The 103,008-nt window shown below is 35.5% G+C and overlaps 8 protein-coding genes, 7 long non-coding RNA genes, 1 other non-coding gene and 4 pseudogenes across 17 annotated transcripts; 11 read left to right on the top strand and 9 right to left on the bottom strand.

Moving 5' to 3' along the window:
* The first annotated feature begins 6,303 nt into the window (after window positions 1-6,303).
* Window positions 6,304-7,399, top strand: LOC125468635. The gene is made up of 2 exons (XR_007251024.1): window positions 6,304-6,528; window positions 6,733-7,399. It is a non-coding gene; the product is annotated as an uncharacterized LOC125468635 (long non-coding RNA).
* A 37-nt stretch (window positions 7,400-7,436) lies between these two features.
* LOC103941685 (copper transporter 1-like) lies at window positions 7,437-8,038 on the bottom strand. Its single transcript, XM_009351884.3, has one exon. It carries the CDS (start codon window positions 7,941-7,943, stop codon window positions 7,485-7,487), a length of 459 nt encoding a protein of 152 aa, XP_009350159.2. The 5' UTR covers window positions 7,944-8,038; the 3' UTR covers window positions 7,437-7,484.
* Window positions 8,039-13,432: 5,394 nt separating this feature from the next.
* LOC125468539 (copper transporter 2-like) lies at window positions 13,433-14,144 on the bottom strand. Its single transcript, XM_048564440.1, has one exon. The coding sequence runs from the start codon at window positions 13,981-13,983 to the stop codon at window positions 13,519-13,521; it is 465 nt and encodes a 154-aa protein (XP_048420397.1). The 5' UTR covers window positions 13,984-14,144; the 3' UTR covers window positions 13,433-13,518.
* Window positions 14,145-18,819: 4,675 nt separating this feature from the next.
* Window positions 18,820-25,125, top strand: LOC125468488 (UDP-glycosyltransferase 76E2-like). 2 transcript variants are annotated; one of them, XM_048564295.1, is made up of 2 exons: window positions 18,820-20,293; window positions 24,088-25,125. In XM_048564295.1, exons 1-2 carry the CDS (start codon window positions 19,807-19,809, stop codon window positions 24,996-24,998), a joined length of 1,398 nt encoding a protein of 465 aa, XP_048420252.1. In that variant the 5' UTR covers window positions 18,820-19,806; the 3' UTR covers window positions 24,999-25,125. The 2 variants fall into 2 exon arrangements, with proteins under 2 accessions (XP_048420252.1, XP_048420253.1); XM_048564296.1 differs by having other exon boundaries at window positions 19,535-20,293; window positions 24,127-25,125.
* A 5,838-nt stretch (window positions 25,126-30,963) lies between these two features.
* LOC125468520 lies at window positions 30,964-32,445 on the top strand (annotated as a pseudogene).
* Window positions 32,446-36,304: 3,859 nt separating this feature from the next.
* On the bottom strand, window positions 36,305-36,408 carry LOC125468656. Its single transcript, XR_007251040.1, has one exon. It is a non-coding gene; the product is annotated as a U6 spliceosomal RNA (small nuclear RNA).
* Window positions 36,409-37,082: 674 nt separating this feature from the next.
* On the top strand, window positions 37,083-38,284 carry LOC125468590. The gene is made up of 2 exons (XR_007250992.1): window positions 37,083-37,693; window positions 38,059-38,284. It is a non-coding gene; the product is annotated as an uncharacterized LOC125468590 (long non-coding RNA).
* Window positions 38,285-38,474: 190 nt separating this feature from the next.
* Window positions 38,475-40,492, bottom strand: LOC125468565. Its single transcript, XM_048564540.1, has 3 exons — window positions 39,811-40,492; window positions 39,110-39,225; window positions 38,475-38,730 (listed from the first exon to the last, which is right to left on the bottom strand). Exons 1-2 carry the CDS (start codon window positions 40,341-40,343, stop codon window positions 39,126-39,128), a joined length of 633 nt encoding a protein of 210 aa, XP_048420497.1. The 5' UTR covers window positions 40,344-40,492; the 3' UTR covers window positions 38,475-38,730; window positions 39,110-39,125.
* Window positions 40,487-43,840, bottom strand: LOC125468519 (probable disease resistance protein At4g27220). Its single transcript, XM_048564346.1, has 2 exons — window positions 41,357-43,840; window positions 40,487-41,263 (listed from the first exon to the last, which is right to left on the bottom strand). Exons 1-2 carry the CDS (start codon window positions 43,838-43,840, stop codon window positions 40,487-40,489), a joined length of 3,261 nt encoding a protein of 1,086 aa, XP_048420303.1.
* A 44-nt stretch (window positions 43,841-43,884) lies between these two features.
* Window positions 43,885-47,906, bottom strand: LOC125468592. The gene is made up of 4 exons (XR_007250994.1): window positions 47,361-47,906; window positions 47,134-47,244; window positions 46,508-46,627; window positions 43,885-44,163 (listed from the first exon to the last, which is right to left on the bottom strand). It is a non-coding gene; the product is annotated as an uncharacterized LOC125468592 (long non-coding RNA).
* A 1,308-nt stretch (window positions 47,907-49,214) lies between these two features.
* Window positions 49,215-54,446, top strand: LOC103942820. Its single transcript, XR_007250972.1, has 2 exons — window positions 49,215-50,127; window positions 50,724-54,446. It is a non-coding gene; the product is annotated as an uncharacterized LOC103942820 (long non-coding RNA).
* LOC125468577 (probable disease resistance protein At4g27220) lies at window positions 51,064-67,968 on the bottom strand. The gene is given in 11 exon segments (XM_048564546.1): window positions 51,064-51,189; window positions 51,944-51,978; window positions 51,980-52,057; window positions 56,261-56,773; window positions 56,864-57,628; window positions 57,722-60,310; window positions 60,312-60,514; window positions 63,342-63,492; window positions 66,914-67,057; window positions 67,520-67,632; window positions 67,765-67,968. Coding segments are annotated over 7 exon segments (4,167 nt in total). The 5' UTR covers window positions 60,432-60,514; window positions 63,342-63,492; window positions 66,914-67,057; window positions 67,520-67,632; window positions 67,765-67,968; the 3' UTR covers window positions 51,064-51,122.
* LOC125468575 (probable disease resistance protein At4g27220) lies at window positions 52,359-101,054 on the bottom strand. Its single transcript, XM_048564544.1, is given in 11 exon segments — window positions 52,359-52,468; window positions 53,833-53,902; window positions 93,957-94,000; window positions 94,495-95,099; window positions 95,190-95,718; window positions 95,812-95,951; window positions 96,045-98,017; window positions 98,020-98,816; window positions 99,605-99,754; window positions 100,460-100,555; window positions 100,650-101,054. Coding segments are annotated over 6 exon segments (3,984 nt in total). The 5' UTR covers window positions 98,738-98,816; window positions 99,605-99,754; window positions 100,460-100,555; window positions 100,650-101,054; the 3' UTR covers window positions 52,359-52,468; window positions 53,833-53,902; window positions 93,957-93,981.
* Window positions 54,575-56,176, top strand: LOC125468588. The gene is made up of 2 exons (XR_007250989.1): window positions 54,575-54,990; window positions 56,121-56,176. It is a non-coding gene; the product is annotated as an uncharacterized LOC125468588 (long non-coding RNA).
* Window positions 70,774-73,334, bottom strand: LOC125468568 (annotated as a pseudogene).
* Window positions 75,469-76,358, top strand: LOC125468570 (annotated as a pseudogene).
* LOC125468573 lies at window positions 80,084-80,908 on the top strand. The gene has a single exon (XM_048564542.1). The coding sequence runs from the start codon at window positions 80,379-80,381 to the stop codon at window positions 80,697-80,699; it is 321 nt and encodes a 106-aa protein (XP_048420499.1). The 5' UTR covers window positions 80,084-80,378; the 3' UTR covers window positions 80,700-80,908.
* Window positions 83,759-84,241, top strand: LOC125468518 (annotated as a pseudogene).
* Window positions 88,029-90,133, top strand: LOC125468578. The gene is made up of 3 exons (XR_007250973.1): window positions 88,029-88,388; window positions 88,484-88,542; window positions 88,916-90,133. It is a non-coding gene; the product is annotated as an uncharacterized LOC125468578 (long non-coding RNA).
* Window positions 91,496-93,911, top strand: LOC125468587. The gene is made up of 2 exons (XR_007250988.1): window positions 91,496-92,562; window positions 93,253-93,911. It is a non-coding gene; the product is annotated as an uncharacterized LOC125468587 (long non-coding RNA).
* Window positions 101,055-103,008: the final 1,954 nt, after the last annotated feature.

Raw genomic sequence — 103,008 nt, 5'->3', positions numbered from 1 at the left:
AACTAAAAACTTTAACTACCAAGACAATTCACAATTTGTAAGATTGATCTGGGATACAACAGGAGCAAACATATGAAAAATATTTCTCTTTAGTTATTTAGTTTAGAGTATATTTCGATCTCTACTAATTATAATACAATTAGTTGCTAATAGTAGTTATACGTAAATGGCCACTCCACCAGTTTTAATTTGGAAGTGTCCCAAAACTGAAAAAAATAAAAAAAATCAAGTGGATGGAGAGAAAGGAGTAGGATTCTTTTCCGTCTTTTTTTCCCTCCCCTTCCCTCCCCTCCTATTTGAACGGTCACGGTTAAGCAACGTCAACATCTTATATTAATTTTTTTATAGAAAAAGAAAAACAAAATAAAGAATGTGAGAGGAGGGGATGGAAGCGGATGGAAAGAGGAGGGGAGAGAATCCTAATCTGAAGAGAAGAGAAAAGCTTATTAACTGACAAGTGATAATGTATTCATGTGGTTGTGGTTGTGGTTGGCTGTCAGCTGTGTGCGAACCTCATTAGTTAAATTGGAGATGGGCGGTTAAAGAGGCTTTAATCTTGTACATTTTGATAAAATGACAATCATATCCCTATTTTTCTTATTTTACCCTTATTTTTTGAGAAAATGACAATCATATACCTATTTTTCCTATTTTACCCTCATCTTTTATACACAATATTTACATCAGGAAGACAAAATAGTAATTATAAAAAAAAATATGCACTTATTAAGAAAAATTATCTCATCATCATTATTTCAGACTCTTTTTAAAATTTCAAAAACTAATAACACTCTTTAATTAATAACCAAAACTAAAATGAACTCTGTGTGCTCATCTGCTAGTTCTCTTTTAAAATTTGGATATCGTTGTCGATTTGCAAATAGCATGAAGTTTCAGGATCAAAAGATAAATAAAATAAAATGGGATGCTGAATTTTCAAGGTAAAGTTGGCGAAAGGACGGTGTAGGGGAACAGGGAACTGTAGCCACGTGTTCACTTTTGTAGGCCACTTTCGGTTAATTTGCTAACGTGACGGCAAGTCGGCCATGTCGTCCTTCGAGAATCGTCTTTTGATTGTGACGTGATGCGTCAATGTAACGGACAACATCTACATTTTTTCGGAAGATGATTCTCTACCCTCATATTCTCATCTCATTTCATCTTTTCCTCTTACATATTATTTTTTGTATTATTATTTTTATAAAAAAAATTAATATAAGATATTAACATAGTTTAATCGTGATCATTTAAATAATAAAATATAGAAAAGTAAAGAGATTAAAAGGGTATAGAATCATACTCCATTGTGTTTAAGTCATTTCGAGGTATTTGATTACTTTTTTATTGAAAAGATGTTTTATTTTTATTTTTTGTTGAAAGAAATATTTTTTCTTAAATATTATAAGATAGTACAAAACCTAAATATAAATTTCAAGAATTAAAAGTTGTATTTAAAAAACATATGTTGCCTAACAATAGTATCATAGGGTATAGGAAACAAAATATACATTACAATTTTCAGCCTTATCACTAAAATACAAAACCCTCCAGAATTCTTTACTTCACTCAAAGATTTGCACATTATTGATGTGGGTCTTGTTAAGAACTTTTTTGAAGAAAATTACGTCGGATAAAATTTCGAGCTAAGGAAAAAGAATAGCGAACGTTAGTCAATTTGAATTAACAGATATCACAATTCAAAATTACAATTCATCGCTAATTCTGCAAATATAGTTTTGATTTGGATTAGAAAACACAATGATCCAAGCTCGAATCAAAACTGACATCACAACTCAAATTCACAAATTAACTACTTTTCAATTGGTTCGAGCTACGAATCTGGCAAAAACACAAGTGATTCTCTTATTAAAAGTTTTGGAAGAACGTATGTCATTTGAGTGTGGCTAGAGATGGGCTGAAATATCTTTAGCCTTATGAGCCTTGCTTGGAGATTAGTCTTATCATCAGGGTGTGAGATACCTCAGACTTGAACAAAAAAACATTCCTATTGACTAATCACTTATCCTTTTTTGTTGTTGTTGTTGTTGTGTGTGTGTGTTTTTTTTTTTTTTTGGAAATAAAAAAATGACAATACTTGCATTATTTAACGGGATAAATTTTAACACACATGGATTCGAACAAGCCACTTGCAATTTCTCACACACTCCTCCTAATTTATTATTTGATAAGGTCTCTTAAGTCACCATATGTAGAAATATTACTCATTGTATTGTTGTTTTGTACAAAGTTTATAATAGGCTTTTTAGCCAAGATGGTCATTGAGATTTGCATAATACATTACTTTAGTCCCTGAGATTGTCCATCATCCATTATTTTGGTCCGTCCATTAAAAACTCCGTTAAGTGATCCCGGAGCTTATACCAGAAACTGAGATTTTTTGGCCGAAAGTTTGGACAATTTTCAAAGCTTCGTAACTCAATCGTTTCTTAACCAAATTCGACCCATAATAGATCAAAATGAAGATAAGGAAAATGTTGAACAAGATTATACCATTTGGAAGCCCAACGGTTGCCGAAGATGGTCGAAAAATAGCCTGAAAGGTGACTAGTCCGCGGGAAAACTAGAAAACTCGCCAAAAATTGGGTAAACTTTAAACGTTCATAACTTCTTCAATACTCAACGAAATCGAATGATTGAAAATCGAAAAACATACACCTCGACAAGAAAAAAAGAATGGTAGCTTTCTCGAAGGTTAACTCGTCGTGTTTTAGCTGGAAAATGGTTTGAAATTGGTTGTCTTGGTCTCATCGAGTTAGCCACTTTCGAGCTGTTTTTCAGCCAAACCACTATGATTAGCCATCGAAAGAGATACCATTCTCTTCGTCTGGTTGAGAAGTATGATTTTTGTTTTTGAATCACTTGATTTCGTTGAGTATCGAAGAAGTTATGAATATTTAAATTTTACCCAGTTTTCGACGAGTTTTCCAGTTTTCCTGCGGACCAATCACCTTTCAGGCTATTTTTGGGTCATTGCCAACAACCATTGGGCTTCCAAGTAGGTATAATCTTGTTCAACACTTTCCTATCTTCATTTTGATATATTATAGGTCGAATTTGGTTAAGAAACGATTGAGTTATGAAATTTTGAAAATTGCCCAAACTTCTAGCCAAAAATCTTAATTTCCAGTATGAGCTCCTGGACCACTTAACGGAGTTTTTAACAGAATGACCAAAATAATGGATAGTGGACAATCTCAAGGACCATTTCTATTGATTTTCAATCTCTGAGATTAAAGTGATGTGTTATGCAAATCTTAGGGACCATTTTGGCTAAAAAGTCGTTTATAATATATATATATATATGGGGTTATGTCAATCCCTATTTAGAAAGGAATCTTACACTAATTACAGTTGAGAAGTACACTACTAATACAAAGAATAATTATGGAGATGATTCCATATTAATTCTCTTATTTAACAACACCATTACCACCACCACATTCTGCAAACATGACGAGCCTAATCGAACAAGTTTGGAGCATATAACACCATCTCGGGTTGATGATGAAGAGCCTTGGAAAGAAGGTCAACAAGCTGATCAATGGAAGTAATATAACAAGCTCAATGACTACCAAGTGCCACCTTTTCACGAACAAAGTGATAGTCAAGTTTAACATGGTGTGTGCAAGCATGATTAAACAGATTAAATGCGAGGTAAGTAACACTAAGATTATCACAGTGCAAGAGAACATGGAAAGATAACCGAACACCAAGCTCATGTAGAAGGAAAATACCTAAGTGGTTTCGGCACATGCATGAGCAAGGGCATGGTATTCCGCCTCTGCACTAAAAGAGACAGTCGGCTACTTCTTGGAGTACCAAGAGATGAGATTAGAACCAAGATAAATAAGATAGCCAATGGTGGAATGGTGAGTGTTAGGACAACCAACCCAATTAACATCGGAGTAAGCAGATACGTAGCAAAAGTAAGTGAGGGATCAATATGATGCCGAAATCCATTAATCCATTATACATTCGACATAACGGAGAATCCGTTTGGCGACAATTATATGAGTAGTGCAAGGTGAGCTCGTATACTGTGCAACAATATTGACAGCAAAAGAAATATCAAGGCGAGTGAGCCAACCAACTTGCGTTACAGTGTAAGAGAAGCCAGGACAGACCCACCAAAATTGGTGAGGGAAATTTTAACGTCAAGTGGCGTAGAAGCAAGTTTGCACGTGAGCATGTCGAATTCTTGAAGAGGATCATGACCATACTTAAGTTGAAATGTGAAATGTGAAGTCTAATAGAATCATGTGTAATCTGTAAGCCCAGGAAATAACTAAGGGGACCCAAATTAATCTTTGATGTCAAATTGCTGGCCAAAAAGAGTAGTAAACTAAGAGAGAATATCATCAGAAGTGCCACTGGTACCAATATCACCAAGATGGAGTAAAAAATAAATGGACAATGAGGCTTTCGAAAAATAAACAGGGAAGAATTAGGTTGACTTTGGTTTTCTATGAAGTCGAAACAAAAATGAAATTATTCGGTGGAACCACACATGAGGTGTTTGTTTGAGGCCATATAAGGATTCCTAAAGATGAGCTACATAATGTGGATGAGCAGGATCAATAACCCCGTATGTTGAGATATATAAACATCTTACTGAAGAAACCCATGTACGAATGCATTTTCACATCTAATTGGCGAAGTGGCTATGCACGGGAAATAGCAAGACTCAACACAGTGTGAATAGTGGTCGGTTTTACAACTGAGCTAAATATTTCCGGATAGCCAATATCTAAACGTTCATGAAAACCTTTAGACACAAGACGAGCCTTTTAGTGTTTGAAAAAGCCCTACGGATTGTGCTTGATACGGAAAAGCCACTTGCACCCAACAATATTCTGACCAAGACTAGGAAGAACAAGGGACCATGTCTAATTTGGGAGCAAGGCATTAATTTCCTCATGCGTGGCAAGGCATGGCGCCATCCCGGATGCTTGACGTCCTAAGAGAAACAAGTAGATTCACCAGAATCAATAGATGGTAAAAGAGCATGAGAAAGAGGATACCGAATAGTGCCACAAGTGCGAATTTTGAGTTGAAAATGCCGTCACGAAGGCGAGTCACCATAGGATGAGTTCATTGCGTGAGGGAAGGAGCAACATGAGAAGTGGGCTGCTGTTGTTGGAGTGAAGGCGCGGCAGTGACAAGTGGCAGAGGCTGCCGGTGTTGCTGGAGTACAGATGCAGAGACAGGAGACGTTGGAATGGACTGCAGGCCAAGAGCCGCTGGACCAGACTGGGTGCACACGTGGTCAACAGAGGTAGAAGGGCCTACGGGGCTCACTGAAGCAGAAAGGAGAGCGGATGCACTCTGGGACTCAGAGAGCTGGGGATTTGGGTTTGGCAGCTGGGCCCTGAGTGGCGATTCATAAACACGAGGGAGGACCAAGTCAGGAGCGGGCTGGATTGGAGGTGTATTGGCTAAGATGTTGCCAAAACGGACATTACAATAATTCGGTGAAGAAAGTGATTGATTGGGAAGCTCCGTGCAAATCATTGAGTGACAGAAACGCTACCAGTATGGATAATATCCATTGCATCGTCATTACACAAGTAAATCGGTCGGGTCATTGTAAGATTGAATAGTGGAAAAGAGGAAATGAAATATGATTGTCCAGGAAGACCCGCCTCACTATATTATTTGTTCAATTTATATGCTTGCGAAATTTAAATTTGTGTTTAAATTTGTTATTCAATTAACTGTGTAAATAATCACAACATCCATGTTCGGTAAGTTCATGGAAATGTCGGGAGAAAAAAATAAATGCAAATAAAAGAAAGAAGAAAATGATTTTCTATGAATCCATTTTCGGATACTAACACAAACTTAAATTATAATTAATCTTAGATTCCAAAATTATTTTTATAACATGAAGAATTAGCATATATCTATTTGATGTTCGAATCTCAAATTCGAATGCAGTTTTGAATTCCTACAACATAATTTAAATGAATTTAAAGTATCTCTAAAGAAGATGTCAAAATCAGCAATAACAGTAAAAAAAGAAAGCTACAATGTTTTCCAATCGATAAGCCAAATCTGATGTGACATGACATGGAATAACAATTTTCCTCCTTACTGTCAAATTTGACAATAATGTCAAATATTTTTTTATTAATTTTTTGGGAAAATTTGAAATAGGTCCAATTTTATAGACTACCTTTTAAAATAGGTCCAATTTTTAATGATTTTTAACTTTTGAAATAAATTTAATTTTTAGTTACTTTCCACCCATTTCAAAAAATCCCTAATTTTTTTAATCAGATCTACAACTCTCTTCGTCAACACCCCCTACCCTGTTCGGCCGAGCGTGTCATCGTCGACGCCGGCTCCAACTTCACCTTCTTCTTCCCACGCCTCGGTTGTCCGGAAGAGGCTGGTGGGTCTGCAATGAGTTCCCGCCACACTACCGCTGCTGATTTTATGCTGCTTTCTTTGCTGGTGGATGCTGCCCTTCTTGCTCACCAATCTCTTCTTTTACTGATTTTTCAGGTACTCATCACTGAATCCCTAATTACTATTTTTTTTTAATTATTTTCTCTAATTTTGATTTACAGTTTGCTGATAATCGCCTGCAATTAGCTTATAATTTGATGCAATTTAGTAATGATGAATTTCATTTCTTGCCTGGGCTCATTATTCAACCCCAAATGATTTTTTCTGTGATTCTGAATTTGAATCCGCAACACCCAAAAGGAAAAGACCGCGACCCAAGTATGAAGACGACAACCCATCAGTTTTTGCAGTTCAAAACAGTCCCATTTCGTCTACGGCCAAAGTGGTGACTGATCAGCCTTCAATGGTTGAGACCCAAAAAATAATAGTTTAATAAAATGAAAAGAAAAGAAAATAGTGTAATAAAATAATATTTAATTTGATATAGCGGGTGAAGAGCAAAATTTTGAAAAATGTTATAATGTAACAGGCTGTCAAATTCAAGTTTTATGTTTAAAATTTGATATCTCCTTTAGAGATGTTCTTAGTGTTAAATATCTGTTATGACCTAATTATTACGCTTTTTTTAATCAGACCCAATTATTATCCTTAAAACTTGCACTTTTCACCCTTGGTCAAATTCAAAATATAGAGGAATGAAATGTTATTATTCTTATTTCTCAGAAAAAATAAAATTAAATAAAAACCCAGCTAATGAAATTGGGTCGTTAATTGATGAAGAACTTGACTTGCAGTTGCATACAAAGGCCTTCACAACAACACATATAAAACCTAACTTAACGAAATAATTGTACCCTTTTCAGAGTCTTTGACAAGAAAGATAGAGATAATTCTGCTAAAAATCTGAACCTAACAATAACTTGTTTTCAAGTTCACCAAACAATATTCATATCATGATCTAAATAAATAAATAAAAAATAAAAAAAGCACATACAAGTCAAGAATCAAAACCCAAAATGCCCCAGTTAATTCCAGATAAGTATTATACATAATCAACAACACATTGGAGGAAGATCAGAACCCTTATCATCAACATCCGATTTCTTCTTAAAAACCCTACTCCCAAAAAGCAAGAACCCAACAGCATGCCCAGCCACCGCCACAAGAAACACCCCAGCATTAAACGACATGACGGCCAACATGACCAAATAAGCTAACCCAACCCTAATTGCATGCAAAAGAGTCTGAGTCACTCCACAAACGACGTCGCTTGCGCCGGCCCTGATCAGACGGCAGTAGGAGAGCCACTCGACGAGGACAGCTAGGGCAAATACAAAGAGTAGGGATACGTAATACATGCCCGTGTTTGTGCCTGGCCATTTGGAGAAGAGTAATTCCTCCGTTGTGCCCCAAAAGAAGGTCAAGTGCATCATCGTGCCGTCCATCATGGATGATGATGGTGATGATGCCATGCCAGTGCCCATGCCATGGCCGTGATCCATACCATCCATTTCTCTCTCAAAAAATTTCTCGTGTTTCTCTCTCTAAAATTTCTTCTATGGGGGTGTTGAAATGAGTGAGGGCTCTCTCGTCTGCATTTACTTTTGGTATTTGTAGGTTGTTTGGGTATTTCCATTTCTAATGAGTCTCTGATAGTACATTGGGGCTGGTACTATGTAGTACGAAGGTAAATCTGAACATTGCCGTCTGGAGTCGTGTGCGAAAATTTCAAATAGAGCCTTGTAAAGTAATCTTTTAAGAAAATGCTTTCTTGAAAAAAAAAAAAGTTCTAATTTTTGTTTTAGACATTGCACAAGGGAAATGATAAACAGACTCTTTTTAGGGTCTCATGACACTTATGTTAAATCTTGCTTGTTATAACTATTTGATTTATTTAATTTGATGACAAAAAAGAGATGGTTGAGAAGATAAAAATAGTGTGTGAAAATCACATGTCAATAAACTAATATATTGTTAAAACTAATACAAATTTAAAAATTAAAACTCATGATCAATTAAGAAACAGTGAAGGAAAATTCCTAATAGCAGTAAAAACATAAAACTCCTAAATTTACTATGTCAATAAAATTAAAAAACAATCGTATTATAATATATGTGAAATGTCTTATATGAATCTAATTGTTAGCACTTCAATCCAAGTAATTGAATGATCTCATGACAATATCAATATGGGAAGTAGCCTAACTTACTTATAACTCCATACAAGGTCCCTCCACCTATTAATGTGAGATTCATCCTTTCATCCTCAACAAGCAGTATTATGAGTTATGGAATTATGAGAGAAAAATAATTCAATATGTTTTTCTCTATTACACTCTTTTCTATTTATTTATTGTTGAAGATTTATTTTGAGATGCATCTCTTCATCCTCAACAAGCAGTATTATGAGTTATGTAATTATGAGAAAAAAAAATAATTCAATATGTTTTTTCTCTGTTACACTATTTTCTATTTATTTATTGTTGAAGATTTTTTTTTTTCAAATACAAATTATTATCTGCACTAAGTGGATGAGGGAGTGAGTTAATCTCACAATGGGCTAGCAATAATGTGAGTCAAATTCACCTTTGACGAGACCTCTCACTTATAAGTGAAAAGGAATACCACTAGACTGTAATACTAAATGGTATTGTTGAAAAATTATATATCAAGTAATACATTTATGGGGAGCAAAAACATTGAGGGGCCTGGGCAATGGCTCGTACTGCTCCCTCTCAAAGCCGGTACTGTCTCAACTAGGAAAATCAGGATTTTGGTAAATTACACTGCAACTATAGCAAATTAAACAAGGGAGTTTTAACGAAAAACCCATGATACTGTTCACTTTAATGAAAAATCATATTTTTATACTAAAAAGTCAAACCTGGTACTATTCACTTTATCCTTTATTTTGTCCTTATCGTTAAAATTCAAAGTTTTCAAGTCATTTTCATTAGTTTTCCTATTAAACAAGTGAATGAAAAAAAAAATATGAAAATTCATTATTCAAAAAAATTATACACGAATTCAATTTTAGCAATTTTCGCACTCCTAATTTTCTTATATGTACTACTTTTCTTGGTATTATATTATTTGATTGACATTTTATTTACTCAAATAAAAAGTACAAAAAGAAGAGGAGAAAGAATGTAAATTTGAGAAAAATTAGAGAGATAAAATTTTCACCCTATCATAATAATCAAATTTCACTAAACAATTTCTTATTTATTCAAAGTTCAAACATAATCACCTACTTATCAATTTTAGCAATTTTATACTCGACATAAGAAATTTGTTTAACTATGTTTGACTTTGGGTATTTATAGGTTGTTTGAGTATCGTATTTCTACGAGTCTCTGATAGTACATTGGGGCTCGTACTATGTAGTACGAAGGTCAATCTGAACTAGGAATATTAGGATTTTGGTAAACTACAGTGCATCCACAGCAAATCAAACAAGTGAATGAAAGAAAAAAAATTATTTAAAAAAATTATACACGAATTCAATTTTAGCAATTTTTGCACTCCAATTTTTCTTGTCTGTGCTACTTTTCTTGGTATTAGATGTTTTGATTGTCATTTTATTTACTCAATTAAAAAGTACAAAACAAGAAGAAGAATGCAAATGAAGAAAAATTAGAGTGATAAACACTAAAAAAAAGACATACTTTCTAGATGAAATCCTTTCGTCGGGCAAAATAAAGTTTTCGTCACCTAATGTTTTAGCTAACTGAAATTCTTCGAACAAAAATAGACTGGCAAAAATCGTAGCTGAAATTTTTATATAATAACACATGATGTACTACTCATGTTTCAAACACAATAAAAAAAATCTCTTGCTTAAGCGGAATGAGGATCATCTCCAGATCCTCTTTGTGAGGTTCTTGAGATCCTCTGATCACATATGTTCATTGTACATTATGCGGTTAGTTTTCGTCAGGTAATGTTAATTTTAAAGAAAAAGATTTACAATGATTCTGATCGCATGATATACGATGAACGAAAATAAATAAAAGATCTTCGAAATCCTCACAAAAAGATTCTGAAGAAGTGAGGGTGCGGTAGTGACAAGTGGCAGAGGCTGCTGGTGTTGCTGGAGTGAAGGAGCGCTGGGGCGCGTGTCAAAGGTGAAAGGCGGGGTGGAACTAGCTGCGGGGCTGGGCTGGGCTGATTGCGGACGTGGTCAGCTGAGATAGATGGGCCTGCGGGGCTCACTGAAGCAGAAAAGGGAGCAGAAGCAGTCTGGGATTAGGTGAGTTGGGAAGTTGGGTCTGCCAGCAGCTGGGCCCTGGGTGGCGACTCATAAACACCAGGCCGGACCACGTTAGGAGCGGGCTGGATGTTTGGCGTATTGGTTATGTGCCGAGGTTGCCGAAATAAACACAGACCGCATAAAAAAAGTTGTTGATGTTGACATCCCCCAAACCTAAATTAGAACATAAACGAGACATGGTTGTCGACGAAGGATGACTGAGTCTTTGGTGCCAAGTGGACGATGAAATAGCAGCAAAGGCGTGAGGGATATCAGAGACAGTAGACGACAGGGATAATGGATAAAGTCCATCCTTACAGGAGCCTTGAAAGAGCAAGAAACTAGTATATAAGTCATAGATTTGATAGAAGTTAGGAACGAAAACAAAAGAAACAAGATTTTCGTAATAGCGAACAATAGAGAGAAGAGTTTTTCGAAGTTCGAGAATAAATTTTTTCGAAGTTCAAGAATAAATTATGAAGATGAAATTTAGTAGGACCAAGAGTGACAAGAACGGTACTAGTATGCTTAATATTCATTGCATCACTTGAACTAAATAAAGAAGCGGAAAAAAGGGAAGATTTTCCAGTCATATGATGAGTGGCAATGGTATCAAAATAATAGTTTGGATCAAGCGGGTGAGAAAATTGGGCGTCAACTAAGAGATAAGGCGAGTTGGGCCCATGAAACCGATGCGGGCAGAAGGCTTGTGTGGTCTTAGGACTGTAACACCATAGATATCTGGAATGCCAGAGATTATGAAAGAAACTCTTGTTTTCTAAATTTTCATTGAATGATAGATGCTCAATACAAGCCCTAAAAGTAGTTTATATAATTTTGCAAAACCCTAACGACAAAGGAAAACAGAACGGGAAATAATGAAAATTATAAAACAACTGTAAATATAAGACAATCGCAGTTTTGACCATCCAAGTTTTCAAACGCCTGAAATCCATCTCAGGTCACAGTGAAGCTTGTGTGTTTGATTCGTCTCATCGTTTTCCTTCAATCAATCTTATAGTCATGGACCAAAATAAGGAGTTATGACAATTTCAATGACTATTTTGACTAATTTTTTTTTTTTTCTGCATTTAGTATAGCTGACTGGGTCTATATCAAAAGACCCCAAAAAAAATCAGGGACAAAAGACAAGCTACGCGGTTGTAGAAAGAAATAGGGCAATGCTAGTTGCATACAAGAATCAAGCATTTTTGTTATGATTATGGGGGAATTTGGATAAGATTGTATATTGAATTGACCAAAATCTTTATGTAAGCTAACTTCAAGAATAAAGTCTTGATTTTCCTAAGAGGTGCATTAATTTGAGAAGCGGATGACTGAGAGTGAATTTCAAAACCTTAAGCTCACTACTTATAGAGTACAACAACCATAATTCATCACGATCCTTCATCCAGTGTCGTGTTCTTCCTTTGTATTTATTTATTACTGTTTGGTTTTGTTTAGTTTCTATTGTTTGCTTCATTTTATAAAATAGATTCATCTATAGCATGCATTCTTAAGCTTGGTTGTTACTTTTACTTTAATTAATTATGTCTTTTGTAGAATCGATCCTTGCTCATCACTAAATAATCACAACATTCATGTTCGGTGAGTTCATGGAAATGTTGGAAGAAAAAAAAAAGATTTTCCATGAATCTATTGCCGGATACCAAACACAACTTAAATTTAAATGAAAAAATAGCATATCTTGTCGATGTTAGAACTCAAATTCGAGTGCCTCGAGTTTCAATTCCCCTACATGTATTCAAACTCCTACATGTAATATTAGAAGAGTAATGCTAGGAATCAATTAAACTTACACTTTTCACTTTTGTCAAATTCAAAGAATAATAATAGATAGATTAATTTTTTAAACCATATTTGTGTCATTAATAAAATATAAATACGTTAATTTAATACTTAAATAATAATTCAATCATAACAATCACGTTGTATGATTTATAAAAATATAATTGCCTCCCTACCATTATTCAATTTCAAAATATTTGAAGTCATTATTGATGACACATGGGTAGATCCGTAGATGACTTGCCTTGCTGTTAGGACATCTTTAAAAGAGACGTCAAATTCAAAGCATCAAATTTCTTTGATGGCTTACTTGTCAATTTGACATACGTTAGTATTTTCATTGCACCATATATGCCAAAATTTATTACTTCATGTATGTTTATTTTAAATAAAAATAATAAAAGTTAGGTTGTTATTTGTTTAAAAATAATAAAATAATATTTAAATGTGCTAGCATTTAAGATGAGGTAAGTGGAATGCCTTTGAAAATAGCAAAATCATATTTGAAAGCAGCTTCAAATTTGACATTTTTTTATCCATGTTAGCTTAGTCTTCTTTTACATGTTAGATTTGATATCTCAGTTGAAGAAAACGATATGTTATTTGTTACTGTTATATATCCATGTAGTGTTTTTGACATCTTCTTTAAAGATGGGTCTTATATGGTCCTGCCTCATAAAAAATAAAAATAAAAACCCAGCTAATGAAATTGTGGGTCATTAATTGATGAAGGACTTGACTAGTTGACTTGCTGCTACATGGGCAAATGACTGTAAAAGCTCAACGTACCCCTTCACAATCACAACCACACATATGAAACCTAACTTAAGGAAATAATTAATAACCTTTTCAGAGTCTTTGACCAAAAAAATAAGGATATTTCTGCCAAAATTTTGAACCTAACAATGAATTATTTTCAGGGTCACCACACAAAATTCATATCATAATCTGGAAAACAATTTAATTCAAGTAAAAAAATTCAAAACCCAATATGCCCTAATTAATTCCATAAATAAAATACATAATCAACAACTCATTGGAGGAAGATCAGAACCCTTATCATCAACATCCGATTTCTTCTTAAAAACCCTACTCCCAAAAAGCAAAAACCCGACAGTATGCCCGGCCACCGCCACAAGAAACACCCCAGCATTAAACGACATGACCGCCAACATCACCAAATAAGCCAACCCAACCCTAACTGCATGCAAAAGAGTCTGAGCCAGTCCACAAACGACGTCGCTTCCGCCGGCCCTGATCAGACGGCAGTGGGAGAGCCACTCGACGAGGACCGCTAGGGCAAAGACAAAGAGTAGGGATACGTAATACATACCAGTGTTTGTGCCTGGCCATTTGGAGAAGAGGACTTCCGCCTTTGTGCCCCAAAAGAAGGTCATGTGCATCATCATCGTGCCGTTCGTCATGGATGACGATAGTGGCGGCGGTGATTCCATGCCACCCATGCCATGGCCGTGATCCATACCATTCATCTCTCTCTCTCTCTCTCTCTCTCTCTCTCTCTCTCTCTCTCTCTCTCTCTCTCTCTCTCTGAAAATTCTCTCTCTAAAATTTGCTTCTGTTGGGGTGTTGAAATGAGTGAGGGCTCTCTCGTCGGCATTCACTTTGGGTATTTCTATTTCTGATGAGTCTCTGATAGTACATTGGACCTTGTACTATGTAGTACAAAGGTAAAACTGAACCGGGAAAATTAGGATTTTGGTAAATTACAGTGCAACCATAGCAAATTAACAAGTGAATGAAAATAATATTAAAAATTATTATTTAAAAAATATACACGAATTCAATTTTAGCAATTTTTGCACCCATATTTTTCATGTCTGTAATACTTTCCATGGTATTATATGTTTTAATTCTGATTTTATTTACTCAATTAAAAGGTACAAAAAGAAGAAGAAAGAATGCAAATGGAGAAAAATTAGAGTGATAAAATTGTCACCGTTTCATAATATCACTAAGCAGTTTATTATTTATTCAACGTTCAAACGTATTTATCTTATCATTTATGTATTATCTGGACATTATATTATACATGGCCCCAGGTTCAAGTGAACATCATCAGTGATTGTTGCCGTTTGAATAGCCAATTTTTCTTTCTTTCTTTCTTTGTGTTTTTATTCTTCCTTATCTTGGTTTGGGAATTGTCAATTACTTGTATTAGTAATCTGGGCAATATAAATCTACATGGTCCCAGAGTCACCTGAAAAGCCATCGGTGGAAGGTGATTCATTGCTACATTTTTTTAATTTTTTTTACAGATGATAAAATTATTATTATACCAAATTCATATAAATCGAAAAAGAATTCGAACTACGGTATAAAAAATGTACCACATTGACGCATTGTTTTGGCTAAAAGTATTTTTGTTGAAATTGATTCTGAAAATGCTTTTAAAATAACTAAACAAGCTATCGTTTGAAATTACTTTTAAAATAACTGAAAGCGTTTTGGTGAAATTGATTTTGAGTTTTAAAAGCATTTTAAATATTTTTTAAAAGAAGCACCAGATATGTGAAGCACTTCAATTCTTTCTTTATGATCTAATTAGATTTTTACTAATTAAGGATTGATTTTAAAAGTATTTTCACTGAAATTTTTTTTAACCATTTTTAATAGCACTTCTAAATAAGTTCTAAATTTCATCAACAACTGCTACTGTTTAATTTTTAAAAGAAAAAAAAAATCAACATTTGAATTGCCATTTTCCTTTATCTGTTTTTTTTTTTTTTTTTTTTTAATTATTTAATTTCTTTCCTATGAGATTGGAACGACATGTGGCTCACGGCGCTGCATGCATTGGGCAAATAAGATAATGCTGTCTAAGTATCTTTGGCGCATCCAGCGGTGTTAGATGATACAAAGTACACGGCCAACATATGAAGGTGAAGAGTGCAGTAGTAGTGAGATGTGTTTGACATGGTTAAATTAATAAGTGTTTAACTAATTAATTTTGACCAAAATAAACAATTAACACAATTGGGTAACATTTTTTTAGGAAAAATTAAGTAATTGTGTGTTATTTAATCTATTTAATTAGTTAAGTTGGTCCTTGAAATTGGCATAACTCATCACTTCCGCCTTTAAGATTTGAAATCAATATAAGTGGTTCCTGAATTTGTCTACCATCAATCATTTTAGTCATTTCGTAAAAAATATTCTTTAAATAAGGAAGAAAATTATAAAAATATCTTCAATTTTTGTCAAATCATTTTGGTCAATTTGTTAATTAAATTGAGGGTATTTTGTCATTTTACCTTTATTTAACAGAACTTTTCACGAAATTACCAAAATGATTACTATGGTGGCCAAACTTAGGGACCACTTCTAACGATTTCAAATTTCAGGAACCAAAGTGAGGAGTTATTTTAATCTCAGGGACTAATTTTGCTAAAAAGCCTTTATTTTTCATAAACATTGGATAATTACAAGAAAGATATGTAAGGTTTGCTCGACAAAAAGAGAGTAACACCGTTATCTATTTATGCTATTAGGTGTGGACATAAAAATCACGAAACTGGAGAATTGAATCGAATAGTAAAAGATATATGTGGAGCTAAAAAATAACTCCAAAAATCCTGGAGACGACACATGAACTTTTTTCTCAATAAAAACAAGATCGCACCCAATGGGAAGGGCACAAATATTCTCATCCACAGCTCAGCATCCCTAGAAGTTCAAGCAGTAGACGACGATTGCTCAAAGCTCTCATACTCATGGCATGGAAAAGTCAAATGTATTAAAGATAGGGTTAATTGCTAAATCCTATTTTTAATACGTTCTCAATTGAAAATCAACTCAATAAGTAAGAAATCCTTATTTACAATCAATTTGGGATACTTTCACTATTATCCCAAAATATGTTCTCCTAATTCATATCTTGGAAATATTCTTTCATCATTCTTCCAACAGATGACACACATTGGCTAATAGGATGCCTCCAAGTGTAGGGCAAAACCCAAACCCCATGGCCGGGCATCGAAGATCCATTGACCAAACCCTATTCCCCACCTTGTAGCGCGTGTGGCTTTGGCATTTGATCAAGGATATTGGTTATTTTGTAGGTACAAATTCGTCAAGATTTAAGATGGCATATTTTTGCTATTACAAACAGATTGGTGCTTTTGTTGAGATCTTCATTCAAACGCTCGAAGAAGGTTCTCGCATTCACGTTTCGAATTTTACTCTTTTTTACATAAATTTTCCCATACATTCCAATTCCTAGACTTTTTTTTTTATAACCCTAGAGGAATAGCCCTCGCGAAGAAATACGATGGCAGAAATGAAACCATGACGAACGGAATTCAAGGACTTAGACCAGAGAATGGAGGGAAAGACATAGCCCCACGTCGACAATTCTCGAGGCCCAATGCGACGGCAGGAAGAGCCACACCGTCGCAGAGCACGACCATCACCAGTGCCATTGCTCACCAGCCACCACGTGGCCATAAAGTAGCAATCCACACTGTCGTTGCAGTTGCAACCCATGAGCAGGAGGCCTAGGGTAGAGGCCCAAATAACAACCAAGAGGCCCAAGCCATAGTCAAGAGACATAGACTAGGAATTGGTTTAAAAAATTAGAAAAATAAAAAACCGAACTTCGGTTCGGTTTCAATTTTAGCAAAAAACCTAACTGTTTGAAACCAAACCCACCCCTAGCGCAAACCCAAGATGCCCAGCAAGTTGCCCATGTCGAGATAATAAATAATAAATAGAAGAATTGATGTGAGATATAATACAATTCAATCATTTTTTGCAATATTTTCCGTGAGATTTTCTGTGGAAACAAACAGATAATAAATAGAAGAATTGATGTGGGATGTAATACAATTCAATCATTTTATGCGATATTTTCCACGAGATTTTCTGACGAAACAAACAGATAATAAATAGAAGAATTGATGTGAAAACTGACCTGACTAATGAAAGAAGATGCCGGAGAAGGGAAAATGAAGGGGAAAAAAAAAAGGAAATCTCAGGGACATAAAAATGGAGAGAACATTGTGCTTATGAACACTATCTCAGTTCATTCTGAGTTTTAGCATATGTTAAAAATTTTCAGTACTTTTATTTACTTCTTTCTCTCATTTTGCCAATTCATTTCTTCTTTGTGTTATACTAAAATGAAAGACAAAATTATTATTAAAGGGATACCTAATAAGAACATGAAAAGTGAATTATTATAAGAGAAATGGTGACTCTCTTAAAAATGAATTCTCTATGAACGCTCTGTCACCTCATAATTTAACCTTTTTTTTTTTTTTTAACGTGGCAATATTAAAAATATTATACCAAATATAAAGTAACAAAGAATTCATAAAGTTCTACTGTTGAGAAAGTCTTAGCATTTCTCTTATTATAAAACAAACACAGTATCCCGTAGGCTGGAATAGATTTTCAAGTTTCAACCACTTCTTTATGCATGAGAATGAGAAATCATACCCTATCTTAATCCAAGAAGACGTGGACTGATAAACACATCTGGCCGCTATATAGAAGGTCATGCATGACAAATACATGCACAATACGAACATTTTGAATAGACACGCGATATAACATTTGATTAAGAATATAAACAACCTATGCTGAGAACCACATGCTTATGTACTAAAGAATTTAAGAAAATAGACAACATTATTAATTAATTGGCCTACCTAATGAGAAGGACTAGAGCAAAATTAAAAAACTAGCCTTTTTAACACATTACGGCCTCATTTTGTTAGATGGGATTGACTTGTACATCACTAGTCACTTTGAAGCAAGAAATGAATGACAATTATTACTTTTTGTTTAAATTGAAGTTTACACACTAATAAAAGATATCCTTACTAATTATCATAAAAATCGTAGGATTAAAAGGATTTTTTGTTTATAATCATGACATTCAACTTGGATAGAAAACAAAAAATTATCGTCCATTTCTTCCAAATTTCTTCAATATAATGAATAATCTTATCTAAACCAATTTTCTCTAACAAACCAGGCCTAAGGATTTTAGCATGTCTTCATTTTCTTAAGATTTTAGAAAGATTATAAGTCTCTACATTTGGACTTCGTGTATTTACCCGTATTTTGCTACATCTCAGCCATTCTCATAATCTAACGACAAAATATGACACATCTAATTTAATAGTTAACTTCAATTTAATTCTGTTAAGCCTACATAAAAGATAAAAAATAAATAAAACCCTGTAATTCGCAAAATTCGCCTTTTTCAAAGTCTGCATAAAAATCTGGCATCTCTGTAGTATATTATGAACAAGATAAAATTCTACCTCAAAAATTCAGTCAGCAACATCTTATCGAAGTGTGTAAAGCATGTGTGCCAAATAGAAAAAACTAAAACTACTTTTTAACAAATTAATTGCAAGAATAGGTTTTTGACTGCCGCCGGTGGGGTGGGGTGGACTGGGTAATGGGTCATGTCGACCCCCCGCCGGGGGGGGGGGTGTGGAGGAAGAGGATCTTCTCCGGACACAATCCCACCGGATCCTCCTTTTTCTTCATTTTTCTCTTCAGTTTTTCTTCTGCTTCCTCACCTCCTTCAATTCTTCTTCTTCAACAATCTTCTTCAATTTTGAGTCTTCTTCTTCACTCTTTTGTTTGTTTATGGGAAACTTTAGAACGACGAGTCGACTCACCACTTTTACGACGTTGTCGACAACTAGCTCCGGGGAGGCCACGAAGCCGACTTCGGCCGATGCCGACTCAGGGAAAGCACGACGCCGACTCCGACTCGGCCCTTAAAGAAGAAGGATCCGGAGGATCCGGTGGGATTGGGTCCGGAGAGGATCATCTCTCATGTCGGGGTGTGGCTTTTGATAGGTTTTTTACTGTTTTTGTTTTTTTACTTTTATTTTATTTAGACTTAACAGTGTTAAATTGAAAGTAGCTATTAAATTTGCTGTGCCATGTCTTGCGCTGTTAGATTACGAGAATAGTTAAGATGTAACAAAATACGGTTAATGCACGAAACCTAAATACAGAGTCTCATGATTTGTTTTGAAAATATATATAGCTAGTCGGGGCTTCCTCAGGGATCTTCCGCTAGCACCCCACTCGAGAATGATAGAGACCCCTCCGGTGGTTAAAATAAAGTCTAAACAATTCGGCCAAAGGTCTGAAATTTCTAGAAGTTGGCTACTTTTCGAAATTTCTCTGAAATAGAGCAGTAATCTTTATTGCATACTTATATAAGAAAGTCGAGCAATAAGCGGTTGCCCCAGCTGCAAGATGTTTGAGTGTGCCTAGCTATGTGTAAGTGAGAGAGAGCTAGAGGGAAAGATTAAGGGAGGGAAATGGAAAAGAAAACGCAGAGGAGTCAAAGGACGCTGGTGTTAGTCCCAGCTCCTTACCAAGGTCACATAAATCCAATGCTTCAGCTGGGTGCCTTCCTCCACTCAAAGGGCTTTTCCATTACAGTTGTTCACACCCACTTCAACTCTCCAAACCCTTCAAACCACCATAACTTCACCTTTCTTTCAATACCAGATGGCTTAACTGCAGGCCATATTTCGTCTGGGAATCCAATAGGCATTCTATTAGCTATTAATGCCAATTGCAAAGAAAGCTTCCAACAATGCCTGACTCAATTGATGAAGCAAGAAGCGCGGAACGACATCACCTGCATCATCCATGACGAACTCGTGTACTTTCCGGAACCTGTGGCCAATAATCTAAGCATCCCAAGCCTTATCTTACGGCCTAATAGCGCTACCAATTTCATTGCTCGCAGTGCTCTCCTACGACTCCATTCAAAGGGTTATATTCCTTTCCCACTTCCAGGTTCGTACCTTCCTTTTCCCTCCATTTTTAAGAAATGTTATGACAAAATTGACGGAAGAAATTTAATTCCCATGCTCAAAAATAGTAGTAGACCTAAATATTGTTGGAATATAAAAAGGGTAAATTACACTTTCAAACTTCAGGTTTGGGGTCTATTTCAATTCCTTACAACATCTTTAAAACATTTCACTTTCATATCTTAAGTATTATTTTATTTCAAAATAATATCTCCGTTACATTTTCCATTCATTGATCTGTTAAGTGCTGACGTGGCTACCAAATGCCTGCCAAGTGACAAAAAAAATGATTTTTATTTTTAAAAAATCTGAATTTTCTCAAAAAAAAAAAAAAAAAAAATTTGAAACCCATCCCTAAAGGGAGGAAAAAATAAAAAAATTGATTGAAACCCATCCCATCCTATCTCCCCGCAACCACCCCCATCCCTAAACCTGCAACAACAACACAAGACGAAGAAGAAGAAGAAGAAGAAGAAGCCATCCTATCTCCCCGCAACCACCCCCATCCCTAAACCTGCAACAACAACAACAAGACGAAGAAGAAGAAGAAGAAGAAGAAGAAGAAGAAGAAGAAGAAGAAGAAGAAGAAGAAGAAGAAGACCAAACCCAGTTCATCCCCCCATGCCCACCGCCAAAAAGAAGAAGAGGAGGAGGAGGAGGTAAAAAAAAAAAAAAAACCCCACCCACCCCCTTTCTCCCATCCATCATCACTCACCCCAAAATCCCACCTGAGCCACCCCTTTCTTCCATCCCCCATCACCCCTCCCAAAAATCCCCCATCACCCACCCCCAAAAATCCCACATGAGATTAGATGGATCTACCACAAAATTAATCCAACAATCATCTCAAACTCAAACTCCCAATCTCAATGTATTTTCGAAACTTACCCGCAGTGAAAATCTCAAAAATATAGAGGTCATTGGGGTTGGGGTGGGGGGGGGGGGGAGAAGGCAGGTGCGTCCCGCAGGGGGGTGGTGTTCCCACACCTGCTCCTTCTTCTTCTTCTTCTTCTTCTTCTTCTCCTTCTTCTTGCAGGTTTTAGGGGACAGGGGGTGCCAGGTTTAGGGATGGGTTTCAATTTTTTTTTTAATTCAGATTTTTTAAAAAGAAACTAAAAAATCATTTTTTTGCCACGTGGCAGACATTTGTCAGCCACGTCGCATATATGTGGCAGCCACGTCAGCATTTAACGGATCAATAGACGGAAAATGTAATGGAGGTCTTATTTTGAAATAAAATAGTACTTAAGGTATGAAAGTGAAATGTTTTGAAGATGTTGTAAAGAATTGAAATAGACCTCAAACCTGAGGTATGAAAGTGTAATTTACCCATATAAAAAAGAAAGTATTTTAGGATTTGATTTAATTAGTGATTTGGTTTAATTAGCATTTTGACATGATTTGATTTGATTTAGGTTTCCTTGTCTTTTAGACAAAAGATTATTTTGATTTATTTCCTAGTATTGCTCATTTGTAATCTTATAAATATTTCGGAGAAGAATAAAGAATTGAAGTTGTATTTGAGAATTGTGTGATTGTAGAGAATTCTAAATTTATTCTAAACCTTTTATTTTCAACTTAGTATCAAAGTAAAGTTCGATTCTTAGTTGAACTTTGATGTGAGCGTTCACCTGTAGGTGCACAAAGCTAATTTTCTTTGTGCACCCACAAACCATGAACCTGAAGATGAAGATTATGTACGATTGTCTGAAAAAGATAAATTTCCACCCATGAAAAAGAAAAAAGGGAAGAAAAAGTATGTGGTTTTTGATGCCTTGAAGGAAAGAGAATAGGAAAATAAAAACCTTCATGGTAGGATATGTGTCCTGTCATGTTGTTTTTTGTGTTTATTTTATTTTTTCTTATGAGTTTAGTTTGATTTTGTAGTTTGAGGGAAAAAAACAAAAACAAGAAGAACGAAAATAAAAAATTAAAGGAAAAATGAGATTTGGTGATTGGGGCTTCTAAAAAAAAGTGTTAGGATTAGTTGAGCTTTAAAAAAGATTAGCGTTTGTTTCAATGTGATTTTCAAAAAGAGACGTTAGCTCTAACATATCAAGAGATGTTAGTATTAGTTGGGTTTTTAAAAAAATTAGCATTTGTTTCAATGTGACTTTCAAAAAGAAGCGTTAGTTCCAACATATCAAGAGATTTATTTATCAAAATTTTGAAAAAAAACACGTTAGTTCTAATTGAAATTTCAAAAAGATTAGCGTTTAGTTCTAATTAAGCTTTGAAAAAGAGGTATTAGTTTTGAAGATTATGATTTGTTAGTCGTCTTCAAAAAAACATGTTTGTTTTAGTTAGGCTTTCGAAAAATTGAGGTAGTTCTAGCTGGAAGTTCAAAAAAATGCTAGTTCTGACAGATTATGATTTGTTTAGTTTTTGAAAAGATTTGCGTTGGTTTCAGCGTATCAATTAAGATTTCTTACACGTTTGGCTCACTTCATGCGTGGTCCCATGAAGGGCTATTGAATTAAATCTTAATTCCTTCTTGGCAAACTCAAGATTTCACATCATCAGTTTGAAGCAGTGTTCTGAAAATCGCTCTAGGCGGTGCTTAATCGCTGGACGGTGGAGGCTTGAGGTGATTTGGGGCAAATCGTTTACAGAAATCGGGAGGGAGCTAGGCGCTCTAAGCGGTGCGGCATGTCTAGGCGGATTGAATCTTGTTTTCCTCCGCCGCTGGTTCTGCAACTTTCGTTTCAAACTCTCTTTTTCGGCTCTATGCACAGCTCTTGTCATCGTCTTCTGCACTGCTCTAAATCATGCTATCTGGTTTAAGCAGACTTGCATCTGCAACTCATGCTCTCGCGAAGCTAGACTCGAAGAAGAACGAAATTTACAGAGGAAAGAGAAGGAAGACGAAACAGAAAAATAACCAAATAGGAGAGAAGATGTGAGAGAGGAGGAGGAAGAGGAAACAGAATGAAAAACCCAAAATAAAGGGCCTTCCGTTTTCCCAAGTGTCAAAATGGTCTTGTAATGCGCACCACTTTCTGCATTTACTGCCATTGCCCACCACTAACCTTATCATTAAAAATTATAATTGATTTTTTTAATATTTTTGGCACTATAAAATCTTTGACATGGGATTGAGACATTGGGTAATGTGAGAGAGGTAGAACGAATCTTTTGATATGGGTTCCACCGATTGGAATGATGTGGGAGAGGTGGAGGGCTCGTGGGGTTTTTTTTCTTTCTTTTATTTTTTATTTTTTATGGTTGTATTATTTTTTTAAACACCAAACCATATTATATACTAAAAATCTTAAGTTACAAAATTACATACATATATATATATTATTCTTTTTAAAAATTAACATATCTCAATATTTAGCTATATATTTATGTTAAATTTACTAAATCTGCCTAAGTCCCGCCTAGGCGATAAGTCTCAGTCTACCGCCCGATTAACGTCTAGTATTTTTTAGAACCATGGTTTGAAGGGGATGGTTTGGAAAATAAATAGAAAGTATTTTAGGATTTGATTTAATTTTATATGATTTCATTAGGGTTTTGATATGATTTGATTTGGTCTAGATTTCCTTGTCTTGTTGACAAATGATTGTTTTGATTTATTTCCTAATATTGCTCATTTGTAATCTTATAAATACCTTTTTATAGAGAAGAATAAAAAATTAAAGTTATATTTGAAAATTGTGAGATTGTAGAGAATTCTATATTTATCCTAAACCTTTTATTTTCAACTAATGTTTTTGTGACAATGAGGGAAGAACCTAATCCATATGTCTTATTACTTATGTGTTAGGTTAGTTTTTATTACTTGTAACTATGACAAACTCTGGATCACAGACTCATTGTCACTGAAACCGGTGCCTGAGCTTCATCCCCTCAGATTCAAGGATCTGCCCATCTCCACTTTTGACACGCTTGAAAATTATTCGAAACTAATGGTGAATGCACAAAATGTGAGGACATCCTCAGCCATCATTTGGAACACCCCGGACTGCCTTGAACAATCATCACTAGAACAGATCCAGCAGCAATGCCAAGTTCCAATCTTCTCTATAGGTCCTCTTCACAAGATTGCAACAGCAGCCTCTAGTAGTTTACTAGAAGAAGACACCAGCTGCATTGAGTGGCTTGACAAGCAATCTCATAACTCAGTAATCTATGTAAGCCTGGGGAGTCTAGCCTCCATCGCTAAGAAAGATCTAGATGAAATGGCTTGGGGATTAGCTAACAGCGAGCAACCATTCTTGTGGGTGATAAGACCTGGCTCAGTTTGTGGTTCCGATTGGATCGATCTATTGCCTCAAGGTTTCAAAAAAGCTATAGGAGAAAGAGGCTGCATTGTGCAATGGGCACCGCAGAAGGAAATTCTGGCTCATGACGCAGTTGGCGGGTTTTGGAGCCATTGTGGTTGGAACTCAACCCTGGAAAGTATATCTGAGGGAGTTCCAATGATATGCAAGCCGTTTTCCTACGATCAGAAGGTACATGCAAGGTATCTCAGCCAAGTATGGAAAATAGGCTTACAATTGGAGAATGAGATAGAGAGAGGAGAGACAGAGAGAGCAGTTAGAAAACTTATGGTAGATATTGAGGGGAAGGAAATGAGGGTGAGAGCCTTGGAATTGAAGGAGAAAATAGAAGCGAGTTTTAAGAGCGGCTCTCTTTATGGTTCCTTGAATGATCTTGTAGATCTTATTAGGTCATTCTAAGAATCTAATTGCAGCCAACTGGTTTTTGTATGCATATAAGATTTCGTAATAAGGCTTCCTGCATCTAATGGAATAAAACTTTGTATCCTAATGCATTAATCTATAAAATTTTGGTCAATCACTGTAATGTAGTTGATACAAACATGGACTATGCTGACTGACAAACATATATAGTAAATCATTTGAACAAAACATTGGCTTTCTGTTCTTTCATTTTGGGGGTTTCACTTGTTTAACCCTACAAGTTCCTTAATGGAGTGATGAAATCAACGTTTCTCAAAGGAAAAAAAGGGCAGAAAAACAATGTGTTACATGAAAAATAAAACAAAAATGGTTTCATAAAAGCCAAAAAGATAAGATGGAGCCGTGAAAATAAACACACACCCACCAAAGCCTTACTATTTGGTTGTGGATGTTGAATGGTCATGACTAATGTCGAGTAGGCCTTTTCGTGATCTTGATTTGTGAACGAACAGTGAGGCATGTCAAATCATGTAAGAGTTGACATCGTTCGTTTGGTGACCCTTTCTTTTCTATTACTAGTTGAAGACTGAATTGTTTGAGAGGAGGAACAAGCGTTGAGGTAGGGAGAAGGAGAAACAAAAGCATGAAAATAAAAATTACTTGAAGTTGGTATTAATTTTGAGTCCTCAGATTAATAGGGCACACGCCCGCACACTCACTTTGGACAGATGCGTAGTAAATCACAATTTCTCAAATTATAGAAAAGAACAATTAGGTTTCAATCCCTTATGATGACATTTCTTGATTAAAACCTTTTGTCTTTTAAACTTTTGATTGATGTCCTATGAATTATTTCCATATTAACATTTTATATTATTTTATTACAAATAGGAATTTAATTGAGTACTAACTATCATTTTAACTAAATTACTTTTTTAATACAGCGAAATTTTTTTTTTCCTTTTGACATATGCGTAGCAAATTACAATTTCTCAAATTATAAAAAAGAAGCTTCGTTTGTCTTTGATAAAAATCGAACCTAAGACCTCTCACTTATAAGTGAAAAGGAATATCAGTACATCGTAGTACTAAGTGGTAATACAATGAAATTCTTCACTCTTTTGTTTATTGGATCTACCAGAAAAAAATTAAAATAAGTGAGAAAAATATATTTTATATTATATATGTATCCATATATTAAGAACAATATTTTTTTTGTTCATATTATGTACCCATGTCTATAAGGGGACAATATTCTATGTTTATATTATTGACATACCCCGACCTAAATCAAGGACATGACGGCTAGCATGCCCTGATTTAGGTCATGGTATATCAATTATGCACTCATATTACTTACTCGTAGATTTTCTTCTTTCATAGAATGTACCCACACCACATGACAATAAATTAGTTTGTACCTGCATAGAATATGTATGTATGTATGTATGTATGTATGATTAAAACACTGGATCAGTTTGTGGTTCAGATTGGATTGAGCTATTGCCTCAAGTCAAGGTTTCACAAAAGTTATAGGAGAAAGTGGTTGCATTGTGAAATGGGCACTGCAGAAGGAAATTCTGGCTCACGACGCAGTTGGAGGTTTTTGGAGCCATTGTGATCGGAACTCAACCCTTGAATGTATATCTGAGGGGGTTCCAATGATATGCAAGCCGTTTTCTGTCGATCAGAAGGTACATGCAATGTATCTCAGCCAAGTAAGGAAAATAGGCATACAATTGGAGAATGAGATAGAGAGAGGGGAGATAGAGAGGGCTGTCAGAAAACTAATGGTAGGTTTTGAGGAGAAGGAAATGAGGGTGAAGACCATGGAACTGAAGGAGAACATAGAAGTGGGTGTTAAGAGTGGTTCTCTTTATGATTCCTTGAACGATCTTGCAGATCTTATTGGTTGCAACCAGCAGGTTTTTGTTTGCTAATAAATTTAATTTGTATTAAGACTTCATGTGTCTGATGCAATAAACTTTTGTACGCTAATGCATTAGTCCAAACCGCTTATCCTGACAACAAACATAGACAACTCGGTCTCTTGTGATATCATATATGGTAAGATATATTTTTGTGCACATGCTGTGATATCATCATATAGGTATTGTTCTACATAAACCCTTAATTTAGAAGTTTGAAGCGACGCGACTTGGAAATTTATGCAAAGTATTAGAAAACGTGTGTTTTTGGTGACACTTTCGTTTTCTTTTTGTAGTTAAAGATGAAGATCGAAATGTGTGGAAGGGAGAATTGAGGGAGGGAGAAAAGGAAGAAATAAAGGGGAAATGAAGAAGTAGAATGTTTGAATAAAAAACTTGACAATGAAAAACTATAATCTTATCACGATATGTGGTCGTCTACTACAAATTAAATATCCTTGTAGTGCCAATAAAACTATTTGATATTGCTTTTAGTTTTTATGGTACTGTTTCATACACGTTTTGTTCCTGGCCCATTTGCCACCATTTACTACAAAAAACATTTTGCGACAAAAGATAGTTCATGGGGCAAAATTTCAGCCTTCGTCACATAAAGGTGCTTTAGCTGTCTCAAAAAATTGGTCTTTGCAACAACTCGATGTGCGCAATGCCTTCTTAAAATACGATTTTGGAAGAGGAAGTTTACATGAAACAACCACCTAGCTTTGTTGATCCGTAACGATCACAGCATGTTTGTCGGCTTCGTAAAGCCTGATGGTTGGAACTAAGCCCCTCAAACTTGGTTCTAACTCAATACATTCTTGTGTGGCCAATGCTTTTCCCACAACAAATCTGATGGTTCTTTGTTTAGCAATCACTCATCTACATATTTATTATGTTTCAGTTGTCATTCACAAGTCTATCGATCTATTGTGTGCTACTTTTGCTAGTCGTAAGCTAGAGGTTCTTAAAAATTTTATTTGGAATGGAGGTCACAAGAACAACTAGCCATCTTTTACTCTCTCAGACTCGCTATGCTTCTATCGTGTTAAAGAAATTCAAAATGAAACTGTGCAAGCCAAGTTCCACTCCATACCCTTCCTCCACGCACTTGTCGGCGAGTGAAGGTGCTGTCATTTCTGATCGGAAGACTGATCGCAGTATGGTTTGTGGGCTCAAATATTTAACTTTGTCCCCAACATTGCCTGTGCAGTTAATCAAGTATTTCAATTCATGCATAATATGAAGACCATTCATCTCCAAGCAGTCAAGTGTATCTATCGTTCTATCAAGGCACCATCGAGCATGGCGTACTCTTCCACTCCTCTTAGGACTACTCTCTTCGAGGATTTTTTTACGCTGATTGGGCGGGTTGCAGCAGTAATGATCCCAGGTCTACTAGTGGTGCATGTATTTTTATGGGTACAAATCTCCTTACTTGGATAGCTAAGAAGCAAACTACTGTATCTCATTCTAGTTCTGAAGTTGAATACCGTGCTCTTGCCACCACAACCGCTGAACTACGATGGTTTTGTTATATTTTTCATGAACTTGGATTTCCTATTCGTACCTCACCTTGCATTGCAAAACCGGTCTTCCATGCTCGAACTTGTCACATTGATAGCGCGTTTACTAATCCGTAATCAAATTGAAATGAATTAAATTGAGGAGGAATTCGATTGAGAATGAATTGAAATGAGGTGGAATTAGAATCATATTCTTGTTGAAGTTGTTTACTAAAACTATCCGGAATCGGAATACAATTCCATAAAACTGTTTACTAATTTAGCAGAATCGGAATATAAACCAATATGATTACTAAAATGTCTTTGTCTCAAATCAAATATTTTATATACTTTTTTTAATAAAATTTGATATAGTATATAATAGTAAGAAAAAATTAAATTGCTTTTTTATTTCATAGACATACTACAATGCTTTTGTTTATTTTATTTATAAATTTAAGTATTGACTTTAATATCTAAATTTTCTCGCTCAAGTTGTAGTTTTTCTCTTCGGCGTATGTATGAAGTTGTGCATAATGTGAATGAGCATAGAATTATGCTTAATGAGCTAGAAGGACATGGAAAGAAATTGTTAGGAGCATTTTCAGAAAAATAAGTCTAGGGTTAAAAGGATAATCTTGGAAATAATGAAAGTAAGTGAGGGCATAAGGGAAAAAAAATTATTATTCCGATTGCTTGGGCAATCCGGAATCCAAATTCCTTGTATATGTTGGGAATCCAAATCCTCCAATTTCAGGAATAGGATTTCATTTTTTGTGTGGGCCCCACGCACTTTTGATTCCTCCCAATTTTAGTAAACACATGTATAATCCGTAATCGGAATTGGATTCCTTATTCTCATTCCGATTACGGGTTAGTAAACGAGCTATGAAATTGACTATCATTTTAATCATTTATCAAGGAATTGGTTGCCAAGGAGTTCTTGCTACTCAATATATCTCATCTCACCACCAAAGTGCCAATGTCTTCACCAAAGGCCTTTCACGTGAATGATTCTCTTTCTTCACTTCCAAGCTTAACCTCTACTTTGTCTCGTTTCGCTTTATTGGATGTAAAAAGTATCATGAATCTTGATCACATACTATGAATCTAGACCGTTCAGAAGATTCATAAATCACTTATATTTATTGTTTTATTACTTTTTTTAATTAGTTGTACAAAGTCAACTTGTAATATGTAAAAATTCAGAGCCATGTGAATACACAAACCATTATGTTATTCTCCCAAAATGCAGGCCTCCTTCTTGTCTCCACTAATGCTCTCTATGTACTGGTTCTCTACGCTCTACCAATTTCTATTTTTTTTTTTAAAATTTAGCATGCTAATGCATTCCTTAATGTAATCCAAAGCGTATTATCACATTGCACCAACTCATTGATGAAAACTGGTTTTCTGCACTCCGTTCATAATTAGGCCATGCTTTGATTCCTAATGCTCTTTAGGAAGATTTTGTAATGTGGGTGTCGTAGTTTTTTTTTTTTTTTTTTCCTTCGTTTAGGGGTTTTTTCACTAGGTTTTTTCCGGACAAGGTTTTACAAAGACTATTATGACCCAAACTTGCGTAACCTCCATTTCAATAACGGAGTTACATAATCAATTGACACATGAGAATCTCTCCCCTACAAATCATAGATGATAGAGAAGAACATCGCTCGTACAAATCAAAGATGCTTGTTTGCTATTTTTCATTGATTCATTCGACCAAACTTTAGGGCGTACGTGGTTGGTCCAGTAAGATACTTAAAGGGTCCAACTAGATTTGTGCTTTAATTTAGTTAGGTATGCTATATGCACAGCCCAAACAATTGTACCCAAACATCACATATGGCCGTGAGGAGAACAACGTGAGTTGCCTCAGTTCAGAACCCTCACAACAGATTGCGTAACTGAATAAACAAAAAAAAATTAATGAAAAAAGTTTAAAAACTTTGAGTTTTAACTATAAGGATAAAATAAAGGGTAAAGTGAATAGTATCATGATTAACTTTTTAATGTAAAAATGTGATTTTTCGTTAAAATAAACAGTACCAAAAGTTTTTTGTTAAAGTTTTCCTAAACAAAGCACTCTCTTCGCACTTGTCTTACCCACCAATTATAGCGTGGCAGCTCTACTATCTGCCCGCACACACAAAGCACACTCTGCATTTTGATCCCACCCATCCACCAATCAAAATGTGGCAGCTCGACGAAAGTTTCTATTTTTTTTTGCAGTGAGTCAAAGGTGGCCCTAACACTTGTCTTTCTTGCATTGAACTGGCTGTATTCTACCTTTGACTTATATGTTTATTGAGTTACATTTTAAGGCACAATAAGTGACCAAGCAAACCCTTAATCCTTCAAAATTAAGACACAATAAATTAAGCCAATTGTCTACCTACGAAATTTCCTTCCCAGTAGGATTTTCCCAAATCATACCCCCGAAGTCTTCTATGTTATTTTAATATAAGGACTAACTAAACGTTATGCAATTTCCAGGACATGTAGTTAATATCCTAATATCCAACTTATCTAAAGTACTCCCTTGTGGTTACACAAATCTTAAGAACAATGGAAAAACAACTTACGAGCCGCAGATTAGTGCTGGTTCCATGCCCGTTCCAAGGGCACATAACTCTGATGCTTCAACTGGGCGTTATCCTTCACTCCAAGGGCTTCGACATCACAGTCGCTCACACTGACTTCAACTTTCCTGACCCATCAAACTACCTTGATTTTGAATTCTTAGAGATGTCAAATGGCTTATGCGAGCAAAACATCTCGTCCCACAACTTCATAGCTGTGATATCAGGCTTTAACGTCAACGACAAATCCCCACTCCAGGAGTCATTGGCTTGGAAGATGAAGAAAGAGGACCAAAATAGTAAGATTTCATGCATCATTTATGATGAGTACATGTATTTCTCAGAAGAGGTGGCTAATCATCTAGGTTTGCGTAGTATCATATTGACTACTAGCAGTGCAACAAACATGCTGACTCACCAAGCAATTCCCACGCTCGTAAAACATGATCACATTCCAATTCAATGTAACAATCAGACATCTCAAATTTTTGGAATTCGGTCCTTCGCATGTTAACTATGAGATGTATATACATCAAGTTGATCAATTAGTTGATTACAATTTTAACCATTACATGGGAAATAAAACTCGATGAGACTATGGTTTTCGTAACTGTTGCCAATGTCTGAGCTAACCTTAAGATTTCTGATGTTTGACCCATCTGAGTACAGATTCTATGATGCTGGAACTGGTACCAGGACTTCAGCCACTAAGATTTAAAGATCTACCCATTAGCAACTTTAGAGGTTTGGATGACTTACTGCAACTAATAGCAAAAGCACACGATTCAAGGTCATCTTCAGAATGAGTACCAAATTCCATTGTTTCCTATTGGTCCTCTGCACAAAACTGTTCCATCCCAGCCTATAAGCTTGTTGAAAGAGGACCAGAGTTGTATGTCATGTCTCGATAAAAAAGCACACAACTCTGTCATCTATATAAGCTTAGGAAGGATAGCATTTATGGACAGTAAAGAACTAGAGGAAATGGCGTGGGGTCTGGCCAACAGTGAGCAGCCTTTCTTGTGGGTGGTTCGAATGGACTCCGTATCATTGCCAGAAGGTTTCCAAGAAATTGTGGGAGAAAGGGGTCACATAGTGAAGTGGACACCACAAAAGAATGTCCTTACACACAGCGCAGTGGGAGGGTTTTAGAGTCATTGTGGTTGGAATTTAACCGTAGAGGGTATCTCCGAAGGAGTCCCGTTGATATGTCAACCATATTTTAGGGACCAGAGAGTGAACTCGAGGTATTTGAGTCAAAGTATGGGGAGTAGGTCTGGAATGGGAGAATGATATGAACAGAGGACCAATAGGGAAAGCGATAAGAACACTGATGGTAGGCAAAGAAGGGGAACCAACAAGGCAAAGAGCAAAAGATTTGAAGGTGAAAATTGAGTTTTCCATGAAGCAAGGCAGCTCTTCCTACAATTCCTTGAATGAATTAGTTGACCTTATCTTATCATTCTAATAATATACATATTTTGTTTTGACATGCGATATTATACACTACTTTCATTTACGGAAATAAGAATTTGAACTTGGTTGCAAAGGAACGGATACACTACTATAACCACTGGAGAGAAAAGCCTCAACTTAACAGTGGTGAGAAAAGAGTTCAACACAGTATCATGACAACTCCTAGAGTTCTTGAAGATCCGATTGTTCTTTTCATCCCATAGACCATAAACAGTAGCAGCCAAATACAACTTCTTCACCGTAGGAGCTAACAAATTTCCTTTCCAATGAAAAGTTGCCCAATCTAAGTACAGAGGTCATGGAGTATTTAACCAAGGCAAGTCACAAGCAACTAAAACGACACGCCAAATCAGCATATTAAAAGGGTCGCTAAAAAAAAAGATGAGCATGGGATTCAAACCCACTCCCACAGAAGGAGCAAGAAGGATTTACCCTGATCAAGTGTAGAAAATTTGCCCATAATAGCTAGCCATAAAACGAAGCTAGCTCTAGGAATACATTGACCGTGCCAAACCAAACTAGACCAAGTTACCCTAGGACCCGAAGGTCAACCTTATCAATCACAAATCGACCAACTCCACATATTATCAATCACAAATCGAACTAAGCAAAGCATCATTTGGGAGTCCAGAATTGATAATAAAATAATTGTCCCACATCAAACTAAGAGGGTCATGGGGTGTCAGTTGTCATGCAAAAAAAAATATAGAGTTTCCATCACCAATTATATGCCTAAAGAGTTTCCATCACACAATAACAAATTCATTTAAGCATAGAAATTGGAAATTTGAAAGTGTCTAAAAGAAATTCCCAATCCAGAGTATCATAAGCCTTCATAATGTCCACCATGTGAAGTACTCCCTTATCGCTACACAAATCTTAAGGGGCAATGGAAACACAACGTACGAGCCGTAGGTTAGTGTTGGTTCCATGCCCATTCCAAGGGCATATAACTCTCATACTTCAACTGGGCACTATCCTTCAATCCGAGAGCTTCTACATCATAGTCACTCACACCAACTTCAACTTTCTTTCGAACTACCCTGATTTCGATTTTTTAGAGATGTTTGATGGCTTATATGAGCAAAATATCTCATCCCACAATTTTATTGCTGCGATATTAGGTTTTAATGTCTAACTGCAAATCCCCACTCCAAGATTTCGTGCATCATCTATGATGAGTACAGAAGAGGTGGCTAATCATCTACGATTGCCTAGCATTATACTGACTACTAGCAGTGCAGCAAATATGATCTTACCAAGCAATCCTTAGAAGATGGTTACTTTCCAATTCAAGGTAACAATAAGACACATCAAATTTTTCGAATTGTATCTTGACTTATTAACTATGAGATGTAAATGCAACAAATTGATCAATTATTTGATTGATTTTAACCTTTTTACAGGAAATAAGACTCGATGGCTCTATGGTTTTTATAACTTTTGCAAATGTCTGCACTGACCTTAAGATCTCTGATGCTTGACCATTCTGAGTACAGATTCTATAATGCTGGAACTGGCATTAGGACTCTAACCACTAAGATGTCAGAGGCTTAGTCTGCTTACTGCAACTACTAGTGAAAGCACATGATTCAAGGTCATCTTCGGCCGTCATTTCATTTAGAACACCGGGATGGCCTTGAACAATCATCGCTGGCACGACTTCAGAAAGAGTACAAAACTGTTTCATCCCCGTCTACAAGCTTGGTGAAAGAGGACCAGAGTTGTATGTCATGGCTTCATGAACAAGCACACAACTCTGTCATCTATGTAAGCTTAGGAAGTACAGCATTCATGGACAGTAAAAACTAGCTAAAATGGCATGGGGTCTGGCCAACAGCAAGCAGCCTTTCTTGTGGGTGATTTGGATGATGAACAGTTATTTGGAGCACTCGCTCGTCCTCAAGCGAGATGAGTACATCCTCGTTGGAGAACGCTAACAACATCTTCGTGAGGACGTGGGCATTTCGGGTCTCTCGCTGCGTGAGCAAAGTAACGAATGTAAAATGCACGCTCATTCTCAATCATTATAAGTGTCTTAATAACTCACCAAGCATATTACTTGTTGCACCATAACCTTGCTCCCTAGCCTTGACATGCTTAATCCATGGATAGAAAAGAAATCATCAATAGCCACCTTAAGTGAGTCAGCAGTATTATCAGTGGCTTGTACAACGCATAAAAAAGGCTCGATCACATGACCTTTATCCACAAAACATATTACAATAGCCAATTGCTTAATTGAAGACATGTCATGAAGCTCATCGATAGGAACGGAAAAGTGTGAACCACCAATATCTTTAACGATTGCATTGATGATTTCCATTGAAAAAACAGTTATGACGTCCTGAGTATCAGGTGAAGTCAACTTTAGACCTAAGGAAGGATTTCTCAATGTGATGGCTTTTAACTCCTCGTGATGATCACATTGGAAGTTCCAGAGTCCAAGAAAAACTCCTTCGTTGTTTGAACCTTAATATTCATCATCTTTGCAATATATAAGGCCTTGATGCCCTTGATGCAAAAGAAACCTCATACAAAACATCCAAAAGAGTGTTACATTCCTTTAGTGCTTGGTGTTGCTTTAATAAAGCATCATAGGTTCTCCAAGCTTGGTTGAGGGCGCTATTCCGTCCTCCAACATGACCCTGCAACCTTTCCTTCTTTCAATTAGAAAACCCTTTACTAACAAAGCAATCACCGCAGGCTTGCTCTCCCGTATTTAGCTTAAACAGATAACAACATAGACAATACAAAGCATCTTTTACTATAGTATATTCCAACCAAGTTGGAAGCTCATTAAACCAAGCAGAAATAAACCTTCTCGGACCCCCACTAATACTCTTGTTGGGAAAGTCATGGTCTCGAGTCAGAAAATGACCCTTTTGTATATATGCTCTTCGAACTTAGGATGGTAATCCCAAATTCGAGTGCGCAGCAAGGGACTCTTCCAAGTTGATTTCGACGCAAGCTTGTTTTGAGCTTTTGTTGTTCTCTTTTGGAGACGATGACAACTCCATTGACTGATCAGATGATTTTCTTTTCAAGCACCTTCCATGGCCGCTCTACTTCAAAATTTTGGGTCTTTTAGCACATATATCATACGAACCAGAAATTCTTCAAAATCCTAATAATTATTCCAGTATCATCCAACAATCAGAAATACTACAAAAGTCTTCTTGTATTACTGCAAGGGTACAAAAAAAATCCATTGGATTAAATTTACTGAGGAAGCAAAGAGTGAGAGAGAGAGGGAGTTTTTGAGTCCTCAAACGTCTGAGAGAGAGAGAGAGAGGGAAACAAGGGCGAGGAAGGAACTTTGTAGGCAGCGACAGGGTAGGGGGCACTTTGGGCTTAAAGGCATTTTCGTGTTTTTGTTCAACCGAAAAAAAAAAAAAAAACATTTTTTTGTTTTTCTTTAATACAATTATATATTTACATAAACTCGTTACTCCTAAAGATTCGTACCTAAGAATGAATACTATTAAATCGCAATACTAAATGTCAATTGTTAAACAATGATATATTTACACAAACTCAAAATGGACCGGACTAAAGAGTATAAGAGAGGGTCGAGTTGGCCACTTCATAGACAACAAAATTTATTTCAAGATAGAGATGTTGGATACTACAATTCCAGTCACATTATAAATATATAATATCAATAGTATTTGTAGTTTGATATAAATATTTAGACAATCAAAATTTGTCATTTGGTCAAATAGTGCTAAATAGATAAATTAAGGTCAAATGTGAAATTTTCAGAAAGACGCTGACAAATGCTCATTTCTTACTTAGGATGAAAAGGTAGAGGAAAATATTGTTAGCCAATGAAAGAGAGAATCAAAGAGTGGAGGAGGAACTATTTTGCGATTCATACGTGTAATCCTAGCGTAGAAATCACACTAATCTTCTCTGTATCGTTCTAATTTTATGAGATGTCCATGAAGGAGATTTCATGGCGTTTTGCTCATAGCGAATTTAAGAGAACATTGATGCTCGAACGATGAAGATTTTGGTTGTCAAATTGGGCTCTTATTTTCTAGGGAGTTTAGGTTTCAATTTGAGCTTTTGAAGGGCGACACAGAAGGGGTGATTGATTAATTACGATCTCTAACGAAATCCAACACAAAGCAGCATGATGGCGTAATCAATGCTCCAAAACTTGATAATTCTAAGATACAATCCAATTGTAGTATGAAAAAAATTCACATTGTGGTATTTTGGATGTTGGAATCGGAACAATCGATTCACTAAAACAATATTTATAAAAGAAAAAGACAAGGATTGAGCTTTCTAGGTTCTTTTTCTTTGCGATGGTGGCTCCACAAGTCAAGCCGATACCGAGCTCTGCAATGGTGGGCTCTGCAAATCATGGTTGCCATATTGCAAAATCCATCAAAAACATTCTCAGGGAAAACGTTCATATGACCTAGCATCTTAATATTTTCTTGTAGTGCTCATCAATATGATCGCGTGAGCATAAGCAGAACGAATTTTAGAACTAAAATAAAGATTCCATGGCACTACAAAGTTTAAGGATAGTATAATAATTTTGTATTACCATGATTGATTACCTTATGCTGTCAGTTTACCTTTATTTTTCATTTCTATTTCAAATTATTTTATTTCTTTTCCTTTTCATTTTGTTTCTTTTTATTTAGATGTGTATTAAAAGTGAAAAAAAATTAATGATATTCTTCTTTATTCGTAACTTGTACGCGGAAAATCTTATATTCGATTATCATTACATGCGAATTTGAATTATATTACATCTAGCCATTATTATTATTATCAAAACATGTTCTGTCTCATCTCACATACCAAACGTACTTTTGATGATAGATAATATCGTTTATTCTAAAAAAGGGGAAAAGAATTAAGATGTAAATAGTGGGAGAAACCCATTTTCTTTCCTCCTCCGGTATCCTCCCTCCTTCTCTTTTGCGCTGCAACAGGAGCCCCATTAAACAGCAAGCCGACGACTGCCGAGTGCCGACGCAACAGCTCTGTCGTCCACGGGTCACCAAAGGCTCTCAAACTACACATCCAGAATGCTCTTGCCGTCCTTTATCCAATCCCCAAGTTAGTTTCTATAAGTTCGTAGGCGATTTTCCTCAACTTCAAATTTAAGAAACGGTGACCCAGGGTTTTCCGGCCAACTTCCGGCCAATATCACCTGAATTTGACCTCGACCCAAGAGGTAGAAATGATCCTCTTCTCGTGGGCTGTTCTCCAATGTAAGTTCTTCTTCCAAATTTTCAACTTTCAGTTTTGGGATTGATTCTTGATTTCGAATTTTATTCGATTTGTGTGTGAATGTCGGAGATGAGACTTGTGGTAATTGTTGTATCTGTGAAGTTGTTGAAATCCCTAACGATTACGTTCCCGGTTGATAGTTGAAGCATGTCTATAGCATGATGTGGGATTGAACTCTTTTGCGTAGGAATTATAAAATTCATGGAAAGAATGTGAAAATGTGGCACGAAATTAGAAAATGGGGGCCAAAATCATGTTATGATGAAGGCAATAGCTTAGCCTGATTCCTTGTTTATTGTAGTTGTATTCAACAGCTTGCTTTGGTTTTGAATTGCCCGCTGTCCAGTAGATGTTTAAGACTTAATGTGGAGGAAATTCTCTCTTGAAGTTGCTTGAACTTACCTATTTGGTAGACAAGGCTACTCAAGGGAGAGCTAGCCTGAGGTGTGAGTGGACATTTATTTAAGAAATGTTTTTTCTTTATCAAATATTAAGCATGCCTAGATAAATATGATTTCCGTTACGTTTAGGAGAAAACCAGATTTTATGAATTAATAGCGGACCTTGTAGTGTATGTTCATATTATTCAGCTTTCATTAGTTACGGCTAGCTAGTGTATCATAATATTGTTCAACTTATATGTAATGTAAGTGATCAACATTACAGTATATTCAGCTTTCCATTCTACAGACATGTCATTCAACTTACACATGTATGGTATCACGGAATTTTTAGCATTATGAATTGAAATGCAAATATTGGTAGCTAGAGACAACATTTCCAAATTATCATTATAAATGGCAATACAAGAACTCGAGCACAAATAAGCAAAACACAAATGATGCGAATTTAGAAACAAACAGTAATAATCGCAATCGAAATTTATGGTACATAAAATAAGCAACATAAATAGTATTTTTGGAATGAAATTCTGGTGCAACAAATGTCCTTTTATTGGTTTGTACATATGATATAGTAAACGAATTGCTGTAGCCACAACGTTCTTTAAACTCTTTTCCTGCATGCATTGGAGAATATTAGAAATCACTGAAATTGGAATAAGTTGAAACGCTTATGCTTATTGTATATGTGTTTCCAAAAATAGCGGGTTAAGGACTCAATTAATTTTTAAGCCACTTAGCACTACGGTTATGTTTATTGTATATGTGTTTCTGATAAAGGTTTCTCTTGAGGCAGTTGGTAATCTGAAATGCTTCTTCCTCACACCTTAACTGCTATTAGCTACCTCGGAAAAATGAATCAGGTAGCAGATTGTGGTTTTAGATCCAAACTGTTCAATTTTTCAAGTGCTATACATGTATGTATATATTATATAAAACATCGTAGAATATTTTTTGAGTGCTATATAGATAAGTTGGAGATGGAAACATGCTAACCTTTGTGCTTGATCAATCAATTGTGTTCGTCATTCCTGTTGGTTTCGTCATTTTCATCCTTGCCTTCGATTTCGTCATCGTCATCCTCATTGTCGATTTCGTCATCTTCATACTTACTGTATTAGAAATAAAAGACGATGTTTTCTTGAGATATAATTGACTTTTCTAAAATATATACATATATATATATACACACACACGCATATACATTAATATATGTATGCTATTATATAGTCTTCTGTAAAAACTTTAGAAATTCCACGTATACATCAAGATTTAAAAGAGAGATGTTAAAAAAAAAATCATCTTTAAATACGAACACATAAGTAATTGAAAATTAGAAACTTTAAAGTAAAGCATATCAGTGGTTGTATATTGATGATGCGGTCTTCCAGGTGGACACAAAAGTGATTACAAATTAGAAACATTAATCTAAAGCATACACACACACACACATATACATTAATATATGTATGCTATTATATAGTCTTCTGTAAAAACTTTAGAAATTCCACGTATACATCAAGATTTAAAAGTGAGATGTTAAAAAAAAAAAAAAATCATCTTTAAATACGCACACATAAGTGATTGAAAATTAGAAACTTTAAAGTAAAGCATATCAGTGGTTGTATATTGATGATGCGGTCTTCCAGGTGGACACAAAAGTGATTGCAAATTAGAAACATTAATCTAAAGCATACCTTGTCCATTCCTGTCGAAATGCGGGTTTTACTTGCAATCGGGGATTATGCGTGTCAACAAGCTTAGAATCAAATGGCCTTAAGTCTTGCACATTAATAACCTCCAATAACTCCAAAGACGGCAACTTCAAAGTGTAAGCTTCGCAACAAAAATACTTGAGTTTTGGCAGACTTTTAAGCCAGATGGACTTCACTTTAGGTAATGTAATTATTTCCCCTGTTTCTTCTTCTTCTGCGGCAACGATTTCTTCCATCTGCTCGCACCTATCAACTTTTATGTCCTCTACACTCACAAGAAGTTTGACTATGGACGAAGAAAACAAGTATTTCAACCGGTCGCAACATTGGACATCCAGCGATTTCAAGTTTCCAAAACTGCTTCCTGCGAACATCGGTTGTGAACTACCTGTCTCCCAAACACGCGTTAAACTTGGCAGCTTCTGTAACTCGAAGGACCTCAATTTATTGAATGCTTCAACGGAGTGACTACTTTCTTCAAGCTTCGGTCCCTTTAGTTGGAAAATCACTTCCATTGATTTACAGTCACTTACAGTGAGATTTTCGAGATTATCATCATCATTTGAGTCCTCAAGATTAGTTGGTGCAACCTAGAAAATTAAACACGATCAACAAGATGATATAAAAGTTGTACTTATAGGGGTTAATTGAACCTAATTTAAAAGCTTACCTCCGAATTAATTGGACGTGGCAATATTTCAATAGAGCGGTGGGCGTTAGGTCTTGAATATGGTGTGCATCCACATCCAGCTGGGCACCAATTTGATGAACGTGTTGGAGAAGTGCTGAAATCATGACTTGTTGAATCCTTCTCAGACTTATTCGCTAACTTCTTTCTTTGTGGAATTACAGCACCCAATGTCTTCAATTTGTCACATGTTTCCACGTGCATATTTTTTGTGGATGACCGTAGAAATGTAGATCCCGCTGGACAAAGACTTGTGAGACGAGGCAGGTATTTTAGTTCAAATGTGTTCAGTTTCCTCGGATACAAAATCATGTCTTTTGTCGCCTCTTCTTCATTTTCCTCTGTGATTCTGACTATAGTTTCCATGTCTGTACATCGAGCTATCTTTACCTCTTCAAGATTCAAAAGTTCTCGGGCAATTAAATGCGAGAACACATAATTTATTCCAGAACAATATGTCAATTTCAAATATCTCAAATTTTGGAAGCCCTGGAATCCAGACGGAATGTTTTTCCACAAGTATGTAAACGAACAATCGTATATCTTCAACTTACGTAACTGGGGACATGTTGGAGCTGTCTGCCCATCCATAACCATATGGATTTTCAGATCAAATAGCACGCCTTCAAACTCCATATATTTCAATACTACCTCTTCTAAACTTGGAAACCATGAAATGCACTTTGATGGAAATATTGCTTTTTCAAATATTCCTGCAGATTGATGCTCAACCCTTGGCGTTGTTTCCTGAAAAAGAAAAATCATTATCGGTTAAACAATTTCAAATTTCCACATATCGGCTACCTCCTCATATCATAGAGATTGGAGAGTGGGACATACCTCTTGGTTGGAGTATAGCTTGTTAGCTTGGAAGAAACCAGCCAAACTCTGTAGATACCCGAGATTCAAATTGGTTAATTTATGGAAAGATATCATATCGGCTTCCTCATCGTGTTCCCTCCCCTGCTTCGACACAATTTCTTCCATTTGATCACATCCACGAATATCTAATTCCTCGAGTTGTACCAAGTTTCTCACTACTGATAGTGAAAAGGCATACTTTAAGACACCACAATCTGACAATCGAAGGAATCTTAGGTTGGTCAAAAAGCTATTCGGAAGCTGACTAGCTGATTGTATGCGAGGAAAGAGTGCACTTGTTCCATTTACAAGATACTCGATATTTGGACAATCATCAAGATACAAAACTTTCAGATCTTGAAATCCCTCTTCGTCTAAATCAGTGAGGGCAGAGAAATTCTTAACATTGCGCAAAGCTAATTTTTTAGATTTTTTCAACATAAGTCCAACTGCTTGACTCTCCATCAACTCCCTTGCATCACTTTCAACAATCACCAAACAATTTTCGAACGCATAAGTTGTCATCATCATCAACTTCCTTGCATCACTTTCAGCATATCTATCGATCATCTGACAAAATCCCTTCGCCCCAGTTCCCAAGCATATACGGAATTTTATTGTTGGGTTTTTCAAGACTATGTCTTTTGGCAACAAGTGGATGACATTTATGGATAGAACCTTCAAATGATGAGACAGAGACATCACCTCAGAAATGCTTGCCATCCTCTTATCTTCTCTTCCTGTTCCAAGGTCCCATTTATCAAAGCTACCCATCATATACAACTCTTCAAGTCTACATAAGCTGGAGAAGATACCATGTGGAATCACCTTAAGATTCTTGCAGTTTGTCGTATCTAACAACCTCAACTGTTTAAGTCGTCCAATTTCGCTCGGCAACTCACGCATGTAATAACAATCCCGAAAGCTGAGGATTTCTAAATTCTCCAAAGGCCCAATAACATCAGTAGACATGCCATCAAAGTCAGACCCATCTAGGATCAAGGTCCGCAGGTTCTTCAGTACTCCTGGTGATCTTGATGAGCCTAGGTCTTCCATTGCCATTCCCACCAAAGCTAAAACCTTCAGTTCTTTCATCGCATCACAAATGATGTCCATGCTACCTTTTGAAAAACGTCCATTCATTGTCTGTAGAAGCTCAAGTTTTGGGCAACCAACTGGAATCTCCAGATCGCCAACTAGTGAGATTGTGTCATATGTAGCTAAATTTGGCCACTCTTTATTTTCAGCATGACTTCTTACCAGAAATCGATGTGGATCTCTTGAAGCAATCGATATGGCAACATCGCGAACTATGTCATGCACTTTTGTAGTCTCACTCCTGCCACCATCTAGTAACAAAAACCTTCTTTTTAGTTGGTCAACCAAAGAATGCACTCTATTTCTTGCATCTTCCAAAGTAACGATGCTGCTAAAATATCCTCGACCCCACCCATATCGAACCAAATACTCAATTCGAATATTATAATCTTCTGGAAATAAACAACAAAGTAAAAGGCATGACCTTGCTTCATCACTCTCCAAGCCATCAAAACTCAATTTTATGCTAGAATAAACTTTGCTGTCCACTCCAGGGATGTTCACTGGGTTAGAATTTCGCAGCTGATTAAGGGCATCTTCCCATGCATGCTTCTTTTTGTTTTCTAGGGCTTTTCCAACAGTAACAATAGCAATAGGTAAACCTCCACATTCCTTCACAACATCTTTTGGAGTGGAATGTAAATCAGGATCATCGAAGGATTCACCTACCATTTCTCTAAAGAGCTCCTGTGATTCTTCTGTTGTTAAAGTCCGGACTTCAATAATTTGTTGACTTCTCATCTCGTTGCAGACTTCCAAATTCCGTGATGTCAACAAAATTTTGCACCCTTTATTAGTATGTTCGTAAGGAAGTCCTATAGCCTTAAAATCAAGCTCTGTCCATACATCATCTAATACAATCAGGATCCTTTTTATTTCCGTGAGTCTCCCATATAGCTTTAGTGCTCTTACAGACTCGGGATCCTCATCAAGTTTCAAACCTATTTGGCCTGCAATTTCCGACTGGATCGTCTTAACACTTGGACTTTGAGACATAGTTGCCATTACGATTTCGTCAAACAGGTTCAGTTCTGCCAATCTTGTGATGATTTCTTTCACCATTGTGGTTTTACCCACACCTCCCATTCCACAGATCCCGATCAGTCTTACTTCTTCCCTCTTCAAACCCTCTATCACCTCATTGATCTTTGCCATTCTGGACTTAAAATCTTTAAAACCTTCTTTGAATGTTGACCATATCTTTCGTGGAGGTGCAGGATGGGCCACATTTTCAAACGTTCCTTTGTTTTGGAGCTGAAGAACATGCTGTGTAATCTTATAGGCTTTCCGACTCAAGCTCCATCGATACACACATCGCCTTTTCTTGTTAATTTCATCCTCAAACTGCAACACTTTTTTGACCATGTCGTCGTTCACATTCTTTAGCCAACTCTGAACATCAGGTTTGATGATTTTACCGTTCCTTTTGGCAGCATCTACCAATTTCTGCACTCCATCTTTCTTGTCAAAAAGCTTTTTTATCTCACCCCTAAGACTTTCAAGGTTGGAATGGTAATTAAACAAATAGCCAAACTCTGTTCCTATTGGTGTGACCAAGCACTCTCCAATTTTTGAGCCAATTGCAATTATAATGTCCGTAGCCATTTCCTTCTGAAATCAAAGACTGCGGCTGGAATGCTCCTCTTTGTTGATAGCTTTTGTAAGTCTCGCGCTCAGTGCTCTAATGCCTAAACCAAAGAGGCAACCCAACAGAACATTAATAATCATATATTTTTGTCCTGTTTAAATCTAGATTGTATTATCACTTAATACTACAATCTAGTGGTATTTCTATTCATTTGTAAGTTAGAGATCTTAGGTTCGATTATCGTTAAAAACGAATTTGAACCACATTATTGCAAGCCTATTGTGAGGCTTACATGATATGGTAAGCAACGTGATATATCAGGGTTTTTTCAGTTCTTTTATATCTTTATTTTTTTGTTTTATTGTTTTTTCATTCATTCTCATCCCATTACCATAGACCCCACACCTCCTCTAGTTTTTTATTATTTTTTTATTTTTTAGCAGCCCTCATGGTTTGTTTCAAATTTCAAGCCTCCTTCCTCCACCACATGGACGGAGCTAATGAAGGCTCATTGGGGGCAGATGCCCCCACTTAGGTAATTCGTTTGTTTAGTCGTAAACTACAATTAGATAATATACATGCGTTATTTTTAAAGAAAATATATGTATCTAATATCATACGTTCATACTACTTAAACTTCATATCAAATATTATATGAGCAAAAGTGTTTTGTTCTGTTATTCAAACCGAAAAACCCCTCTCCTGCCTATCATATGTATTGATATTTTCTCATCACTTTGCCACTTTCCGCTACTATATTGAAATTTTTGTAACATTGAAATTGTGATACATCATCATTGAAATCTATCCCTATTATCATATTGGGTATAAACCATAGTATAATAAGATTTTTTTAGTTTTCTTTCGGGTTGTCCCCGCTAGAAAAAATTTCTAACTCCGTTCTGCTCCATCACCCACCATTTATGACAATTTTGAGCCCAGCCGGAAAACTTATCAATTTTTTTTTTCCTATCTTTATCTTTTGTTTGAGTTTTGTGTTGATGTTTGTTAGTTTTCCTCTATGACTCATACCTTAAGGCTTAAGCATCACTTAGCTCAAACCCGTAACGATATGAAGCCTTGCTACAAAGTCCCACCTGATGCTTATCAAATTATCTCTTTGTTATCATTTCTTCGTAAAAAAATATTTTTTTCTCCTAAAATTAAAATATAATTTTACGTTCAAGATAATGAAAATGATGGATGTTTATATTTTTTAAATTATTATGTCTACATTTTATTGAGAGAATTATTTTGTATACATTATTGATACGTTTATTACAGGTTTTCATACTTGATTTTGTTCAAATTATCGATTGGTATGTTTAGTTTTAATTTTTGGTACGTTAAGTTTTGTATATATCGTTGATTGATAAGTTTAGTTTTAGTGTTGGTACGTTTAATTCTAGTTTATGGTACGTTTGATTTTAGTTTTGGTTTGTTTAATTTTAATTTTTGGTACATATCATTGGTTGATAACTTAATAATATGTCTCTTTGTTTTGGATTAATAAAAATAATAAATTTGGTTTGAAAAAGGCTAGATTTCGGAGCAACTTTTTGAATAAATTGGTGGATCAATGACACTTCATGTAATTTTGAATTTTGAAAAAAGGACATTTTAGAAAACGTGGCACCAAAATTGTAGAAAATAGTTTAATAAAAAGTCTAAATGCTAGGGATGTTGCACCTAGATCAAAATTCCCCTTACTTATATCTATATATTTGAAATAATTGTAAATTAAATCTTGAACCAAATCACATTCTTTATCTTTAAGTAGGTAATATAATTTCCCCATACCTATATGTGAAATATAGGTAAAATAAGTCTTGAACCAATTCACATCCATTTTGTTGTAGGTAAATTATTTTGCATGTATTATTACATACATTAACCACATTTTATTGTTATTATATATGTGTGGTAAAATAATTTACCTATATTTATATAGAATATAATTAAATAATTTAAAAAAAAAACAACAACGTTCTTATATTTTGTTGGTAACTAATGCTCACATATTTTGAAAACGGAAAAACTAAACCAAAAAAAAAAAAAAAAAATCCTAATTTACGCAAATTTGAAAAGCAACTAAGGAATTTAAAAAGGAAAAAAATAAAACAAATGAAAACCCTAGCGTCATATCCTTTTGTTATTAATATGCAATGAAATCATGATTTTAAATTTTGTTTTTAATCTGACATAAGTTACTAGGGGTATTTTGGGCATCTAAAAATAGAAAATTGTGTGAAGTCAAAACCTAATCAATAAAATTGTTGAGCTGGAGCCTAGTCATAGTGTTGGAGCTTAGCTGAAATACAATATTCGACGGGCACTAGAATATAAAACTAACACTTTTGTTTCTTGGTCAAGTAGGGTAAAAACAAACGCATGAAACAACAAATATTGGAAAGAAATAGAGTTTTTGAGAAGTACATACGTACCTGTATCGTAAACCAATGCAATGCAATTATCCAGCAGAGTAAAATTGAAATTCTGAAATTTATGCCTTGTTCAACAACAAATCATATGTTTGGTACTGGTAGTGGTGCTTCACGAATTTGCTAGAAAATTTGAATGTTGAATGTTAGCATACACAAGGAGGGCAGACCATGCACAGCAATGCAAATATATGAGCAGATAACTTCTATGGGGAAGAGTTAATAGGAGCTTTCTAACAATATAAACAGGAGAAGCAAAAAAAATATATACATAAAGTCATTGAGTTTTTGCAAGGAAAATATACTATGATGAGTTTTAGTTAAAGGAAATTGAATTTCAAGGGGTAAAGTCATATTTTTAGTTGATGGTTTCAATGCATGTGTATATTTATTTACTCATTATTAATTTACAATATGCAAATTTCGAACAGTTTACAATTCACCACCATATAGTAACGCGATTTTGAACTTTTTGTATTGCAATGAGAAAAATAAAAATTCATTATAAGGGGGGATTAGCTCAATTTCAGTTGACATGGATGAACATCAAAACACAATAACATATAGTACAAACACCTAAAACAACAAATATTGAAAAGAAATGGAGTTTCTAAGAAGCACATACGTACCTGTATCGTAAATCAACCCTACTATCCGGTAGAGAAAAAATGAAATTCTGAAATCTATGCCTTGTTCAACAACAATATGTTTGGTACTGGACCTGGTGCTTCACGAATTTTCTAGAAAATATAATGTAAAATCAACACTTTCGTTTCTTAACACACATGGGTAAAACTAAACACCTAAGAGAACAAATATTGAAAAGAAATAGAGTTTCCAAGATGTACATGATTACCTGTATTGTAAATCAACCCAATGCAACAGTTTGGCAAAGTAAAAGTGAAATTCTGAAATCTATGCCTTATTCAACAACAACTCATGTGCCTGGTACTGGTGTTGGTGTTTCACGAATTTGCTAGAAAATATGAATGTTGAATGGTATCATGCACAAGAAGGACAGATTATGCTACCTCAGCAATGCAAATATATGAGCAGATAATTTCAATGGGGAAGGGTTGATAAGAGTTTTCTACCAATATAACTAGAGAAGCAAACAAATACATTTAACGAGCATTACCTCAAGAGGAGGTGATTCTAAAGTAAGGTATTTTTATACTCTTACAACAAGAAAAAGACAAAGTGAAAGGAATGGGGGTACATTGCTTTCGAACCCATTTTGTATTCTCTTTAACAAGAAAAAAAAAGTGAAAAAGATTTGGATGTTTTGCTTACGAACCATTGGGTATTCTCTTTCACAAGAAAAGGATAAAGTGAAAGAAAATTGGATGTATTGCTTCCCAACCCCAACTTCTCAAAGGACAATACATGGCTTGAGCCATCCTCTTCGTGGCATCACTTTATTTCACAGTACAAACGTTACAATTAGAATTGGTATTCTATTTTGAACAATAGTAGGCTTACTATTAGTCGTAATGTATGAATTTTGTACAGATTTGTTTAAAAATGTTTTTAAATTACCGAAAACGTTTTTAGTAAAAATGTTTTTTTTCTTCCAATTACAATTAAATGAAATATGGACCAGCTTAATCCTATTAACCCATTTCCCAACAAGGTATCATAAGCTGTCAGAATGTCCACCTGCAAGGCACATCTAGGAAGACCATTACTTCTACGGTAATTTTTAAGAAACTCCTTCAAAAGCATAATATTGTCTCCAATTCGCCTGCCTGCGAAGAAAGCAAATTAAGAGTTGCTCACAATAGAGGGAAGGACATCCTTGATCCGATTGGCAAGAAACTTTGCAATAATTTTGTAAATAGCATAAAGAGGAATTTGTAACAATAGTTTCTCAACTTTAACTGAATTGAAACAATGGTTCCTTAACTAAAAATAGTTTCTCAAATTGGAGCCGGTACAGAGAGTTTTTGCTTTGCTTCACTGGTTGGTGAAGGGAGTGGGTTAGTGGCGCATTTATAAGGAGTCAAAGACGTTTCTGGAAAATTCCAAGTACCGAAAAACTAGAATGGGCATGAAACCCTACAGCACAAGGAAGACAAAACTGAAGTTGCTAGAAACTTCCTGAATGAAAAAGAATTGGGCTTCGACCAAAAAGATAAAAAAGGAACTGGGATAGAAGATGGGAAAGAATTCCACCAACCTATCTTTACTGCACGTGAGGCCGTGTGGAAGTTTTTTTCTATTTTCAATTAGGCCTATTAGAGTTCAATTTATTTTTCACACTTGTACTTAATATTTATAAGCTAGAACTTTGATCAACCATTGGTAATTGGTTAGGTATAAGCTAGAACTGAATTTTTTTTTTTTTTTTAACAAAAGTGGCAAAAGAATTAATATCTAAAAAAGAAAGAAACGTAGATAATATCGTTTGTTAAAAAAAAAAAGAGGGTGAAATCCGCCACTTAGTACTATAGTCTAGTAGTAGTACTTCCTTCACTGGTAAGTAAGAAGTTTTAGGTTCAATTTTCGTCAAAGACGAATTTGAACCGCATACTTGCTGACCACCAAGAGAAAGCAGGCATGCCATTCTCAAGTCGGTACAACTCCCATTTTTCATTTTCATCCATTTAGATCATTTTCATTTTCAATTATATAAAATTGAAATATATGAGTTATTTGATGTGTTGGAGGTTTTTAATTGTGTAGATTCAAGGGGACAAAGAGAGTGGTTATGGAGTAGGCGCTCCAAACTATCCTCAAAATGGTCCCTATGGTGGCTCTGCAGCAGGTCGAGGCTCAAACATGATGAGTGGAAATTGCAATCAACAGTATGGTTGGCAGCAGTAAACGTTTGATCTGATCATTATAATTCATCACGATATGCACCTCCTTGGTCCAAGGGACATGAGCTCGATGGTTTAGCGAGTGTGATCCCAAGGGTTCGAATAGAAGCATCATTGAATCGCTGCTAAATAATTTTTACAGGATGTGAATGTGATTGATTCATATGCAAAATATTCTCAAACTAGTGTTACGTTCTAACTTCTACCCATTAATCTGTTACTTAGAAAAAAGATGCAGAAAAGCGGGAAGTTGTCATATGAGTTGTGTTTGGTTTACTTCTGCAAATTTTTTTTAAAAAAAATATATTATAAAAATAAAAAGGAAAAATTGTTAACGGGTGACCAGCCTATTAGCTTTACAGGTTGGTTTGGATGATCCGCTAACTTAATAAGTCAAGTTAAAATCGATCCAAATCCAATAAAACTTATTGATTTACATATTTAATTTATTCATTTGATGTAGATAATATTATGTATTCAAAAAAAAAAAAAAACAAAACAAAATTCTCTAGTACCTCCCTTATCCTCTTTCCCTATTCCCTTTTAAAGCTGCAACAACGGGAGCCCAATAAAGAACAAGCCGAAAACAGCCGACGCAACAGCGCCGTCGTCCACCGGTCACCAACGGCCGTCAAATTACATATCCAGACTCCTCTTTCCGTCCTCTTTCCAACCCCCAAGTTAGTTTCTACAAATTCGTGGCCAAATTTCCTCAATTGAAACGGCGACCGCGGGTTTTCCAGCCAATAATCTCGACCCAAGAGGTATAAATGATCCTCTCCTGGTGGGCTGTCCTCCGATGTAAGTTCTTTTCCAGAATTTCAACTTTCAGTTTTGGGATCGATTCTTGATTTCAAATTTTTATTCGATTTGTGGTAATTGTTCTATCTGTGATATTGTGGAATCCCCTAGATTGAACTCTTTTGCATAGGTATTATAAAATTCATGGAAAGAATGTAAAAATGTGGTAGGAAATTAGAAAATGGGGGCCAAAATCATGTTGCGATGAAGGCAGTTGCGTAGCCTGGTTCCTTGTTTATTCTAGTTGTATACAGCAGCTAACTTTGGTTTGAATTGCCTTCTGTTCAGTACATGTTTAAGACTGGATGTGGATGAAATTTTGTTGCCGCTTTATGCATACGTGTGTGGGTAATTGAGATTCGACTTTCCTAGTTAGTCTTGTGCTTTTTGCTGTTGATAAGGTCCTGAGGTGTATGGGTGTATGGGTGTGTTGGAGATTCCTTGTTTGTTTATAATGCTTGTAGTTGGAGTGATTGCAAGTTTGAGTAGTGTAAAGTTTTTCTTGTTTAATCATATTCATTTATTTTTACATAAGCATTTCTCATTTCTTGGCTCGAATCGGGTTGATTTCAGTAGTTTGCTTTGGTTTTGTCCAGAACCTGTGTTTTGTTTGGGGTAAACGTGCTACAGAATACATATCTTCAGTGAACGTTGCTTGAGGTGTGAGTGGACAAATTTTCTCTTGAAGGTGCTTCAACTTACCTTTTTGGTAGACAAGGCTCCTCAAGGTAGAGCTAGCCAGAGGTGTGAGTTGACATTTATTTCAGAAATTTTTTCTTTGTCAAATATTAAGCATGCATAGATAAATATGATTTCCGTTATGGTTTTTATTCTCACACCTTCAGTTAATCTCTTAATTAACTTTCAATCTAAAACTTGTCAAAGTACAGAATAAAAATAAGTTTGTACCCGTTCATATAATTTATTATACATGCATAAAATAAGCAACATAAGTAGTATTTTTGGAAAGAAAGTCCGGTGCAACAAATGACATTTTATTGGTTTGTACATATGAGATAGTAAAAGAATTGTTGAAGCCACAACCTTCTTTGAATTGTTGTCCTGCATGCATCGGAGAATATTAGAAATCACTGAAATTCAAATAAGTTGAAATGGTTATGCTTATTGTATATGTGTTTCCGAAAATAGCATCTTAAGGACTAAATTCATTTTTTAAGTACTAAACTTGTATATATATATATATTCTATAAAACGTGGTAGAATGATTTTTTGAGTACCATATAGATAATTTTCATCAGTTTTTACTAAACCTAGAAGAAGTTGAAGATGGAGACATGTTAACCTTTGTGCTTGATCAATTAATTGTGTTTGTCCTCCCTGTCGATTTCATCGTCTTCACCCATCCTGTGTTAGGAATAAAAGACAAATGTTTTCTTGAGATATAATTGAGTTTTCAAAAGAAGAAAAACATATCTAAATATACTTTAGTGTGCACATACGCACATTACATGTATACATATATGCGTGTGTATATATAGTATTTGACAAAATTTTGTCAAACTAAATCTGAAGTGTTGATTATGCTTTGCATAAATTTGTCGTCGAAATTTTTGTGGTGTTTGCCATTATGTTTTAGCTCGAAACCAGAACCTACTTATTGGTTGAATAACTAGAAATTTAAGATTAAGCATAATATGCTATCTTTCAGTCCTTCATAAAAACATTAGGAATCCCACTCATACGTCAAGAATTAAAAGACAGCTGTTCTCTTGAGATATAATCGAGTTAAAAAATAGCGTATTTAAATACGCACACATAAGTGACTGAAAATTAGAAACCTTAAATTAAAGCATACCTTAGAGTGGCATTGAGGTCCCCCATCCATTTAGCCCACTCCCAACGCGGTGCGTACTTGCAATCGAGGATGTGTGTCAACATGCTTAGGAGCAAATAGCCTTAAGCTTTGGACCTTCACAACCTCCAATAACTCCAAAGACGGCAATTACAAAGTATAAGCTTCACCACAAAAATACTTAAGTTTTGGCAGACTTCCAAGCTTGATGGACTTCACTTTAGGTAATGTAATTATTTCATCAGTTTCTTCTGCGGCAATGATTTCTTCCATCTGCTCTTACTTCAGAACTTCTATGTCCTCTATACTCGCAAGAAGTTTGACTATGGACGATGAAAACAAGTATTTCAACTGGTTGCAATAATAGACCCGCAGCGATTTCAAGTTTCCGAAGCTGCTTCCTGTCAACATCGGTTGTGAATTACCCGTCTCCCAAACATGCGTTAAACTTGGCAGCTTCTGTAACTCGAAGGACCTCAATTTATTGAATGCTTCAACGGAGTGACTACTTTCTTCATGCTTCGGTCCCTTTAGTTGGAAAATCACTTCCATTGAATTACAGTCACTTACAGTAAGATTCCACGGAACTATAAAGTTTAAGGATAGGATGATAATTTTGTATTACCACGGAAAATCACTTCCATTGAATTACAGTCACTTACAGTAAGATTCCACGGAACTATAAATGAAGATTTCACGGAACTATAAAGTTTAAGGATAGTATGATAATTTTGTATTACCATGGCAGATTACCTTATGCTGCCAGATTACCTTTATTTTTCATTTCTATTTCAAATTATTTTATTTCTTTCCTTTTTATTTTCTCTTTTTATTTAGATGTGTATTAAAAGTGGCAAAAAATTAATGTATTCCTTTTTATTTGTAATTTGTAAGTGAAAGATTTTATGTTCAATTATTATTAAAGACGAATTTAAACTATGTTACTTCTAGTCATTATTATCATCAAAACGTGTTCCGTCCTATTTCACGTACCGAATGCACTTTTAGTGATAAATAATAGAGTTTATTCCATAAAATAAATGTATAAAAGAATTAAGATAAAAAAAGTAGGAGAAACCATTTTCTCTCCTCCTCCGGTATCCTTTCTCCTCTTTTGCGCTGCAACAGAAGCCCCATTAAACAGCAAGCTGACGACTGCCGAGTGCCGACACAAAAGCTCTGTCGTCCACGGGTCACCAAAGGCTCTCAAACTACACATCCAGAATGCTCTTGCCGTCCTTCATCCAATCCCCAAGTTAGTTTCTATAAATTCATAGGCGATTTTCCTCAATTTCTAATTTAAGAAACGGTGACCAAAACCGGCCAACTTCCGGTCAATATCACCGGAATTGGACCTCGACCCAAGAGGTAGAAATGATCCTCTTCTTGTGGGCTGTTCTCCAATGTAAGTTCTTTTTCCAAATTTTCAACTTTCAGTTTTGGGATTGATTCTTGATTTCGAATTTTATTCGATTTTGTGTGTGAATGTCGGAGATGAGACTTATGTTAATTATTGTATCTGTAGAACATGGTGTAGGCTTTAACTCTGTAGAACCTTGTATTGTTGTGAATAGGAATTATAAAATTATAAAATTATAAAATTCATAGGAATTTTATAATTCATTGGAACACTTTTTCATAGGAATTATAAAATTCATGGAAAGAATGTGAAAATGTGGTACGGAATTAGAAAATGGGGGCCAAAATCATGTTATGATGAAGGCAATAGCTTAGCCTGATTCCTTGTTTACTGTAGTTTTCCAAATTATCATAACAAATAAGCAAACTCTAATTTAGAAACAAACAGTTATAATCACAATCGAAATTTATAATACATAAAATAAGCAACATAAATAGTATTTTTGGAATGAAATTCTGGTGCAACAAATGACCTTTTATTGGCTTGTACATATGATATGGTAAACGAATTGCTGAAGCCACAACGTTCTGTAAACTCTTGTCCTGCATGCATTGGAGAATATTAGAAATCACTGAAGTTGGAATAAGTTGAAATGGTAATGCTTATTGTACATGTGTTTCAGAAAATAGCGGTTTAAGGACAAAATTAATTTTCAAGTCACTTAGCACTACAGTTAGTTCATGGATTTTAGAGGTGCTAAAGATCTGTATTAGGGTTTTCTTTATGGGCGAGAAACCTAATACTCTCACCTATAAATATAAGGCTTAGGTCCCACTTTTATACACATTATTCTAGCACAAAACACTACCCCATATAGGAGTGCATAAGGCGTGTAGAGAGAGATGAAGATCTTTGCTTGTTCGTTGCTGATCATGGTTCAATCTTGTTCATATCAATGGCTTCTCAAGGTTAGTACTTTTAGAGTGCATATTATAGATGGAATTGCATTGGGTACCTCAAAAAAAATGAATTAGGTAGCAGAATGTGGTTCGACGATCCTTATTGTTCAATTTTTAAAGTACTATCCATGTATGTATATATTCTATAAAACATGGTAGAATAATTTTTTGAGTACTTTATAGATAATTTCATCAGTTTTTACTAAACCTAAAAGAAGTTGGAGATGGAAACATGCTAACCTTTGTGCTTGATCAATCAATTGTGTTGGTCATCTTCATCCTCCCCATAGAATTCGTAATACTCTCACCTAAAAGACAGATGTTTTCTTGAGATAGAGTTGAGTTTTAAAAAATAAAATTACTTAAAATACACTTTAGTGTGAACATATGCACATTTATATGGTATTTGACTAAATTTTGAGAACACTTTTGTCAAACTAAATATGAACTGTTGATTATGCTTTCCCTAAATTTGTAGTCAAAATTTTGGTGGTGTTTTCCATATTATGCTTGTAGCTCAAAACCAGAACGTATATGTTGGTTGAATAAATAGAAATTTAAGATTGAGCATATATAGCTCACTGACTGTAAATTATCAACCTAGCTATTCTTCAGTCCTTCGTAAAAACATTAAGGATCGAAAGAGTTGGAACAAACAACTTGAAGCATTACTGTTTAGGAGAAAATCTTTGTTGGTTTAGTGGTTGTATATTGATGATGCGGTCTTCCAGGTGGACACAAAAGTGATTGCAAATTAGAAACAAAAGTGAAATGCAAATATTGGTAGCTAGAGACAACATTTCCAAATTATCATTATAAATGGCAATACAAGAACTCGAGCACAAATAAGCAAACACAAATGATGCAAATTTAGAAACAAACAGTAATAATCGCAATCGAAATTTATGGTACATAAAATAAGCAACATAAATAGTATTTTTGGAATGAAATTCTGGTGCAACAAATGTCCTTTTATTGGTTTGTACATATGATATAGTAAACGAATTGCTGTAGCCACAACGTTCTTTAAACTCTTTTCCTGCATGCATTGGAGAATATTAGAATTCACTGAAATTGGAATAAGTTGAAACGCTTATGCTTATTGTATATGTGTTTCCAAAAATAGGGGGTTAAGGACTCAATTTTTAAGCCACTTAGCACTACGGTTATGTTTATTGTATATGTGTTTCTGATAAAGGTTTCTCTTGAGGCAGTTGGTAATCTGAAATGCTTCTTCCTCACACCTGAACTGCTATTAGCTACCTCGGAAAAATGAATCAGGTAGCAGATTGTGGTTTTAGATCCAAACTGTTCAATTTTTCAAGTGCTATACATGTATGTATATATTATATAAAACATGGTAGAATATTTTTTGAGTGCTATATAGATAAGTTGGAGATGGAAACATGCTAACCTTTGTGCTTGATCAATCAATTGTGTTCGTCCTTCCGGTTGGTTTCGTCATTTTCATCCTTGCCTTCGATTTCATCATCGTCATCCTCATTGTTGATTTCGTCATCTTCATCCTCACTGTCTATTTCGTCATCTTCATCCTTACTGTATTAGAAATAAAAGACGATGTTTTCTTGAGATATAATTGACTTTTCTAATACACACACACACACACACACACTTTAGTGCGCACATACTCGCATACACACACATATACATTAATATATGTATGCTATTATATAGTCTTCTGTAAAAACTTTAGAAATTCCACGTATACATCAAGATTTAAAAGAGAGATGTTAAAAAAAAATAAAAATCATCTTTAAATACGCACACATAAGTGATTGAAAATTAGAAACTTTAAAGTAAAGCATATCAGTGGTTGTATATTGATGATGCGGTCTTCCAGGTGGACACAAAAGTGATTGCAAATTAGAAACATTAATCTAAAGCATACCTTGTCCATTCCTGTCGAAATGCGCGTTTTACTTGCAATCGGGGATTATGCGTGTCAACAAGCTTAGAATCAAATGGCCTTAAGTCTTGCACATTAATAACCTTCAATAACTCCAAAGACGGCAACTTCAAAGTATAAGCTTCACCACAAAAATACTTGAGTTTTGGCAGATTTCCAAGCTCGATGGACTTCACTTTAGGTAATGTAATTATTTCCCCTGCTTCTTCTTCTGCCGCAACGATTTCTTCCATCTGTTCGCAGTTATAAACAAGTATGGCCTCTACACTCACAAGAAGTTTGACTATGGACGAAGAAAACAAGTATTTCAACCGGTTGCAATTATAGACCTCCAGCGATTTCAAGTTTCCGAAGCTGCTTCCTGCGAACATCGGTTGTGAACTACCCATCTCCCAAACACGCGTTAAACTTGGCAACTTACGTAACCGCAAGAACCTCAATTTATTGAATGCTTCAAAAGAGTGACTACTTTCTTCATGCTTCGGTCCCTTGAGTTGGAAAATCACTTCCATTGAATTACAGTCAATTACATAAAGATTTTCAAGATTATCATCATCATTTGAGTCCTCCAGATTAGTTGGTGTAACCTAGAAAGTTAAACACGATCAACAAGACGATACAATACTAATTAAAAGTTGTAATTATAGAGGTTAATTGAACCTGATTTAAAAGCTTACCTCCTGATTAATTGGACGTGGCAATATTTCAATGGGGCGTTGGGCGTTTGCTCTTGAATACGGTGCGCATCCACATCCAGCAGGGCACCAATTTGATGAACGTGTTGGAGGAGTGCTGAAATCATGACTTGTTGAATCCTTCTCGGACTTATTCTCCAACTTCTTTCTTTGTGGAATTACAGCACCCAATGTCATCAATTTTTCACATCCGTACACGTGCATATTTTTTGTGGATGACCATCGAAATGTAGATCCCGCTGGACAAAGACTCGTGAGACGATGCAGGTCTACTAGTTCAAATCTGTTCAGTTTCCTCGGATACAAAATCATGTCTTTTGTCGCCTCTTCTTCATTTTCCTCTGTGATTCTGACTATAGTTTCCATGTCCCGACATCCACCTATCTTTACCTCTTCAAGATTCAAAAGTTTTCGGGCAATTAAATGCGAGAACACATATTTTATTCCAGAACAATATGTCAATTTCAAATATCTCAAATTTTGGAAGCCCTGGAATCCAGACGGAATGTTTTTCCACAAGTGTGTAAACTTACACCAGGATATCTCCAACTTACGTAACGGGGGAATTGTTGGAGATGTCTGCCCATCCATAGCCATATGGATTTTCAGATCAAATAGCACGCCTTCAAACTCCATCCAAGACAACTCTACCTCTTCTAAACTTGGAAACCATGAAATGCACTTTGATGGAAATATTGCTTTTTCAAATATTCCTGCAGATTGATGCTCAACCCTTGGCGTTGTTTCCTGAAAAAGAAAAATCATTGTCGGTTAAACAATTTCAAATTTCCACATATCGGCTGCCTCCTCATATCATAGAGATTGGAGAGTGGGACATACCTCTTGGTTGGAGTATAGCTTGTTGGCTTGGAAGAAACCAACCAAACTCCATAGATGCCAGAGACTCAATTTGGTTAATTTATTGAAAGATATTATATCGGCTTCCTTCTCATGTTCCCTCCCCTGCTTCGACACAATTTCTTCCATTTGATGACATCTACCAATATCTAATTCCTCGAGTTGTACCAAGTTTCTCGCTGCTGATAGTGAAAAGGCATATTTTAAGACATTACAATTGAACAATCGAAGGAATCTTAGGTTGGTCAAAAAGCTATTCGGAAGTTGACTAGCTGATTGTATGTGAGGAAATGGTGTCTGCTGGGTCACACTTGTTCCATTTGCAAGATACTCAGTATTTGTACAATGCTCAAGAGTCAAATATTTCAAATCTTGAAATCCCTCTTGGTCTAAATCAGTGAGGACAGAGAAATTCTTAACTTTGCACAAAAACAAATCTTCAGATTTTTTCAACAAGAGCCTAACTGCTTGACTCTCCAACTCCCTTGCATCACCTTCATCAATAAATAGTGAGTTTCTGAATGCATAAGTTGTCATCTCCGAAAACATCTTCGGAAACATATTCGAAAACATGTAGGTACTTCCAATAGCGAATTTTATTGTTGGGCTTTTCAAGACTACGTCTTTTGGCAACAAGTGGATGAAATTGGGGGGTAATTCTATGGATAGAACCTTCAAATGATGAGACAGAGACATCACCTCAGAAATGCTTGCCATCCTCTTCTCTTCTCTTCCTGTTCCAAGGTCCCATTTATCAAAGCTACCCATCATATACAACTCTTCAAGTCTACATAAGCTGGAGAAGATACCATGTGGAATCACCTTAAGATTCTTGCAGTTTGTCGTATCTAACAACCTCAACTGTTTAAGTCGTCCAATTTCGCTCGGCAACTCACGCATGTAATAACAATCCCGAAAACTGAGGATTTCTAAATTCTCCAAAGGCCCAATAACATCAGTAGACATGCCATCAAAGTCAGACCCATCTAGGATCAAGGTCCGCAGGTTCTTCAGTACTCCTGGTGATCTTGATGAGCCTAGGTCTTCCATTTCCATTCCCACCAAAGCTAAAACCTTCAGTTCTTTCATCGCCTTACAAATGATGTCCATGCTACCTTTTGAAAAACGTCCATTCATCGTCTGTAGAAGCTCAAGTTTTGGGCAACCAACTGGAATCTTCAAATCGCCAACCAGTGAGATTGTGTCATATGTAGCTAAATTTGGCCACTCTTTATTTTCAGCATGACTTCTTACCAGAAATCGATGTGGATCTCTAGAAGCAATCGATATGGCAACATCGCGAACTATGTCATGCATTTTTGTAGTCTCACTACTGCCACCATCTAGTAACAAAAACCTTCTTTTTAGTTGGTCAACCAAAGAATGCACTCTATTTCTTGCATCTTCCAAAGTAACGATGCTGCTAAAATATCCTCGACCCCACCCATATCGAACCAAATACTCAATTGGAATATCATAATCTTCTGGAAATAAACAACAAAGTAAAAGACATGACCTGGCTTCATCACTCTCCAATCTATCATAACTCCATTTTATGCTAGAATAAACTTTGTCATTCACTCCAGGGATGTTCACTGGGGTAGAATTTCGCAGCTGATTAAGGGCATCATCCCATTCACGCTTGTTTTTCTTTTCTAGGGCTTTTCCAACAGTTACAATTGCAATAGGTAAATCTCCACATTCCTTCACGACATCTTTTGCAATGGAACGTAAATCAGGATCATGGAATGATTCACCTACCATTTCTCGAAAGAGCTCCTGTGATTCTTCTGTTGTTAAAGTCGGGACTGCAATAATTGGTTGACTTCCCATCCTGTTGCAGACTTCCCAATCTCGTGATGTCAACAAAACTTTGCACCCTTTATGAGCATCTGCAGAAGGGAGTCCAATAGCCTCAAAATCAGGCTCTGTCCAGACATCATCTAATACAATCAGGATCCTTTTTATTTCCATGAGTCTTCCATGTAGCTTTAGTGCTCTTCCGGGCTCGGATTCCTCCTCAAATTTCAAACCTATTTTGTCCGCAATTTCCGACTGGATCGTCCTAATACTTGGACTTTGAGACACAGTTGCCATTACACTTTTATCAAACAAGTTTAGTTTTGCCAATCTTACGATGATTTCTTTCACCATTGTGGTTTTACCCACACCCCCCATTCCACAAATCCCGATCATTCGTACTTCTTCCCTCTTCAAACCCTCCATCACCTCATTCATGTTTGCCATTCTGGACTTAAAATCCTGAAAACCTTTCTTGAATGTTGACCATATCTCTGGTGGAGGTGCAGGATGGGCAACATTTTCATATCTTCCTTCGTTTTGGAGCTGAAGAACATGTTGTGTAATCTTATAGGCTCTCCGACTCAAGCTCCATCGATACACACATCGCCTTTTCTTGCTAATTTCCTCCTCAAACTGCAACACTTTTTTGACCAGGTCGTCGTTCACATTCTTTAGCCAACTCTGAACATCAGGTTTGATGATTTCACCGTTCCTTTTGGCAGCATCTACCAATCGCTGCACTCCATCTCTCTTGTCAAAAAGCTTTTTTTATCTCACCCCTAAGACTTTCAAGGTTGGAACGGTAATGAATCAAATAGCCAAACTCTGTTCCTATTGGTGTGACCAAGCATTCTCCAATTTTTGAGGCAATTGCAATTATAATTTCCATTTCCTTCTGAAATCAAAGACTATGGCTGGAGTGATCCTCTTTGCTGGTGTCTTTTGTATGTCTCGCGCTCAGTTCTCTAATGCCTAAACCAAAGAAGCACCCCAACACAACATTAATAATCATATATTTTTGTCCTGTTTAAATCTAAGTTGTATTTTATTTTTATTTTTATTTTATTAAAGGAGCAGCTGAAATTCGAATTTAGAACCTCTTTCACTACTTAAAAAAATTTCATACTTGACGAACAATTAGCTAGTATCGTTCGAAACGAGTTACAAAGATTTATAAAAGAAATATCCAGGACATGCATAGACTTATGTGACTAATGAACTATTACATGTATGTTTACTTCAGTTATTTAGTACCATATTATTATAGAAGTATTAAATATTGTGCGAGATTGCGTACTTTAGCGTGATATATCGCATCGCGAAAACTGTTTTGCAAGATATCCTATAATATCATGATATCCCAATATTTTAAGATATCATGATATGATAAGTAATTTGATATATCGTAGCGTTATTTTAACTTTTATTTCTTTATATTTTTTTTGTTCTATTGTTTTTTCAATTCTCATGGCGTTACCGTAGACCTCACACCTCCTCAGGATTTTTTAGCAGCCCTCATTGTTCGTTTCAAATTTCAAGCCTACTTCCTCCATCGCCCACTGTTTTTGACAATATAGGCTCAGTTAGAATTAAACGCCTAAAATTTAAGGGTTTTTTTTATTTTTTATTTTTTAATCAAACATTTGTGCCTTTTAGGATTTTTTTTTTTTTTTTTTTTTTTAGGAATCTTTTGATATAGGCGCCTCGGTTTTGAATTTTCTAGATCAAACATCTATGTCTTTTAGTGATTTGATTAAACTTTTTTTGTATTGTAACAAATTTCCTATAATCTAACATTTTGATTACACTCTCCTCCGTTAGAGATAATTGTCAAAAAAAAAAAATGGTTAGATTCAAAATTATTTTCACAATAATGCTACAATTTAGCAATAATTATTTATGATTTGAGATATTTTTTTTCCAAAATAGTTTAAAATATTTATAAATCCTCCAAAATCAAACGTACTGAAATAAGTTTTTCTTTTAGTATGTTAAGAGAAAATAGGCTTGAGAATAATATAAAAGTACCAATACACAGTGTGTACAAAATAAAACGTACCAAAATAAAAATAATGTACCAATATTAACAATATGTATCAAATCAAACGTACCAAAATTGCAAATAAACGTACCAATTAATAATTTTTGTAAATTGAAACGTACTTGCAAATAATATATATGTAATGTATTGTACATAATAATAATTCGTCAACAACTATACTAAAATATATATATATATATAATTTCACAAAAAATTTGAAAAAATTACTTTTATATTGATCACCAACTATTTGAAAACGAAAAAAAAAAAAACATCTACAAAAATAAATAATATTAAATGTTTGCATAACAAAAAACAAAAAAAAAGTGATTGAAAAAACATATTTGGAAGAAGAGAAAATATAGTTTAATTAATAATATCTCCACTAAATAAGGAAAAGTGCATCATGCAGAAAAAATGATAAATTCAAAAATTATTTTAATTTTAAAAAATAGGGGTGACTATTGGTCAAAGTACTTTAATCAAATTTTAAAAAGGCACAAATGTTTAATCTAGGATAATGCTATTCACACACCCCATTTTATCTCTCACGCACCCTTGTTAAATTTTTGTTCATTGATCTTCTTCAATTCATTCTATCCAACGGCCCGAAATTGAGAAGGGTGTGTGAGAGGTAAAAATGGGTGTGTAGATAGCACCACCCTTAATCTAAATAATATAGAAAAACTGTAGAGAATTCTAATTTTCCCTTCTTTTTTTTGGGTATCAAGTATCTGTGCCTTGTAGGATTTTGATTAAAGCACTTACGTGCATTAGACCGCATCATGCATCTCTCCATTTATCAAATTAAAAATTATTATTGTGATCTTCAAAATTAAAATTTTGTATATTGGTTTGTTAATTTGGGCTTCAATTAGTTAAGCGATTTTTTTTTTTTTTGAGATAATCTTGGTTTTTTATTCAAAATATTTATCCAATTATCTCTTTTTTATAATTTTTCCGCACAAAATATTTTTCTCCTAAACTTTAAATATAATTTTACCTTCAAGATAACAAAAATAGTGGATGTTTATATTTTTTTTTAAATTATTCTGTATACATTTTATTGAGAGAACTATTTTGCATACATTATTGGTAGGTTTATTATTGGTTTTCATACTTAATTTTGTTCATATTATCTACTGGTATGTGTAGTTTTAATTTTTGGAACATTTAGGTGTGTACATATCATTGATTGTTATGTTTAGTTTTAGTATTTGGTACAATTTATTTTAGTTGATGGTACGTTTGATTTTAGTTTTTGGTACGCTTAATTTAATTTTTGGTACATATCATTGATGGATAACTTAATAATTATGTCTCTTTATTTTGGAGTAATAATAATAATAATAATAATAATAATAATTTTGGTTTAAAGAAGGCTAGATTTAGGAGCTTTGGGTGTTGTTTCTGGAATAAATTGGTGGATTAATGATAGTTCATGTAATTTTGAATTTTTAAAAAAGGACATTTTAATAAACGTGCCACCAAAATTGTAGAAAGTAGTTTAATAAAAAGTCTAAAAGCTAGGAATGCTGGGTCTATCAAATTCAAAAATCAACTACCTAGATCAAAATTATCTTTTAAAATAAGATCATCACTGTGTAAAATATTTAAATTTGTATTTGTTTATTGTGTTTCTGAACTTGAATTATTTGAAATTGTTGTTGATACATAGGATTCTTTATAAATAGACTCCTGTAATTCTATTTTTTAAACAAAAATCCACCTATATTTAAATATCAAATTGAAACACACCTTTTCTGATTGAAAGTAGCAAGCAACTCCAGTACTGGTACAGAGGCCAGGTGGAAGGTTGTTTTGTCCCGTTGTCCTTTACTTGCTTAGTGGCTTCTGTTTGAGGGCATTTGAAATTGTCTGTTTCGGTATTAACTCTTGTAAACGGAATCTAAATCCATTGACAGGTAGACAAAGAAAATAACCTCTTATTACAAACTATTTACATCCAATGCCAAAACATCTTAATTATATCAACAAACTTTACTAATACCTACAGTAATGATGAAATCCTAAATTTCATCTAGTTTCTTTCCTTATTTGGCAAGCATTTTAGTTGTATAGGATACAATATACATATATATATATATATATATATTCTCCTTTTTATTATTATATAATGATAATCTTCGTAAAAATAAAATCCAGGTTAACAAAATAAAACTACACATGTAGTGGGTAGTTTTTTCTTTTAATTTTTAAAAATAAAAATATAAAAAATATTTAAACAAAAATAATAATAAAATTACAAATAAAAATAACATCTAAAAGTGCAAATTGCCAAACGCGCTAGCGTGTGGTAAAAGGATAGTATCTATATATGTGAAATATAGGTAAATTAAACCTTGAACCAAATCAGGTTCTTTATCTTCAAGTAGATACTTTAATCTAAGTAAAATAATTTACCTATATCTACCTGTGAAATATAGGTAAACTAAATTACATCCTTTCTGTTCAAGGTAAATGGTTTTGCATTTATTATTACATACATTAAGCGCATTTTAGTTTTATTATACATTCAAGAAGGTGCTCAAATGCCTAAAACCAAAGAAGCAATGCCCCAACACAGCATTCACAATCAGATATTTTTGTCCTGTTTAAATCTAAGTTGTATTTTATTTTCATTCTTATTTTATCAAAGGAGGAGTTAGGATAGTATAAACTTATGTGGCAAATGAACTATTACATGTATTTTTACTTCAATTCTTTAGTATTATATTATTACAAAAGTATTCAATATTGAGTGAGATTGCGTGATATATATATATATATATTGTATAATATTACAATGTCCCCAATATTGTATGATACTTACATGATATGATAAGCAACGTGATATATCTAGGTTTTTTTAGTTTTTTAATTTCTTCATGTTTTTTATTTTATTGTTTTTTCATTCATCCTCATCCCGTTATCATAGGCCCCACAACTCCTCCAGGTTTTTTTTTTCAATTTTTTTCCAGCAGCCCTCATGGTTCGTTTCAGATTTCAAGCCTCCTTTCTCCATCACCCATTGTTTTTGACAGTTTTTCAGCCCAGCGAGATAACTTATCAAATTTTATTTTTTTTCAATTTTTTCTCTGTCTTTATCTTTTGTTTGAGTTTTGTGTTGATCTTTGTTAGTTTTCCTCTATAACTCATACCTTAGGGCTTAAGCGTCACTTAGCTCAAACCCGTAAAGATATGAAGCCTTGCTACAAAGTCCCACCGGTTGCTTAGCATTTGAATATAACTTAATTAGATTTAAACGCTTAAAATTTAAAGATTTTATTTTTTATTTTTTATTTTATTTTTTTTATATAACATATGTGCCTTTTAGGATTTTGATCAAAGAACTTATGTACATTAGGTCACATCAATATTTCTCTATTTATCAAATTAAAAATTATTACTGTAATTTTTGAAATTAAAATTTCATATCTCTTTTTTTTTCTTTTCTTTTTGAACAAACGATATTATTTATACTAAAGGGAGAGGAGAGAGTGAGCTTAGTTTCACAATAGGCTAGCAATAATATGATTCAAATTCACCTTTGGTGAGAATTGAACCTAAGACTTCTCACTTACAAGTGAAGAGGAATGTCACTGGACTGTAATACTAAGTGGCAAATTTCATATCTCTTAATTTGTACTTCAATTAGTTGAGCCATTTTTTAGGAGATAATCTTGGTTTTTCGTTCAAAATATTTATCAAATTATCTCTTTGTTATAATTTGTTCATAAAAAATATTTTTTTTTCTCCTAAAATTAAAATATAATTTTAACTTCAAGATAACGAAAATGGTGGATAATTAAAATTTTAAATTATTATGTCTACATTTTATTGAGAGAATTATTTTGTATACATTATTGATACATTTATTATTTGTTTTCATACTTGATTTTGTTCATATTATCGATTGGTACGTTTAGTTTTAATTTTTGGTACGTTTAGTTTTGTATATATCGTTGATTGGCACGTTTAGTTTTAGTGTTGGTACGTTTAATTCTAGTTTACGGTATATTTGATTTTAGTTTTGGTACATTTAATTTTAATTTTTTTGGTACATATCATTGATTGATAACTTAATAATATGTCTCTTTGTTTTGGATTTGGTTTATAGATGGCTAGATTTAGGAGCTTTAAATATTATTTTTTGAATAAATTGGTGGATTAATGGCACTTCATGTAATTTTGAATTTTGGAAAGAGGACATTTTAGAAAAAGTGGCACCAAAATTGTAGAAAGTAGTTTAATAAAAAGTCTAAATGCTAGGGATGTTGCACCTGGTTCAAAATTCCCCGTACTTGTATAATAGCTATATATGTGAAATAATTGTAAATTAAATCTTGAACCAAATCACATTTTTTATCTTTAAGTAGGTACTTTAATCTACATAAAATAATTTACCTATACCCATATGTGAAATAGGTAAAATAAATCTTGAACCAAATCACATCCTTTATATTGTAGATAATTATTTTGCATTTATTATTACATACATTAAGCACATTTTATTGTTATTATATATATATATGTAGTAAAATAATTTACCTATATTTATATAGATTATATGTAAGATCCCACATTACCCAGGGGAGTGATCCTTATATGTATATTCCCATCTCTACCTTGCACGAGGCCTTTTGGGAGCTCACTGGCTTCGGGTTCCGTAGGAACTCCGAAGTTAAGCGAGAAGGAGGCTAGAGCAATCCCATGATGGGTGACCCCACTGGGAAGTTGCTCGTGAGTTCCCAAAAACAAAACCGTGAGGGAATGGTAAGCCCAAAGCGGACAATATCGTGCTATGGTAGTGGAACGGGCCCGGGAAGTGGTCCCTCCCGGGCCGGGATGTGACATTATAATTAAATAATTTTGAAAAAAAAAATTACATTCTTATATTTTGTTGGTAACTAATGCTCACATATTTTGAAAACGGAAAAACTAAACCACAAAAAATCCTAATTTATGCAAATTTGAAAAGCAACTAAGGAATTTAAAAAGGAAAAAAAAAAACAAATGAAAACCCTAGCATCATTTCCTTTTATTATTAATATGCAATGAAATCATGATATTAACATTTGTTTTTAATCTGTCGTAAGGGTATTTTAGGCATCTAAAAGTACAAAACTGTGTGAAGTCAAACCTAATCAATAAAATTGTTGAGCTGGAGCCTAGTTATAGTGTTGGAGCTCAGTTGAAATACAATATTCGGCAGGCACTAGAATGTAAAACTCACACTTTTGTTTTTTTTTTATCAGGCAAGGTAAAAACAAACGCCTAAAACAACAAATATTGGAAAGAAATAGAGTTTTTAAGAAGTACATACGTACCTGTATCGTGAATCAACGCAATGCAACTGTGCAGCAGAGTAAAAGTAAAATTATGAAATATATGTCTTTGTTCAGCAACAAATCATAAGTCTGGTACTGGTAGTGGTGCTTCACGAATTTGCTAGAAAATTTGAATGTTGAATGCTAGCATGCACAAGGAGGGCAGATTATGCACATCAATGCAAATATATGAGGAAGAGTTAATAAGAGCTTTCTAACAATATAGGCAGGAGAAGCAATAAAATATATATGTTAAGTCATTGAGTTTTTGTTAAGAAAATATACTATGATGAGTTTTAGTTAAAGAAAATTGAATTTTAAGGTTGTAAAGTCATATATGATGGTTTCAGTGCATGTGTATATTTATTTACTCATTATTATTTTATAGTATGCAAATTTTAAATAATTTACCTTTCACCACCACATAGCAAACGCGATTTCAAACTTTTTGTATTGCGATGAGAAAATTAAATATTTGATTATAAGGGGGAGTTAGCTCAATTTCAGTTGACGTCGATGGACATCAAAACACAATAACATATAGTGACAAACACCTAAACAACAAATATTCAAAAGAAATGGAGTTTCAAAGAAGCACATACATACCTGTATTGTAAATTAACCCAATGCAACTGTCTGGTAGAGAAAAAAATGAAATTCTGAAATCTATGCCTTGTTCAACAACAATATGTACTGGAACCTGGTGCTTCACGGATTTGCTAGAAATATAATGTAAAACCATCATTTTTGTTTCTTGGTCACACGGGTAAAAATGAACACTTAACACAACAAATATTGAAAAGAAAGAGTTTCCAAGATGCATATATATATATATATATATATGTATGTACCTGTATTGTAAATCAATCCAATGCAACTGTCCGACATAATAAAAGTTCTGAAATCTATGCTTTATTCAGTAACAACTCATGTGTCTGGTACTAGCATTGGTACTCACGAATTTCCTAGAAAATATGAATATTGAATGGTATCAAGAAGGACAGATTATGTTACCTCAGCAATGCAAATATATGAGCAGATAACTTGAATGGGGAAGGGTTAATAAGAAGAGTTTTCCAACAATATAAATAGAGAAACAAAAAAAAAAAAATATTTAACGAGCATTACCTCAAGAGGAGGTGATTCTAAAGTAAGGTATTTTTATTCTCTTTTAACACGAAAAGGACAAAGTGAGAAAATGGGATGCTTTGCTTCCGAACCCATTTTGGAATAAAAAAGTGAAAAAGATTTGGATGCTTTGCTCACGAACCATTTGGTATTCTCTTTAACAAGAAAAAGGATAAAGTGAAAGAAAATTGGATGCATTGCTTCCCAACCCCAAATTCTCAAGGGACAATACATGGCTTGAGCCATCCTCTTCGTGGGGTCACATTATTTCATAGTACAAATGTCACAATTAGAATTGGTAATCTATTTCGAATAATATTAGGCTTACTATTAGTCATGACATATAAATTTTGTACGAATTCGTTTGAAAATGTTTTTAAAATTACTAAAAGTATTTTTTATGAAAAGTATTTTTTATTTATTTATTCCTATTACAATAAATGGAATTAAACAATGAACCAGCCTAATCCTAGTAACCCATTTTCCAACAAGGTATCATAAGCTATCAGAATGTCCACCTGCAAGGCACATCTAGGAAGACCATTATTTCTATGGTAATTTTTCAGAAACTCCTTCAAAAGCATAATATCGTCTCCAATTCGCCTGCCAGCGAAGAAAGCAAATTAAGAGTTGCTCACGATAGAGGGAAGGACATCCTTGATCCGATTGGCAAGAAGCTTAGCGATAATATTGTAAATAGCATAAAGAGGAATTTGTAACAATAATCCCTCAACTTTAATTGAATTGGAATAATAGTTCCTTAACTAAAAATATGTGATCATTGGTCACTTAACTCATCAAAATGTACAGCTGTGATCATTTTCGTCCACTTTGTCAGAACTTACGTCAAAATAAGACACTGGTCATGCACGTAAGGCTGAATCAAAAGGTAAATAAGAAAAATCAAATGAGAAAATTGTTGCAATGGTCCCTCAACTCTAACCCGATTGGAGCAATGACCCCTCAATTTTAATCCAATTAGAGCAATGGTTCTTCAACATTAACCTAATTGTTACAATGGTCATTTAACTATGACTGATTTTGAAGGAAGTTCTGACGGAGTAGACGAAAAAAACCATAGTTGTATATTTTAATGAGTTAAAAGACTAATGGTCACGCGTTTTTAGTTGAGGGACCAACGCTCTAATTGGGTTAACATTGAGGGACCATTGTTACAATTTTGTTGACAAAATGGGGCCAAGGGTTATAGAAGGTAGCGGTAACAAGCAAAAACTATGGTCTTTTCTTTCTGCAGTGAAGAACAATTACTCATAAGTTGTTTGCATAAATGGTCTCTTCTTTTCTGTATGTCGGTACTCTTTAAGGCTATGTAAGATGTAATTCATCTGTTTGAACTTCTTTTATTGAATATTCCATACCCTTGACCAAAAAAAAAAAAAAAAAGTTTCTAAGAAATATGAGTAAGGAAATATATATATATATTTTTTTTTTTCAAACGATAGATTTTGTTAGATTAGCCATCAACAGAATTCGAACTCACATGATCATGCAATGACAACTTCTTTCACTTGTGAAATTATGCGCTATCCCTCTGTTAATAGCATGGACGTACCTTTACATGTGAGTTAAAAATTGCATTTCTTTCCTTTATTCTGTTCATCGTCCCTTTTCACCCTCCCTCTCTACAACTATTTTCCACCGCCAAAGGAAAATCCCAAACTAACAAATCTCAAGGCCATTTCTTTCAAATCTCAATTCAATTGTACGCCATGGGTCTTGCCTAGCTATGGGCAACGGTTATAGCGGATGGGTAACCGCAGTTATTACCCATAACCGTTTAAACTTTTACCCGCATAACCGGTTACCTATTGGGTATTTATATAAACGGATAAACCCATACCAATAACCATACCCATTTACCCATAATCGCGTACCTGTTTACTTTTGTTTATCCGTCTACCTATTTTTTTTAACAACTTAAAAATTAAAAATAAATTTGTCATAATTTTCTTTTTTCTAACTATTAAATACCGTTATAAGTACATTTAACATGTATTTTTATATTAACAGCAATATTATTTATGAATATACATTTAACATGTATTTTTATATTAAGGCAAGACTCTTGCCTTTGCTGCCTAGAAATCCATTTTCCAGTTTTAGAAGCTTGGTTAAAACTTTTCATTCAAACTGATCCAATCAGAGCTTTAAAATCTAAAGCCTCACAAAATTGTTTCGCGGATGGAGAGTGAGACAGAGGAGAGAGAGAAGACGGAATGGAGGTATAGAGAGACGAAGAGGGACAAGTGAGAAAAGGGCTTGGCATGGCATTGCGTGAAAAAATATAGGGTAAAATGACTAGTAATAGAAAAATAACATAACTTTTATATTTGAATATGAAACCTAAAGAACTTTACTAAAAAGTTTAAATCCAAATTTTCACAACAAAAGTTGTCTTCTAATTATTCTATCACTTGAAAATTTTATTATTTTAAAGCACGTACGTAAATCAAAACTAGTATCCACTTAACTACGCACAAGTCATTATTTTAAAAACAATTACACAAAATCACTCTCTTTTTTGGAGAAAAACTTGTGTGGGGCTTGACATGCTACTAGACAATGCTGAGTGGTAGTCCCATACCATTCATAACTTGCCATGTGTTAAATATTGTTGCATTAGTATAATTTCTTATTTTTATTTTATATCATAATTCAAAATTTAATTAATAAAATATATATATATATATATATATATATGGAAAAGTAAATTGTTAGAAGGCTTGAACTTCAAGGACGCCACAATCACACGGTAAGAGAGGAATGCAGATTCGGGTGAAGTGCAGCTACGGAAAGGATTGTCGGGAATGGGCGATGGTGGAATTGCAAGGGGCGGTGGAAATTCACCACAATTTCAAGACCACCTCCTTTTGCAGCACCTGCCCTGGAAAACTGAAGCAGTTTCAACTCTTCCAAGAGTGATGGAATCGAAACAAATGTATTCGAATTTTGAATAATCGAATCTGTTTATGTATGTGACTCATTGCAAACAAACATTAGCTTTCTCATGATTCGCATAAAAAATAATCACAAGCTTATCTCTCTCTCACAGCCTTGCATGGCTGCTGGGAAATTGTGCAGATTTTAGGTAATTACTGGTTCAAAAGTTTATTAATCCATCAAAGCTAGAATAAGTTTCTGACTAACCTCATTATTTCAATTCAATAAAAAAAAAAAAAAAAACTTCTCATTATTTCAATGTATTATCAAATTATTATTAAGGAAGGGCATATAAATTCTGGAGAAGAACCCAATTCTCAAAGCCAACTTTGTCCACCAGTAGTTTGTCGTTTCCAATTTTCAAATATTAATAGACTATAGATGTAAAATTGAACGAGTTATAAGTAATAATTAGAGAGAGTTGAGAGATGGGAGATGAGAGACTTAATAAAGGGAGAGCTTGAAGAGCAAGGAAGAATTGACGGTGTTGTAGATCACCGGTACCGACGAGAGAAAAGAGGAGGGTTCGCAGATGGAGGTAGATTTAACTGGGATTGTGAATTTTGTTTTTACCATTTCAGTTTTTTAAGAAATAATGATTTAAGTTTTTAATTTTATTTTCATATAAAACTAAAAATAAGAAATCATATTTAAGTTTAACACATGGCAATTTATGAGTGGCGTGTAGTGCCGCTTAACATTATCTAGTGGCATGTCAAGCCCCACACAAGTTTTTCTTCTCTTTTTGGCACTCCATTTCATAATGTTATTTCCTAAGTAGACAACATTTCACTATTAATTAACCTCGATTTCAATGGCTTTGACGTCAGGCTTCTTCACCTCCGCCTTTTGTACGGTCACACTCAAAACTCCATTCTCCATGGCAACCTTAATATGATCAACCGTTACATTCTTCGGCAGCTGAAACCTTCCCAAGAACTTGTCGCTGCTCTTCTCCACTATGTGCCACTTGTCATTTTTGTCGTCCTTCTTCATGTTCCTCTCTCTGTTGATCTGAAGCACCATGTTGTCTTCACCTCATCCTTCTTCAGCCCCAGAATGTCCGTCTTGAACACGTGGGCTTCCAGGGTCTCCTTCCAGTCGACCCTAGTGTTCATAAAAGCCGAATTTTCTCGAGAAAATTCAGGAAATGCGGAGAGTGATGAGGAGGAAGGGGATGGGAAATCCTTGAAAGGGTCCCAAAGGTTGAGGCAAAATGGGTCGAAGATGCTACTGCCTCGTCGAGAGTTGGGGATGAGAGACATTTTGGAAAAAACTTGATGCGGTTTTGTTTGGATGCGGAGAAAAGTCCTGGGAATCGAAATTAGAGCCGGTAGAGAGAGTTCTCACTTTGCTTCACTGGTTGGTGAAGGAAGTGGGTTAGTGGCATATTTATAAGGAGTCAAAGACGTTTCTAGAAAATTCCAGGTACTGGAAAACTAAAAAAGGGCATGAAACCAAGCAGCACAAGGAAGACGAAACAGAAGTTGCTAGAAACTTCCTGAATGAAAAAAATTGACTTCAACAAAAAAAAAAAAAAATGTTGGTATAGAAGAGAGGAAAGAATTCCACTAAACTAGCTTTATTGCACGTGCATGTGTGTGGAGGTTTTTTTTTTTTTTTTTGGTCAAAACAATTAGGTATGAGATTGATTCTTCCAATCTTATGGTGCACAATAAAAAGCTTCGCTTCAATCTTATGGGGTATAGAACATCTACTGGTTGGGGCTTTGTGGAGGATCTTTCTTTTTAGGCTGAAATGTTTTTATGTATTTTTAGTATATTTCATGTATTATTTTGTACACATCACATTACTTGTTTTTATTTTTTTTTATTTTTATTTTTTTTATGAACAAACTATCATCTACACTAGAGGTGGGCTAGCTAGCAATAATGTGGTTCGAATTCGCCTTTGACGAGAATCGAACCTAAGAACTCTTATTTACAAATGAAGAGGAATTCCACTAGACTAGAGTACTAAAAGACCATCATATTACATAAGTGTTGGTACGTAATTAGTTTGTTTGGGCTCTAACTCCTCCTGACTTTTAGATAAGCTATTTCGTGAGATGTTAAATGTTATTGATATTTAGTAGATATTGTTAATGAGATAAGATCAAGGGACACATATTTTGACAAATATCTTTACACTTCATATTATCTCTTGGATTTTTTATATTTAATGGTCATGATAAAAAGCAGTGTTCTAAAAATCGGCCCAGGCACTCGGCGGTGGAGTCCCGATCCAATTTGGACTAAATCGTTCAGGTAAGGTGGGAAGGATTTAGGCGGTTGCCTAGGCGTCTCTAGGCGCTCAAGGTGGCCTAGGCGGTGCTAGGCGGCGGTCGATGCTTTGCAAATCTCCCCTCACATCCACACGATCCACAACCCACAACCCAAATCTTCAAACCTGCGCTCTTGCACCCAACATCAATCGATGAACCCAAGTAGATTAAGAATATACAAGGATGAGCAATACACATAATCTGTCCGTTGGGTTTTACTGCAGAGAGAGAAAGGGATCTGTTGAAGAGATCTGTCCGTTCTGTTGAAGAGAAGAGAGAGAGAGAGAGAGAGAGAGAGAGAGAGAGTCGAAAGAAAAACTGAAAATGGGAGGAAAAGAAAGGCATAACTAAAGACTAAAGAATGAGTCTGATAAAAAAAAAGACTAAAGAGAGAGAAGGGGATCTCTCTGTAGAGAGAGAAAGAAGAGGAGATCTGTTGATAATAAATGCAACCCTGGAGCCACTAAACAAGTGATGGTTGATTGGGAATAGCATTGGAGAAACCAGAAAAGCTGTCAGTTTAATTGAAAAAAAAGTTTTTCTTTCAAGTTGGATCCATTTTATGGCCCACTATTTTGTTCAAAGAAAAAACAAACTAAGCCCAATATTCTTTGTATAAAATTAGAAAAAAAAAAGTTTTAAAATTATACACATATACTCATATTTTATAATATATAATGTAAATTTATGTAAATCTGCCTAGACCGCTTAGGCGCTAGGCGTTAGTCCACAGCCCGACTAGCGTCTAACCTTTTTTAGAACATTGATTAAAAGTTAAAATGATTGTCAATAAACATGACTTAGAATAAATTAACATAAATCTTTATTAAATATTTTATTTTGTTTTATTTTGTTGGAAAATAGTCCTATTGCATATAAAGCACCATCTTCCTTCACGAACACCCTATTCCTTCACGAACACCCTATTCCTTCATACCATTCTGCATCAAATAAAAATTGTTGCCGAGTCTAAAATAAACAAGGGAGAGGATAGAGATGATAGTTCTTTTGTTTTTTATGATGAAACCTTAACAAGCCATTGAAAAGCTTTATTGTCAATCAAGAACAGGCTTAAGAATTTAATGTAACCAATTTTAGGGTTTGCGAACCTCATCCTTTTCTATAAAGATTCAATTTATTTCCTAGATATTAAAATTCAGTTTCTGGGCTAAGAAGCATAATCGGGGCATCTTCAATGGTTGAACAGAAAAAAAAAAAAAAAAGGTAATTTTTTAATGGGGCAAAAGTTCTCTGGATCTATCTCTTAATAGGTAATCCCCTCTTTTTCTTCAGCCACTTTTTACTGCTTCCCATGACTTGCAAATAACCCATGAATACACCATTGACACTGAGGATGATTCAAGGGAGGATAGAAGAAAGAAGAGTGAAAAGGTCGGTTAGGTTGTACGGAGCGATCAAGATTGACGTATCCACCATGGATGGTTGAGTTTTTATCATCTTAATTAACAATAGCCTAGGGGGTTAGAGGAAGATGGAGGCTCAGCTCGAGAGTGTTTACGTTTCCTTAACCTAACGTTTTTTCTTAAAATTTTTAAAGGAAAATTAACAAAAAGTCCTAAAAAACTTTAGTTTTAATGAAAAATGACAAATAAAGGTATAAGTGAATAGTACCAAGAAAGGTAAAAATATAGTTTTTCGTTAAAAGTGAACAGTATCAGGATTGTTTCGTTAAAACTCCTAATTTTTTATTGAATAAAATATTTTTATTTACAAGTCATCGCCACATCATTTAGTAATTTATCTTGAGTTATATTAGTTTTATTTAGGACCATTATCTGTATAAAGATCCAAGAGCTAAAATGGAGTGTAAAGATTTGCCCAAATATTTGTCCCTTTTTTTTCCCAAAGGTAAGAACTTCATTATATTCGAACTGAAATGTGTACATCATAATCCAAAATATTAAACAACTACTCTGACTCAAAATATTTGTCCGTTTATCCTGTTCTATTGTTAATATAATGTAAATATTATTATTTATCAGTAAGTCTAAATAATACATATCAAACGGCCCACTTATAACTTGCATGGTATCTTCAGTCTTAACCGTCTAATTAAATCGAACGGCCCATACAACCCCCGCACTTAAGTTTTTTGGTTCACCAATCACCTTTTGTTATCATCAAGTCAACTGTGTTGTGCGAGTAACTCACACAAACATCCGATTATTCTCAAGCGTCCTAAGAAAGTTCCAATTATTCTCACGCGTACTAGGAAGTTTGAGAGAAACTCACACAAACATTTTGCAGCCTCATCCTCAAGTCTGTTCAAGAAAATTCTTCGGTTCCTTATAAATAAGCAACCAAATCTGCTCCTTTTGCAATCAGTCTAGCAAAAGCAGAAGTTCTGTAATAATTCTCAAACTTTCTCAGCATCCAAACCAACCCATCAGTTTTATCACAATGTCGCTCATCCCCAGCTCCCGACGAGGAAGCTAAGTCGTCTTCGACCCATTCTTCCTCAATCTGTGGGACCCTTTCAAGGATTTCCCGTTCCCTTCCTCCTCGTCACTCTTCGCAATTCCTGAAGTTTCTCGGGAGAATTCAGCTTTTGTGAGCACTAGGGTGCCCACGTGTTCAAGGCGGACGTTCCGGGGCTGAAAAAAAGGATGTTAAGGTGGAGGTGGAAGACCACAGGGTGCTTCAGATCAGTGGAGTGAGGAACGTGGAGGAGGAGGACAAAAACGATAAGTGGCACAAAGTGGCGAGGAGCAGCGGCAAGTTCTTGAGGAGGTTTCAGCTTCCGGAGAATGCAAAGGTCGATCAGATTAAGGCTGCCATAGAGAATGGAGTTCTGAGTGTCACTATTCTGAAGGCGGAGGTGAAGAAGCCTGACGTCAAGGCCATTGAAATCTCTGGTTGAAATTCTGATTTTTTTAAAGATTTTATCTATTTTACCTGCTCAGTCACAAATATGTATTAGAAATAAGAGTGCCAAAGTCATATCACAAATACGTATTTGATTTTGTTGAGTATCAATGAAATATAGACTTGTCCCTTTTTAATGAAATATAGACTTGTCGTTTTTAATGAAACATGGAGTTCTGAGTGTCACGGTTCTTCTTTGCCTACCGCAAATATACATATAATTGACAATTTTTTATGTCAATAGACATGTCATGGCATGATGGTGAGTAACAATTAAAAAAGCTCTGGTTTCTGTTGCAATTTGTTTTAAGCTTAGTAATTTTGTGAGGAAGGTGAAGCCATTTCAACTCCTCTCATTGCCATTTGAAATAATACTCGCGAGATATTAGAAGAAACTAGAACTGAGATGCTTCTTGTTGGTCTTTGACTCAGTCTGATCTGATTACTTAGTTGAAAAGAAAACACTATATAAGCTTATTGACTACAAAAAGAAATAGAATTCCCAAAAACGCAGTAATAAAGTCTAACATTACTCTCCATTTCTGCTCTCTCTCTTCCTCTCTTTGTTTTCCGCACAGCTTTTCCTCCCCAGTTTCAATCTTGAATTAGTCCTTTTCATTTCTTTCTGCATCGCTTGCATTCAGCGACTTGGAGAAGTAAAAAGGAACCATGAACCAAGAAACTCCAGCTGCCGCAACCATCACCAATGCTCTGGTAAGTGACAACCCGACGATTAATCAAGAAAACTCTAACTGTAGCCAGACATTTTTCCAAAAGCATATGCCTAGGATTCTGGTCATAGTCCCACCGATTTCCAATGAAGCACCCAAATGTTGCGGTGTGATTGTTGGCGATTTTGCTTCTCAAGACTTAGAGCAACCTTCCACGGGGGTAATGATACGATGGAGATGCAGATGGATGCATTATTTGTGGCTTTTATCGTTCTTGAATGAATAAAGTTCATGGCAGTCGCCTAATTGCATAATGGAAATGACATAATTCTGCAGAAAGAAAAATAAACGAATCAGATTTCGTCATCTTTATTTTACATTATGGGACGTAAAATTTAGATGATTGGAGAAAGGTTAACGTTTTCGATATAACCAATTTGGTCACTGTTTTCTTCATTGTTTACAATCTAAGTCATTTTTGTCAATTGCAGGTTTTAAAAAGAATAATGCTTACATTTTCTTTTTTGGATGAAGTTGTTTCATCACTTGCAAATAACGTATCTTCACAAACAAAACAAGAAAAAAAAAAAAATCATGATCAGGATCATTTGTTTATTTGATGCATTTGAAAGATTAAAGAATTCCATTTTGAATGAATTTTTGCAATGATGATCTTCAAAAGACAATTAAGAAATTGAACGGTTATGATTATAAAATTTCTATAGTGAAGATATGCTATTTGCAAGTATGAGAGAATGAGCTCATCTCCAAAGGAGAAATGCAAGTATTATTCTTTTAAAAAAAATACTTCCAAAAGGATTTTAAGAATGTTTTTTTTTTTTTTTTTTTTTTGTGTTTCTCTAGTTGATAAGAAACACATAGTAATTGTTTGGACCTGATTTTACATTTTTGACCCAAGCAATCGAAGCCCTCGGATGATTATGAAAATTAAGAGATTTTTCTTAGCATTACTATTGATTTTAATCATAGTAATTATCTTGAAAATATCCTTAAAGCTTACAAAGTTTAGAGTTATGCATGGGATTCTTTTGCAGATAATCAAGGGTTTTATCGGATTGTAGAGAAATTAAAGGAGATTGCACAGTTGGCTGCTTGCCAACCCCCTACAATCAACACAACAGTAAGGAGAGTTATGTGAGGGCTTGACGTGTAGCTTTATGATTATATCCTAATCAAAATGGTATCTAGTCAGTAGCATGGAATTCCATATTTGAATGGGTTTGCATGCAGAACCACATGGAACAATGGTACAAGGATGCAACTTTGGATCATTAGCATATGGATATGCCATTTTATCTATTTGAAACAGTAAGAATTTAAGATGGTGATGTACTGTGAAGACTAAAAGGTCCAATGCATCGCAATGATTAACATTACGATATCACCAAAAGTTAGAGGATAATGAGTGGTAGTTCATGATTATTATTTCACAAGGTATGGTTCATGAAGGACTCTGCAACAAGGATAACCCCTTCAAATCAACACACAAATTGCCTTGTGCAAAACTTCTCAACAACCCTGAGATTTTTTTCCTCTCCTCTTTTCTTCTCACCAACACATCTTCAGTTTGTATAGACATCAATGTGAAAGCAACCGGTGACATCTTCAGTTTGGATAGACAACATTTGAGCCGTATAATCAGTCGACCGATGAACACCTTCAGTTTGGATAGATAGCACTGCTTCGAGACCGACTGGTTATTTATCCAAGTCACGGTCAATAAGGATTTACGAGTCTTTGTTAGTAGAGGTCATCTCATCAACCTTCTCGGCGAAATAAATTGTTACCAAGTTACTACATTCGGCACATTGAAAGCCGAATTTGAAATTAAACTTCGTAGAACTAGCAGCCTTGTCTTCAGGCTCTAGAAACCGAAGGTCGAGACGTGTTCCTTCCTCAACCTCAGTCGTAAGATCAAGAAGTCAGCATCGTGCCCAACGCCACATCAACATATTTTACTCCCTAGCCGAACTCGACCAAAGAGTTGGCATGCCCCGCACACAACCGAATGATGTAGTTAGCTTATTAATTACTTGGCATATGCGCCACGTAGGCTTGGTAGTTTTTAGGGTCAACAGTAATATATGGAACATCTATCATGTGTAAAATATATATTCAATGGTGTGAGAATTCCGAACCGAAAAAAAAAAATATATATATATTTATTTTGGTTGTATTTTTATTGAATGTTGAATTTAAGTAGTTTGATAATAAACTATGTTAGAAACAGAAGTATGAAATTAAGTAGTTTGAAATATTGGAGCGTCAATTGGACTTTGTATGAATAAATTGGTATTTCAATTGGAATGAAATTTCAAATTGATATGAGGTAAAAAAAACTTAAATTTCAATTGATATGAAATTGGGCAATAAATTTTCAAGCTAATAACTCAAATTTTGGCCCACACCCCAAAAATTTCAATTTTCAACCCAAAAACCTGAAATCCAAAATTCAATACCAATCCATCCTGAAATATTGTAAACATATCAAAATCCCAAAAATTGAGAATACCGAAATTTCGGTTCAGGATTGGTTTTCAATTTTTCGTCCCAAAAATTTTCGATTTGAGATTCAGAATCTCATTTTCAATTTGAAATTGGATACCGAACCACCCCTACACAAACTTACTAACTCTAACTCAAAAGTTTTTTAAAAGTCATGTTAGAAATTATATATTATAATATTTAAGTTCTGTATGAATGAAAAATAAGAGTTAAGTGTTATTGTTGAATTCAAAATAATGAGTTGCGTCTGGTCATTAGAACATTAGGCAACAGTCACAATGTTTCAAAAGTGGTGACTTGGGTTCTATATAAACTGAAACATCCCACATATCTAAATAATCGAAGAAAAGAGTTTTCTTCAATGTCTTTTATTCTTTGTTAGTCAAACTCCAAGTTGTATCTTGAGAGTACGAAATATATGAAGTTCGTCAGAGTCCGAAAATTGAAGTGTTTTGATTTCGGATTATAGATCGTTGAATCCTGGGAGACGGACACCTACCGAACTACAAACACAAGAGTAGAGGTGAAATTTTGTCTTTAGGACATTGTATTTATGCAAACCTCAATCTTTAAATTTGTCAGTTTTTCGAACTCATATGTAATTGATGTTGTGAATTTCTTTATGATTATTATAATTGGAATTATATTATTATTTTTCCTATTTTATAATATTGCTCAAACAAGTCTTACTTGTGTTTTGTCTCCATCTGTGTGTGATCCTTCAAATATATCTCTGATTGGAGCAGTCTGCCCCCACCACTCTCATAATTCGCATTTGCTTCGGTACTCCTCCCTCTCTCCCTCTCGTTCAGCAAAGCCATTGCTCGAAACTGACACACAAATAAAGACAGTGATCGAGGGAGGAGGGAGGAGGCAGACATTGATACTTTCATTGAGGATAGAGAAAAAACATCTCCACCTACTCCATAACCCCACCATGTTTGATGTCCGAGTGCTGCAACTTTAACACTTCACCATTTCACGCCATTTCTCTTTCTGGGTTTCACGAATGTCAGCTCCCGAGGCAACCCACCACCGCCGTTCGGCCACCGGAGGCAGCGGCGCGTCGGTCTCGGATGACTCCGACGACAACCAGTTCTGGCGTTCGATGTCTGACTCCGGCAATGTCCGGAGGAAGTCTTGTGAGTCAGATTGTTCAGTGGAGGAGGTGGATTTGGAGAGTGGGCTTTTGGAGGTGAAGAAGGTGGTGCATTTGAGTAAAGTTGAGAGAAATTGCAGGATTTGCCACCTGGGTTTGGAGGGAGGTGGTGGGACCGACCCTGCCTCTGGGGTCCCGATTGACCTGGGGTGTTCTTGCAAGGGGGATTAGCGTGCTGCTCATAAGCAATGCGCTGAGACTTGGTCCAAGATCAAGGGAGACACGTGAGTACAAAATTTTTCTGAGTTTAATATTCATTATTTTCTTTGGTTTTTGGTGTTTCTGCTTGAAATTATGAACACCCATTTGCTGGATTGTGAATGTTTGTTCTGCTTGAGTGTTTAATGATGGTCCGAAAACTTTAGGATTATATTTTGTTCTGTTTCTGCATTGAAGTGCAAGCACATGGATGTAATTGGTTCCCGGAGACAGCTCTCTCACTTTTGATGCGGTTTACTTCAAACTATGAACTTACTATGGGGATGTTACAACAGATTCCATCTTGGTGGTGTTTAGGTTCCTGCTTCCGAGAGTTCAGCTTATTCCTGCCGAATTAGGCAGATCACGTATGTAGTAGAATGCGTATGCTCATATGAAATACGAGAAAATCTAGTAAAAGAACAATCTTGTAGTCACCACAATAACAATCCATCTGAACTCAAAGATATCCATCGTTCTAGGTTTATAATTTTTATAGTCACACTTTCTGTGGCATTTACATGAGTGGAAAGTGCGAGGTCCAATGCAAGCTAAAGGAAGTGTGTTTGTATGCAAGAATTGAGCTCCTATGTCGAAAAGTAGATATCTTGTGTGCCATGTATCTTTTCTGTATGCTTCTAATAAAGATGTAAATGTTTAAATTATGCATATGGATTAGTAAATGATGATGAGCATTTGCATTCTTTGGTTCCATCACAAGTTTATTTCGTTTATACATTTGGGAGATTTTCTATACTCCAAGGATGATAATTTGGTAAAGTTCTTAGGACCTTGCACGCTATACCCTCTTCAAAGGAAATATCCAAACTTAGGCTACAGGAAATATAATCTAGATAAGCTGCATCACATGATAATACAATGACATACATACATCATAGATGGATTGGTGAAGACTTGCTGGGTTGGTAACCAGGATGAGGACAAGATATGCAAGAATAGCAAGCTAGTTCAAACTTCAACTCATCATGGTAAGCAAATGGAACGACATCTTGACTACATGACTTTTTTTCCAGAAACAGAAATAGAAGATTGATGGCTTTGAAATCACTTATAGTGATTGTATAGCATTCTCTTTTATATTTTTTTATATTTGTATGCTGTTGGTTACACGTCTTTATGTTTGTTCAAAATCCTCATGGTACGTTTCTTCATTATGTTGCGTTATGGTTGCAAATACCAGTCTTGTCTGACTAAGCGTCATTATGTTCGATTTTTCCTTCTGCATAAGCGTCTTAGCCAACAATTCCTGTCTTTGCTTTTTTCCTTCTGTCTAAGCGTGTTAGCTAACAATTTACCAAATGACTCAAAATATAATACATAAAAAAGACACAGAAACTTACTCACTTGTTGCCCTTAACCTTGAACCAAAGTACCAGCACAGTTCTTGTGGGCAGCAGCCAAATCATCCTTGCAAGAACAACCCAATTCAATCGGAGCCCCGGATTCGTGGCTGTTACTCTCCAAAGCCTGATATTCATAAAACCTGTGTCAGCTTTAAAAAATCTAACTATTTTATGAATCACCAGCTACCATTCTTTAGAATCAGTTTCCTGGGAACAAAGATCATTCAAATGTCACTATTATTAAACCTATTAGCAAGAACAAAGATTCTTAAACTTCCTATTTCCATATATGAATTTAAGGAGGAGAGAAAAACAGAGTTATGCATTAATGAACTAAATGGAAACTAAACAGAGTATTGTATTCAACTTTCACAATACGGAAAAAAATAAAAATTTGTTTCCACAAAAGCCCCAAAGAGAAGCTGAAATTGCTCACCTTGAGTTACAAAACCGCAAAAAAGGAAAAACCAGGGTCCCCTGACACCGAAAACAAAACCAAAGTAAAAACCCATATGCAGCCAAATTAAACACATACATGCAGCTGAATTAAACACCCACACGCAGGATCCGATGGTACTAACAAAACCCTCAAAATCGCAAAAAAAAAAAAATTTAATTTGAACAGAAAACCCATCTGCATATCCAAAATCACAGAAAAGAAATTGAAACACCTAAATTGAGAAAGCCATAAAAACTCACCAGGAAACGCTAGCTTTTCTAGGTAAAAAATTTCTCCGAATCCAACTGAAGAACCGAAGAAACTTCTACAGGTTAGGTGGTTTTTCAGCAAGAAAGTGCGATTGGTAATTTGTGAGACAAAGATCGCAGGGTCGGAGAAGGAGAGAAGGCAGCTTTGGAAAGCGAAAGGAATCGAGGTTCAAGAGCGACAGAAGCAGGGAATTGTGAGGGAAAAAAGTGGAACGGAGGGAAAAGTCGAGAAGAAAGGTCGTGCAGAGCGATGAGCGACGCGTGGACAAACGCATAATGGAGAAGAATCGGAGGGCGTTTATGCCATTGAAAACGACAGAAGCTGAGAAGTGATCGACTGGTGGAGACGAAGGGCAAAGTCGTCTTTTAACTGTTAAAAAAAGGGGAAAAAAAGGCAGATAACAAAGGAATTGGAGGGCATTTTCCCCCGTTTACAGTTAATGAACAGTAATTTTGTATTGAGTTTTAGTATGTGTATAATTTCATGAGATGTTAAATGTTATTGATATTTAGTTGATATTGTTAATTTAATGTAAATATTATTATTTATCAATAAGTCCAAATATTACATACCAAACGGCTTGCTTATAACTTGCACGGTATCTTTAGTTTTAATCGTCCGATTAAATCGAACGGCCCATACAACCCCCACACTTAAGTTTTTGGGTCCACCATTCATCATCATCAGGTCAACTGTGTTGTCTAAGTAACTCATACAAACGTCAGATTATTCTCAAGCGTCCTAAGAAAGTTCTGATAATTCTCAAGCGTCCTAGAAAGTTCGAGAAATTCACACATACATTTCTAGTCTCATCCTTAAGTCTGTTTTAGAAAATTCTTTGGTTCCTTAAAAATACACAACCAAATCCGCTCTTCATGCAATTAGTCCAGCAAAAGCAATAATTCTATAATAATTCTCAAATTTCTCAGCATCCAAACCAACCTTATCTGTTTTTCAGAATGTCGTTCGTCCCCAACTCCCAATGAGGAAGCAGCAGCGTCTTCGACCCATTCTCCCTCAATTTGTGGGACCCTTTCAAGGATTTCCCGTTCCTTTCCTGTTCATCACTCTTCGCATTTCCTGAATTTTCTCAGGAGAATTCGGCTTTTGTGAACATTAGGGTCGACTGGAAGGAGAGCCCCGAAGCCCACTTGTTCAAGACAGACGTTCCAGGCCTGAAAAAAGAGGAGGTGAAGATGTAGGCGGAAGACGATAGGGTGCTTCAGATCAGCGGAGAAAGGAACGTGGAGAAGGAGGACAAAAACGACAAGTGGCACATAGTGGAGAGAAGCAGCGGCAAGTTCTTGAGGAGGTTTCAGCTTCCAACGAATGCAAGGGTCGATTAGATTAAGGCTGCCATGGAGAATGGAGTTCTAAGTGTCACTATTCCAAAGGCGGAGGTGAAGAAGCTTGACATCAAAGCCATTGAAATCTCTTGTTGAAATTCTGATTTTTTTTTTCTTAAGATTTTATCTATGTTATACGCCACATATAAATACGTGAAAAATACATATGTGTATTATTCGACAACTCTATTGAAAAGGTACTTTGAAAAATTCAAGCCAGTTCCAAATTTTTGAATAGTAATTAATTTAAAACTTTTGATCTTTTTAATAATATGTTAAAAATACATATAAAAAGTATTTTTTGTACTATTAAAAATATATGTCAAAATTAGGTCCATTAAATGTAAAAAGTAAGTACATACATTAGAGTTTTTACTAACTTGCAAGTTAACGAAACACGTATTAAAAATAAACAAATAAATTCTTAAAAATATATGGAATAATTTTGAACTGAATTAGCTTCAGAGATTGAGCTGGATTGTCTTGGTTTGAAGCAAGATAATAATAGTGAAGTGTTTGTGCATTGTTGGACTAGCCACAAACAAAATACCCTAAAATTTTGTAAGGCTCTTATGGCAACCCCTCTTGTTAACCCACTTATCGAACAAAAGTTGGACATATTTGTAAGGCTCTTATGGCAAAGCTTCACCAAGAACTTTGAATTTTATTGAAATTTCTTGACGACGTCGAATGACGAAAAGGATTGAGGCGTGACTAATCCTGACGTAATTTTTGGCAAAATTTTCTTGACAGTTTTGAGATGAACATTGAGATGGTAATTTTTGGCGCGCATTCTCTAAATCAGGGGTTGGGTGTGGATTGACGGCGTTGAACTGATGATGATGAAGTTAAAAACGAGGGAAGAGGACAAAATTCGTACGTAGTACAAGCTAAACCTTCACTTCTACATCGAATTGTGTAAGACCAGTTAAGGAGGTCTAAAGTCCATACAACCACCATGTCAATCCTCCCCCCGCAATCCCTAAACCCCATTCCTAGATTTTCCAAATTTTTTTCTAATTCTTCGTCTTCCTCAAATCTCCCTAAAATTCTCTCCATTTTCCCTCTCAATCCGGAAAAAAAAAAAAAAAACCCCCAAATAGATCCGAAGATGAGTTTGCGTCTAAATTAGCTTCCCTTTTCGACTAGGTCGTGAGGAGGGATCGAGATCGAGAGCTTTCTCTGTGCTCATGCCTTTACTCTTAGGTGCAACCGCCTCCACCGCTACACCCAACTGGAAGACCCATGGAGAAAACTCGAAAAAACGAACCTCGCAGGAAGGAATCGACCTCATCAACGTGTGGTGGTGAACGAAGGATATTTGGACCTAAACTCATTGCTATAGTAGCTTGGTGGCAAGGACCATCGACGCCGTGCCATGTGTCAAGATTTGGAAATCATATATTTGGTTTCAAATTATTGGTTGTGCAAATTTCAACTTTGATAATTTGGAACTATTAAGGATTGAGAGGGGGAGATTTATGAACGGGGGCGATTGACATGGTTGTATGGGATGGGTGGTGGTGGAGAAAGAAGAAGATGGCGATGGAGGTCTCAGGTGGGAGAAGGGGGTGGGCCCCTCTTTGTTTTGTTTTAATTTAAGTTTTTGTTTAAATTGTTTTTTGTTAACAAATTATTTTTTTATATCACGTCATCATTTAACGATCAAACTAACGGTTTAATTAACGGATGTATGAAACTGCAACAAAATTGTGTATGAAATTAAAATATTTTAAAGATATTGTATGAGATTATAATTGCACCCAAACCCAAGAGGATAAAATGTAATTTACCCTAGAATAATCAAATAGAACCATCCACAAAGGAGGTCGTTCTGGTCTAAGGAATGGGATCCCCGCCTTGCTTGTTCATGAGCTGGGACCAAGACTGAAGACTTGCTGAAACAAAGCTAAAGATCCCTTATGAAAGTGTACTTTCGTTCGTTCTTCATTTCGTCCTTGACCCATGATCAATGACTTAATCCACCCAGAAGTAGAAAACCCAAATAACTTGGAAAACCCAAAAGAAATTACGAATCAAAGTACTCATAAATCGAGATTTGAAATCGTAGTTTTAGTATTGGGTTTTGGCTGTGCGGGCTTCCTCTCTTATGAAGTTCTGCGTTTCGTCTACCTAGCTGCCTTTTCTTCCTTCTTGGGCTCCTCGGTCATCGGAGGCTGCTGGTTATTGGGAAGGAGGGCGAGACAAAGAGCGCATCAATTCCTTGGTTGAGGAGTAGCTTGCGTAGGAACAGAGAACGGCGTGAACCCGTGATGGGGTTTTCGTTTTTGGGTTCAATGTTAAATGGGTTGTTGCTTTCGGAGTTTTCGTTTGATGACAGAGATGGGGTTTTTTGGGGAGAAACTTTTAATCCGTGTTTCTAACAAAAGTAGCTTGACGATGAAAAGATCTAACCAAAGGAGGGGGAGAGAGCGGGGGGGGGGGGGGGGGGGAGAGAGAGAGACAGAGAGAGCTCTGTGTAGAAGAGTGTTGAAACGGCGAGATCTGCAATTGGAAAGAAGGCGATGGCGGCAGATTCTATTGTGCTAGGTACTTAGGGTTTTTTTGAAGTCACGTGATATTTTCTATTCAAACCAGGGCTTTTGTTTTATGAGAAAATAAGGCCATATGTATTTATATTTATATTAGGAAATAATGCATATTTTTTAGCATCCATGCCGTATATATTTAGCATGTTTATTCATACAGTTTTTGTTATAGTGTATAATGCATTCTGTTTTATTCAATTTTAAATGTTAGAGAATTTTAATTTTTTGGGGTTCCGTTTAAATGGGTTGTTAACAACCATTGAATTGCTTAGGTTGATTTTCTGGTGAGTTTTCTGCTTTTCTGGTAAAATGCCACAACTGTGCGTTATCAAATTTATGATCTGACAAATTTATGGACTGCCACTTTTGTTTTTGGTTTTGTGAGGAAATAGATATAACGGTTGGAAAATCAATCTATTAGCATTTCCTCAATTGCTTTTATTTTGTGATTTTTAGGGGGTTTTGTCTGTATGCTCGGATGCTGTTTGATTTCAGTCTTTTTTGTAGTTTGATATCAATATTATTTGTAGTTTGATATAATATTTTAACAATCAAAATGTGTCGTTCAGTCAAATAGAGCAAAAGATGCTGACAAAGGCTCATTTCTTACTTAGGGTGAAAAGGTAGAATAAAATATAGTTAGCCGGTGAAAGAGAGAAGGAACTATTTTGCGATTCAAACGCGTAATCCTAGCTTAGGAGTGACACTAATCTTCTTTGTACTGTTCTAATTTTATGAGATGTCCATGAAGGAAATTTCATGGTGGGTGGCTCGCAGCAAATTTAAGAGAACATTGATGCTCAAACGATGAAGATCTTGGTTGTCAAATTGGGCTCTGATTTGCTAGGTAGTTCAGGTTTTTATTTTTAAATTTTTTTTTTTTAATTTTGTCAACTAGGGAGTTCAGGTTTCAATTTGAGCTTTTGGAGGGAGATAGCTTTTTACTTTTTTTATAAAAAGCTTTGACCTAGAATTGGTGATTGATTAATTACGATCTCTAACGAAATCCAAAACAAAGCAGCATGATATCGTGACCAATGTTCACATTTTTGGTAGTGGTAATTCAATCCAAAACTTCATAATTTTAAGATACAATCTAATTGTAGTATGAAAAAAAATTCCAATTGTGGTATTTTAGATGTTGGAATCGGAACATTCAGTTCACTAAAACGACATCGTTATATAAGAAAAAGACAAGGATTGAACTTCTTCTTTGCGATGGTGGCTCCACAAGTCAAGCTGATATCTGGCTCTGCCACAGTTGGCTCTACAAATCATGAATGCCATATTGCTAAATCCATCAAAAAAATTCTGAACGCAAACTCACATATGACCTATCATCTAATATTTTCTCGTAGTGCGCATCAATACAAACTTGTGATCGCAAACATAACAAAATTTAGAATTAAAATAAAGATTCCACGGAACTACAAAGTTTAAGTATAGTATGATAATTTTGTATTACTATGACTGATTACCTTTTGCCGTCCGTTCACCTTTATTTTTCATTTCTATTTTAAATTTCTTTATTTCTTTTGCTTTTCTTTTTGTCTCTCCTCCCTCCTGCATCCTCTCACCCTCTTCTCTTAGCGAGCCGACGACTGCCGACGCAACAGCTTTGTCGTCCACGGGTCACCAAAGGCTGTCAAATTACACATCCAGAATGCTCTTGCCGTCCTTTATCCAATCCCCAAGTTAGTTTCTATAAATTCGTAGGCGATTTTCCTCAATTTCTAATTTAAGAACGGTGACCCAGGGTTTTCTGGCCAACTTCCGGCCAATATCGCAGGAATTGGACCTCGACCCAAGAGGTAGAAATGATCCTCTTCTCGTGGTCTGTTCTCCAATGTAAGTTCTTTTTCCAAATTTTCAACTTTCAGTTTTGGGATTGATTCTTGATTTCGAATTTTATTCGGTTTTCTGTATGAATGTCGGAGATGAGACTTATGGTAATTGTTGTATCTGTGAAGTTTATGAAACCCCTAACGATTACGTTCCCGGTTGATAGTTGAAGCATGTCTATAACACGGTGTGGGATTGAACTCTGTAGAACCTTGTATTATTGTGAATAGGCAATGAATGAACTCTTTTGCATAGGAATCATAAAACTTATGGAAAGAATGTGAAAATGTGGTACAAAATTAGAAAATGGGGGCCAAAATCATGTTATGATGAAGGCAATTGCTTAGCCTGATTCCTTGTTTATTCATGTTGTATTCAGCAGCTTACTTTGGTTCTGAGTTGCCTGCTGTCCAGTAGATGTTTAAGACTTAATGTGGAGGAAATTCTCTCTTGAAGTTGCTTGAACTTACCTATTTGGTAGACAAGGCTACTCAAGGGAAAGCTAGCCTGAGGTGTGAGTGGACATTTATTTAAGAAATGTTTTTTCTTTATCAAATATTAAGCATGCCTAGATAAATATGATTTCCGTTACGTTTAGGGGAAAACCAGATTTTATGAATTAATATCAGACCTTATAGTGAATGATCATATTATTTAGCTTACATGTGTATGATCAATATTACGTGTGTCATGCTACAAACATGTCATTCATCTTAAATGTGTATGGTATTACAGAACTTTTAGCATTATAAATTGAAATGCAAATATTGGTAGCTAGAGACAACTTTTCCAAATTATCATAACAAATAAGCCAACACCAATTTAGAAACAAACAGTAATAATCACAGTCGAAATTTATAATACATAAAATAAGATTGAATGATAAACCATTATCCAATTGCAACCGTTAGATTTTACTCTAGTCCTCCTTCCTCCCGAGTCCACTCCTAATTCCAAAATCAGTCATTCTCACTCCACGCCGTTCATCCCTCGTATCCAACTTTCAGTCATCTTCTCCTTCGTCATCACGACCAACGCAACGGCACCACCCATCCTCCTTGACGACATCCCACTGGCTCGATTCTTTCCTCTTCAACAACATCACTGTTGGCTCAATTCTCTCATTTTTAACAACCTTCACTTATGTTTCTTGCCCATTCGCAACCCTTATAATCCATACCTTCCTTCCACCCAAAATCTAATTCTTTAATCTCACATCGCCGTCGCAAATCCACCGCCCACCTGCCCTCCGTGAGCACTCCATCACTCTCAAGGGTAAAGCTTTCAAATTTTCTTCCGATTTGCGGGTTTCAATTCGAATTTTTGACTCCAGATGTTGTAAAGCACATGTGTGTTCTCTGGATTCACACAGCTATGCAAGGGCTTGTCGGTGGTGTTCATTGGAGGCCACATTGTAGTTCAACTTCTCCCTCATGCTTGTCGGTGGTATTTTTCTCTCGGTTTGGGCACCTTCACTGTCCAATTTTTGGTTTGTTGACTTATGAATTGAAAATTTACTAAAATGTATTGCAAAATATTGCATAAATATGTGTTTATAGTAATGGGTTTTATGAAAAATATGTGAAATTTAGTGTTTCGAACCGTTTGGTTTTGTGGGGTTGATCTGAAAGTCAGCTCTGGTGTTTCGCCTTTCTTGTGTGGAATTGGGAGTTTGTAGCATAGGTGATAATGTTGACATTTTGTTTGTTAAATGTTTGTATTACAAAGGATGGAGTATATGGTTGGTATTGGATTACAGACTTCGTTTTCACTTAGGTTTTGTATTTTGCTGGGATTTGAGTTTCTCTGGGAAAAGACTCGAACTTAATGAATTTCTTTGTGTTTTTTGTTAATCTTAATCAGATCTCCTCGGATTCTTTCCCTACCGCTTCACCCTCCTTGCCTTCATCCTGTTCGTCTCCGTCCTTTACGGCTAGAACTTTCCAGATTTGTTTTTCATCAAAGGTTTTCTTTGCTACATTTCAGAGGAAATTTCAACCAAAAAAAAAATAAATAAATAAGAGAAAAAAAAAAAAGTAATTGGACCCGTGGGCCCGCCCGAATCGGCTGGTTTAAAATGGGCTGAGTTAGGTCCAGTTCCAAAACTCATAATTGCTTTACCCGCCCTACCCTGTTAGATTTTTAAACGGGTTTGGTCCGGTCCATCCAAATTTGGGTCCGGCCCAGCCCGTACCCACCCCTATGTCAGTTTACCTTTATTTTTCATTTCTATCTCAAATTATTTTATTTATTTTCTTTTTCATTTTGTTTCTTTTTATTTAGGTGTGCATTAAAAGTGGAAAAAAAAAATTAATAGTATTTCTCTTTATTTGTAACTGATAAGTAAGAAATCTTTTGTTCGATTATCATGAAATGTAAATTTAAACTATATTAATTATAGTCATTATTATCATCAAAACGTGTTCTATCCTATCTCACTGTGACATCCCACATCGCCCAGGGGAGTGATCCTTATATGTATTCCCATCCATACCTAGCACGAGACCTTTTGGGAGCTCACTGGCTTCGGGTTCTGTAGGAACTCCGAAGTTAAGCGAGTAGCGCGCGAGAGCATTCCCAGGATGGGTGATCCATCGGGAAGTTCTTGTGTGAGTTCCCAAAAACAAAACCGTGAGAGCGTGGTCGGGGCCCAAAGCGGACAATATTGTGCTACGGTGGTGGAGCGGGCCCGGGAAGTGGTCCGCCCCGGGCCGGGATGTGACAATTTGGTATCAGAGCCTAACCCTGGTCGCGTGTGTGCCGACGAGGACGTCGGGCCCCTAAGGGGGGTGAATTGTGACATTCCACATCGCCCAGGGGAGTGATCCTTATATGTATTCCCATCCATACCTAGCACGAGGCCTTTTGGGAGCTCACTGGCTTCGGGTTCCATAGGAACTCCGAAGTTAAGCGAGTAGTGCGCGAGAGCATTCCCAGGATGGGTGACCCATCGGGAAGTTCTTGTGTGAGTTCCCAAAAACAAAACCGTGAGGGCGTGGTCGGGGCCCAAAGCGGACAATATTGTGTTACGGTGGTGGAGCGGGCCCGGAAAGTGGTCCGTCCCGGGTCGGGATGTGACACTCACGCACCAAACACACTTTTGATGATACATAATATCGTTTTTTTCCATAAAAAAAATAAAAATTGTGGAAAAGGATTAAGATGTAATAAGTGGGAGAAACCCATTTTCTCTCCTCCCCTCGTATCCTCTCTCCTTCTCTTTTGCGCTGCAACAGGAGCCCCATTAAACAGCAAGCCGACGACTGCCGAGTGCCAAGTGGACGCAACAGCTCTGTCGTCTACGGGTCACCAAAGGCTCTCAAACTACACATCCAGAATGCTCTTGCCGTCCTTTATCCAATCCCCAAGTTAGTTTCTATAAATTCGTAGGCGGTTTTCCTCAACTTCAAATTTAAGAAACGGTGACCCAGGGTTTACCGGCCAACTTCCGGCCAATATCGCCGGAATTTGACCTCGACCCAAGAGGTAGAATGATCCTCCTCTCGTGGGCTGTTCTCCAATGTAAGTTCTTTTTCCAAATTTTCAACTTTCAGTTTTGGGATTGATTCTTAATTTCGAATTTTATTCGATTTTCTGTATGGATGTCGGAGATGAGACTTATCGTAATTATTGTATCTGTGAAGTTGTTGAAATCCCTAACGATTACGTTCCCGGTTGATAGTTGAAGCATGTCTATAGCATGATATGGGATTGAACCTGTAGAACCTTGTATTATTGTGAATAGGCAATGAATGAACTCTTTTGCATAGGAATTATAAAACTCAGGGAAAGAATGTGAAACTGTGGCACGAAATTAGAAAATGGGGCCAAAATCATGTTATGATGAAGGCAATAGCTTAGCTGGATTCCTTGTTTATTGTAGTTGTATTCAGCAGCTTACTTTGGTTTTGAATTGCCTGCTGTCCAGTAGATGTTTAAGACTTAATGTGGAGGAAATTCTCTCTTGAAGTTGCTTGAACTTACCTATTTGGTAGACAAGGCTACTCAAGGGAGAGCTAGCCTGAGGTGTGAGTGGACATTTATTTAAGAAATGTTTTTCTTTATCAAATATTAAGCATGCCTAGATAAATATGATTTCCGTTATGTTTAGGGGAAAACCAGATTTTACGAATTAATATCAGACCTTATAGTGAATGATCATATTATTCAACTTACATTAGTTGCGGCTAGCTAGTGTATCATAATATTATTTAGCTTACATGTGTATGATCAATATTACATGTGTCATTCTACATACATGTCATTCATCTTACACGTGTATGGTATTACAGAACTTTTAGCATTATAAATTGAAATGCAAATATTGGTAGCTAGAGACAACGTTTCCAAATTATCATAACAAATAAGCAAACACTAATTTAGAAACAAACAGTGATAATCACAACGTAAATAAGCAACATAAATAGTATTTTTGGAATGAAATTCTGGTGCAACAAATGACCTTTTATTGGCTTGTACATATGATATAGTAAACGAATTGCTGAAACCACAACGTTCTGTAAACTCTTGTCCTGCATGCATTGGAGAATAATAGAATTCACTGAAATTGGAATAAGTTGAAATGGTAATGCTTATTGTATATGTGTTTCAGAAAATAGCGGTTTAAGGACTAAATTAATTTTCAAGTCACTTAGCACTACCGTTATGTTTATTGTATATGTGTTTCTCAAAAAGGTTATGCTTGTTGTAGATCAGGTGAGACATGCTAACTGAAAAGGGTTATTCCAATATTATTGTGGAATCTGATAAAGGTTTCTTGAGGCAGTTGCTGATCCGAAAAGCTTCTTCCATCTTAACTGCTATTGGGTGTAAGACTTTTATTGGGCTTACATCTATACAGGAGTCCTAATTGATTAAGGATAAAAGAAAGGAAGTAATATTTGATTATTCCGGATTACTTATGGTGAAGTATAGCAATAATTTTTGGGAATATCAATCCTATTAGTTCATGGATTTTAGAGGTGCTAAAGATTTGTATTAGGGTTTTCTTTATGGGCGAGAAACCTAATACTCTCACCTATAAATATAAGGCTTAGGTCCCACTTTTATACACATTATTCTAGCACAAAACACTACCCCATATAGGAGTGCATAAGGCGTGTAGAGAGAGATGAAGATCTTTGCTTGTTCGTTGCTGATCATGGTTCAATCTTGTTCATATCAATGGCTTCTCAAGGTTAGTACTTGCATATTATAGATCGACTTGCATTGGGTACCTCAAAAAAATCAATTAGGTAGCAGAATGTGGTTTGACGATCCTTATTGTTCAATTTTTTAAGTACTATCCATGTATGTATATATTCTATAAAACATGGTAGAATAATTTTTTGAGTACTATATAGATAATTTCATCAGTTTTTACTAAACCCAGAAGAAGTTGGAGATGGAAACATGCTAACCTTTGTGCTTGATCAATCAATTGTGTTAGTCATCTTCATCCTCCCCATAGAATTCGTAATACTCTCACCTAAAAGACAGATGTTTTCTTGAGATAGAGTTGAGTTTTAAAAAATAAAATTACTTAAATACACTTTAGTGTGAACATATGCACATTTATATGGTATTTGACTAAATTTTGAGAAATCTTTTGTCAAAGTAAATATGAACTGTTGATTATGCTTTCCCTAAATTTGTAGTAAAAATTTTGGTGGTGTTTGCCATATTATGCTTGTAGCTCAAAACCAGAACGTATATGTTGGTTGAATAAATAGAAACTTAAGATTGAGCATATATAGCTCACTGACTGTAAATTATCAACCTAGCTATTCTTCAGTCCTTCGTAAAAACATTAAGGATCGAAAGAGTTGGAACAAACAACTTGAAGCATTACTGTTTAGGAGAAAATCTTTGTTGGTTTAGTGGTTGTATATTGATGATGCGGTCTTCCAGGTGGACACAAAAGTGATTGCAAATTAGAAACATTAATCTAAAGCATACCTTGTCCATTCCTGTCGAAATGCGCGTTTTACTTGCAATCGGGGATTATGCGTGTCAACAAGCTTAGAATCAAATGGCCTTAAGTCTTGCACATTAATAACCTTCAATAACTCCAAAGACGGCAACTTCAAAGTATAAGCTTCACCACAAAAATACTTGAGTTTTGGCAGATTTCCAAGCTCGATGGACTTCACTTTAGGTAATGTAATTATTTCCCCTGCTTCTTCTTCTGCCGCAACGATTTCTTCCATCTGCTCACACTTCCCAACTTTTATGTCCTCTACACTCGCAAGAAGTTTGACTATGGACGAAGAAAACAAGTATTTCAACTGGCTGCAACTATAGACCCGCAGCAATTTCAAGTTTCCGAAACTGCTTCCTGTGAACATTGGTTGTGAACTACCTGTCTCCCAAACACACATTAAACTTGGCAACCTAACTAACCCCAAGGACCTCAATTTTTTGAATGCTTCAACGGAGTGACTACTTTCTTCATGCTCCGGTCCCTTGAGTTGGAAAATCACTTCCATTGAATTACAGCCAAGTACAATAAGATATTCGAGATTATCATCATCATTTGAGTCCTCCAGATTAGTTGGTGTAACCTAGAAAATTAAACACGATCAACAAGATGATACAATACTAATTAAAAGTTGTAATTATAGAGGTTAATTGAACCTGAATTAAAAGCTTACCTCCTGATTAATTGGACGTGGCAATATTTCAATGGGGCGTTGGGCGTTTGGTCTTGAATATGGTATGCATCCACATCCATCAGGGCACCAATTTGATGAACGTGTTGGAGAGGTGCTGAAATCATGACTTGTTGAATCCTTCTCAGACTTATTCTCCAACTTCTTTCTTTGTGGAATTACAGCACCCAATGTCTTCAATTTTTGACATTCTTCCACGCGCATATCTTTTGTGGATGACCATTGAAATGTAGATCCCGCTGGACAAAGACTTGTGAGACGAGGCAGGCCTATTAGATCAAATCTGTTCAGTTTCGGAAACAAAATCATGTCTTTTGTCGCCTCTTCTTCATTTTCCTCTGTGATTCTGACTATAGTTTCCATGTCCCGACATCCACCTATCTTTACCTCTTCAAGATTCAAAAGTTCCGAGGCAATTAAATGCGAGAACACATATTCTAGACCATAACAACGTCTCAATTCCAAATATCTCAAATTTTGGAAGCCCTGGAATCCAGACGGAATGTTTTTCCACAAGTGTGTAAACGAACATTCGGATATCTTCAACTTACGTAATTGGGGACATGTTGGAGATGTCTGCCCATCCATAACTATATGGATTTTCAGATCAAATAGCACGCCTTCAAACTCCATATCACTCAATTCTACCTCTTCTAAACTTGGAAACCATGAAATGCACTTTGATGGAAATATTGCTTTTTCAAATATTCCTGCAGATTGATGCTCAATCCTTGGCGTTGTTTCCTGAAAAAGAAAAATCATTATCGGTTAAACAATTTCAAATTTCCACATATCGGCTGCCTCCTCATATCATAGAGATTGGAGAGTGGGACATACCTCTTGGTTGGAGTATAGCTTGTTGGCTTGGAAGAAACCAACCAAACTCGGTAGATGACAGAGACTCAATTTGGTTAATTTATTGAAAGATATTATATCGGCTTCATTCTCATGTTCCCTCCCCTGCTTCGACACAATTTCTTCCATTTGATCACAGTCACCAATATCTAATTCCTCGAGTTGTACCAAGTTTCTCACTGCTGATAGTGAAAAGGCATATTTTAAGACATCACAATTGAACAATCGAAGGAATCTTAGGTTGGTCAAAAAGCTATTCGGAAGTTGACTAGCTGATTGTATGTGAGGAAATGGTGTCTGCTGGGTCACACTTGTTCCATTTGCAAGATACTCAGTATTTGGACAACGCTCAAGAGCCAAATATTTCAAATCTTGAAATCCCTCTTGGTCTAAATCAGTGAGGACAGAGAAATTCTTAACTTTGCACAAAAACAAATCTTCAGATTTTTTCAACAAGAGCCTAACTGCTTGACTCTCCAACTCCCTTGCATCACCTTTATCAATAATTAGTGAGTTTCTGAATGCATAAGTTGTCATCTCCGAAAACATCTTCGAAAACATCTCGGTACTTCCAATAGCGAATTTTATTGTTGGGCTTTTCAAGACTATGTCTTTTGGCAACAAGTGGATGACATTGGGGGGCATCTGTATGGTTAGAACCTTCAAATGATGAGACAGAGACATCACCTCAGAAATGCTTGCCATCCTCTTATCTTCTCTTCCTGTTCCAAGGTCCCATTTATCAAAGCTACCCATCATATACAACTCTTCAAGTCTACTTAAGCCGGAGAAGATACCATGTGGAATCACCTTAAGATTCATGCAGTTTGTCGTATCTAACAACCTCAACTGTTTAAGTCGTCCAATTTCCCTCGGCAACTCACACATGTAAAAACAATCCCGAAAGCTGAGGATTTCTAAATTCTCCAAACTCCCAATAACATCAGTAGACATGCCATCTAAGTTAGACCCATCTAGGATCAAGGTCCGCAAGTTCTTCAGTACTCCTGGTGATCTTGATGAGCCTAGGTCTTTCATTGCCATTCCCACCAAAGCTAAAACCTTCAGTTCTTTCATCGCATCACAAATGATGTCCATGCTACCTTTTGAAAAACTTCCATTCATCGTCTGTAGAAGCTCAAGTTTTGGGCAACCAACTGGAATCTCCAGATCGCCAACCAGTGAGATTGTGTCATATGTAGCTAAATTTGGCCACTCTTTATTTTCAGCATGACTTCTTACCAGAAATCGATGTGGATCTCTAGAAGCAATCGATATGGCAACATCGCGAACTATGTCATGCATTTTTGTAGTCTCACTCCTGCCACCATCTAGTAACAAAAACCTTCTTTTTAGTTGGTCAACCAAAGAATGCACTCTATTTCTTGCATCTTCCAAAGTAACGATGCTGCTAAAATATCCTCGACCCCACCCATATCGAACCAAATACTCAATTCGAATATTATAATCTTCTGGAAATAAACAACAAAGTAAAAGACATGACCTTGCTTCATCACTCTCCAAGCCATCAAAACTCAATTTTATGCTAGAATAAACTTTGCTGTCCACTCCAGGGATGTTCACTGGGTTAGAATTTCGCAGCTGATTAAGGGCATCTTCCCATGCATGCTTCTTTTTGTTTTCTAGGGCTTTTCCAACAGTAACAATAGCAATAGGTAAACCTCCACATTCCTTCACAACATCTTTTGGAGTGGAATGTAAATCAGGATCATCGAAGGATTCACCTACCATTTCTCTAAAGAGCTCCTGTGATTCTTCTGTTGTTAAAGTCCGGACTTCAATAATTTGTTGACTTCTCATCTCGTTGCAGACTTCCAAATTCCGTGATGTCAACAAAATTTTGCACCCTTTATTAGTATGTTCGTAAGGAAGTCCTATAGCCTTAAAATCAAGCTCTGTCCATACATCATCTAATACAATCAGGATCCTTTTATTTCCGTGAGTCTCCCATATAGCTTTAGTGCTCTTACAGACTCGGGATCCTCATCAAGTTTCAAACCTATTTGGCCTGCAATTTCCGACTGGATCGTCTTAACACTTGGACTTTGAGACACAGTTGCCATTACGATTTCGCCAAACAGGTTCAGTTCTGCCAATCTTGTGATGATTTCTTTCACCATTGTGGTTTTACCCACACCTCCCATTCCACATATCCCGATCAGTCTTACTTCTTCCCTCTTCAAACCCTCTATCACCTCATTGATCTTTGCCATTCTGGACTTAAAATCTTTAAAACCTTCTTTGAATGTTGACCATATCTTTCGTGGAGGTGCAGGATGGGCCATATTTTCAAACGTTCCTTTGTTTTGGAGCTGAAGAACATGCTGTGTAATCTTATAGGCTTTCCGACTCAAGCTCCATCGATGCACACATCGCCTTTTCTTATTAATTTCATCCTCAAAATGCGACACTTTTTGGATCATGTCGTTCACATTCTTTAGCCAACTCTGAACATCGGGTTTGATATTTTCACCGTTCCTTTGGGCAGCATCTACCCATCCTTGCACTCCATCTTTCTTGTCAAAAAGCTTTTTTATCTCACCCCTAAGACTTTCAAGGTTGGAATGGTAATGAATCAAATAGCCAAACTCTGTTCCTATTGGTGTGACCAAGCATTCTCCAATTTTTGAGGCAATTGCAATTATAATTTCCATTGCCTTCTGAAATTAAAGACTACGGCTATAATGCTCCTCTTTGCTGGTGGCTTTTGTATGTCTCCTGCTCAGTGCTCGCCTAAAACAAAACGAGCAACACAACATTAGTAATCAGATATTTTTGTCATGTTTAAATCTAGGTAGTATTTTTATTTTATGCAAAAAAAATTGTGTGCTGATGCTTTGATAGCATTCGAATATAACATCACCATTATGTTTAAAGGGTTAATGTCAGTTTACTATCTTGAAATTTTTCAATTTTTAACATTTCATACATCAAGTTTTTTTGTTCCATTCTGGCATCTAAAGTCATAATTCTAGGATTCTTTCATAAGTTTTCCATTACAATTTATTTTAACTGATGACGTGACACCCATATGAACAATGACTGGACATCACTTGTCAATATGGGCCCACGTGAATATTAAAAAATATAGAAATAAAAAAAATACTAATAAAAAATTTTATGATAAAAAAAACCCAAACCCTGTTGTCTTCCTCACAGTCGCCTTTCTCACCATATGTTATGAAAAAAATAACACATGCATTTGTATGGTCCCCAAACTCACTGTCACATAATATTTTATTTGTTCATTTCTGCTAGCTACCCCAATCCATTTTTTTTTTTTTCTGTTTAGAAAACAATAAAAATTTGATTATAAGGGTGGATTAGCTCACTTTTAGTTGATTATATTTTAATAGGTGACGGTTTCCTTAGGTTTGTTAGTGTTGGAGCTCAGCTGAAATAAAGTATTTAGTGAGCAGTAGAATGTAAAACCAACACTTTTATTCTTGGTCAGGCAGAGTAAAAATAAACGTCTAAAACAACAAATATTGGAAAGAAATAGTTTTCGAAATATGTAGTACCTGTATTGTAAGTCAACACAATACAATTGTCCAGAGTAAAAGTGAAATTATGATATTTATGCTTTGTTCAGCAATAAATCATATGTCTGGAACTCGTAGTGGTGCTTCATTGACACATCCCAACTGAAGTCAAGGCGTATTAGCCGACACCTAGAAGGTGACAAAAGCCATAAAGTATAGATGATGAGCAAATATTTGAATACATAAAACGAAGCTTATAAGTAATTTAAACTAGTAGTGAGGGTGCGCTATGCAGAATGTATCCGTACTACATAAATGTAAATTCAGAGCATATATAAAAATACAGTAACATAAAGATTATTCACATTCTAGGTAGGAAAGATAATTTTACAAACTACAGGATTAAGAATTACTACATTGACTAGTGTGGATGTCAGAACTGACGGGGAATATCGACAGTTGAATCTCACCAGGTTAATTTAGAAATTCAAATACTTGATGCTTTATAAGTTATTAGCAGTTTGTAAAAAATAAAAGTTATTAGTTACGATCACATTAAGCATGACATTCCCTAGTTTAAGTTAGATATGTGATGTCACCCTTCCTGAACATATATGATCGGGCCTTTTACTTGTTACGATTTCAAAGGAACTTCATTTCATATCCTTTTCTTTCTATTTAGACCACTCTCACAAATTTTTCCGTGTTTAAGGAATGATATGCAATTATGTGTTTAGTTGTTTTAAAACTGCGTTTTTTCATTTACTTTTTACGAGGTTCCGGTCGCGGGTCACCGGATTATGCAGTTTCACGCCGGTTTTCTGGGAAATTTTTAAATCATCATAACTTCCACATATCTCAACCAAATTGAGTGATTCAGAATGGAAATGATACCTCGGAATGAGACGAACAGATTGGTACCCTTAGCAACGGCTAACTCGCCATGATTTAGCCAAAAACAGGCAGGAAGGTCCCTGAAATCGACAGAAACTGGGGAGAATTTCAAAAGGTCATTACCTGCTCATTTCTCAACCATTTTTTACGTTCTTTATATGGAAATGAAGCACAAGGAAAAAGGTTATACCTCTTGGAACTCCAAAAAGCAGACGTAAATGTACTGAAATTGGCCTGAAAGTCTCGGCCAAAAACCCAAAGCTTCGAAACCGTGTGTTTTCGAGTTGGGGATTGCCTCAAACTTGACCCAGGGACGTTAGGGAGTTGTGTGGTGTCTTTCAACTCTTCCAAAACGGTGTTGAGTGGTCGGAAAGGTGTCGGGAACTTCGTCGGGAAGTTTCTTTCTCGTCGGAGCTTCGAGCTAGAGCCTCTAGTGTCGGTTTCCTACGAAACGGAGCTCGGGTTAGAGCTCGCGAGGTCAAGAGGGTGGATGTGGTGGTGGTTTGGGCGTTGATTCGGCGAGGTTTGGTGACTTTCGCTGCGTTACAGAAAAAAGAGAGGACGGGAGAGTTTGAGAGGCAGAAAGAGAGGGTTTAGTGAGAGAGAGATATTACAGAGTGTGAGGAGAACGCTGAGAGAAACAAAGAGAGAAAAAGCAGAGTGCAATTGATTGTACATTCCGTAAAGCAAAAGCCTGATCTAACGGAAGAAAATCTCACAACGGGACAAATTTTTAAAAGCCAATACATAATTTATCCAATAGTGTCTGCCCACACTTTCTTACGTGTACACACGTGTGAATTTACACAAGTGTACAAAATTATCTCTTGTTATTGAACTTTAAATCGTTACAAGTTTGATTTGGATCTAGTTAGTGCTAGCAAAAGAGCCAGCGCGTTATTACGGGTTTACAATTTTGTTTAGACATATTAACAACAATATTTACATCTCTATTTACATATATATATATATATATATGTACATCCATATTTACAATCTTATTTACACAAATATACTATTTAGAACTTCTGATTCTCTTCATTGAAACTTCAAAGTTTTTTTCCCCTTGGTTAGAAATTGGAATAAAACTGCAATTATTGAGGTGATTTTTTTTAATTGCTAAAAAATTGGATACTTTCTTCAGTTAGTTTTCAAGTACATTTAATAAGAAATGTCAAAAAACATATATATGCTGATCTACAAATATAAGTATGCCATGAAGAGAAAAATAATAATTACAACTTACACATGTTAAAGCAAACATATGAGGAGCAAATTGCTAATCTCACATTTTCATCTAAGCTAACCACAATAAACTCTTCTATCACAATTCTTAGCCTGCACGCATGAATAAATGTTAGAATTCACATCTTATAGTAAAAGATTTATAAATGTTAGAATTATACTCTTATTCTGCTAAATTGTGAACTGAGAGAAACAAATGCATAGATGTAGGAAAAGATTTATAAAATGTTATAAATGCTTTATTATACTTTGTACCTCATATTTTCAATACAAATTTTAACTCTTGCTCTCATATCATTCATTGGCAACCATTTTTTTTTTCCAAAGTTTGTACTACATTAATGTATTTCAAATTATCTTGCAATTTGACAATTAGCTTTGTAAGATTTCTTTAAAATGTTTAAAAAATGTTGATAAGCACATATTGTCAATAAAAGGGTATTTGTCAGGGATATGTAAATTATTACCTATGAGAATGTTCTTATCTATGAAAGAGAATAGTTAGGAGAGAAAGATAATGATATTATTGTTTTCACTTCTTTTCATTTTTGTGTGTTGTAATTACATACGAAATGTTCTTTATATAGAATCACATTCGCAAAAAATCAAAAAGTAACGTGATCGTTTCTTTTGAAAAATTTCACATAATAACAAACTACTACTGTGACTTTTTTGAAATTTCACGTAATAACAAACCATTACTGTGATCTTTTTGAAACTTCACATAAAAACAAACCATTCTCATAATTTTACAACACTTTCTTTATTTTTAATTATATATTCTTTCCATTTCCTCTCCTTTTTTCCCTCATCTCAGCCAACCCTCTCATGAGTCTTTTCTCACACGTCACTCTCTCTCTTTCCTCTCACTTTCTATGCACATGTTTGTGGCATAGAAAACAATAAAAAATTATAAAGAATTGAATGCAGGGAAACATATGTGTACAATAAGCAACACTATTCACTTTACAAATTTTCCTCAAATTAATAATGAAAATGCTATACAAGATTAGTAATCTGTCCGTTTTCCTTCAAGTAATTCGTCTGATTTTTCTTTGGATAAATAGTAACAAACTATTAAATTGAAAGTTGAATAACAACGACATGGAAAATAGGGTCAAACATGTAATTTTACTGTGCACCAAAGAAAGGAACTTGAAAGCTGGGCAGCAAAAGAGGGGCAAAACCATCCTTTCATTGTTGGTGAACAGTGCGTTCTCTCATAAGATGAACAATGATTTTCTACTTGGTTTTAGCATATAGATAATTTATCCGTTGAGTACTGCCTAAATATACTAAAAAAT

This window comes from the organism of the source record quoted next, unplaced genomic scaffold, assembly GCF_019419815.1.
Source record: "Pyrus x bretschneideri cultivar Hongxiangsu unplaced genomic scaffold, Pyrus_bretschneideri_v1 Contig39, whole genome shotgun sequence".
NCBI lineage: Eukaryota > Viridiplantae > Streptophyta > Magnoliopsida > Rosales > Rosaceae > Pyrus > Pyrus x bretschneideri.
This window is presented reverse-complemented; position numbering and strand designations above follow the sequence as displayed.

Excerpts from the sequence above, each read along its gene's own strand:
- LOC103941685 (XM_009351884.3), bottom strand. The coding sequence starts at position 7,943 with ATGGATGGTATGGATCACGGCCATGGCATGGGCACTGGCATGGCATCA.
- LOC125468539 (XM_048564440.1), bottom strand. The coding sequence starts at position 13,983 with ATGAATGGTATGGATCACGGCCATGGCATGGGTGGCATGGAATCACCG.
- LOC125468488 (XM_048564295.1), top strand. The coding sequence starts at position 19,807 with ATGGAAAAGAAAACGCAGAGGAGTCAAAGGACGCTGGTGTTAGTCCCA. Across the intron at positions 20,294-24,087 it reads TATTCCTTTCCCACTTCCAG|TTTTTATTACTTGTAACTAT; the intron begins GTTCGTACCTTC and ends GTGTTAGGTTAG.
- LOC125468565 (XM_048564540.1), bottom strand. The coding sequence starts at position 40,343 with ATGGAAGTGATTTTCCAACTAAAGGGACCGAAGCTTGAAGAAAGTAGT. Across the intron at positions 39,226-39,810 it reads TTTCGACAGGAATGGACAAG|TAAGTATGAAGATGACGAAA; the intron begins GTATGCTTTAGA and ends TTTCTAATACAG.
- LOC125468519 (XM_048564346.1), bottom strand. The coding sequence starts at position 43,840 with ATGGTCAAAAAAGTGTTGCAGTTTGAGGATGAAATTAACAAGAAAAGG. Across the intron at positions 41,264-41,356 it reads AGCTATACTCCAACCAAGAG|GAAACAACGCCAAGGGTTGA; the intron begins GTATGTCCCACT and ends TTTCTTTTTCAG.
- LOC125468573 (XM_048564542.1), top strand. The coding sequence starts at position 80,379 with ATGTCAGCTCCCGAGGCAACCCACCACCGCCGTTCGGCCACCGGAGGC.